Source organism: Mytilus californianus, unplaced genomic scaffold (assembly GCF_021869535.1).
Source record: "Mytilus californianus isolate M0D057914Y unplaced genomic scaffold, xbMytCali1.0.p SCAF_8, whole genome shotgun sequence".
Taxonomy (NCBI): domain Eukaryota; kingdom Metazoa; phylum Mollusca; class Bivalvia; order Mytilida; family Mytilidae; genus Mytilus; species Mytilus californianus.
Window position 1 is genome coordinate 82354816 of NW_026262734.1, and position 144179 is coordinate 82498994.

General features: G+C 31.8%; 5 protein-coding genes and 3 long non-coding RNA genes across 8 annotated transcripts in view; 2 read left to right on the plus strand and 6 right to left on the minus strand.

The window, feature by feature from the left end:
* Window positions 1-1442: 1442 nt before the first annotated feature.
* LOC127710917 (probable G-protein coupled receptor AH9.1) lies at window positions 1443-2738 on the minus strand. Its single transcript, XM_052216879.1, has one exon. The coding sequence runs from the start codon at window positions 2624-2626 to the stop codon at window positions 1448-1450; it is 1179 nt and encodes a 392-aa protein (XP_052072839.1). The 5' UTR covers window positions 2627-2738; the 3' UTR covers window positions 1443-1447.
* An 8859-nt stretch (window positions 2739-11597) lies between these two features.
* Window positions 11598-29372, minus strand: LOC127710921 (tricarboxylate transport protein B, mitochondrial-like). The gene is made up of 7 exons (XM_052216884.1): window positions 29143-29372; window positions 21940-22150; window positions 18994-19076; window positions 15895-16032; window positions 14912-15132; window positions 12856-12929; window positions 11598-11717 (listed from the first exon to the last, which is right to left on the minus strand). The coding sequence occupies exons 1-7, from the start codon at window positions 29261-29263 to the stop codon at window positions 11603-11605; spliced, it is 963 nt and encodes a 320-aa protein (XP_052072844.1). The 5' UTR covers window positions 29264-29372; the 3' UTR covers window positions 11598-11602.
* Window positions 29373-29438: 66 nt separating this feature from the next.
* LOC127710916 (tektin-1-like) lies at window positions 29439-38999 on the plus strand. The gene is made up of 7 exons (XM_052216878.1): window positions 29439-29563; window positions 30445-30642; window positions 31093-31258; window positions 32426-32554; window positions 33167-33310; window positions 37290-37512; window positions 38127-38999. Exons 2-7 carry the CDS (start codon window positions 30453-30455, stop codon window positions 38481-38483), a joined length of 1209 nt encoding a protein of 402 aa, XP_052072838.1. The 5' UTR covers window positions 29439-29563; window positions 30445-30452; the 3' UTR covers window positions 38484-38999.
* Window positions 39000-46150: 7151 nt separating this feature from the next.
* On the minus strand, window positions 46151-50208 carry LOC127710932 (uncharacterized). The gene is made up of 2 exons (XR_007986403.1): window positions 50072-50208; window positions 46151-46725 (listed from the first exon to the last, which is right to left on the minus strand). It is a non-coding gene; the product is annotated as an uncharacterized LOC127710932 (long non-coding RNA).
* Window positions 50209-63128: 12920 nt separating this feature from the next.
* Window positions 63129-66770, minus strand: LOC127710926 (uncharacterized). Its single transcript, XR_007986398.1, has 4 exons — window positions 66419-66770; window positions 64683-64752; window positions 64364-64424; window positions 63129-63437 (listed from the first exon to the last, which is right to left on the minus strand). It is a non-coding gene; the product is annotated as an uncharacterized LOC127710926 (long non-coding RNA).
* Window positions 66771-67289: 519 nt separating this feature from the next.
* Window positions 67290-70772, minus strand: LOC127710927 (uncharacterized). The gene is made up of 3 exons (XR_007986399.1): window positions 70703-70772; window positions 68331-68394; window positions 67290-67726 (listed from the first exon to the last, which is right to left on the minus strand). It is a non-coding gene; the product is annotated as an uncharacterized LOC127710927 (long non-coding RNA).
* A 32773-nt stretch (window positions 70773-103545) lies between these two features.
* Window positions 103546-127487, minus strand: LOC127710913 (F-box only protein 21-like). Its single transcript, XM_052216875.1, has 12 exons — window positions 127298-127487; window positions 122010-122255; window positions 121054-121178; window positions 118497-118631; window positions 117194-117327; window positions 114106-114239; window positions 113081-113225; window positions 111726-111905; window positions 110130-110246; window positions 107354-107424; window positions 105130-105287; window positions 103546-103856 (listed from the first exon to the last, which is right to left on the minus strand). Exons 1-12 carry the CDS (start codon window positions 127477-127479, stop codon window positions 103660-103662), a joined length of 1824 nt encoding a protein of 607 aa, XP_052072835.1. The 5' UTR covers window positions 127480-127487; the 3' UTR covers window positions 103546-103659.
* A 12611-nt stretch (window positions 127488-140098) lies between these two features.
* LOC127710922 (uncharacterized) overlaps window positions 140099-144179 on the plus strand; it is a 7168-nt gene continuing 3087 nt past the window's right edge. The window contains exons 1-3 of the mRNA XM_052216885.1: window positions 140099-140427; window positions 141421-141492; window positions 142307-142473. Coding sequence (XP_052072845.1) covers window positions 140160-140427; window positions 141421-141492; window positions 142307-142473 — 507 coding nt within the window. The 5' untranslated portion in view covers window positions 140099-140159. The remainder of the gene's footprint in view (window positions 140428-141420; window positions 141493-142306; window positions 142474-144179) is intronic.

The window sequence follows — 144179 nt, forward strand, 5'->3', positions numbered from 1 at the left end:
CATTTGTTAAAACATTTTAGATAATGCAATGAATCACTAAGTTTTCTTTATACAAATAAACAGTGTAACCAATAAATTGCAAATCTGTCTCCAAATTTGCAGATTTGAGCAAAGAACTAGACCGATTATGTACTGTGATTGTACAATTCAAGATGGCGGTATACCCCTGAACTACCTTTAGGAATTAATGCCCCTTAAAGACAATTTTACACAATTTGTTCATCACATTTGCTAACATTTAAAAAATCTTCTCCTCTGAGGCCTAATACTTCTAAACTTTAACTGAATGTGTCTTAGGGTAACAGGTTTATAAAGTGTATCCGAAGATTTGATCCATTAACAAACATGGCCACCATGGCTAAAATTAGAACATAGGGGGGTCAAATGAAGTTTTTGGCTCTCATCTCAAAACTAAAGCAGTAAGAGCAAAACTGACATAGGTGAAAGTGTTAAACAGGTTTAGATCTACCTGTCAAGTAATCTTCAGACCAATAGGACAACTTATTGTTGAGTTACTGTCCAGAAATAGTTAATTTTTAGGAAATTTTACAGTTTTGGGTTATGTATTATCTTTAATATTATTATAAAAAGAGAGAAAGTGTAAATGACAAAATTGTTCAGCAAAGAAAGATCTACAAATAAGTCAAATGCCTGAAACTGAAATTACAGGTGAGCGATAGCAGGCTCTCATGAGCCTCTTGTTATAGTGTTGTTATATAAAAAAGAAGATGTGGTATAATTACCAATGAGACAACTCTCCACAAGAGTGCTCTCTTTTTCGGTATATTGTTCATTTTTGTTTTGTTTTTCGTTGCGTCTTTACAACAATATTTTGAAAGTTAAGTGTTTTCCTCTACTGATTTTTATTGCATTTTCTTTCATAAACCTTTTGTAAGTCCACTCGTAGAGATTTTAAAGGTAAAGGTTAGGGTCGATCGAGATCTACAAAACTGGTCTAACTCCGCTGCATGCGCATGCGTCTTTCCCACGTGTCTGGAACATCGTTAGTGGTAGCCTGTTATAATGTCTTTCATGTTTGTACCTTTCTTGTTGTTATTTTTATTGTAATTAGAGGCATTTGTGTTGATGGTATATCTTTGTTATTCTGTTGATTTACCCGCAGCTTTTTTTTCAAAACTCCTCACGATTTAGAACTTAACATACTGAGTGTCTATACACATGGCTATTGTTGAAAACCTTGTTTTGACCTCTGGTTGTCTGGTGTTGTTCTTTTGTGTCGTATTGTTGCTGTCTCATTGTCGTGTATTCCAAAACTTCTTTTTTCATATTTTAACACACTAAACTATTTTAATAGGTTCTTGATCAGAGCTTGTTTACTACATTTAGTACTACAAAAAATATTTGAGTATAAGTTTTATTTCTAAATTTTGTATATGAATGTATGTATACATGGTTTTGAAGTTATGATACATTGGCTGAAGTCGAACTAGTTCTGGAAAGCAGGATTTGCATGATCAATTTGTGACGATATTGTTCTCTGAAACACTGAATCAAACGCGTTCCTCTGCATTTTGCTTTTCCTTGACACTCTACATGTCAGAAGACGTATTGCTTCTACTCGAAATGCCTTCGAACAACAAAAATATATGAAGAAATTTAAAGGAAAGCTCAGCATTACAAGAAAGTTTGAAAATACCGAAGCAGTGTAAAGTTCATTCAGTGGTACAATTGTTTTTGAAAGGAGCATTCCAGCAGCATAAATCGATAAAATGATTACAACCGGAATTTCAACAATCAAGAACACACCAACAAACCAAAGTGTCAAAATTGTCAATCGAGTAGACGTTGACGTCACCGAACTGTTTCGTCGTCTGCTCTTCTGTAAATTTGAACTGGAACTTTTCCTCCATGTTTGTGCCTGATGAACTTTTCTCAACATGATTATGTCTAAAATTATCAATATGACACATGGAATAAGTTCAAATATTGCGACTCGAACGATGAAATGAGATATTTGGTATTTTCGCACTTCGTCCGTTTCTAGCCTCCCAATGCTTATTTTGCAACCTGAAATAGTTTCATTTGACCTAAAAATGTCCACACGGTCAAATGTGTAAAGAATGAATTCGGACACCTCAAAGATTACAGCAATTAAAATGCACCCGACAATTGACACAAATGTAACTTTTGTTGTGAACCATTGTGCAACAGACAGAGGATAAGCTGCGCATAGGCATCTCTGACCAGCTAAGCATACTGTTATCAAAATGGCTGAAGCATGGAACGTGACTGGAAATATATCTGTGAAATAATACCACATTTTACATAAGTTATACGGAAGATAATCATCTATATCCAAGACCACAAAAACATGGAAATAAACAATTGACGGGAATATAATTGTCAATGTGTCCAATGTCGTAATGGCTGCCAAGTACATGTGCGTAGTGCTGCTCATTCGGGTTCTGATAAATACCACTATCATCAGGATGTTCAGAATCAAAACTGTTAATCCAAGACTAGGCCAAACATATCCATAAAGTTTAGTTTCGTATCCATAATTGTATACATTTTGAAAATTGTAGGCATATGGTTGAACAATTCCACTACCGTCTGTTGTCGAATTATCCATTAGAGTTCCTCTGGGGTTTATCAAACTGGTCATTTTTGTTCAATAAATGTAAATTGTTTAGTAATTTGAAAATATCCTAAATATTTGCGCACAGCCGTAACATCCTGCGATAAATTGCATTAGGTTTCAAATAAATTTTCGTCTTTGTTTTTAATGCAAATTCACAATTTAAATATCGGAGCAAAGCGATGTCCTATCGCATTGTAAATATAAAATTGAAATTGAAATTTATGCTAATATCCACTTTGGTTATTCAGTTCAGCTTTTGGTAAAAATGACAAATTTTGTTCTTCAACATTATTTACCACACGCCGACTTTCAAGTCCATTTTAATGATCTTTTCAAAACACATAAAAACTGAAGAACCATAAATCCTAGTATTTACACACAATATAAACTTAATACACCTGTATATGATTATAAGTATTTACCAATTCACAAATATATTAAATCGACACCTTTGATAAGTTTCATAGATATATTGAATAACTTACCGATATTTTATTATTTTGTTGGTATTTGGAACGTTTGATTAGTAAATTATTTCCCATTGTTCAGTGATAATATAAATTAAACTCTCATTGAATATACACTCTACGGTTGATGATATGCAAACGATTTGAAATTTGAATTCAAAAGTGCAAGCCACGAGGTCTTTACGTGAGTTAAGTCATCAATTGAACTTTAACTATAAAATTATATACCTAGTCTACATAATTGAACCATTTCATATATATATACCCAACTCATATTCAAATAGCGTATATAATAAAAACTATTGTATTATTTTAACGGACTTTAGAATAGAGAATGGAAACGGGGAATGTGTCAAAGAGACAACAACCCGACCAAAGCGCAGAAAACAACACAAGATCACCAATGGGTATGCAACGCAGCGATAAAATCCCCTACCCGGAGGTGGGCTTCAGCTGAATCCGATACAAGACTTTTCATGGATCTAAGTTATATCTTAATGTTTCATTCAGTTGAAGAAAATGTAGTATGTGTGCACGGCAGAATTTTATTATACTCTGTCAAAAACTACTTATTAAACGAGGAGCAATTTAGAGCTTAACATACTGTATAAGGATTGGTGTATTGCTGAACACCGCTAATGATGGTTGACCACTTAAAGTCTTTTGGTTTTTCTGTTACGTTGGGTTGCTGTCTCATTGACGTATACAATACGAGAAATGCTATAAACTGAAAAACTTAATATAATATACACCCACAGTTTTGTAAACACAATTTAACAGATTTCTGAAAAAAATGAATAACCACAAAAGGAGTATGCAAGAAAACTCAAATGAAATCTAATAACAATCGTCTTATAAAATATGAGACTAAAAAAAAACGGGTCTAATAAACAACCATTTGTTTACAGTTTGCATTTTATTCGTGATTGTTTAGGTTTGAAAAGTTAACTTTTATTTTTATTCTTCTAATTTTTGAATTTCTAAAGACGAAATTTTAAATCAGTGTGCACCTGAAAATAACCTCATTACCGTAAATAACATGTTCCGTCTTCTGTTTTTTTGTTGTTGCTATAAAGATTTATTTTCTTACTTAATCTTAAATACTGTATAATAGTGTACCTCATACTTTATTTTTTAATCCCGAGTATTTTTTTTTTTTGATTCCCAGACCTAAAACTGACTTTGCAGTATCGTATATATGGAAATTGATTTTTAAAATTTACTATTAAGTACATTAATAAGTCAGGAATATGACAGTTGTTTTCCATTCGTTTGATGTGTTTGAGCTTTTGATTTTGCCATTTGATCAGGGACTTTCCGTTTCGAATTTTCCTTGGAGTTTGGTATTTTTGGTATTTTACTTTTTTCCCCCTATCCTTCAATAAAATGTATATTTCATCGAGCTTTGTGTTGACTTTACATAAAACAGAACTGAACATCCAGCAGCAAATATTACATTCATTATCAAGACAAAACAATGCTTTCTACAAGACTGACAAGCTGAGTAACATTCACAACATGCTACATGAAGCCATAAGAAGTTAACAGTTTGGGAAGACCTTTCACAATAGGGTGAGGGTTGGGATGCCGCTAACATGTTTGACCCCGCCACATTCTGTTTGTGTGTGCCTGTCCCAAGTTACGGGAGCCTGTAATTCAGTGGTTGTCGTTTGTTGATGTGTTACATATTTGTTTTTCGTTCATTTTTTTGTACATAAATTAGGCCGTTAGTTTTCTCGTTTGAATTGTTTTACATTTGTCATCTCGGGGCCTTTTATAGCTGACTATGCGGTATGGGCTTTGCTCATTGTTGAAGGCTGTACGGTGACCTATAGTTGTTAATTTCTGGGTCATTTGGTCTCTTGTGAAGAGTTGTCTCATTGGCAATCATACCACATTTTCTTTTTTACATCATTATGAGTCCACTACAGTCTTTCCTTTTACTTCTTGAGGTTTCTACTGGATTTATGCCTGTACGTAATAATCAATCAATACTATTAAATGCAGCATGGTTGATTGCGGAATAATTGCAGATGCAATGTTTGATCTGGCTAAGGATAAAAGTGTGTACCATGAATGATTTTGTTGTCATAGAATTTCAAACAAATACAAATCAGCAGAAAAAAATGTTGATTTCAGAAAACATTGAACTGTCAAATATTTAAAAAAAAAAGAGTAATCTCTCTTGAAGAATTGTTTGCCAATTTCTCCCTTTTCATCATTATTCCGTTATAAGGAGAAGCTGGCAAAGTAAAAAAATTGATCAAGTATTGTAAAGTTACTGTTTGTTTAAATAACATATGTCAGAGTGCCTAAACTACCTGACAGATTGTTTTAGACAGCACAGTTAGTAATAATTGAATTAAGAATTTCTTTTTAGAAGAAAAAAATAGATGAAATATCATACAAACAATACGAAAAAGGTTGAGGGCAAGCAAATAAACTTTTTCAAAATTTTCTTTATAAGGAGGTATCCAATTTTGGAAGTAGCAAAATTGATACGTTTGCCCCCCTCCGCCCTTTCCAGCAAAAGAAAAAAAAGGGTTGGCTGAATATATTTTATTTTTTCACCTGTTCTTTGTATTTGGTCTCATCATGGAAGTATTATATTGGCTTCCATGGTCTTATGCCTTTCCATTCTACATGAATCCCCTTTCTAAAGGCATGTTTCAATATCAGTGATTAGATTCAGCACCAAACATTATAAGAATTGAAGAAGAAAAAAGTAACAAATTATTACATCTTATCAAATCTGTGATTACTGATTGATTGATTGGTATTTAAACACCACTTTCAGCACTATTGTGCTATTAAGTGGCGGTCAGTTTTTATTGGCGGAGGAAGCCACCAGTGTGCCCAGATAGAACCACCAACCTTCAATAAGAAAACTGACAATCCTAATGAATTAAGATTTGAGTCGAGTGCACATGCCGCATGTAGAATTTAAATTCACAATCTCAGTGTTGACAGGCTAGTGATACAGTAATTCAACTACTCAGACCACTTGGCTTCCTTGATTAGATTCAGCACCAAACATTGATAAAACTGAGTAAGAAAAAAGAAACAAATTACATCATCTTATCAAATTTTAATACAAATTACATTGCCCACTTGATTAATATATAATATCACTTTATTTCATATATTTTATAAAATTGCAACCTTTAATATGATTTACTTATATACAACTATGTAATGTCAAATATAAAAATCACACAAAAAAATAAATAAGTACAAATTATAAACAATATATTTCTTTTAAACTACCTGAAATTAAAACAATATCTTTATAAACCATGACATAGAAAATAAACTTTTTGATAATAAATAAAGGGTAATTATATCTTAATATTCCTCAATTTGGTTATTTTATACATGTATACCTTGACAATAATTCCTTTTCAAACGAATGTTATACATGTACTTCTAAATATTCATGAAAAAAGTGTTTTATAATTTGCTTTCATTACAATAAACAAGGATTTGTATAGTAGGACCACTAACTATGCAAATGTACAGACAGTTACTGTAAAGCGAAAAAAAATCAGTGAGCGCTTTATTTTTTCGATCTAATTTTTCCCTTATTACACAATTAAGATAACATGGTGAAATTATCTCAAGTAAATTGAATCTAATGGAACTTCTATTCAGGGACAAGAAAAATATGAAATTTAAACCATCTTTTATCCTTGAAATTGACAAATTTAAACTGTGTGATAATAAAACATGTTACATTTATTTGAACTATATTGTTTACATTAGGGGTTATCTCAAAAGTTGTCATACAATTTTCCTTTAAAAATAAAAGCACAAACTTTTTTTTACTTAAGAAATTCTTTCCTTTGTTAATTTTAATAGTATAAATGGATAATAAAAATTTTAATTTGTCTTTCATTCCGAAGAAAGAAAGAAAAAAAAACACTCATCCAAACTCACTGTCCTGAACAATATTGGTGAAATCTGACGTGGATTAAATCAAATAATGGATGGAAAAATTGACTTCCTGTATTACATTTGCGAAATTATTTTTAATATCACTTTCTTCCAGGAATATATGAGAAAACTATTGAGACACCCCTTTTATTTATTCCAACATATTTTCATCAACTAAAGCCATAAACAATACAACAATGCAACCCTTAATCATCGCATAACTTAAGAAGGTCTAGATGGGGGTCATTCAATTCTGTTTTCTTTAATATTTTAAGCCATTTTTCTCTATTTTATATTAATTCTGCCCATTATTCTATATTCTTTATTTTTTTGGTCCACTTTTTCTGCAGAATTGGACCATTATTCTCTATTCTATGAACCCCCATCCATACCCTCACTTAAGTGCAGACTAAAACTTTTTGATTTTTTTTTGTGAATAAAATCTGATAATGGGCAACAAATTCAAAAGTCAATTCTTGAGTGAAATTAAAGTAATTTTAAATCAAACTTGCTATTGATCAAACATATTTAGACTTAACATGGACACTTGTAAACAATGTAACAATTTATTGATTAACCAAACAAACAAACAAACAAAATATTGATTGCACATTAATTGCATAGCACAAAAATGTAAAATATAACTTATAAAACAATTTTTTTACTGCACTGGTATAACAATATTATGGACTAAAAAATCAATCCATTAATCTGAAGTACTGAGCTTGAAACTATGGATTTTCAATGAAAAGAAAATGTAGGGTTAAGTATTAATGGGACAGCAACACAACAATAAAACCAAAATAACTGAAGAAGTATCTTGAATGGTTCATTTCTTCGTGTCTAAAAGTCTTATAAAAAAATAAAAAGATATGGTATGAATGCCAATGAGACAACTATCCACCAAAGATCAAATATTGAGGATATAAACAACAACAGGGAACAATATGACCTTCAACAATGAGCAAATCCCATGCCTTAGAGGAAGCGGTAAGAAGCTCCTGCATGACAAAATTTGCTGCAATTCAAAAAGAAAAACAAAGGCCTAGTTTATGCTAAATACAATAAACAAAAAACAATTATGGTAGACAGCCACAAACCACAACCACTAGATTGAAGGGTCAAGATTTAGGATGTTTCTATACATATATTTACTAACATCTTTTGTTTAAAAAAGTTAACATTTGAAGCTGTGGTGATAATGACAATCAGGAACAAGAATGTGGTCAAGAGATCACTGGCAAAATATTCAAAGACAATCAAATTTAAGATGGTGGTCACTGCCAATCCAACAATTTAAAATTGTTTCCCTGCTACAGTCAATTTAAACAGTTGATTCAGAAATCACTTTTAAAACGTACAACAGAGCAAAAGTAAATTAATTATTTAAATAGAACAATGTCATGAATGTAAAAATGAGGAGATGTGGTATGATTTCCAATGGGACAACTATCCACCAGAGATCAAAGGTTAAGGGATTTGACAGCTAAAGATCACTTGACTGCCTTCAACATTGAGCAAAACCAAGACACTATAAAAGCTGTAAAAGACCTGGGACAAAAAATTTCAAACAATCAAAAAGAGAAATTTATCAGCAAGATTTGAGCAAAAAAAAACAATTTTGCTATATCAACCAAAGACAACCATTGGACATTAGGCTGCTGGCTTGGGACTGACACATATTGCATGTAGGGACAGATATGTTTGTGACTGTTCAACCGTTACAAATGGTTCACATCTTATAAAACTTGTTGAAGTTTAGTATATGTTATCTACTTAGCATAAAAGTATGTCTTCCTTATCTAAAAGTGAACTAAAATAACAGGTAAGAATGAAGGGAGTGATATTTCGATACATTCTAATTTCTTCTTCATAAATACATTTATAGTCTGGAAATATGGTAACCATCTTTATGTTGTTCATCTTTTTCATCTATATTTTTGTTGGAGGGTGGTGTTGGTGGTTGGTGTTGGTGGTTGGTGTGGTCAGTTGTACTGTCCAATATATTTTTGTTATTCCTGTTATTCTTTCATCATATTTAATAGATAAGACATACATATAAGAAATAACACTTTTATCTGAATCACAAGGACATTATTTTGAGGAGCAGAAGGACCCTTTTCAAGAATTTGGGATTAAGCCGTTTAATTCGTGGGAATTCAGGAATAGTCAGATAAATTGTCAGGAATTTGGGATATAATCATATCTTGATGAGGAAACGCACACATTTATTTTCACAGAAATTTCCATTTGGCATTTATTTTCTCTGGAATTTAGTATGAGACCCACTCCTATCCTCCCCTACTTTTCAAACATGGATTAAAATCAATAACAAGAATAATGCAATATTTTTCATATCTGGTTAAAAACAAAATAAAAAGCATTTCACAATATGCAACCCATAGATTATTCATACCTTTATATTTAAAGCCCTATATTTATCATGCAGTCATTCAAAACACATCAAGGTCAAGAACAATCCAGTTTATAATCAGTGCAAAAATAACCAAAAAAAAAATAAATATTATATTATCAAACAATAATGCAAATCAATAATGCTTAATAATACAAACAACCAACTACATTGTACTCCTTTTTATTTGTTAATGAAAAAAAAATAGAAACATATCCGGTTATTTGTAAACAAAAAAGAAAAAAGAATTTATCCATCCAATGAAAAATCTTCTCTGAAAAGACTGATCAATTAATCGTTAGTATCTAATGCCAGTATCAGCAAGCTTAGCTATATCATGGTGGCCGGTTTATATTGGTGGCAGAAGCCTGAGAGCTCTCGAGTTGAACCATTGACCCTCAGCAGGAAAACTAGCAATTCTACTATCTATATCCTTGTCAAATGCACCTCCCATGTGCATGGTTAAACTCTAAACCTCATTTCACAATACTAACTACTCTTTTTTATTTGTAAATAATTAAAAAACTAGAAATATATAGTTAATTGAATACAGAAAAAAAAAGTTTATCTATCTAATAGAAAACTTTTCTGTGTAAAAAAAAAGGAATTGTTTCGAAGTCTAATTTAACATTCAAATTTCATTATTTACATTGGAATGTTGCAATAAAATTTAGTATATTAGGATGCTACATCTCATGTATAGCCTATCATTTACCTCCAATTTTTCAATCCTCATAGAATAAAGATTAAAAAATAGGGAAAATTTTGTGATATAATATAATAATGTGTTGTTGTCCTAGACTTTAATATGGCAAATAAACTGATCTAACCATATTCAGACCAGAAACTTTAACAGTAAAATTTTGAGGTCTACTGCATTGCCAGTCAATACAGATATTTGTGAATTATCTCCCTTGCATAAAATATTAATTCTTTCTTTGAAAACAATACAGATAATGAGTATTGGTCTTTAAGAGTATAAATTTAATGCAAGATAAGAAGAAATCTGTTGTGACATAACCAGCTCAATCACTGAAATGGAGAGGAAATATTTGCACCAAATATAGAGGAAATATTTTATATTTGCACCATAAAACCCTAGTTATCTCCCTTACCAACAATAATCAAACAGTTTTCAGTTGGGCAGAAGATATAGTATTTTCTGGAACAGCCTAAAGTGAAGATTCCCATTTATATAGATACTGAATTTCTTGGTTTAAAGACCGTGTGAAATCCATGAAAGATTACACACAACAAACAACTATACTTTCAAAGTTAACTTATCTAAAATCCACACAGTCAGAATTTTCAAATAATTTTTTTTTCATGTAAATGCTTTTACATCATACAATCTAAATATATTCTAAATACATTGTAAACATGCAAAGTTTAATCCATTTCTTTCTATTATAAGTATCTTTTTCAAAAAATTTGAAAAAAAATATTACAAAAGGAATATGATTCCAATGTCCCCAAAAAATGCAAATATTTTTTCGGTCCAAGTGCATTAACTAAAAAATGTTCTATTTGAAATTTTTCATTCATTTAAACTTTTTCATAAATACCTTGCAAGAAATGTAGAAATAAGATTTCTTCAATGCAAACCATATTATTTTTATTTTCAAGGGGAACTACTCCTGTAAAATTATTTGGTTGGTTGCTGATTTTTCAAAGTCATCAAAATCAATGCTAATATAAACCTTTGAAATAAATTTCATTGATTTTGATGCACTAAACATATAAGTATGTAACAAGCTTATACAAAATTTCATAGCTTTTAACAAGACATTGATTCACCAATACATGTACATATATAATTATTTCCCAACAAAATCTCAAAGAAATTAATGATTTCTGAATAATATTTGAAAATTGATTTATCACATAATTTTGGGGTAGTTCTCAAACATTATTCAAAACTCGTAACGTTTTGCACCAATTATTATATAATTATATTTCAATTTAAACTAATTAAAACACCAGCACTATTACACGCGCTACACTAAAGGTTTTGAGATCCCAATCTTTGAATATCAGCTGCACCAACATCCATCTGCATAAAAGGAAGATTCCATATTTCAATTCTCATGAATAAATGGAAGATTCCTTGCTCACTTTCTCCTGAATAAAAGGAAGATTCCAATCTGTTTTGAATTCTGGAAGCATTGCTATAGTACCTGTATTTTTCTAGTTTGTTGGCCACATCTTATCTATTGCTGCTTTTAGACTGTCATAAATCATAAATGTTATGGCTACATCTAAACAAACTCTACTAAGTCTAGGGACAGTTCCTTTATAAAACCTAAAATATCAAACAAATATAATGTAATGGCTACATCTAAACAAACTCTACTAAGTCTAGGGACGGTTCCTTTATAAAACCTAAAATATCAAACAAATATAATGTAATGGCTACATCTTAACAAACTCTTAAAAGTCTGGGGACGGTACCAATAAAAAAAACATAAAATATTAAACAAACATAAATAACTGATAACAAATGAAAAGTCTTAACTTTACTATAACCTTTTTTAAGAAGCCACTTCTGCAAGTCTCAATTTTCCAATAGTTATAATTGAATACCAATATTTTTCCATGTAGGCAGTTATGCTTTCTGAAATCACTAGTTGAAGGTGCAATAGAGAAGGGATGTTTGAAAATTTCTAAATTAAAAAAAAAAAAAATTGGCTGTTAGCTTTCTCCTTGGAATCATTTCAAATTTTTCATGTATGGACCTTTTTTACCTGACTTTGCAGTATGTATTTTTCTAATTGTTGAAGGCTTTACATGACCTATAATTGCTTATATCTACTTTCTATGAACTCTGGAGGATAGTCGTCTAATTGGAAATCAATGAAACATTCTAAATCTCCTTAATTTTATACTTAGCCAAAACAGGTCACATTTCAAAAAAAAAATTTCTTGTTAAAAGTCTTATCAGAAGTCTAAAGTACATATACCTAATGAAACATATATCAATTTTTCTACGCATAACTGATATCTTCTCACTTACAGCAAAGTTTACCATTATTTTATATCAGTATAACATGCAATGAATAAAATTGTATCTTTAAATATCCATGATATCTACGTTAAGTATTATGGTTTCACACATATTTCAAATGATACAGATATCTAAAAAGTTTCTAACCTGGTGTTTCAAAATAAATTTTAATTACTATGGTAAAAGGAATAAAAAAAACTATAATCAAAATAGTTTCTAATCTGTTGTTTCAAAATAAATTTTATGATTATCAGAGTAAACAAAAGCTATATCAACAATTTTATCTGATCAATACCAAAACAATGTAAAAATCTATTCAGAAACATGTGACTTGTGCTCAGAATTAGATATTATATATTTCTTTTACTATGTATGATTCATATAATTATTGTATGGTATAATGTTAAATTAAAAGTTCATTACATTTAATACTTACGCTCCTAAACCTTCATTCTTAAATATTTTGACTGCACAATCAAAAGTATTTTTATATTTATGGGCATCCAGACCCTGAAATAAGAAAATTTAATGTGTATATGATTATGCTTTTGTTTTAATATCAACAAAATCTAGAACTGTAAGTGAATGAAAAAGGATACACCTAGCAATACGATAAATTTAAACCAAAGACTTTAAAATTGGTATTTACTGCTTCTCCGCTAAGCACACAGCATTAAGGAGTAAGATCAAATACTGGTTGGCTCGGAGTCAGAATAATGTGTCCGGGTAAGGTGACATGCCTGCCTTCAGACTGTTACCTTGTAAAAATCCGACTCAGTGTGTCTGTCTAGTACAAAGCAGGGTAAATATTCATATTACATTAACATGTTCACGTCCGGAATATGCATATCAATTTGCCACTGGACATTAAGCAGCCATTCATCATCATCATCTATTAATTTCTGGAAGAACATAAATTTGATTATCTCCCCTTTAACAAGTTGGACCATGGATATATCATTTTCTGCACATCCTAAGGTAGTGTTCCACAAATGTGTAAAGCTTTATAAATATCTGTCAAGTCGTTTAGGAAGAGTTGTGCTTACCAGGCACATGGCTATAATTTACCTTCAGCTGATGAAAAACCTATTGAAACTTCCGAAGCCAAAAACAAATTTTTTGAAGAAAACTTTTATAAATTCTGGTTCTGAAATATGGAGCAGTTTACCAAATGAAATAAAGATGAGTAATACACTTGTATCTTTTAAAGCCAAATGTTACAATTTCTTCATGAAGAAGGCAGATTAATATGCTTTTCATTAATATCTATATAAAATTGTATATTGTGTATATATCATTATAATATTGTATGTACTTTATGTATATGTTGTTATTATTTTGACGACTCTCAGGAAGATAAGTTTTGACTAATGGGATAATCCTCTTGAAATAAAGATTATTTATTTATATATTCATTTATTTATGGATAGACAGACACACGAATGGAGGGAGGTGGCGATTACTATATACCATACAAAAACTTTGTTTACAGACAAAAATATTGCCAGTATTATGACCAAAGACATTATTCAGATTTTGTTTTAAGACAAATAAAGAGCTAATTCCTCCATCTGTTTTGACTCTACTGCACCACAAATGTCTACCTCTATATAGCAAGGGAGATAATGTAATCAACACTATGCAATTTACTATCTGCAGTAAAAATAATAACAAATGTGTTCATCTTCAGTTAAAAACTATTTATCACAAATTTATTATTTAAATCTGTAAAACTGTAAACCAACTTATTTTTCGTGAACACTTTATTTGATGTTTAGGCCTTTCTCTCTGACTTCACAGCGATTCAACCCCAAGGGTGACTGGGGAATAGAAGTATTGTCACCATTGGTCTTCCTCCGACTGGCAGTAAAACCCTTGCTAAAGTGGGGCGTCCGTTTGGCTGTGCGGGATGTACAAATTTGCAGCCACGTCTGGTCAGAATGGGGACGTTAAATCCGATGCCTCGTGTAAAGAGAGTGCCACGCTCTTTGTACGTTAAGAACCCTTGCAACAACTCTTTGAGGGGTCCGTAGGTGGCCTGTTGCAAGGCTAAATTTCTGTCCCTATCCAATATACCCTTATTTCCCATTGCAGTCTAAATTTCTTCGACCTTAATCCAGGAAGCCCCTATTACAGAACCTACCTATTGTATTTATTGTTCACTTGTTCTTGTCCTGAATATGCATGAAATATTTGCCACTGGACGTTAAGCAACCAACAATCAATCAAACAATCACAGCGATTCATATTTGCGATATTCTACTTTTTATGATGTACTCTTTTAAGGTTAAATCAAAGCTTTACATATTCCTGACAATTTATTTTCGTGTTATTTTTCTACTAGCGAAAGTAGCAAAAAAAATATCGCTCGCAATAAATAAGTTTACAGTTCATACTAGTAGATTTATTCATGGTTTATTTTTCACTAAAATTTTCTTATTTTTATCAATAATTATAAATTTAACTTCAAAACAACATTTTACACAACATACCTGTAACCTAGTTTTTATAACATCTATAGGTGTATTACCAAACACAGAACAAGCACCAGCAAAACCACCAAACACTCCAGTCAATAAAAGTGGTACTTTCTTATCTGGATTACCTCCCTTATACATATCTTTTAATGATTCTACCACAAAAAATCTTATTGCTTGATTACTGCCTTGTTTCATTATCGTTGGTGTCAAACCTTGATATGTACCTCGTATACCTAAAACATAAAAATTTCATCATACATGTCATACTTGTAACTTGAAAGCACTGACACAAATCAAGTGATATATTGTGAATTGAATTTTCGTGGATTGAGAAAAATATTGCATTTACATGGATACTTAAATTCATGGTTTTCACAATTCTGCATACAACATGTACAAGCCTATAAATTGTATTTTATCCAACATTTAAATTCTTGGTATAACTTTACCCAAACTTTTTATGAAAGTTAGTAACCTTGTGTATTATAATGAAACCACCATACCGGTACTTATATTCTTAAATTTTCAAATTTAGAGGAAGATTCTGCTTATTCAATTATTTGAAAAATATGTTGGCAGCTTATTTAATTATTTGGAAAATATGTTGGCAGCTTATTTAATTATTTGGAAAATATGTTGGCAGCTTTTGCATTCTTTTTTTTGGTTCCTAATTAGGAAAATGTGTTCTTTCGTTAATTGCCTTATTCTGATGTTGCATCAGTATGACAGTTGTTTACAGTTCCGATATATTGACAAAATTGGGTGAGCAACCCAAACAGACATAAAAGGTTAATGTGACAATAATTGGGATCCAGCAGCCAAGTTATTGCAAACATACATCACAGCCATATAACACAACTGACTTAAAAATTCAAACAAATATACAAATTGATGCAATACTCTTACAGAGTTTGAAAGATTCAAATAGTTTTTTGCACATACTAAGGACAGTAGTTCACAGTAATGATCATAAAACCTAAGCATAACAAACATACCTTGATGTTTTATTATTTCTCGTACACCATGAAAAAATCCTTTGAATTTAGGGTTCGCTGAAGTTTGATCATTTATAAATTTGACTTTTAATGTTTCCATAGGTGTAACTGCAAATATAGCTTCACAAACTCCAGCTCCTGTAAATGAAAAAAAAAAGAAGAAATTATTTGTTTTTAATAAACTCAGTTAAGAAATAATTCTCAATGCCATTGTTAACAAGCATTCTGAGAGTATTGCACAGCAATACAAAGTTCACTACCGGTTAATCATTCATTGTACTGGAACAAAATGCTAATTTGCTCTATAACTTGTCATGGTGTAATCTATATAACAAATATCAAGTCAATATCTTCAAGCATGACAAAAAAAGTGTGGAAAACTGATTATTTGAGCGAATTTTCTACGTCCAAGGACCAAACCCTGCACAAAATCATCAGACCAGAACAAAAGTAGAACTTGATCTGTAACTTGTCAAGATAAAACTATATACCTATTATCAAACCGATCAATATCTTTAAGCACGACGGAAAAAAATACGGAAAATTGATTATTTGAGTGAATTTTCTAAGTCCAAGGACCATAACTCCGGACAAATTCATCAGACGGCAACAAAATTCAAACTTGATCTGTAACTTGTCAGCATAAAACTATATACCTATTATCAAATCCATATCTTCAAAGCATGATGAAAAAAATTGCGGAAAACTGATTATAAATATATCAGACTGGATTAAAATACAAACTTGATCTGTTACTTGTCATGATTAAACTATATATCAATTATCAAATCAATATCTTGAAGCATGACAAAAAAAAGTGTGGAAAACTGTTTATTTGCACGAATTAGTCCAAGGACTCTACGAAACAGGAGAAAAGCTTGGCAAGTCTCGCTTTTCGTCCTGTTTCTAAAGCTCATACAAATAAATTTTATATTTTCCGACAATGTACATATATTGTATATGTAATTGTTGATAAAGAACAAAAGGAGATGTTAAAGCTCTATTCATGATACAGTAAACAGACAACACAAGTTCACCAATAAGCCTGCATCTACAGGTTATTAGTCAGAACAAACAAGGTGATTCAGTTTAAAATCACTCTCACAGTGAATGCTGGTGATTATTGGTGATTCACTGAAATATCTCTCTGTATATTACACATAGGAAATATATAACAGAGTCGTAAATCAGAGTGGTGTTACTCTATATCACCAGCAATCACCCTGTTCCACATACAGTGAATCACTCAACACCAGCAAGAGTGTTTTTTTAACTGATTCACCTCGTGTGTACTGTTTATTGTCCTCAATGATGGACAAGCATCACTATCATATAACTAAAGTAGTTTTGTATCATATTATACTATAAGGATTTGAATTTATGAATCCTGACTACTGAGTGAAAGTCATTCTACAAGCAATTTACTGTAATTTTAAACCAATTTATTTTTTTAGCTCATTCTAGCTGACAGATTTCACTGCCATAATTTTGCAATTGTCCAACTTTATTGCTGAATTAACTTAAAAGATTACATATTCATGTTATTTTTCTAATCACAAAAGTCATATGAATAATCGCTCCCAAAAACTAGTTCGTTTACATACAATGTGTAAAATTTATGAATCCCTGGAATAACATGGATTCAAACTGTTTGTATATTGTGATAAGGGAGACAACTCCAATTGAAATTTAAATTCTGAATGGAATGGTTATCAGATACATGTAATTGTCTTATATTTTTGTACAATCATATTGTTTTTCTTAAATTGTTTAACATTTCACAGCGGTATAACATGTTACTTTAACTATTCTTCCCTTAGTTTATTTATTTTGTATTTACATTGTATCATAGATCAAATTTATTTGTTCAATGTATGATCACTGGTGTTAATATGTCTCTTGATTGAGTTAAGCCATTTCAATTGATATTTTATAGTGTGTCTTTCTATGTTGTGATGTTACACTATTGTTTCAGATAAGGGTGAAGGTTTGGTACCATTAAAATGTTTAAACCCGCTGCAATTGTTTGCACCTGTCCTAAGTCAGGAATCTGATGTTCAGTAGTTGTCGTTTGTTGATGTGGTTCATAAGTGTTTCTTGTTTTTTATATAGATTAGACCGTTGGTTTTCCCGTTTGAATGGTTTTACACTAGTAATTTTTGGGGCCCTTTATAGCTTGCTGTTCGGTGTGAGCCAAGGCTCCGTGTTGAAGACCGTACTTTGACCTATAATGGTTTACTTTTATAAATTTTGACTTGGATGGAGAGTTGTCTTATTGGCACTCATACCACATCTTCTTATATCTATATGCTGATAATTATTTGTGGTAAAAAAATACTTATTAAGGAAAGTACTGAATTTCTGAAATAATATAGTAACTTCCATTTAGTTTAATTACAAAATAAACAAGGAAACACTCTTTTTGTTTGTTGCTGATCAGCATGGAATATTTTAATTAAATTTTGATGCTGTTTTTTTTTACCATATACATGATATATATGTAAATTTTGATACATTTGTACTTTCAAATATATCTCATTTTATTAAATCCAATACAATTTCTTATGCAAATATCAAATGTTTTCCATTCATCAATAATTTTTGTCGTTTTTTTTACCAATAAAATAATTATTGTGAATCTCCCCTGTACAACAAGCTTAAATACAAAATAGTAAAATAATGATGATACTGTAAATCGAATTTCTTGTCTTTAATGATACCACTGCCAAAGTAAAATCTTTTCTCTTATATCAGAAATTACCATTCTGTCATTATCAGAAAATAAAAAAAATTATAAATTTGATTCTAAAGACAAAATAAAAAAAAGAACATGAAATATTTTTTCAGACTCACAATGTTGACTGACTATTATAGTCTGAATGAAAAATTCTTACTTCGTCCAATAAAATAAATTATATGAAAATCATAAAAATTGATATGAAAACATCTCCATCCCCTTGCAAAAGTGTAATTTTCTACCATCTCTTGCCCAGTTCAGTATCTTTTTTTTTCAAAATAAGCAAAATAATTGATATCAGTTAAAGAACTGATAAAATCTTTCCTGCATTCTTATAATGTTATATCAAGACAAAACCTTACCTAAACCACATAATAGTCTTTTGTCGGGAGTTAATACACCATCCACTGCATACCAACTTTTAAATTCTTCAAAAGCACCAAATCTGAAATATGTTAGAAAGTAGAATCTAGAAGCCTGAATTTGGAGGTTTAATTACAGCTCTTCTATAAAAGCATGCAAAGCAAACCTTTGATCAACTTGCTTGCTATGTTTGTTTGGATGTTTGCAAACAATAGGTCAAGGCGGAGTTTCAGTCTGTTTTATATATACTGGGATTTGATTGTAAAATAAAAATTGACATGCAATGAAGTTAATGTTTATTGTCCAATCAAATTCCATTATATAGTAAACAGACTGAAACAGATTACCTACCTTTTGTTTACAAACATCCAAACAAACATAGCAAGCAAGTTGATCAAAGGTTTGCTTTGCATGCTTTTATAGAAGAGCTGTAAGAAATATCCAGCATTCAGAAAAACATCAAGTCATCAATAGATGTTCTAAAAAGTCTTAGAAATAAGATGAAATATACAGGGTAAACTAGACAAATATGATTTCCCTATGATTGGCTTGAACATAGAGTAATAGATATTATATTTAGTAAACAATGAAGCTGGTGAATCACTTGAAATGGTTATTTGATGTTCCCATGATAGTTATGATTTAATAATTTAATATTCCATTACATGTATGTTGGACAATTCATTGTTGTTGTTCCTTTCAAATTTCATCTCATGTACCCTAGGTGGGTAGATGGAAGGGGGCATAAAAAAGAGAAATCATATTTTTTTATCCTCTAAAAATTTATCAAACCTGTAATTTATTTAATTTCTTGAAACCCCACTGCAATTAAGACTGCAGAACTCATGACAAAAAGACTTCATCAAAATCCAAAAAGAATTAAAAATATTACATTATTTCTTATTTTTAATCAAATTTCAATTTGATTTTTTTTATAACTTATTTTTTTTCATGCATTACAAATATTCCATATTCAGGTAATTAATCATTCAACTTATGTGCTAAAACTTTTGTGATCCAATAGTTTACTCATGTTATTTATATTTTAATTGCTTCATAACATTTACTAGTATTTCTACTCATGCATTCATTTTATTCATTGATCTGAAAACAGTCATTTAAGATGTCCTCAATTTACATAACAAATAAACTTTACAATTTAAACCTCTCAAACAATAAAGAACGCTTGTTCTACTGCTACAAGCATTATACAGGAAAGTTTTTAACATTTCTTAACATTTTACGATATTCTTTCTGACGTTAATTTTATCGTTGGACGAACTAACAGTATGCCTCGATTGATTTCTATTGATTTTTTGTAATAAAACGCACAATCTTTCAAATAACTACCGTAGAAAGTCTTTAATTTTGTCGTCGAAATCAATTGGAAGTCTTTGATTTGATCGATTATGTTCAGAGGAAATAGAAAACACAGAGTTTGATTGATATTTAGTGGTAATTAACTGTCGTTAAGGATTTTGTAAATAGTCTAACTGAACCGTTTAGGAAAAGAAGATATAATTATTGACTTTTGGAAAGACATTTTTTTTAACAATGTCGTAATAAAGGTCATTTGTAAATATATATTGATAACTAAGATACAGTTTGTATTTTTCTAATGATGTGATATACATTTCAAATATATTGTGTAAATTTGAAACTGTCATCATTAACTACAGACGTAGGTAGTTAAAATCACTCTCTAATAATACTACAAAGGATCCCGCTTACATGTTTAAGGCTGCCACATTCTGTTTGCGCCTGTCCCAAGTCAGAAGACTGTTATTCAGTGATTGTTGCTGTATATCATGTTTGTTTTTTGTTGATTTGTACATAAATCAGGCCCTTTTCTCATTAGAATTGTTTTACATTTTTCATTTCAGGGCCTTTTTTAGCTTGCTATGCAGTATGGGTATGCTGATTGTTGAAAGGCCCTATGGTGACCTACAGTTGCTAACTTCTACAGATTTGGACTCTGGTGGAGTGTTGTCGCATTGGCATTTATACCCTTTTTTCTTATTTTCATATGAAATTGTAACATTATACAGTACACATCAGGTTTTTGTTTTTATTTAAAAATCACCCTTGCTGGTGTTGAGTGATGTCCCAGTGATAAAGGGTGATTGGTGGTGATTAAAGGAGATAACACTATGGAATAAACAGAGAGATATTTCAGGGTGAATCACTCAAAAGCACTATCCTTCAATATTAAATTCACCAGAATGAGTGATTTCTAACTGATCACAATGTGTGCATTGTACATGTCCTACCATAAGTTCTTCAGATAAAAAATCTGAATGACCAACTCATCTTTCCAATGCTGTAGTAAACAAAATTATTTAATCAGCTGTAAAATTAAAAAACAAGGTCAAACTGTAGATGAACTTTGATATTTTTAACTGCCTTTCAATGGTTTGTCTTGCCATAAACTTTTTTGATGATATTTTTTGTACTATTTTGCTAAAATTCGTTTTTAATCATCATGATCATGTTTATAAAAAAAAAAAGCAATAAAAATACATGTTTTTTTTCCAAGATGTTTTCAAGCTACAAATCAAAATGATCTCATTCCAAAATCACACTTATTTCAGGAAATACCGCTATCAACTAAAGCTATCGGAATTTAAAATGTGAGTTCTAATGTATCATGTATGCAATACTAATCTAGTCCAATCATATTTTGCAATTATAAAAACATTGCAACAAATCCTAACTTAACAGTATTTTGCAGCAAAATTGCCTCTAAATATGCAACAATAAATTTCTCCAAGATAAACATGATAAAAGCAATTCAAATTTTTAGGTTAGTTTGCTGTTAAACACAAAACTTTTTTTGTAATTTCAGGTTCAATGCCTATATACAAGCTGTATTCATAAGTGCTCCTTTCTAAGACTAAATTGTACTATAATGACTTTGAAGACTATATATAGCTACATGTATTTACCTAACTGCTGATTTAGGTATAGATCCATACAATAAAACAGGTAAACCCCTATATAGTCCCCTAACTCCATAGTCATTAACTGTCACTTTAACACAGTCGATTGGACCTTTATATCGTTTAGCCACACCGGCTCGTTCATCTAACTGTAATTGTGTTTTAACATATTCTGTTGGGAATGTTATACAGATTTCTAATCCACCAGTCACTCCTCCTGAAAAAAGAAATAATTGTATCTTGATTAAAAAATTATAAAAACAAGAATGTGTCCATAGTACACGGATGCCCCACTAGCACTATCATTTTCTATGTTCAGTGGACCGTGAAATTGTGGTCAAAACTCTAATTTGGCATTAAAATTAGAAAGATCATATCATAAGGAACATGTGTACTAAGTTTCAAGTTGATTGGACTTCAACTTCATCAAATTTACTACCTTGACCAAAAACTTTAACCTGAAGCGGGACAGACGGACGAACGGATGGACGATCGGACGAACAGACCGATAAACATAATGCCTATCTACTATCGTAGGTGGGGCATTAAAAGGACATGAAGGATGGGGATCTGTAGCTTACAAAAATAATTCACATGCAAGGTAAAAATGTTTTTTAAAAGTTACATACATATACTGCTATGAGCTTTACTTTTGGCATGTTTAGTCTAAAATTGTTTTGTTTACACCACAAATTTTACTCCGAGTACAGACAAACATATGCATCTGAAAATGAGCATGGCAAGACTGAGGTTTATAGATTTCAAGTGCTTTTGTGTTAAAGAAAATTAAAAACTTTCCGGGACTAATTGCTGCATGTGCTCTTTTCTTTTTAACTTAGATTACCCAAAAATAATACCTGTCTGCAAGAACATACATATTTTTTTCAGGCTTCAGTAAACTACATTTTCTCCCAATTTGCATTACATTTTGTGTAACAAACCTGTATTGCACAAATCCAATTTTTAAATTCATGGAACTTGGTTCTTGCTGTAAATGAAATAGGTAAATCCTTTGCTTTCCTTTATAAAATTAACCTGAGTTATCTCCCCATCATATGAGTAAGTTGAATTTTTTTTTTAAAAAACAAAAAATATTCGTTATTAATCATAAAGTGCATTACACAATTTTCTTCATATCAATGAAAATTCTTACAAATGAATTGCATTCCTGTCTCAAAATTTGCATACTGCATTATAAAGCCAGACCCATTGTTTTCTGCAATTTCACAATCAAAGATGACAGAATAGAACTAGTTTACCGGTACCCAAATATTGTCTTTTTTATCTTTATAAAGTGTCCTCATTTTATCAATATAGACCAAATACCCATTTAATTAAAGTAGAGTCCTACTTTGTACAAAACGAACATATTTGTCTTTGTGCAATAATGGTTACTATGATAGGAACATCAATATATTTGCAGTAGGCAGTAGATTATTATGGTTGAGAATTAAAGCAAACATTTTTTGGAGGTAAAATTGATTTATGTGATAGAAACATTTAAGAGCAAGTTTATATGGAAAGTAACTAGTTAAGCAAAGAAATGCTTGTCTAACGGCTGCTAATGAAAACCTTCTAAGTATACTTTGTCTGACCAAAAAGTGTATGTTAATTTGTGGTCACTTGCATTTTGGTTCCTAAATACATCTTAACATTGTTGTGATGTTTAGATAAAAGATAGTTAAAAAGAAATAGTATTTTGGGAAAAAATGTTCTCTGTCTTTACCGACTTGACCTTCCTTTCCTATTTTTGATACATTGGTACGCAAACAAGATCTACTGGTATACATGTTATTAATTTAAGAGACAGAGTGTGGACTTTGTGTAATGTTTTAAAAAATAGTTGATTTATTGTTCTAAATATTAACCTTTGAGGTTCCAAAATGTTCATTATTACTCAACAATGCAAACTTTAATACACTCCGGGTGCGGGATTTTCTCGCTATATTGAAGACATTTTTTGCCCATTGGTGGCCTTGAGCTGTTTTCTGCTCTTTGGTCAAGGTTGTTGTCTCTTTGACACATTTCCCGTTTCCATTCTCAATTTTATTTAATAAAAATTCTTCATTACAAAAAAATATGAAATCTAATTTTTTTGGACAGTATTCAATATTCTTTTATACAGTGTTATATGACACAAAAAAAAAAATAGAAAAATCAGAAAAATGTACTTTTAACATGTTCACCAAAATTAAAACATTTTGACCTCAGCTCTGCATATCTAACCCCTAGTTTTATTAATTTCATTCCAGATACTATTAGTAGGAAAATTTCATCATGCAGTCTGATAAAAGTCATCATGTTCAAAATATTGAGGTCACATTCATATACATGATATACATGTATAATTGAGCACTTACATTGTTTAAACAAAACCTGAACATACAAATATACTGTACTACATATATGGAGATATGGGGTTAGGTCAACAAGACTATGACCCAATGACTTGTAGACATCATAACATCATAAAGACAAAATATTAAGTCTTCAACATATGACAGATGTCTACGTAAAATAACAATATCTTACTATATGTCAGGTTCTAAATTGACCAGTCTAAAAAAGTTGTGAATATATGGCCAGAGAACACAGTTATTTGGTAGTGCATTTCTTTTAGACAATAAATTAAAATTTAAAAAATCGCACCTGCTCTATCTCAAAAAGATTTTTACAGTGTAGTATATTACTTTTGAGACAAATAATATCAAAATTATAGAATAGTCTACCAGCTCTAACTCAAAATATGGACAATTCTATGTTAAGGGGGTCTATAATTCAGTTTGACAGCTTCAGGCATACTAATTTTTGACCTTTTTTAACTGGACTAAAATTACTACTTTACATACAATTCATCACCCAAATTTTTTTAACATGTAATTTCATCCCCCTACTTAATATTTCATGCATAAAATATAAAGAAATAAATTTGGAAAGTGTTTGAAAAAAATTGGCAAGTTATATATATATATATATATACACTGTCCAAACTAGGGACTATATTTGTAGACAACGAAAATCAAAGGATGATAACTGTGTCCTCGGACCTAATATGGAACAGAGCCTATAAAAATTTTGAGTTTACAAATTGTATTATTGCATGAACATATACATGATATGCCCATGTAACAATTAATTAAGCTGAAATATTTATTTTAAAAAGTGACAAATAAAACAGTTTCTTAATGAAATTTTGTGTTCACATTTAAATCAACTAAAGCTATTGACTGAGCAAGACTTATTCCCCCTGCTTCTTAAAATACCTGAAGAACATGGACTGAAAAATTCAGACCACCCTTACTTGACACCAATGCGTGGGACAAGTCTAGAAGGAACTGTTTCCTTACAGAGCACAACAGTTCATTCCTGAAGTTTGCACGGGTTTGTGTTGCCTATAATCTTTATTTTTTTGTCTGGTCTTACTACATCCACTATAATTGAACTGTGGTGGATAGTTGTCTCATTGGCAATCATACCTCATCTCCTTATTTTTATATTAAGTGAATTGTTGTTATAATATCTGTTGGTTTCTTTTCTTTTGGCCATGGTCTTTGATGGTCTTTCTACTGGAATGGTGTTAATGATTACCCCCCTTTGTTTCTCTTAATTTTTGTCTATATATATATATATATATCATGTTCATGTACATACATGGCACTTTTCTGAATTATCATGAAATATTTGTCACTGGATGTTCAGCAAAAATCAAAGAACATGATGAATAAATGAAAATCTTTCCATTAAAAAGTACCAAATTTCTAGTAAAACTGTTACATCTATAACATGATTAGTGTAGAACAGGACTAATTTTTCTATTTTTTTTTTAATTCAGGCAAAGTAATAACAGCAACATTCCCATGTACGTTCAAGGAATCTGCAATTTAAGGTCACAAAAAAAAAAGGAAATACACTTAGAAATCAGTGTTTTTTAATGACTTTGTCCACTTTTAGCATTTGAAATAGTACCATATGGTCATTATGTCATTCAACCAAAATTCTGATCAATTTTGACCCTAAACCGATGAAGAATTACAATTGACAGACACTGAAAAATCAAAGTTAATGGATAACATGACAAAATATCCAGTGTCAATTTCTTAAATAAAAATTCCAATCAATTTGACTCTCAAGTGACCGAGAATTACAAAAAAGACACAGGAAATCAAAGTCATTGGATTATATTACCAACATTATCTAATGTCAATGGAGTAAATCAAAGATTTCCCAAGGCATGTAGTTTGTCAGCGGTAATTACAAGACACGAAAACTGGCTGTATATTAGCTTATAAGGCAATCAATAAAACACACTTAGAGGTTTAGAAACTGCTCATTTAGACACTTTCCATAAATCTGCTGGTATTAGATGAAACTGGCAAGCTTTTATTGATCCTCCTTCCTGGGATAAAATGTGATATTTTCACAAAATCACATTTTACTCAATGTCTGATTTTTTTTAAAGATTTTTGTTTCAATTTTTTCTTGGCAACAATTTTGGTCATAGAGTTACATGATTTTTCATCTCAAATCTGACAGTGATATTTCTAGACTTTTAGGGTTGGTAATCATATCTAAGATAATCATATGATATATCAGATATTATCTGACAATACATACAATATGAACATGATGAAAGGACACATATATAGATGTCATTGATTTGAAAGGGAACTTGGATGGATACCCCATATCCTTTGTTTTTTCTATTTTAATTGATCTTTGAAAGTAAATCAATATTTCTTATTTATAACATATATTTATCTGTAAAATGTACTTTACCATTCACTGAAAGATATATAACTAAGAGCTTACTACCTGCATTGTCCCTTAATGTTGCATCAGACATACTATGGGTTTATTTTCTAAAACTCAAAACAATAGAATTATTCATTTTGAAAAAGAATTTGGTAAGTGTCTTTTGGTTATTTTTGTAGATAGGTTGCTGTCTCTTTGACATATATCCCAAATCTCCTTTAATTTATAAACTTGCAGACTTTCATACCTAAGAAGACATTTGTAAAAATAATTATAATTCATTTTGTGGTAAATTCAATTTGTGCAATATCAAAATCAAAAACAGTATATATAGTTCATCTCATGTCTTTGTACCATACACCCAAATCATTTAAAATGCCTAAGTTAACCTGCATTACAGATCAATGCGGTTGTACTCAAAACATTGATTGATTAAACGATGGGTATTTAACACCACTCTCAGCACTATTGTGTTATTTTATGGCAGTCAGTTTTTATTGGAGCAGGAAGCAGTGTGTCTAGAGAGAACCACCGACCTTCTTTAGGAAAACTGTCAATCCTAGTTTTATTAAGATTGGAGTTGAGTGCACATGACATGTGCAGGTTTCGAACTCACAACATCAGTGTTGACAGGCTAGTGGTACAGAAGTTGGATTAATTAGACCACTTGTCCAATGAGGCCCTGTACTCAAAACACATTTCGTGATAAAAGTTATCCAGTTTCTTTCAGAAAATAAAACAAATATATGAGTTATATTTATTACTCTAAAGGTTTATTCCCATCAACTTTTAAAACTATGAATCATCATGATCATTGTTCTGTGGAGCAGGATCTGCTTACTCTTCCAGAGCACCTGAGATTACCCCCAGTTTTTGGTGGGGTTTGTGTTGCTCAGTCTTTGGTTTTCTATGTTGTGTTTTGTGTACTGTTGTTTGTTTGTCATTTTCTTTTTTAGCCATGGCGTTGTAAGTATATTTTCGACTTGTGAGTTTAAATGTCCTTTTGGTATCCTTTGTCTATCTTTCTAGAGAACTCTCATATGCATACCCATTTATTCGAAATAAAGTATTCCTTTTTGTAAGTGCATTTAGTTCAAAATAATTATTTTAAATTTCAAAATTCTTCACTTTAAACCACAGAGTATGTTTTTCTCATTTTATTTAAAGCTTGATAATATCATGAATATCTAAGAATGTATACATGTTGTGGAATACCATGAAACCATATTTCCATGAAATGCAACTACATGTACATTCTATTTAACAATGTTTAAGTCTATACAATTTGGAAAATAAACATGTCAAACTATATTGTCCTCAGTTAGGTCAAATTACTATTTCTTTGTACATTTAACAATAATACATGTCATTCAGGATTTAAAAATAATTAAAATCCCTTCCTGGTTAAAAATTTGAATGACTGTTATTTAATCTGTCAGTACTACCTTATTTGTCATTCTTATAATCAAAACAAACAGGAGATCAATGTATTTTTCAATACTGTTCAAATTGTAAACTCATACTAAACAATATGTACATGAAAAGGAAGTAGATTGGTGCTGGACATAATATACTAGTTATCCTCTTTCCAGATTAGCACAACTGCTATATATTGTCATTGACTTTCCATTGATTAAATTTATTAAAATCAACACAGATCTATTAATAGAGATAAATACTGGCAGAAAAATAATAAGATACAAATATTAATATTGATTTTGTAGTTGAGTTTCATTGAATTTAACATTACATGCATAAATATACAGTTTATTTTGTTTTGTTGTTTGTTTGTTTTTTGTGTTGGGAATAGCCAACCAAAGCTAAACTTAAAATAGCTATACAAGACAAATACATTATGGTTTTTTTTTCATAATTTCATAATAAAATATAAATTGCATTCTAAGACTATAATAAAAGGTGTTAAAATAAACATGGGGTGGAGACTGGAGAGGGAGGAGTTATTTTTTGTATATTACATTTCCATGCAAAAAAAAAAGAGTTAATTCAGGAATCAGAAAAACAAAATAAGAAAATAGGAATATGTTTTCAGTCAAATCTGTTAATTTGCTTAAAAAAGAGATATTTAGCAAAACATTTTTCTAAAAATGTCTTTTGTGAATATCTTTCTAATCTATTTAAGTTTTAATATCAATTGAATGTCATTTCCTTGCAAAAAACCAACCCACAGTGATATTCATACATCACAAAGAGATAAAAATTATGATATAACAGTTTTCTAGGTCAAAGTTCAACTTTGTAACTTTAGTCTTTACTTTATCTATCTTCCATTTGTCTGTCGAAGTTATATTAACCATCAAAATTGGGTCAATGTTACTTCAAGTGTCTTTTAGATAGGACAAATAACCAATTACAACGTGTCATCTGTTTGTTCATGATTCTGATGACACTCACAAAATGTAAACAAATGGCATACTATAGTATCATCAAACGACTCACCTGCAAAAATAGCTTTCAAACTATTTCCTGTGGAACGTTGCGGCGCACCTTGCGCTGAAGCTACCATGTGTGGACACGGACGGTAAAAAGGAGACCTAAACTGTGGCCTGTCATTATCCATTTTTCAAATTGTGCGGTATTTTCCCATACGATATCGTTCGAGTTCTAGCTTATCGACTGACTTGTCAAGTTACCGGAAGTGAGAATGTGTGACCTTGATGTTCAAAGGTGAAGGTGTGTGTCTCAACCATCCAATCATATTGTTCGACACAATAGCCAATCACAGATAATAATATATTTTATGTTAGCAACGTTTGTTGCTAAGTCCACCATCACATTTGTGTGCTGTGTTGTCAAGTGAGAAAAATATATAGACATTTTTAGCCAGAAACTGTTTATTTAATATTTCATCGCTGAAAAGGTAAGTCTTTGTGAAATATGTGATTAGGAAAATGTATTAAATATACTCTGATATGATCCACCATTGCTATAAGAAGAAATAATTTGATTGTAACTTTTATCAACCTGATATGAAGCTGGTTACTGTAAACATAAAGTATACTCTACCCTAGCCTAGCTTGGGAACCGTAGCTCTTATGGTCCTCATGGATTTGTTTCTAACAACTTTCAGATCAATATTATATATGCGTGTCAGTTTATTCATACCAGATAAAGCCTTGATATATGATTGTTTCATTGTATATATGGCCATGGGTGCGGGTGACCATTATAGAACTCAGTTTTATAGAAACTTATCATTAAAAATTTTCATAAGTACTTCTAGTCAGGACCACTTGATCAGTGAGCAGTATACAAGACAGTGACTCCAATACATGTGAAGTTTTCAGAGATGAATACCACACGTATCCTTAGTGAGGGTCGTAATGGGGGTACCTTCTTGACGAATAACGGTAAAAATTCTTGCCAAATGATGTTAACAGTAATTTTTGATACATGACGATAAAATGTACACTTTCTTTTAGACGATAAAAAAATCAACTGATTTTGACAAATAACGTTAAATATTTTCCAAAAATAACGGTAACGACAATTATTTGAGACCTCTGACGAATCACGATAAGGATATTTTGACGAATCACGGTAAAATTTTAACCAATTTGACGCTAACGGTAGCCAAAAATGACCGTTTGACGCCTGACGGTAAATGGCATTCCTACCCTCCTTAGTGACTGTCAATTTCAGTGAGGCTAACTTAGAAAATCTAATTCCCTCTTTATAATCTTATGAAAACAAAAGTTTTGGGAAAAGTTCAAAAAATAACTTGGGTCAATTTCTTTACAGAAGAAAGAATGGCTAAAGTAGTGACAGGACCAACAAGGTTTACACACCCAGAATGGACAACATCAAATTTGACTAAATATGCAAATGCAGAGGTTGAGCGTGCTGCTGCAGAAAGATTAGTTGATGAATCCAAACGTCTGGCTGATGAGACTGAAAAAACTACAGAAAAAACACAAAGAGATGTCAACAAAAAATTGGGTAAATTTTTTAATAATTTATGTTTTTCCCTTCAAAAACGACATAGAAAGGGGTAATTGTCTGTAATTTAATTTATTGATTGTGGTATGTTTTTTTCTTAATTGGATTAAATTAAATGCAAATGTATATAACACTTACAAATACATGTTTTAATTAGCATTATCTTGATTGGATTATTTTTATGACAGATCATTTTTGTTTTCTCAAATTAACATTTTAATAAATGAAAAAGTTTGGTTTTTTTGTTGCAATATAAAATCTTTCTATAATCTATATACTATTGAAATCCACAATTTCACTCTTATCATTTACCATTGGTATTGCTTGATTTTGAAATTGTAAAAAACCTTATGAATAACAAAATAAATTAATGCTAAAAACTAAAAACTTATATAGATGTGCAAAAAAGGAAATATTGGATATATACAATATAATTATATTGTTTTTCAGAACAAAGACTGGATGATATAAAATATTGGAAGAAAGAATTAGATGATAAACTAAATGGTTTATCAATTGAAATTGACAATCTTGAAGCATTTAAAACCAGAGTGGAGAAGGCACTTGAAGCCACAGCTGAACCTCTACATATAGCTCCACAGTGTCTCGCTAACAGGTAGTTCTTAATACCAAATGTTTTTAAGGGTCTAAGCATCAGCGACTATTTTCACAAAAAATTACAATCAAGATAAGTATTTATAGTTGTAGATTTTTTTGATTTTTTTCCAACAAACGTTATTTATTTGGTAAGTTTTTTTTGTTAGTTAGGCCATAAAAAATAATGCGTTTGTTTGCCCTAACCCTACCTACCCAGAAAATAGCTGCCTACTCAAAATCTTTTATTGTCCTGATGTGAAAATTTTTTTTTGTAATAAGATAGACATGAAGACTTAAAAACATCTGACACTTCAATTTCTCTTTGTCGAAAAAACTGTGGCCTAATTTTCTGGTTTTATATAGGTCATCTTTCCACATATTGGTAAAAGACCTCCATTATTATTTATTTATTTTCAATAACTTTTGACCTATCTTTATGAAGACCATTTCACTGATAGGGAGGTCAGATATCCCACTATCTACTTCTCAGGAGTAATCTGTCCTTAAAAATGTCAAATCATTGTCAAAATATTGTTTGTTTACACAATTTAGAGAGCTCAAGCTTTATGACACACGCCATGTTGTTTGAGTTAATCAATTCATTAAGGAACCTGTTGTTCAGTGGTTGTCGTTTGTTGGTGTGGTCCATAGGTGTTTCTCGTTTCTTGTTTTTTATATAGATTAGACCGTTGGTTTTCTCGTATGAATGGTTTTACACTAGTAATTTTTGGGGCCCTTTATAGCTTGCAGTTCGGTGTGAGCCAAGGCTCTGTGTTGAAGACTATACTTTCACCATAATGGTTTACTTTTATAAATTTTGACTTGGATGGAGAGTTGTCTCATTGGCACTCATACCATTTCTTCTTATATCTTTTAATAAATAGATTGATTTAAATATTGTTTATAAATATATTTAAGCATTAATAATTAAACTTATATAATAAGAAGGGAAGGTGTGTTTTGTAATTCCCTTTTTCAGTTGAATAGAAAAATAATAATTCTTATCATAACTGTTCACTACTTTACTTTGAAGCCATCATTTCGACCTTTCAATAGATGGCTAGTAACTCTCATATCTTCCTATTTATTGAGAACCTTATTTCTTTTTAAAAGACAAGCAAAACTTAAGTACAAATACTTTTTAAGACATTTGAAGTGAATTTTTAATTTATTGATTTTTTTTCAGGGAAAAGAGAACTGATATAGATTTAGTCCATGATGATGTCCAGAAACAACTGATTAAAGAAGTAGAAACTATTGAAGGTGTCCAGGCTCTGTTAAAGAGAACATTAGAACAGTCCATTGAACAAATTAGGTGAATATCATTGTAGTGAAATTGTGTTTCATGAATTGGTATTCTTGATAGGAATTGTGTTGATTAATTTGTATTTTAAGAAGGTTATACATGTATAGGATTTTTGAATAAAAAACATGTATGAAAAAATTCCAAACCTTATAAGAATATAAAATACAAATGTTTATGCAAGTTGTTACAATCACTAAATTATTTAGCAGTATTTAATATTACATCCCAAAGTGTGGCATCCCCTAATGTTATTTCAATATATTTGATAACATAACTTTAGGATTTTCTTTAGAACATTTAACTATGTTTAAGGTAGCTGTCATGTACAGTAATTGACTGCTCCAGAGGCTTGCATGCAAAACAGCTAATCTTTAACTTTTAAGATTTGAAAAATTTTCCATGTACATATCATGTGTGTACATGTATAGTAATGTGAAATTATGATTTTGATGAAAAATAACTGCCTCATCCAGATGTTTCAATTCAGCATAAACTTTTAATCAAACAGAAAACATTGAGTCCAGAAAAAAATAAACAAGATTGGTACCATAAATTAAATCCTTGTAGCAAATAAAAACATGCAAATGGGAGATAACTCATACAAATTTTTTTCCATTTCAGATTAAACAAAAAAGCCAAATATCAACTGGAAAAAGACTTGAAAGATAAGTTTGAAGCAGTAAATATTGATGAATATTGTGCTGAACTAAGAAACAACTCTGCTGGTCTAGGATTCAAACAGGGAGCTGCTAAAATTGAGGCAAAGTAGGTCATTTTATTATTACATTGTCATTTTATCTTTTCATGGTTTTATGAGGCAATAAAGAATACAGTTATGATCCTACATTTTATGTACCTTTTTACCTACCCTTAATTTTAATGCATAACCTTACACATTTGTGGGCATTTAGTGTTTAGCACTGTTATGGCCAAAAATAAAATTTAGATTGTTTGATGTTGCCTACCTTAGTAACCCACCTGAAAAGCAGCCTATCTGAAAAATTTTATGACATAAATCGTTTCAATTTTTTGTTCAAGATTTTTTCCTGTTCTAACCTTGTTTTCTTGTCTAAAACATATAATTTATGTTGGAGGCCAAATAAAAATAAAATACTTACCTACTTATAATTACCTAACCTTACAATGCATGGACAGGTAACATCAAACAAAGAAATTTTTAAAGATGGCCTAAAATGCAATATTACAGAAAGAATACTGTAGTGTATACATTACAATTATGAGTTATACAAGCTGATTGATTGATTGTTGGTTGCTTAATGTCCAGTTATATAAGCTGTGTTGTCAGTATAACTGTTAATCTATTGACTGCATTGATATACAATATTAGGTCAATGCCAGAAAAATATAAACTTTTTTGTATGAGGCTGAGAAACTGGGGATAGGCAAGGTTGTACCGAGTCCTTCCCCAGTTTTGTGCCGAATATAAAAAAGTTTATATTTTTCTGAAATTGACCTAATATTGTTAGCTTACCTGGCCCAAAGGGCCAAGTGAGCTTTTCTCATCACTTGGCGTCCGTCGTCCTGCGTCCGTCGTCCGTCAACTTTTACAAAAATCTTCTCCTCTGAAACTACTGGGCCAAATTTAACCAAACTTGGCCAATATCATCATTAGGGTATCTAGTTTAAAAAATTCGTAAGGGTTCCACGGAACCCAGTGTCTCGCCTACTTTTTCTGTTAATCGCAGGCTCAACAAAAATGAGGAAGTAAATCAATAAAAATATTCCTCTTGATACTATCTTTTGATTGTAAGAACTTTCTGTCCAAGTTTGGTAAAAATCCAGGATAGTTTATGAATCTAATAAATGTTTAAAAACTTTATCTGCAGACTGAATGTAATGTTAACTTGAAGAAAACAAAATTTCCTTCTAGATACTAGCATTTGATCATAAACAAGCTTCTGTTAAAGTTTGGTGCAAATCCAAAATAGTATAAGAAAGTTATTAAAATTTAAAAAACTTTAACCACAGAGTGAATGTGTTGTTTCCTGACAGGAAATCTAAGTCCATTTAAAAGTAAAATACGGAAAAAATGGATTTATTATTTTACAAAATTTCCTTCTAGATACTAGCTTTTGATCATAAACAAGCTTCTGTCCAAGTTTGGTACAAATCCAAAATAGTATAAGAAAGTTATTAAAATTTTAAAAACTTTAACCACAGAGTGAATGTGTTGTTTCCTGGCAGAAAATCTAAGTCCATTTAAAAGTAAAATACGGAAAAAATGGATTTATTATTTTACAAAATTTCCTTCTGGATACTATCTTATGATCATAAACAAGCTTCTGTCCAAGTTTGGTAGAAACCCAGGATAGTTTAAGAAAGTTATTAAAATTTTAAAAACTTTAACCACAGAGTGAATGTAATATTTCCCAGCAGAAAAACTAAGTCCATTTATAAGTAAAATACGGAAAAAATGGAATTTTATTTTTACAAAATTTACTTCTGGATACTATCTTATGATCATAAACAAGCTTCTGTCCAAGTTTGGTAGAAATCCAAGGTAGTTTAAGAAAGTTATTAAAATTTCAAAAACTTTAACCACAGAGTGAATATTTGTGGACGCCGCCGCCGCCGCCGACGGAATGTAGGATCGCTATGTCTCGCTTTTTCGACTAAAGTCGAAGGCTCGACAAAAATGTGTGCGGTGACCCGGCCAACTAACCAAGATGGCCGCCATGGCTAAAAATAGAACATAGGGTAAAATGCAGTTTTTGGCTCATATATCTAAATCCAAAGCATTTCTAGCAAATCTTTCAAAACAAAATTGTTCATTAGGTCAAGATCTATCTGCCCTTAAATTTTCAGACCATTCAGGCAACCCGTTGTTGGGTTGCTGCCCCTGAATTGGTAATTTTTAGAAATTTTTTCAGCTTTTGGTTATTATCTTGAATATTATTATAGATAGAGATAAACTGTAAAGAGCAATAATGTACAGCAAAGTAAGACCTACAAATAAATCACATGACCAAAATGGTCAATTGACCCCTTAAGGAGTTATTGCCCTTTATAATAAATTTTTAACAATTTTCATAAATTTTGTAAATTTTTACAAAATAATTTCCACTGAAACTACAGGGCCAAGTTCATTATAGATAGAGATAATTGTAAGCATCAAGAATGTTCAGTAAAGTAAGATCTACAAATACATCACCAAAACACAATTTTGTCATGAATCCACCTGTGTCCTTTGTTTAATATGCACATAGACCAAGGTGAGCGACACAGGCTCTTTAGAGCCTCTAGTTTTTATACTGCAACTTAAATTAATACATTGATAGCTATTTAAATTGTAACACAAATTTCAAACTTATTTTCATCCCTAAATGAACCCCTGATTGTGGAAAAAGTGATCCATGATGAAATTGACAATGCACAAAATATAGCTGTGTTACTATATTTAGGAAATAAACACAACTAGTTGCAGTATAAACATATGTATTTAATTAAGTTTGATTTATTATTAATTTATTCAGATATTGACTATCAATAAAACATATATTGCAGACTGCTTTGGACTATAAATACATGTAAAAACCATCAACATTCAGTCTGAAGCAATCATACATGTAGTTTATATATGAAGGAACTAACTTTTGATTTTTTACACTAGAAATAATCAATTTATTAAAAACATAAGCATAATCAAGTACTAATTAACTAAGTCAGACACTCACATCTAATGATAAGTAGGACAATGGTTGGATATATGCTATGAAAATAACACTTTATAAATTACATGCGTCTGAAGGGCTTTTCTGGATTTGTCTTTATCAAGAAAGCTCAAACCTATACATTTGAAAGCCAGGAATGTAAAAATACGTAAAAAGCTAGAAGCTATATGACCAAATGAGAACCTAACTAGAGGCTCTAAGGAGCCTGTGTCGCTCACCTTGGTCTATGTGCATATTAAACAAAGGACACAGATGGATTCATGACAAAATTGTGTTTTGGTGATGGTGATGTGTTTGTAGATCTTACTTTACTGAACATTCTTGCTGCTTACAATTATCTCTATCTATAATGAACTTGGCCCAGTAGTTACAGTGGAAAATATTTTGTAAAAATTTACAAAAAATTACAAAATTTATGAAAATTGTAAAAAAAATGACTATAAAGGGCAATAACTCCTTAAGGGGTCAATTGACAATTTTGGTCATGTTAACTTATTTGTAGATCTTACTTTGCTGTACATTATTGCTGTTCACAGTTTATCTCTATCTATAATAATATTCAAGATAATAACCAAAAGCTGCAAAATTTTCTTAAAATTACCAATTCAGGGGCAGCAACCCAACAACTCAGGTTCATCTGAAAATTTCAGGGCAGATAGATCTTGACCTGACAATCAATTGTACCCCATGTCAGATTTGCTCTAAATGCTTTGGTTTCAGAGATATAAGCCAAAATCTACATTTTACCCCAATGTTCTATTTTTAGCCATGGTGGCCATCTTAGTTAGTTGGCCGGGTCAAATTTGGCCCAGTATTTTCAGAGGAGAAGATTTTTGTAAAAGTTTACGGACGCAGGATGATGGACGCAGGACGACGGACGCCAAGTGATGAGAAAAGCTCACTTGGCCCTTTGGGCCAGGTGAGCTAAAAATGACAGAAACATTTATCTATGGTCAACTTTATATAATTTTTTATTATCACCAACTTACTTTATATACAATATTCAGTAACAACAAGTTTATATTCTAGCGATTTTCTTTTGTTTATTTCAGTTCTGTGTGCCCTGAAGATTGGCAAGACTACTCTGATGCTAACATCAACAAGGCAGAACGTGAACGCCAGAGTTCTGTTGACCTGAGATCATTGATCGATGGAATCCTACAACAGACAGCTAATGATATGCGAAAACAATGTAGTGAGGTCAACTTTGCCTTCCAGAAACGTATCAGTGAAACAAAAGATTCCAAGAGCAAAATGGAAGATCATCTTAATAAGGTGGGTATAATAGAATGTCGGCAGATAATTTGATGTATGTTCAATAGAAACCAATTATCAAAAATGAATTATAAAAATATTTTAAGAAACCTGTACAAATGTTATTCCTTGAAGGGTTCAAAGTTAAACTTTATATGTCATTCTTAATTGTCATCCCTTTAGTATATTGGATCACAAGTTAGGATTGATCATATGAGTGGGAGTTAGAACTTGATGGTCAGTGATTATTTTAGAAAGATACTCTGATCAATGTATTATATAGAAAAATAATCTTTTATGCATGGAAGGGTCAAATAAAAAGTCCCTTTGGATCCGCCACCCCTAATGGCCTCCATTTATTTCTGGGACAGCCCTATACAAATCGGAACATGAAAAATAAATTAAAAGTAAATGAAACACACAAGTTAACAAAAGAAAATATAAAATCAGGAAAAAAGTAAAACAAATGTAAACTTGGCAAAAAAGTTGAATCATGCAAATTGCTAAAACCTCATATATCACTTCAAATAAATGATTTCTATAATACATATAACCCATAGGAAATACATCATTATTTATGAACTAATGCTGTAAATTATAATACTATTTTACTAATCTGTTCTCATTTCTGACAGGTACTTGGTCAAATCAAAGAAATTGAAGAAAACATTTCACGACTACAGAAAGCTATTGGTGATAAGGAACAACCAATGAAATTAGCTCAGACTCGTCTTGATACAAGGACCAACAGACCAAATGTTGAACTTTGCAGGGATCCAGTTCAATATAAATTGATTGAAGAAGTTGGAAAAATTGAAAATTCCGTCCTTAATCTTCAAGGAAGACTAGCCCAGACCGAAGATTCACTAAAAGGACTTATTCGTAATGAACTCGCTTTAGAAGAAGACATTGCTATCAAATCTAACACATTATTCATTGATGATGTAGAATGCATGGGAATGAGAAAAAGCATAAATATCCAGAATTTCTGAAGCAGTCAAATTTTAAAATAAACAATGTAAAATAGAACATATTTATGATATGTGGATGGCGAAGTTGCAATCTATATACGCTTTATAAAAAAACAAATCTTTTAAGGACATTTTGCATTAAAATGGAGATTTAAAAGATAATATACATTTTGAACAGTATTTAAGTTGCGTTTTGGTGAAATTCTTTATGAGTAGAACTTTTTTAAACATTTACATCTTTATAGAGATTTGATAAGAACATACTGCAGTATGCTGGTCATGGATTTGTCTTTGATAAAAAATACTTCTTACTCATTGTGAAATTCTCATTTAACAGATAACCTCTGAAGCTTAGACACTTTCTGCACTGCCTATTGAAAAAGAAAGAGGTCTGAATAACTTTTCAATTTTTTTTGGTTATTTAATGTACAAAGTTGTTGTCTTTTTTGTACCCTTTTGAACACATTTAAGTTGTGACAGCAGCTTTTGTAAATTGAAATAAGTATTATATATGAACCAATAAAATATAAAAATGTACACATTCTATTTTTATTTTTACACCAGCGATGAAGGTTATAAGTCAGTGAAACAGAAAAGAAGGGGAACAAATAATCAAATGACATCTGATAGAGGGCAACATTAAGTCTTCAGCAATAGTTATAGACGTATCAAATTGGACAAAATGATCCTCCTGTTACAGTGACAAAAAACCTACCATAAATTTTTCATACAAGAACTAATCTAACCACAAAACTAGATGTGTTGGAACAACACAAAATGGCCCTTCTCGCAAAAAAAGCTTGAAGCCATTTTTAGGAGTGGAAGTTTGAGAATGAATGTCTGTATAACTGTTATTATCACGAAATTTTCAAAGTCCAAAGCCCATAATTTCAACAAAAATCTTCAGAGCAGAACCATATGTCAACTTGATCTGTAACTCATCATTGTAGACTTAAATAATAAAAATCAGCTTGATATGTGAAGGTGCATTATAAAAAAGTCTGTAAAACTGTTTGTTGCGGAATGATGGACAAGGTTAAAACAACATGGAACCGATCACAGGGCCATAAAAAAACCAAAAAGAAGTGCTCAATGCAATTAGGTGCTGTAGTTTTGGAAAGTTTCAATAAAATCCACACAAACGTTATAGAGGACTTGTATATACATAAACTGCTAACACAGAGATATGTCTCGCCTTTTTGTTATTTTTGAGTGTTGAAATTAAAATAGCAATTCTTTAACATGCAAGTTATGAAAAATATTCAAAGTCAATGAACCATGACTGAGGGGGCAGAGCCAAATAATTTCTATGGAATGAGATGTGCCAATGCCTATACAACTGCATGCCAAATATCATTGACCTACCACTAGTGGTTCCCCAGAAACTGACCTAATCACAAACTAATACATGTAAACCAAACAAAAGTTTAAAAGTCAATAGACCATGACTGAGGGGATGGGGTCAAATAATCTCCATGGAAAAAAGATGTGCCAATGCTTATACAACTACATACTAAATATCATTGACCTTCCACTAGTGGTTCCCCATAAACTAACCTAATCACAAACTTATACATGTAAACTAAGCAAAAGTTTAAAAGTCAACAGATCATGAATGAGGGGGTGGGGCCAAATAATCTCCATGGTTATAAGATGTGCCAATGCAAATACAACTGCATACCAAATATCATTGACCTACCACTTCTGGTTCACCAACTAGACCTAATCACAAACTAATACATTGTTGACGCTGACGCCGGAAACAGCATACCTATGTCTCGTTTTTGACTCTGTCAAGGCGAGACAAAAATTAACCACTTCAAATGATCGTCATTGGAGTAATACTAGTAGGCGATTTACTGTACAAGACTTAACTTTGTTCAATCAGTTTTCAATGGAAAAAGTAAAATAAAAAAAATATCGAACTCCAAGGAAAATTCACAAGAGTGCACACGCTGAAATGTCTCTCCTGTTTTACTGACCATTGATTATATTTTGAAAGTCTTAAAGATAAAGGTTTTGCTACAAGTATCACATAAACTTAACATTCTTAAAGATCCATGACAATGAGGTCAAGGTCAGATAAAAACTGTCACACAGACATCATACACCTTACAATTATTCTATACACCAAATATAGTTGACCCATTGCTTATGGTAATCGAAAAACAGACCAAAACACAAAAACTTAATATTAACCAATGAACAATGGAAATGAGGTCAAGGTCAGATGATACTGGCTAGACACACATGTACACCTTACAATCATTCCATACGCCAATTATAGTTGACCTATTGCTATCAATATTTGAAAAACAGACCAAAACACAAAAAATTAACAATGACCAATGAAACGTGAAAATGAGGTCAAGGTCAGATGACACCAGCTAAACAGACATGTACACCTTTCAATCATTCCATACACCAAATAAAGTTGACCTATTGCTTACAGTACTTGAAAAACAGACCAAAACACAAAAAGTTAACAATGACCAATGAACCATGAAAATGAGGTCAAGGTCAGATGAAACCTGCCAGTCTGACATGTACCCCTTTCAATCATTCCATACATCGGTGTTGAAGACCGTACTTTGACCTATATTTGTTTACTTTTATAAATTTTTACTTGGATGGAGAGTTGTCTCAATGGCACTCATATCACATCTTCTTATATCTATCACATATAGTTGACCTGCTGCTTGTAGTTTCTGAGAAACGGACCTAATCACGTAACTTTAACCTTGATCACTGATCCATGAATTGATGTCGAGGTCAGGTTAACCCTGTCTGACGGACATGTAGACGTTGCAAGGAACAATATACCAAATGTAGTTATCCCATTACTCATAATAAGTGAGAAATTCACATGACGAAAAAATTGTAATTTCACAAGAGTGCACACGCTGAAATGTCTCGCCAGTTTTACTGACCATTGATTATATCTTGAAAGTCTTAAAGATAAAGGTTTTGCTACAAGTATCACATAAACTTAACATTCTTAAAGATCCGTGACAATGAGGTCAAGGTCAGATAAAAACTGTCACACAGACATGTACACCTTACAATTATTCCATACACCAAATATAGTTGACCCATTGCTTATGGTAATCGAAAAACAGACCAAAACACAAAAACTTAATATTAACCAATGAACCATGGAAATGAGGTCAAAGTCAGATGATACTGGCTAGACACACATGTACACCTTAAAATCATTCCATACACCAATTATAGTTGACCTATTGCTATCAAAACAGACCAAAACACAAAAAATTAACAATGACCAATGAAACGTGAAAATGAGGTCAAGGTCAGATGACACTGGGTAGACAGACATGTACACATAACAATCATTCCATAAACCAGATATAGTTGACCTATTGCTTATAGTACTTGAAAAACAGACCAAAACACAAAAACTTAAGGTGGCTCGGCCCTTTAACAGTGCGCATATTTTAACGCATGTTACTAACGACGAGCGCCTTGGAAACGGTCGCCTTGAGGGGTTTTCTCAAAAATAGTTTTGACGACATTGGAACGCGGGCGTGTATGAAAGCACCCTTTCCCGATGTCAACAAACCATGCAAAACGTTCTACAAAAGCCACAAAACAGGAAATACGTACGGTCAGGACTACAGAGTGGTTTGTTCATTTTTCGCATAAAAAGGACAGAATTATACATGATATATTAAAGCATAACATTAAAAAAAAGAAAATATAAATATTGACTTGTACGACGGTATCTGCCGGGTGCGTTCGCTCCAAAAACACATTCTCACCCTACACGTTCGCCCCTTGGATCCGTTCGCACCCTATTTTCATTTAAATACTGGTTGAATATATCAAAAGATGTCTTTTAGATGTATTAGTATGATATATGAAAATATTTTGCCAATGACGCAATGTTTAACCGTAAACAAAGGATAGCGATGTAAACTGCATGTCACCTTTCGGCTTTCAAAAACAAGTAAAACCCGTATAGTATGCTATAGTATAACGGCATCGGGGTTCATCTGCACGCTATATAAAATAATAAATAAATGAAAAATAATAAATAAGCTTTATTTAGAGTCGGCAAAGTGTACAAACAGATTCAACATAAGCTCTAATGAGCTTTTAACCGTTTTATCCGTTTGGCGTTTTATAACATTTTGTTACTGTCATAAATCTCTTTTTTACTTGAAATATCTTCATTTCCAAGTATTGCTGGGATCTTATTCCGGAGTATGTGAAATATTTTCCCACTGCAAAATTTTGATAATATATACAGTTACGTATTTTTTATTTGCCAAAAATTTTTGAACAATTCCGGAGTATGGGAAATATTTTAACACTGCAAAATTTTGATAATAGTTAAGTATTTTTTATTTTCCAAATTTTTTTTTGGACATTACAATATTCAAACAAAGACTAAATACTTGACATTCACACATAACATTTTAATTTAAAGATTTATATACTTTATCAAATAATGGGCACGAAAATATCTAACAAATTTTCTCGTATCATGATTCTATGAAATTTGGAACTCTAGTACTATAACATGAGACCTCGGGGCCAATGTTTTCTATTTATAATATTTTCCTTTTACTTATTTTGCTATTTGTTAATTTTCTATTTTCTGTTGTATCTATCAATATGCCAACAGAGTTCGCATTAAAAAAAGAAAGAGGAAATATCAGCGTAAAAACTAAAATAATTGATTAAGAATGAGTTATTATAATAGACTAACGGAACTCGAGCAACACATTTTTTGTTTTACGCAGAAAAAAAACCGGACATTTCAATAATTTGCAGTTTTCAACCTTTGATCATGTAGATGAAAATTGGCCAATAGCAACCGGGACCTTACTAGTATTCCGGCCTTATATATCGGTATATGCTATTATCCCTCAATACCACATGCTTTGCGGCGCAAAATATTTGGCTTGACCAAGTCGGGATTTTGCCTAGGACACACATCCGCAGTCTACCGGGCAGTTCCAAACACTACCAGTTAAAGACATTATATATACACAAAATCTATACTACTTACTAGGTTCAGGAAAAGTTGGGATTGTAATTTTAAAACTCCGCCCAGTACACAGGGACGCTATAATAGTCGGTGATATTGGCAAACTTTAACTTCTGTCTTACTTTTTGACATGCATTTTTTTCAAAAGGGAAGCTAATAAGGAAAGTTCTTGATTTAAAAAAATTAAAGTGGAGTGTGTCATTGCGGCAAGAAATATGCATGACAACTTTTTTTAATGATGTGTGAACACTGGTTTGACCCACCTGCTAGCTGCAAAGAAACGTAATTATCGGCCTATGATGATAATATGGAGATGCAATTTTTTTTAATATTGACTTTTAAATTTGAACTTTGGTGGATAGTTGTCTCATTGGCAATCATACCACATCTCCTTATTTTCATATCGTAGGGTATAGAAATATGACTTCCCTAATCTGACAGATAATCCCTTGCTATGGCAGGGTGTTCATACAGCTGGATGTATAAATACCTCCGGGGGTGGGTGGTAGGAGGGGGCACTTCAATACTTAATTGATAAGGGGTGCCGCTGGGGCCCACCTTTTTCAAAAATGTATACCTTTTCATATATTGCGTAGGTAAAAATGTAACCTTTTCCCTATAATGCTTGGGTTTCATGTAGTGTAATGTAAGACTAGAATACCAAAGTGTTGAAAGAGAAAATTTGGTTGATAAAATCACACCCGGGAACACCAAGAAAGATGACGGACGAAGAAGTTATGGAAACTTTATTGACCTTATCATATATTTTTGATAGTTTTCCCCGACCTTTTCACATATTTTCAAGCTTGAAAAGGTGACCTATTCCAGCGGCACGTCCCATCACCTTGAATATAGGAAGTGCCCCTTACCCCACCCCCACCCGAGATAAATACGCAGCCTCGTATGGTAAAAAGGAGGAATTTTGTCCATACCAAGCATGCATTGTCCATTCATTTTCTAGCGACAGTCCATATAATTTTTGTGTTAACAAGAGTGCACAAGCTGAAATGTCTCACCTGCTTTACTAATCATCATTCATGATTGGTTTTATGTTGATATTCCTAAAGATAAAGTTTCACTATAAGTATCAGAAAAAATTAATATTATCAACGATCATGAAAATGATCAGATAAACCATTCCAAGCCAGCCTTACACAGTGGCGGAGCCAGAATTTTTCATGAAAAAGGGGGGGGGGGGGGGGGGTGACTGCCTAAGAGAGGCCTGCTCCAGTCATGCTTCAGTGATTCCCTATATAATCAACCAATGGGCCCTCCCCCTAAGTTACAATCACCCCATCAACCAAATATTTTAAACATATATATAGTATGCCAGTAACAGACAAAACCATGAACATAAGGTTAAGTTCAGATAGACCCTGCAAGACAGGCATATTTGTTTTTCATTCATTATTTTGTACATAAGTATGCCATTAGTTTTCTCATTTGAATTGTTTTGAATTGTACATTTGTCATTTGGAGGCCTTTTATACCCAACTATGCAGTATAGGTTTTACTCATTGTCGAAGGTCGTATGGTGACATTTAGTTGTTTATTTCTGTGTCATTTGGTCTCTTGTGGAGTGTCTCATTTACAATCATATCACATCTTTTTACTTAATATTTCAATATATACATTTAATAATCATACCATACACCAAATATAATAACCCATTGATTACACAATGTAGCATGTTAAAAGAGGACTTACCATTGACCAATGAACCATGCAAATGTGGTCAATGACAATTGCCAGACAGACATGTACTCCTTACATTTGTGAATCATTGCATACATATAGTTTATCTACTACATGTACTTTTAGTATTAGAAAAAACAGACAAAAACACAAAAACATGACATTGACAAATGACCTATTGCTAACAGTATCTGATAAACAACCCTAATCAGGTAACTTTAACCTTGAAATGTGCTTAGAGATTTTTGTAGCAATCTGTATTAATTTGAGTGCATATCTAAATTTACAAAACAAAATTAATCTGGATTATTGTGATACTGTAAATTTAGAAATTATTGCGAGGTTATTATTAATGCAAATAATGCGACAGGGTGAATATCGCAATAATAAGAACTTGCATTCTGATAACTGAATTATAGATCTTTATGCAGATTTTTTTTGTAATCGCAATAATTAAACTCGCAATTTAGTCCATTCGTCAATAATAAATGCACGCAATAATTTCTGAATTTACAGTCGGTAAAAATGTTGTCAGTTGATAGTGAGACACAAGTTTTCCCAGACAATATATAATTCTTTTGGTTGTTTTGTTTGGTTGCTGTCTCATTGAACAAAACTGTATTTTATTTCTCCTTTTATCCAGAAAATATAACTTTTGAAATAGAAACTGAATAGCATATGGATGGAAAACAAATGCCAAATGATGTAAAATAATTCAAGTGGCCATTTAGGTCAGGGGTTGGTGAGGTAAAAGATGAGGCAAAGACATGTGCATTTACCACAACTGCCACTTGGTATTATGATTTCCAAAATTTCCAAATCTCATAGCTACCTTCTGTATTAAAGACAACTGCATATATTGCAGTTTGCATATCATGAATTGTGTTTGCAGCAAAATTCACTACAGAAAGCAAAAAAAGCTCTATTAAAATTCATTTTTTGAAAATTTTTGATTTTTATTCCTAAAATGTCTATGAGATCAAATTTATAAAACATTTATTAGCATTGTAAATTTCAATATACTAGTAATTGTTGACATGTATACATCATGTACATGTACAATCATTAGCTGATCAGCTCTATATTTTCATTATTTTTATATCAATATTCTTCATCAGTGTTTTTTATAAGACTCAATAATCTGTATTCATCATTGGGACAGGTAGGTAAAGTAGGTCCTTTTGATCTTGGATTTTTTTTATGGATTTTGACAGCACTAAAGCATATAGTTCCAAATTATAGTTGATCTTGGCTTCTTAAGTGGATTCTGACAACACTTTGCATATAGACACCAAGTGTAGATGATCTTGGGTTCTCTCATATGGATTCTGACAGTACTTTGATTATACATGTAGTTCCAAGTATTGTTGATCTTGGCTTCTAATGTTGTTCTTAAGTTTCTGCACTTTACATATAGTTCCCAATTGCAAGACAAGATGATACTGGCTTCTCGTGTAAATTCTGTCAGTTCTTTGCCAATAGTTTACAAGTAAAGTTGAACATTCCAGGATCTTTCACAACAAATCACTCCTTCCTCTTACATGTACTTGATGCCTGAAATTAAATGTCAGAGTAATTCTGTCAGAAAATCAACCATGATTGACATTTAAAAGCATAATGCAGTTCATATTTTAAATAAATGGGGAATGTGTCCATGGGACACAGATGATGCCCCCACTTGCATATAAAGTTATAAAGGAGCATAACTAAAGAACGGTAAGAGTGACACTACCCAAAGTTTTACTTGATCTGAATTTTGTTGTAATAAGTAATGTGTATAAGTTTCATAACATTTGGATGAGGCAAACTAAAGTTAGAGAACAGAAACAAAAAATTCAGCAATTTTTTCCATTTGTAAAGGGGCATAACTCTAGAACAGTAAAAGTGACACCACCAAAAAAAATTCAAACTTGATCTGTGTTTGTTGGTAATAAGCATTGTGTTTATAAGTTTCATAACATTTGGTTGAGGCAAACTGAAGTTAGAGAACGGACACCAATTTTGGGACATACGTACAGACAGACAAGGGTAAAACTTAATGCCCACTCCACTACGGCGTAAAAAAATGAAGAATTTGTGGCAACAATAATGAGCAAACAAAATAAAATTACATGCACAGCAAGTGTAAATAGTGATTTTGTTTTTATACATATGTTGAATACAGACTTCTCAGGGCATGCTGTTTCGATGCCAGGGACAAGTTACATGTATTTCTATGCCTAAAAATTCTAAAATGCAGCTGAGCTACATTTGTACTCCTCGTCAACCAAATTATGCTGAGGTGTCTTGTAACCTGTTTGGAATATGGGATATACAAATTTTGTGTTTAAAAATACTAAGCACAAAACAATAATGAATTTTTCAACTCAAATGTATGTGTTATTTGGTAAACAAGATAAGCCCTATGTGTATGTTTAAACCTGATACTTGACGTTATGAATTTTTTTTATACAAAAGAGAGACAGGGGGGGAGGTGTTTAATTGTAAACAAATTGTGATCAAGACGAATCCATCAATAAAATGTATTGCCTCGTACTGTAGTGGTTATAATTTACAAATCAGGCCATTTATATATTCTCAAGAATACAAACGAAACAATCGAACCCCTTGAGCGGGTAGTCCTATAATATATGCCTTTGCATTATATATTCACTATTTAACGTTTTCATGCTGATATTTTCATTTTTTTTTTTTGAGGCAAATTGACAATATAAAAAAAAGAAGAAAAATAGCAAAATCAGTAAAAAGAAAACAGAAATAGAAAATAATGCCCCCGAGTTCATATATTATAGGACTACTTGAGCGGGTGGACAGGGATAAGGGAACATGGGAATGAGGGATCAGGAAGCGAGAAAAGGGGGTATCATGTGCAGGTCCGTTACCGTTAAGTAGCCTGGTCTGAGTGAAAATAAAAGTAACCAATTTGGTAGAAGTAAATCTTATGAAGATTATAAATAGAAAAAAAAACCTTAGATCTCGTGTGAGTCACTTTATTTTTAAACAATAAAAATAAACTTAATATATCTTTATTTTATTGTTATAGAACTATACTAACAAAAGCATGATTTAGATAAAAGGAAGGGTACAAACAGACTCAGGGTGGGAATGTAAAAGGGATGAACGTGAATTGGAGCGAACATGATTTTGGGTGAAAGGACAAGAATTCGAAAAGAGGGGGGGATGAATAATCTGGGAAATATATTTTGCAATTTTTTTGTCTGGGAGCAAGGGGGATGGATGTAGAAGTTAGGGGAGAAAATTTTAGAGTAAAAGGGAAGAGAAATGGGAGTTGGGGATAGGGAGTGGCAATCATGAACCCCTGTCCGAGGGAAGTTATGGGGTACCCCATTTTACAGGTTGGGACCAAACCCTCTATATGGTTTTCAGGGGTGGATCCAGCCATTTATAAAAAAAGGGGGGGGGGGGGTTCCTAACCCAGGATAAAGGGGGAGTTCTAACTATATGTCCCCATTCAAATGCATTGAACGTCAAAAAAAAGGGGGGGTTCCAACCATCTGAACCCCCCCCCCCCCTGGATCCACCACTGGTGTTTAAATCTGTATGGAGGAATAATCCTTCTATAGAGGGGAATTTTTGTTTAGACTGGATTTAAAGCAAAATAGGGCAGAATGGCATTTTCTACTTATTATGGCAGTAACCTGCTACATTTGATGCACCGATTGATGTACTTAATTTCATTTCACATGCCCAGTTTACTGCTAAACTGACTGAATATACAATCTATTGTACACCATAATTGAAAGCTGTGATGATCAGGTAAATTCCACTCAGTTATGCCTCACTGAACAGAATTTCTATTGTTAGATTTAACATAAAATTTAAAGGTCAACTGCATGTCCCTTCTGTTGTTGATCAGGTGTTCAGATAGGTATACAATAGATTGCAAGTTCTGTCACTTTAGCAGAAAACTGGGCATCCCAGGCCATTTTTTGGTAAAGAAATACAGAATACAGTAAAGTGCAATAATTGATGCATATCTAGTGCTATAGATTATAGCAAATATAACTAGAAAATGCCATTCTGCCCTATTTTGCTTTAAATCCAGTCTAAACAAAAATACCCCTCTTTTATCCCACTATAGAAGGATTATTCCTCTATACAGGTATAAACACCATGTAGAGGGTTTGTTCCCAACCTGTTTTACTAGTCATTATAGACGCTAACGATAAATATTTAACTTCATTTGACCCTAAGGGAGCTACCATTTGATTTTTATGGGGGGCTAGGATGAAATTTGAAAAAATAGGCAGGACAGGAGTTTGGAGTAAAAAAAAAGGCAGGATGAGCAACACGGGTAAAAAAAAAAAGGCAGGATGACAATTTGTGTAAAAAAATTCAGGATAAACTAGTAAAAAAAAGGCAGGACCGAATAGAGTAAAAAAATAAAAAGGCAGGACAGAGATTACAACTAAAAAAAAAAGCAGGACAACATTTTTCATCCTAGCCCCCCCCCCCCCCCCCCCCCCCCATAAAAATCAAATGGTAGCTCCCTAACGTGGCTACGAAATTAGATTTTACGAATGACGATATAAAATCAAGACTTATTTGACGCTAACGATAGCGCTGATCATGAGATGCTGAAAATGACCATCCCCTCCTCTTTGACTGTTTGACACGGATATTTTTTCAAAACAGGCTATACATGTTCACAACTTGCCAGTTAACAGGTTAAGGGTCAAGTAAACACATAAATAAGATACCAGCCATATAACGATTATACATAGAACAGAAATTTAGCCCATGTAAGGTTTCAGCCGCAGTGATTTTCTACAGTATCGAGTATTTTGAGATAACCCCCCACTTTGTATTTTTCGTGATACTGATAACATTTGGCTGTCTAATATATTAAAACCTATGTTTTCTTATGTAATGACTCTACCTTCATCGTTGTCTATTCGCCACTATGTCTGTTATTCATGCACATGGTCGAATCTATCAGTGCAGTATGCTGCTCAGCAATGGCGACCCTGAAATTTCTGTTGTCCGATTATGGCGCCAGATTAGAGGGAAGCAACTCGCGCCAGACACAATTACCGTATTTCACCAAAGTAATCAAAATTTCGCTTTTTTATAACAAACAGTAAAATGTTCATCACATTTATATTCAGCTTTCGTCCATTGATATAATTACAAACATTATTTATTTAAAGACATTAATAAAAAAATCACAATCAAGTAATAAATGGAGTGCATTGAAATCAGACCTCATGGGGTAGAGGGGTTAAACAAAAGCTCGTAACTTTTTTAAAAGCCTGGTGACCCCCATTTTATTTTACCTTAAAATGCTCGAAAAGTTCATAGCTTTGACATATCCGTTTTTAAAAAAAATCTACCGGGGAAATTTTACGAAAAATCGATTTAACCAATATTTTTAGCCTTAAACTGAAATTAAAAAATGCCAAATTTAGACATAAATCTGAAAATAAAAGGATTTTTAAGTCTAAAACAACCAAGAGGAACGTTTACATTTCAAATTTAATTGTTTTTTCACATAATAATCATACTGACATGGTTCTAAAAGTCTTTGAATTTGATGTAGTCGTTATTGTTGAAAGGGTGTAAAAGTTTGGAAATAGGGTCAAAATCGCACATTTCGCTTCCATTTGAGGGGAAAACGAGCCTGGTGACCCCCTTTTTTCTTTGCATTTTTGGATTCAGCATAAAAAAATCTACAAAATATGTGAAAATAAAAAAATTCTACCGGGGGTCCTTATTGGGGTGAGCCACCTTAACATTGACCAATGAACCATTAAAATGAGGTCAAGGTCAGATGACACCAGCTAAACAGACATGTACACCTTTCAATCATTCCATACACCAAATAAAGTTGACCTATTGCTTACAGTACTTGAAAAACAGACCAAAACACAAAAAATTAACAATGACCAATGAACCATGAAAATGAGGTCAAGGTCAGATGAAACCTGCCAGTCTGACATGTACCCCTTTCAATCATTCCATACATCGGTGTTGAAGACCGTACTTTGACCTATATTGGTTTACTTTTATAAATTTTTACTTGGATGGAGAGTTGTCTCATTGGCACTCATATCACATCTTCTTATATCTATCACATATAGTTGACCTGCTGCTTGTAGTTTCTGAGAAACGGACCTAATCACGTAACTTTAACCTTGATCACTGATCCATGAATTGATGTCGAGGTCAGGTTAACCCTGTCTGATGGACATGTAGACGTTGCAAGGAACAATATACCAAATATAGTTATCCCATTACTCATAATAAGTGAGAAATTCACATGACGAAAAAATTGTAATTTTTTTTTTCAAGCAGTCATTGAACCATGAAAATGAGGTCAAGGGCAATGGGCATATGACAGACAGAAACTTCGTAACATAAGGTATCTGCATACAAGGTATGAAGCATCCAGGTCTTCTACCTTCTGAAATATAAAGCTTTATACAAATAGTTTACACCGCCGCCGCCGGATAGTAATACCTGTGTCTCGCATACTGCAACTTTCGTCGCAGGCGAGACAAAAACTGTGAAAGGAGTTGGTTCACAAGCTCAAAATTTTGGCTCTAAAAATCTGAAAAATTATTACAAGTGTAGTGCCATTATGTTGTAAAAATTTGATGAAAACAAATGTTAATATGTCCAATTGTTTCAGTTAAAAAAAGATTTTCACAAATTGCGTCATTAGTGATGTACCCTAGCTTGCCCACAAATATTTTTGTTGAAATATTCTGTATATACATAAACCATATTCTTTACTTTTCACCCTAAATTTTAATGGACAAGGGATGGTGCCACATATGAATCAGGAAAAAAGGAAGAAAAAGTAACAAATTCATAGAAAAATGGACTTAAATGAAATCTATACCTTTTTCAAGCTTTAATATTTATCAATATGAAGCAATTGAAGTAAAAAAAAATTACACCTTTACATGGCCGTTTATTGCAATAAAAGGACATTTCAGGAGCAATTACTCTGAATTGGGTTGTCCAATTTTATAAAAAAATTCCATGGTAGATAGAAATGACTTGCTGATCCTTTTAGCTAGTCAAGTTTGCTCAAATATTGGATTAATATTCAAGGATACAATTTTAATCTCAATTCCAGAAGGAACATTCAGATTGAGTTTGTTTACATTTTGACATGGAAAATTTGGACCATGTGACCTTTCATCATCACTTGGTGTCTGTAGTTGTAGTCTTTAAGTGTTATCCGTTGTCGTAAAATAAAAAAAAAATCTGTTATTAGCTACATCTACCATCAAAAAATAAAGCTATGAAAAACTCATTAACACCAACTTCATACCAGAGGTAACAGCAAGCAAATAGATATAAGAAAATGTGGTATGAGTGCCAATGAAACAACTCTCCATCCAAGTCAAAATTTATAAAAGTAAACCATTATAGGTCAAAGTACGGTCTTCAACACGGAGCCTTGGCTCACACCAAATAGCAAGCTATAAATCCTTCCCTAGATTTTCCATCGAACATGATGGAATTTTGTGATGGAAAAAATGCCAGTAAAATTCCATCATGTTGATGGAGTATTGGAACAACTTTCAACCATCAATACTGGTAAATGGTTGATGGAAAATGTTTGATGGATTTTTTTTTCATGATGATGGAAAATTGATGGCATATTTTCCATCTGATGGATAATTGATGGTATTTTTGCCATCTGATGGAAAACTGATGGTATTTTTGCCATCTGACTGAAACTGAAGGAATATTTTCCATCTAATGGAAAAATGCATGGAGAATTGACCATCGGATGGAACTAGATGGATGAGTGAGGGCCCCAAAAATTACTAGTGTAAAACCATTCAAACGGAAAAACCAATGGTCTAATCTATATAATAAACGAGAAACGAGAAACACTTATGAACCACATCAACAAACGACAACTACTGAACATCAGATTCCTGACTTAGGACAGGTGCAAACAATTGCAGCGGGTTTAAATGTTTTAATGGTACCAAACCTTCGCCCTTATCTGAAACAATAGTGTAACATCACAACATAGAAAAACACACTATAAAATATCAATTGAAATGGCTTAACTCAATCAAAAGACATAGTAACACCAGTGAACATACTGAATAAATAAATTTGATCTACGATACAACGCAAATACAAAATAAATAAAGCACACAAAATGATACCCCAGCCCATGGTATTGGCATCTTAACCAATCTAATTAACTGCAAAAATTCTAACCAAATGAATATTCCTTTAGAAAAAATCCTCAATGCAATCCCCTTCCCCCACAGTTGCTTTTTTTTTATTTTGAACAATCTTCTGTCAAAGTTTCATAACATTCCATGGGGGTTTAGCAACGAAATTGATGTCTAAAAAATGTATTCCCATACTGTATGTAAATGTTAACCTCAGAGAACTAAGTCCATCTATTTGTAAAATGCTGTAAAATGAAGAGAAGAAACAAAATTCAAACATTATCTCTGAAGGTAGATTGGATGTCTTTGGCCATCCTAGAAAAAAACAGAACTCAGACTAGATCCTTAATAAAATATACAACTTTTGAGAGGGGAATGAAATTTATTTGTAAGATTTTTCATTTAGATAAAGAAAATAATGCGTTTTCATCTTATTATAAAGAATTATTTAAAAAAATACAGAACATATATTGTATGATTCAATTTTTATCAACTTTGCCATATAAGGGGAGATAAATCAAATAACTTTACTTTTGTACATGATTGCTTAGGGAATTTACCTAGTTTGTTTTACAGCAAGAAAACAAGTCCCATAAACCCATTTTTTTTCTGTTAGCACATTATGATAATTATCAAATTTGTTTTTCCATTAATAGTTTATACAAAATCTACAATTTTACGTAACCTGAAGCTTGAAAAAAGGCTCTGTTATCCATACTTTTTATCATATTTTAGAAAAAAGCAACATATAAATTACATTTTGGCAAATTATTAAAAAATTCTATTGATTTTAATTTAGACCCCTTATCTACCCTTATCATAAAAAAGCTTCTGCTAACGTTTAATACAATTTGAGAAGGTTTGAGCAAGTTATGTAGAAACAAATTGAACCTCAGGCTCAGACTGAACGTAACTGTTAACGATACCAGCTTCCACTACAAAATGCTGAAGATCGACAAAAATATCTAACGAACTTTAAGAATAACTCCATTTGAATTGCAAGGGAGACAAACTGATACACTTTTTGCAGTTACAGCCATGTGTAGATCATATTCCAGTTGTCATTTGCCGAAAGTTTAATAGGGGTTCAAGGAAGAACTATGTGATCAAAAACATGTCCCAATTGCATTTATGAATGCACTTACTGAATTGTCCTACCTGTGTAACTGATGGTAATTGAATTCTACGTTGAAAGTCTTTTAATGATGTTTGCTTCTCTTGTTTTTTAATTTCTTCCAGATTTTTGGAATCCTCTGGTTTTATCCATGTATTGCCATTAAAAAATTTTGCCCACTAACCCCTACTTTTCTTTTCATAATTTTATTACATATAGTTTAAAAAGCCATATTTGAAAATCTTATAAATTCCTTGTTATTTTTTCATAGTTTTTGAAACAAAAAAGTGGCCAATGTTAAAATTATGAAAAATCTAGAGAGAATCATTTCCCTCCAAATTTTCAATGGCTTTTATCTTGAAAACAAGCACACGGACCCTTCGTTTTTTTCTGCTTTTTTAGTTCCTTTATTTATATACTATCATTTCAGAATAGTCTTTTAAAAAGTAGCGAACATCCTTAAGGTAACACGATACCGAATGGCATATCTCCCAATTTCCAAACTTTTTGACACACGTGTTCTTTGAATCGAATTACATCGGAATATGTAATAAAAAATGGGGGTCACCATTTTTGTTTTTTTGGTATTTTGATAGGAATACGTCAATTTTGGCGACAAATTTACATAGGTATATAGGAGAAATGGCTTTTTTTCGGCTTTCCTTTTTAGATTTTCCAATGGATGGATATGTTCTTATATACGGAGAAAAACAAAAAACTAACATAATATCCAGGATTGCATACTGAATCCATACACGTAAAAAAACTCATATGTCACCATCCTTGTTTTTGAGATAAATGGCTTCAAAGTTCAGAATTTGACCGAAAACGTATGACGTTATTGAATACAGAATATAACGTTATTCCTGCTCAGAGATATGGAAAACAAAATATGTGTCAGGATCTGAATGTTGTTTTTTTATTTTCATTTCCCCTGTCGGGTTTCGTAAATTTCCTAGTTATGCAATATGAAATTCTACTGATATAAATTTATTTCGTCCTGCACATGGAAATTTCACTCACATGAATTAACATTAATTAATCTCGTCTGAATTTCACACCAAACGAGCATATACTTGAAACTTGCTTGAACTGGTTGGTTCCACGTGAATCTTATGATAATAGTTCATGCATAAATCAACGGAATTTGGTACACGTTGAATTCACGTAAATTTTTATAATAAGATTATTCAAATAATATCTTTATTCTAAATTTAATTTAAATCATGAAAAATACCTCCAAATGTTTGTAAAGTTCACGTGAAAATAACATGAAAAATGTCACGTGTGGTTCATTTGAACTACTGAGTTTTTAACTCCATCATTTAAGACAATGGTGGTGTCATCGCTGCATCCATGCAGAAATAGAGTACTTTAAAATTTGATTCAGTTAACAGATTTATAATTGCTTGGTTTTTGATGGTTGTTTAACGTTCAGTGGCAAATAGGTCATGCATATTCGGGACGATACAATACAATTTGGAAAACAGTTGTTTATAAAAGACAAATTTGATGCGCCAGTCAAAAAAGGTTAAACATTCTGTTAGTTGTGAAAATTATGAGGGGAAATAATGATCCTGATAAAATGCACATTCTAAAAAATAAAATAACAAAACTCAAAGAAAAATTCAAAACTTAAAAGTCCCTTATCAAATGACGAAATCATAAGCTCAAATACATCGAAAGAATGATAAACAGCCGTCATATTCTTGACTTGGTACATACATTATTATAGTGTACTCTACGTGGTGTAAATGTGTGAGTTGGTTGGTTGAGCAAGTCGGACAAACCTTGCAAACTGTATGCAAAATTTCACAAAGTTCAACAGTCTGTCATTTGTGGAAAATTATTTACAAAACAAATCTTGAGATCATATATTCATTCTTTATAAGTAAAGCAAACCGCGAAATATAAAAGTTCCAGCTTGAAATTCCACATGTAGGAGATGTAAGCCGGAGTCTGTACACTGCGTTCCTTTTATATGTTATCAAAATGCCTAATCCAGCAACCTGTCATGAACAAAAAATAAAGAAAATCCAGACGACATGCGTACCTTTAATATGAGTAGTAACACCAGGTAAATAATTTAAACCTGAAGCAAAAAGACTGTAGTGCTAAATAATTAGCCGTATGTATAAACCCCATGTATATATGTCAAGTGCGGGATTGACGGTCGAACGGACACGGGTGAAACAATATGATGATATGTGCTCTATTGGAATTTTGGTGACAAAACATATTTTTGAATATGCAGTTCATATAATGGAATGGTAATTTTGAGATCTAAAATGAAGTAGCAATGTAAGCAAGCTACCATTTCCGTCATTTTGTCTTTGGTGGAAAGTTGATTAATTGGCAATCTTACCGCATCTCCTTATTTCATTATGGTTTGAATTTTCTCAAGAAGAACAAAAGTTTTAAGACTTAACAAATATGTAATAAGAGACTGAAATGTTACTGTGATAATTATACTACACATACTTTCCAATTTAGGGGACCAACGTTTACTAAAACTACAAATTAGAAATAAAAAGATACTCGTCCAATTAGCATTAGTCACAATTTTCTTGAGGTCTTTGGTTTTGATGTCGTTAAATGTCCAGATGTTGCTATCTTATAAATTGCATATCCCATATCTCCATTTATCATTATAACAGCCAACTTTTGTACAAAAAACATGTACCATATATTTGCACTTGTCCCTTTACAAATAAAGTCTCATGTTACCCCACTTCCATAATGAGCAAGCGGTCGATTGCTTTGAATGGCAATGATTTAAATTTTAACAATTAAAGTTATAAGTGACGGGTGTAAATTAAAGGATTGATTGTTGGTTGCTTAACGTCCAGTGGCAAATAGTTCATGCATGTTCAGGACGAGAACAAGTTAACAATAAATACAATAGCTAGGTTTTGTAATAGAGGCCATCTGGGATGATGGTCGAGAAAATTTGGACTGACACTGGAAAATGAGGGTATATTGGATAGGGACAGACATTTCGTTTCGCAACAGGCCACCTACGGACCTCTCAAAGTGTTGTTTCAAGGGTTCTTAATGTTCAAAGAGCGTAGAACTCTCTTTACACGAGGCATCGGATTTAACGTCCCCATTCTGACCGGACGTGGCTGCAAACTTGATACATCCCGCACAGCCAAATGGACGCCCCACTTTGGAAGCATTTTCTGACTGTAGGTCGGAAGAAGACCAAGTGACCATATTTCTATTTCCTAGTCATCCTTGGGGTGTAAATTGTAGAATAAAAACAAAATATAAAAATTATGTACATTGTCAGAAATATAAAATTCAATGTATTTGTACTCACTACGAAACAAGTGGAAAGGTCGGCGAGTCTCGCTTTTCATCGTGTTTCTAAAGCTCGTACACATACATTTTATATTACAATGTACATATATATACTCGTATATAGTATATTTATCCACACAAAGAAATAAAAACACTTCTTTTTTACATGTATATAGATATACTTTTATACTTGTTCTAAAAACTCCTTTTAAGACTGTGAAACTCCTCGGGCTTTTCCTGACGCCTAGTATGTGAGCAATATGTCCCTCAGGGCCTCAAAAGGCAACTATGTGTATTCTCTTTCAGTCGTTTTGTCTCCGAACTTGTAACTGTAAATTATTTCCAACTCAAATCACACCAAAAAAACCACACTACCACCGAATACCCATGCAAGCGTAAATTAACACGAATATAAAATCTAAATGATTTCAAGATCAAGCTATTTCAGTCTCTTTCTGCCGTTTGAAAAATAATTAGTCAGTCGTTTGCTTGTAAATTTCGAGAGAAAAAAATTGTAACTGAACCAGTCTGACTAGAGCCAGCCCGAACTATCAACTTGCGTTTATAGACGCAAGTGGATACTTGGAGCTGGCTTTAATCAGACTGTAACGGGACTTGAATTTTTTTTATTTTATTTTTGCCGAATCAAGTTCCCATGTATTTCTCAGCCTACGTTAACTTTCTCAGGCCTCATTCCGATGTTGATGTCTGCCCTGTGTAGACTTGGTCTATAGGGTTACAAAGCTAGCACTTTATTTTTAAAATGTTTCCGAAACTATATCGGATTTACTCTGTACAAACCAATGATTTTCAGAGACTGTTTACACTTGGAACATAGGGAAAGTTATTCGGCAAAATAAGCAAGTTAAACCACGTTTTTTACATTCCATACTAACAAACTATTTTCTGTATGAGTATCAAAGTCTGCTTATATTGTGCTTTTTCGCCTAATTCTATCCGTATTCTCATTCCGATAAATTTCCTTGTTCCATTTTGCCCGAGCGGTGTTTTTGACGACTATTTTAACATGAATTAATATTTGTTTTTTCACACATCATCCCAAGTGTCTATAGATTAAATTTCGACTTTCAAAACAAAATTTCATGGCGATACGGCGCGCATCATGAATAAGTATTTATTGCAAAAATAAACCAAGAATAAAATAAAGTGTTAAAACTCAGTCTGTTATGCATAAAAACATATATAAGATAAATCGTGCAGATGCTTAAATATTAAAGAAACACAATATTTAAAAGTAAAGTAATACATTTTTAAAGGTTAACAATGAGCAGAAGAATTGCCGGAAAACGATAAAGCAATCTATGTCAAATAAGTTAACCGTTACGTATTGCATCAAAACTCTCAGCACTCTACATCTAGGGAAAGTTACCGTTAAAAATGTCACATAATGAATTACCAAAAATATTTTTTTTTATTATTTAATCACTTTGTGATTGCAGAACCTGCTGCATTGGCTTGTATGTGTGAACGTTATTCGATAACGTCAGGAACGATAACTCGTGGCGTAACGTCATTCGGTATCGTGTTACCTTAAGACCAATAATACAGGTTTTAATCCAGATATAACAGAACATTTACATTCTCAATCGATGACCCATTAAATTAAGGTCAACTTCAGATAAACCCTGTCAGATGGAAATGTAAACCTTACAATCATTCTATACACTCACTATAGTTGGGACCTAATCATGAAAAGTTAATGTTGATCAAACATAAAAATAAGGTCAAGGTCACAATCGGATAATCAGGTTCACCTTTAAATCATTCTGTACTCAAAACATAGTTTACCTATTACTTATAGTATCAGAGAAACAGACTGAGGACAGACCTAATCATGAAAACTAAATGTTGACCAAAAACCATGAAAATTAGGTCCAGGTCAGATGAACTAAGTTGGACAGCCATATACACCTTACATTTGTTCTATCCATTGAATATATTGATGAATTATTAAAAGTGTTGGAGGAACTAATTCCTAATCCACAAAACTGATCATAAATGACTAAACCATGACATTGGGGCACTGTCAGGTGAACCCTGTCGGAAGGACATGCATACCTTGCAAAGATTTATATACCAAATATAGTTGTCCTTATTACACATAAAAACAGTCAAATTCATGTAACAAAAAAAACTATACAATTTTTAAGTGGTCATTGGACCTCAAAAATTGGATAAAGACAACGATGATGGATCATATGCCAGATGTATACCTCAGACCATAAGGCATCTCTGCATACCAGATTGTATTATTCAGCTCTTCCAGCATCTGGATAATTTAGTTTTATACAGACAACTCCAACACCAGATCAGCATCCCTGTGTTTTGTATGTGACAGGTAATTTGCTCATTGCTCAAGGCCATACAGTGACCTATAGTTGTTAATTGTATGTCATTTGGTCTTTGGTGGAGAGTTGTCTCTTTGGCAATCATTCCACATTTTCTTATTTTTATAAGACAATATAAAATTAGATAATTTAAGCATTCTTGATCTATTTAAAGCATTGGCAGCCAATCAGGTAATCATCAAATCTAATGAACAATTCTGTAAGGTACTGGTAATGCCTAAAGCATCATTTGTCTTGTTCAAACCAGCAAAGAAATTTCATGAACAATTCTAAAAGTTTAAAGATCGATATGATAGACACAAAGTGACATCTGCCTCATACCCTAGACCACAGAAACCTCTTCCCCCTTTATTAGTAATTCAGACTCACATAAAATATAACTTGTATAAGATGTGTTTTCTTCAATACATTTTATTTATCAATTAATTGTACTATTATTATGCATCATGATACACAATACCCAAATGTACAAGACACATTCTGCTTCATCAGCTGTGTATAAACATCAAAGAAATAGAAATAACTAGTAATAAGCCTTTGGTCACGGTTATCAACTTTACAATTAAAAGGAGGAAAAGGATCTGCATCATGGGTTATGTATCATTAGGAAGACATTACAATTATACAAAATTTCTGACATTACTGATGATTCTTTGTAATTTCATGGATACCAGTTCTCAAACTGGAAAAGGATTGGTTTTGAGATACATGAACCAAATTTTGTTATTATTACTTCCTATTAAAGTAGCGTTTCTTTGTTTAATATATAAACTTGAGGTTTTCAATTGCTTACCAAACTTATAAAAAAGGATAGAATGTCATAAAACATAGAATCATCAGTTTGTCTCAGCTTCTGAAAAGGACATTCAAAAACATTACATTTCTTATACAATAGGAATACAAGGTAAAAACTACAATAAAAAATGTTTTAAAATACATGAATCAAATTCATTTTTGAGGTGTACTCAATTTATTTACTGGGTAATTAAAATAATCTAAATATCTTGACCTGTGCAAAAATTATTAGATCACCAAGGAAATAGTTAACTGTATTCCTTTAAATTTCTTATTTTTAACCCCAACCTGTTTTATTATATAAATGTTCTTTTTTATGCAAAGTTAGTTTTTTGTATTGAAAAAGTATATTTATATTTTTCAAGGACCTTTACTTTTTTTTATATTAGCTGAGATAACTACTAAACAGTTATTATTTCGTTATTTATCCATTAGATGTGCTGTGGTGAGTAAGTGTATCATCTGTTTGCTTATCCATCTACAAATTTAACCCACAATTAAAGGATTAAATAAGACTTTTCCTAAACTTTCAAATAATCTTTAGTATCTGTTGACAGTGTACCATTTTTAAATTTCTTAAGGTTCTCCATTTGAAGAATGGATTTTAACATTTCTTACATTTTATAATTCATATTGAAGGATAGGATGGTTCAGCTGATGTTAACATAGATTTAGTTAGAGCAGATTTTGAACTTGCATCCATAAATCTTGTAATTTGGACAATCTTTAAGGACTACATCAATAATTTAATACATTCACTTTCTATTTTATCCTTTAAGAAAGAGTTAAAAGCATAAAATGTCAGATCTCATCATGTAAAAAGATATTTTGTATTGCATGTATAAGCAAAATCTATCAATTTTCCCCACAAACTCAATCATATTAAGGCTTGATACAACAAGATTTGACAATAAAATCAAATAAAATCAAATAAAATCACATAAAAACCACTAAAATCAAATAAAATCACATAAAAACCACTAAAATCAAATAAAATCACATAAAAACCACTAAAATAATATAAAACCAGATAAAACACAAATCTTGTTATAGCAAAGCCTTATAAAATGGTAATATATTAGTGTCTTAAAGTAGAATTTATTCTGAATTCTTGTTAATGCTATGAAAATTTTGTCATAATGTGATCCAACTATCAAAAACAAGATTAAAAACAAAACAAAAAATATTCAAACCAACCTATCCTTCACATGACAAAATTGTTGTACAAGATGCTTCCTTCTGAAGTTAATCAAAATATTTAAAAAGTCCATTCATTGCAATTGGGAATCCCAAAATTTCATTATAATAAAATAAAATACACATTGCCATTATTTATAGAAGATAATCTGAAAGTTTCAATGAAAACCTTCCAACAGAATATAAGCTGTGGATGAGAGATGATGATGGACAAACAGACAAATCTTCTTTAACATCCAATTTTTGCTCACCTCGAGTGAAGAAGGTCATGGGACTTGGATCCCCTGCTGGGTCAAACCAAAGAATTAAAAATTGGTATTTGATATTAGGTAAGGTGGAATGTCTTCCTGTTGACTGTTACATTGTGAATTAGCACATTAAAAAATCCAGCTCAACGTGCTGGTCTAGTACAAAGCATTTATGCATTTAATTTGAGACTGGACGTTAAACAGCCATCTATCCATAAAAATCAAAGAAAAACTTATTTTACAGTTTCCTGATTAATCTTAGGAGGGGTAAATAATTCTTAAGAAGTTGAGTACAATCCTCAAAAAACAAACCATATAATTATAATGTCCTTAAAATATAAATAATGATGAATGATGAAAAACATAAAACTCAATCATATGAAAATGAAAAAAATAAAACAAACTGAAAAAACTATATAATTATTTTCACTCGAGTGGCCTCAGATGCTAAATAATACATTTATAATATATAAACAAAACCAATAAATAAAACTGACAGCCATTAGTTTGTATAAATGTACAGAAAGTGGAGTCAAACCAAACCTAACATTTTTATTTGCAGTAACCAAGTTTATATTGTATCAAAAACTGCGTACTTAAATTGTTTAACAGGGGAATTTTTTTTATATACTCCCTATAGTGTTTGGCCATCCAAGTCCTACTTTATTGGTTTCTAACTGGCAAAATTCATTTCACAAAGAACTTGTAAGACTTACACGTACATAACTTAAAAAATATATGTAAACTGACGAGTCTTATGGGTATTTCGTGAAACCATATGGCATACTTTTGAGTCCCCTCAAATAACAATAATTTCACAGCTTTATTTTTCATCAATCACTATACAATAATGGAATGCAAGTACAAATAAGGAAAAAAATATTTATAATTTGGATTTTAGATAAATTGATACAGCATTAAAAACTAAATTTGTTAACAATTCATTCTTCTGCTTACAAGACTACTGTCTACAGATTCTACTAAAAAATATTGCAATAGTTCATCCAATGGTTTCAGGATTATTGCCTGAGGATTTTACCATACAAGGCAGCAACAGTAACAATTTCAACTGTAAAAGAAATAAAGTAAAGATTTAATTTTTAAATCTTAATATTAAAATAATCAGTCTATGTTTGTTTTTTTTTATAATTGTTGATTCCTCCAAAATATATAATATCAAAAATGAACAGCTTTTGTAAAAACGAAAATCTCAATACACCAAAGTAAATTTTTTGGACTTTACCACCACTTGACCTCAAATACTTGAACAATAATTTGAAATTAACAAATGCAGAAACTGCTGATAAATTGATAAGCTCTACTATCCATATACAGGTACTCACATAATACAAACACAAAATTAGACGTTAAGCAAGCAACAATCAATCAATCAAACACAAAATTAATGTCTATTTTGTTGTTTGGTTGTTTAATGTTTACTCCCCACAAAAAAAAATATTCTCCATAAAATGTAAAATGTAGGAATAGATTCTTTTGAAATTTGTATTGAAAATATGCAAGACTGAATGAAAGGCAGTTATTATACATCATTTTTATACCAGCACTGGTGTTTAACCGTAACATAATATCAGGTTATCTCCCCTTCATATCTCTTATTCAGGACCTGCTAATAGGGTATGACATTTATTAAATGACAAGTGAGACAATACATATTATTGAATACTGATTCACTTCTAAAGTAAAGGTAAAACATTTCATATTGAAATCTATTTAGGATTCATATACAATCAAACCTGCTTAAGAGACCACCTGTATTAAACAAAAATATGTGCTATAAGACCATTAACTTTATGTCCCTCTGTAGTGTATTGGATATAGACTGAACCTGTATTAAGAGATTACCTGTCTTACAAGACACTTCTTTGCTCTCACTGAATTTTTCTCTTAAAACAGAGTTCACTGTATAAATAGGGGCATTTGGTCCATAACATAACATAAATAAATCCAAGTTGTAAGTTGAGGATAAATTCTCACCTTAAAACAGCTCTAATTGCTATCCCAGCAAGTAACCCTATGGAAATGCTGTGATGCTAACCTGGAAAACAAAGATGGTCTGTTATTCTAAATTTTTCCCAAAAAAATCTCTATATCATCGTAATAAATTTAAAATAGAATTTTGATAACAAATAAATGTCATGAAAAAAAAAAATTTGGTATTCTGAATCGCTCATTTAAAATTTGCAATAAAAAAATCAACTTGTGTTTCATCATATTGTATAATTAATTTTTGGTACTTTTATAAAATTGATGCCAAATACTATAAAAATTATTCCAAAAAAGCTTGAATACGTACCAATATGTTAACAGTGTCAGATATCCAAGTCTTACTCCCAACACCATGAAAACCTTGTCATTACAACCACCTTGAACAGAAACAAAAAAAGAAAATAAAGTTGTTTTACCAATCAATTATGCCTAAAAAGACTACAACGAAATCATGCTGTTTTTTTTTTATTTCTTAAAAATTGTATATTACCATCTTCAGTATGTAAACGTGATACCACATGTAGAAACCAAATAAATACAGGAAATACAAAGGATCATAGTTATGTTAAAAACAAAAATGTTTTGTAATGATGTAGATATCCTCAAAATCAAACACTTATAAAAAAGAACCCTCAAGTCATAAGAGAAAAAATATTTTAAATGCCTATAATTATCATCATATTGTTACCATACATTTTGTGGGATACTGTTAACAGGAAAATTTTCACGGCAGTTTTATTTTCGAGGTAAGAATTGAAACGTGAAAATAAAACTACCGGAAAATTTCAAGGAAACTCTATTCATAAGAGGAAAACCATACATGAACCTATATGAATAGGATATGTTGAGGACCACTGTATAACACGGATTTTACAGACAGATCGATACCAGGCTCAAATCATAACTGTATTTCTAAATGAAAAGCAAAGTTAGAAATCATGACTTTAACTCAAGTTAATCTCATTAACATTGAAGCATACCTGCCAACCCTCCCGATTTGAGCGGGAGACTCCCGCTCAAATGACCAAATGTCGGAAATCTCCCCCTTGCCGGTCCCCTCCCACGCGGTAGTATCGAATCTCCCGCTTTTGGATATTTTACCTTGAATTGACCAGTCAACATTAATAACGTTTTTGTGTCACTGATGAGGGTATTTTTTACCTGTAAATCACAGTCCATGTGAAAATTAAATGGCTTCACATGACAGCTTGGGTGTCAAACATAATACTAATTAAAGATCATTAATGACTTTTACCTCAAGCTTTGTATATTTGAAAACACTTCAAAGAAATTTCGGGTAAATTCCCCTGTTTAATCCTGTTTTATGTTACCCTACTTATATGATATAACCATGATTGAAGAAATAAAGTATATCTATTTACTCTTTTTTGTGTTTTGTAAATGAACTGGGACTATTATACTAAGTATTATTATTAGTATAATAGTCCCAGAAATGAATAAACAAACAGGTCATATTTTTCACTTGAAAATGTCGTTCGCGCAAAATCTCCCCCTCAGCTGTCTTAGCTGAGGGGGAGATCTCCCTCTGAAGGTTTCAGAGGTTGGCAGGTATGATTGAAGACATCTCAAGCAAGCGGACATTACAGATATTGTATATATGTAAACAACACTCATTACAAATATGTAAATGACACCTGTCAATCAGTTATACACGTATAACCTCGTTGAATCTGCAACACAGATTAATCAGATCAAAAGATCAAAAGATCGATTAATTAGCATTAATCCTGACAGCATTTTATTTTAATTCACTCTTTATTTAGGTCTTCTTTTCTGTTATTGTGTATGTGTTTTTACAAGCAAACATGTCAACTTTTAATCTCAACATTAATGAACCGAAAACAAACGATTTCTGATTGATTTTATCACTTGATTTACTATACATGTAAAGCTGTTTACTTTCTATATCTTTGTGAAAATATTTATATAGGCCACAGGGAAATCGCAAATTCAAAATGGCGCGAATTTAGATTGTGTTCATAAATGCGGATTAAGGACCCGGTTTACAGTATTTAGACTTACCAAATATTTTTCTTGCTAAAGCCTGAGACTTGGTTGAAGATTTAATTGACCATCTTCCATGGAGCTGCTCTCCTGGCTGCCAACTTGAAGGTGGCTGTCCTCATTATCTTATTGTCAATCTATTTTTTTTTCCATTTGTATTTACAAAAATAAAAGTTATACATATCAAAAATGTCAGATGCACTTTCAAACAATCCCCTTTTTTGAAAATTTTACCAAATCACTTTAGTGACCTATAATTTCTTCCCCCCTATGTATCTATTATCTAGAGCTTTGCTTACTTTTTTTTTTATTTACAGAGCTCTAAATAATAGTTAATTTTAGCTAGTAAACATCTGATATTTAAAAAAAAAAAAAAAAACTTTTACAAATAAAATGAATATTTAAGTAACAAACAAATCATATTCCCTATCATTGAGGGAATTTCAAGCAGGGGTATTACCTCCCTTTACTATAAATTTCACCCTGTTGGGACTCCACATTCTTGCTATATTTAACAAAAATACAAAATATAGTATCACTAAAATTAGAAATTTAATAACAAAAATCCAAACACATTTCAAAACATTTGGTATTTTAATTTTCACTTTGCGTTCAACTCTAATCTTAATTGACTAGGATTTCCCGGTTTTCTTTATGCACTCTGGCTTCCTTCACTTATAAAAACTGGCAACCAATCATGATGAAAGTGGAGTTAAACACTAAGATCAATCTATTTTCATCAAGATGTTCTTCAACTATGCTACTTGTAAGATATTCTTAAAAGTTGTTAGCAATTAAGCTAAAAATTAAAAAAAGTTGGAACAGACATATATCAACAATTCTGGAAACCAAAAAATACATTTCAATAAAATGACATTTGTTTCTTTTTTTTCATTTTTTTTTTTCTTTTTTTTTTTTTTTTTTAAGATTCTTCATTCTGAACCTACTGGAAGTGTTTTGACTAGACACGGACCATTATTAATATTTCTTAAGTAGGTCTTCAAGTAAAATTAGTCCGTTTCACTTCATTTAAAAAAAAAGAATAAAAATTAATATGTCAAGGCAATAATTGACATGAGAAGAGCTACCAAAATATTGCCATAGGGCTTTAATGGAAAAAAGAAAACGAAATTTTGAATTTCAAATACAATTTAACCTACAACTTCCAATCTTGTTGAAAATGGAGAATCTTTACACATTTTTTTTTTTTTTTTTTTTTTAAATTATAAAAAATTTTTCAAGCGTACACAAAAATTGTCTAAATTACATTCTTCACTGTTACAGTGATATCACACAGTCATTTTATGCAGCCACAGTAAAAGTTACCTGAAAAAGAAATAGACATTCTGAAGCATATCTGTCAAACTATATGAAAATTGAAACATTATTCTGGCAAAGGAATCATTAACTGGGCATTACAATAATGATGCATACATTTCTTTTATTAGTTTTTAAGTGATTTGTTGCCATAAATTTAAACTACCAAAAAACAAAAAAGTATGGTCGAGTCTGACATATTTGTTTTTCGTTCATTGTTTTATCATATATCAGGCAGATGGAGATCTTGTTTGAATTGTTTCACATTTTGTCATGTTGGGGCCTTTTATAGCTTACTAAACAGTCTAGATTTTACTCATTGTTAAAAGCTGTAACGTGACCTTTAGCTGCATACATCCACATCATTTGGTCTCATTTGCAATTATACCACATCTCTTAATTTTTATATATGGGACTATTTAAGATAACAAAAAACATAATATTTTCCTAAATTATAGTTTTTTACTTCTTTATTTACTTTCTTCCAGATTATATATACAATTATAACTTAAGAAACATTAAAATGTAAGATATACATTTGTGCATTATAAAAATCTATCGCATTTATATGCTCTTGGATGAATAGGTCATAAATCTATGTATTGGTTCTTACCATAAATTTCAGCTCCAATGACCATTCCCAGCCTCAATCCTTACAGATAAGCTGTGAAGCTAACCTGAAATATAAAATGCTTAGTTTTCAAAATTGTTTAAAAGGATCACTGTTGGTATATTGTGTTGGTATACTGTATCTATATTATACATAAATGGGTTATATTTATATGTTACAGATATTGAGAACATATCAATTAGACAGCAATCCAACAACCGAACAAACTTTACATAATCAGTTCAGATGGGCACAGGACGTTTGCGCTTTTTTACCTGTAACACGATAGGACATTTGCGCTCCAAACACTATGGACATTTGCGCTTTAAATTTTGATACACCTGTATTAAATTGACCGGACATTTGCGCTTTTTACCTATAGACGTGTACCTGTGATTTAATGAATTGTAATAATTACGTAAATAAATTCAACTTATATCTGTGCTTAGATACTTCACATTGACATAGTCTTGAACATAGAGTTTAAAGTTATAGACTAGTAAAGGAAATTTTTGTTTTATGTCACAATGGATTTTTATCATTGAATAACAGTCGGTTAATTACAATACAATTTGTGATATTGATGAACAGGGACCTCATTCAAATAGTTGAGAAAGAGAAACTAGAATATTTATTTGAAATGTGGGCAAAATACCAGGGGGACAGATTACAAGAGCTAAATTTGTTCATTCCCTGAGCTTCAGATATCAAGCGAAAAATGACTTGTGATGACTAAACACGTCTTTATGTCTTTAGAATGTTAACTTTTAGCTATAGATAACAATATTAATGTGTTATAAAATAACTTTTAAACATGATTGTGCTATGAATTAATGACTATCCAACTTTTAACAATAATGACAATTATGACTTTAACTTTGCCAGGTCAAACCTACCGGTCCTAAGCCCAGATTAAATAGGATGGAATTCAAAAGAAGCAAATATTGTAAAAGCGCAAATGTCCTATGTAAAAAGCACAAACAACCTTTTTTAAAAAGCGCAAATGTCCAATAAATTGAAGTGCAAATGTCCATTTAAAAAAGCGCAAATGTCCTATGAAAAAGCGCAAACATCCCGCGCCGGTTCAGATCCTTATTAAATCTTCTCATATAATAATACAGATAAACAAAAATAGTAGATTTCTAACCAAACTCGTAAAAACTTTCAAGCCTAGAGCAAATAATATTAAAAATTTTCTATTATTAACCAATGACTTAAAATACATTATAAATTGTCCAGTTAATACAATTCCATGTGTCTTAGAACTGGTCGTTTGTTCCGATACAGAAAAACCAGTTCATACAGAATTTTTACTGGTCTTAATACAAGATTTTAACTTACGGTTTTTTGGTTCAAAAAGGGGTCAGAAAATGGATGTGTGTATTACTTGAAATATTAGATTTCAACAAATTTGATGTTAAAGTTGTTATTTTTCATACGATATAATTTTTTTCTTTTAGCACCGGTATATATAAATTAAAGACCATTGAAAGGGTGAATAGCCAGAATTGTCAACCATAAAAAGACTATTTCTCTGCGGGTGCAGTAGGGTTGACAATCTTGGATATGCACCGCTTGGAAGGGGCAACATTTGTTTAATTATACCAAACTAACAATAGATGGGCCTTTCATGAACTATTTAAAGTGCATGTTTTAGAAGCTCTTCTACGCGTATTAATATTTTGACCACCTTAATGGGGTTAACCCAGTATACTGTAGTACCATAACAAAATGTTAGAGAATTATTTTGTGTCTTAAAATGCCTCATATATACAACAAAAGAACACTCTTTCTGTAAAATAATGATGGCCCTGAAAAGGGTCGTTTGTGAATGCTATCCTCGGCACCAGATGGATTTCACATACTTTTTTCTTCATCTCACCACGTACTTCCAACCTAGCCATTTCCATTTTGTTTACAAACGTCAATGACATCATTTTGATGGGAGATAGCTTGTGTTAAAATCAAGAGGCTCAGAGTTATTTACTGATGAATGTATATAAACTTTTAGGGCTATTCAACTCTCCTTGCATTTAAATGAAAAACCCAATTAGTTTATATTGTTCATGTAGGAGTTTTTCTACCTTCGAATTTGTCCTCGATCAGCTTCTGGTGGCTATTCCAAGTCATTGGTTAATAAGGTGTCATAAAATGGGTGTTTTCATATTAATCCTGTATTATGTCCTTGTACAGTCGTTTTGGGTCTCATCAGCTGTATTGGCCCTCAGCTACACCTCGAGCCAATACAGCTAACCTCGACCCAATACAACTACTTGAACATAATATAGGATTAATAAAAACAACCATTCAATAACACTATATTATACATCTGTTACTTTTTTAACATGGAATAACATACTGGTACTGGTACCTACCTACATATTAGCTGTATTAGACCACCAAGTCTTATTCCCACACCATGAAAACATGTCACAGAAAGAACCTAAAATGAAATAAAAATTGACACATTACATAATTTTACAAATCAATTCTGTCAACCTAAAATTTACTTAATACTTTTCTGATTTCTAACTACATTTACACATAATATAGCATCACCACCAGTTTGTAAAATTGATTTTAAAGATGGAAAAACAAAGTAAAAGTTTAGGATTTAAATTTCAACTGTGCAAAAATCATCTGCATATTTAACAAAAAGTTATCTCCCATTGAATAAGAAAATCTTGATGCTAAGTGTACTAGTCTCCCCTTGATGTTAAATTTGCTTTTGCTATTCTAATAGAAAATCTTGTTCATGCACCTGGCAATTGAAAATATTACACTGGTAAGTTAGTCAATGGTGTTTTGCAAGCAGAAAATCAGGATGCAGTTCGTCTTGGTATGCTCTTTTTTATCAAATATTTCTAGAGAAAGTACAGAAATTGTTTGGCTCAAATAAACTTGCCTTCTTATTTTCTAGGTAGAGCCTCAGACTTGGCTGAAGATTTATTTAACCATCTTCCATGGAGCTGCTCTCCTGGCTGGCAAGGTGGCTGTCCTCATATTATGGTCAATCTATTTTTTTTCTGCATTTCTTTTTAAACATAAAGTTTTATATATAAAAAATATCAGATGCACTTTCAACTAATAACCTTTTTCAAAAATTTCACCAAATCATTTTTTATGACCCATGAGTTTCCCCACCATACATATCTATTATCTAGAGCTCTGTTTACATCTTTTTTTTATTACAGAGCTCTTAATAATAGTCAATATTAGGTAGTATACATCTGATATTGAAAAAAGTTATACAAAAGTGAATATTCAAGAAAATAAAAAGCTAACACTGAGGGAATTAAGTATGTGGAGTTTAACAGGGGTTATAATAAATTACCTCCCTTTGATCTAAATTTCACCCTGTTAGGACTCCACATCCTTGCTGTATTTAACAAAAATACAAAAAACAGTCTAATGAAAATTAAAAAATAATTTAATACCAAAAATCCAACACTATTCAAAAAAATATTAAGTACATTTTTTACTAAAATTTCACCTAGGACCTTTGTGGCAGAGTGGTCCAAGTAGTTCTACTCAATCACTAGCATGTCAACATTGAGGTTGTGAATTCAAACCCTGCATGTTGTATGGGCATTTAATCAATCTTAATTGACCAAGATTGCTTGTTTACTTGCCAAAAGTCTGTGATTCTCTCAAGGCACTCCAGTTTCAGCCATTAATAACTGGCTGCCAAGATATAGCCAATCATGCTAAAAGTGGTGTTAAACACCAAAAATCTATCATCAATCTATTTTTAACAACTTAGTTTAATTCAGATGAAAATAACAAAAAGGTTCCAAAAATATATATCTAACAATCTGAAACCCAAAAATTACATTGCAATAAAATAACATTTGTTTTTTTGTTTTTTGTTTTTTGTTTCTTTTGTTTTTTTTTCTTTTTAGATTCTCTATTCTTAACCTACTGAAGTTATTTGACTCATGGACCATTATTCATATACTGGTATCTAAAGTAGATCTTCAAGTAAAATTGGTCCATTTCACTTCATTTTCAAAGTAAGAATTAAATCTTGACAGATGGGAAAAAAAATGAATACGATATGAACTTTAATTTCATTATTACAAAACTACATACCAAAAACTAGTTCAGTATCCATATAAGCTTATAAGCATAACAAAAAAAAATGTCAAGACAATAATGGACATGTGTAGAAATACCAGAATACAGTCATGGGTTTTAATGAAAAAAAGAATGAGAAATTTTGAAATTTCAAATACAAGTTAAGCTAGAACTTCCAATACTGTTGAAAATGGAGAATCTTTACACATTTTTTTTGTTGTAAAAAATTATAAACATTTCCTCAAACATACACAAAAATTGTGTGAATTACATTCTTTGCAGTTATACCACACAAACATTTTATGCAGCCACAGAAAAAAGTCTCCTGAAAAAGAAATAGTCATTCTTAAATATATTTGTTAAAAAATTGAAACAATATTCAATGCAAAAGAATAATTAACTGGGGATCATAATTATGATGAATATAACATTTCTTTTACTTTGTTTAAAAGTGTTGGCATCAATTTAAAACTACCATTCTTTATCAGAAAAAAAGTATGACAAGAGTGCACACGCTGAAATGTCTCGCCTTCTTTACTAACCATTGATTTTATGTTGATAGTCCTAAATACAAAGCTTTACTACAAGTAACACATAAACTTAACATGATCTAAGAAAATGAGGTCAAGGTCAGATAAACCAAATGAGAAATACATGTACACCTTACAATCATTCAATTAACCAAACATAGTTGACCTATTGCTTATTGTTTCTAAGAAATAGTCTTAAACAAGAAAACTTAACATTGACCAATGAACCATGAAAATGAGGTCAAGGTCAGATGAACCATGCCAGACAGACATGTACACCTTCAATCAATCTAGGCATTAAATATAGTTGACATATTGCTTATAGTATCTAAGAAACAAACTTAACCATGAAAACTTAACTTTGAACACTGAACCATGAAAATGAGGTCAAGGTCAGATGACACCTACCAGTTGGACATGTACACCTTACAATCATTCCATATACCAAATATAGTAGACCTACTGCTTATAGTATCTGATATATGGACTTGACCACGAAAACTTAACCTTGTTCACTGATCCATGAAATGAGGTCGAGGTCAAATGAAAATTGTCTGACGGGCATGAGGACCTTGCAAGGTATGCACATACTAAATATAGTTATCCTATTACTCATAATAAGAAAGGAATTAACATCACAAAAAATGTTGACTTTTTTTTCAAGAAGTCACTGAACCATGAAAATGAGGTCAAGGACAATGGTGATATGACAGACGGAAACTTCGTAACATAAGGCATCTACATACAAAGTATGAAGCATCCAGGTCTTCTAGCTTCTAAAATATAAAGCTTTTAAGAAGTTAGCTAACGCCGCTGCCGCCGGATCACTATCCCGATGTCGAGCTTTCTGCGACAAAAGTCGCAGGCTCGACAAAAAACAAGTTGTTTTTTTATGTTTGACATATTTGTTTTTCATTTGATTTATCATATATCAGACAGTTGGTTTTCTTGCTTGAATTGTTTCACATTTTGTCATGTTAGGGCTTTTTATAGCTTACTCTACAGTATACTTTTTGCTCATTGATGAAGGCAGTACAGTGACCTTAGTTGTTAACATCCACATCATTTGGTCTCTGGTTGATAGTTGTCTCATTGGTACATGGAATAACATACTGGTACCTACCTACATATTAGCTGTATTAGACCACCAAGTCTTATTCCCACATCATGAAAACATGTCACAGAAAGAACCTAAAATGAAATAAAAATTGACACATTACATAATTTTACAAATCAATTCTGTCAACCTAAAATTTACTTAATACTTTTCTGATTTCTAACTACATTTACACATAATATAGCATCACATCATGCATACCACATCACCTTATTTTCATATATGGTAACAATTTTAGAAGAGTGCACACGCTGAAATGTCTCGCCTTCTTTACTAATCATTGATATTATGTTGATAGTCCTAAATATAAAGCTTTATTACAATTTGTCACATAAACTTAACATTAACCAAGTAAACTAAACATTGACCAATGAACCATGAAAATGAGGTCAAGGTCAGATGAACCATGCTAGGCAGGCATGTACAGCTAACAATTCTTCCATACAACAAATATAGTTGACCTATTGCTTATAGTTTAAGAAAAACAGACCAAAACACAAAAACTTAACACTGAGCAATGAACCTTGAAAATGAGGTCAAGGTCAAATAAAACCTGCGTGACTGACATATAGATCATAAAATATTTCCATACACCAAATATAGTTGAACTATTGCATATAGTATTAGAAAAAAAGACCAAAACTCAAAAACTTAACTTTGACCACTGAACCATGAAAATGAGGTCAAGGTAAGATGACACCTGCCAGCTAGACATGTACACCTTACAATCATTCCATACACCAAATATAGCTGACCTCTATTGCATGCAGTATTAGAAAGAAAGACCAAAACTCAAAAACTTAACTTTGACCACTGAACCATGAAAATGAGGTCAAGGTCAGATGACACCTGCCAGCTAGACATGTACACCTTACAATCATTCCATACACCAAATATAGCTGACCTATTGCATGCAGTATTAGAAAGAAAGACCAAAACTCAAAAACTTAACTTTGACCACTGAACCATGAAAATGAGGTCAAGGTCAGATGACACCTGCCAGCTAGACATGTACACCTTACAATCATTCCATACACCAAATATAGTAGACCTATTGCATACAGTATAAGAAAAACAGACCAAAACACAAAAAAATTAACTATAACCACTGAACCATGAAAATGAGGTCAAGGTCAGATGACACCTGCCAGTTGGACATGTACACCTTACAGTCCTTCCATACACCGAATATACTAGACCTATTGCTTATAGTATCTGAGATATGGACTTGACCACGAAAACTTAACCTTGTTCACTGATCCATGAAATGAGGTCGAGGTCAAGTGAAAACTGTCTGACGGGCATGAGGACCTTGCAAGGTACGCACATACCAAATATAGTTATCCTATTACTTATAATAAGAGAGAATTTAACATTACAAAAAATCTGAACTTTTTTTTCAAGTAGTCACTGAACCATGAAAATGAGGTCAAGGACATTGGACATGTGGCTGACGGAAACTTCGTAACATGAGGCATCCATATACAAAGTATGAAGCATCCAGGTCTTCCATCTTCTAAAATATAAAGCTTTTAAGAAGTTAGCTAACGCCGCCGCCGCCGCCGGATCGCTATCCCTATGTCGAGCTATCTGCGACAAAAGTCGCAGGCTCGACAAAAACCAAAAAGACAGTGGTGACAAGATTTCCTCATTACAGTTTTTGACTTCCCTAATTTATCTTGATTCCTCCTTTGAGATTATATATACAATTATAAACATTAAAATGTATGATCTACATCTGTGCATAATAAAAATCTAGGGTATTTATATACTCTTGGATGACTAGTTCATTAATCTCTCTATTAGTTCTTACCATAAAAGTCAGCTCCAATGGCCATTCTCAGCCTCAATCCTTACGGACAAGCTGTGATGCTAACCTGAAATATAAAACGTTTAGTCATTAAAAGTTGTTTAAAAGGATCATTGTTGGTAAAATGTATGTATATTAAATAGAAATAGTCTATAAACTAGCAATAGATGTTGGGAACCTATGGATTAGATTGCTATCCAGCAACCCAGCAAACTTTTACATAATTTTATCAGATTAAATTTACTCATATTATGGTACTGATAAATGAGAGAGTAGACTTCTGACCAATTTCTTATAAGACTTCAAGCCTAAGAGCCAATTTCCAAAGAAATTTTATAATACATTTTTTTTAAACAGGAATAACATACTGGTACCTACCTACATGTTAGCTGTATAAGACCACCAAGTCTTAATCCCACACCATGAAAATATGTCACAGAAATAACCTAAAAAGAAATTAAAATTGACATTACATATTTTACAAATCCATTTTTCTGGCAACAATTGAACCTAACATTTTCTATATATTGTACACAGTAATATAACCTTCACACCAGTTTGTAAAATGAATAAAAAGATGGAAAACAAAAAATAAGTTTTATGATTTGAATTTCAACTGCACAAAAATCATCTGCATATTTTACAGAGTTATCTCCCATTGAATAAACAAATGTTGCTGTTAAATGTACTAGTATCCCCTTGAAATTTAATTCCTATTTCTGGACTTACTTTTGCTTTCTTGTTCATGTACTTGGCAACTTTAAATATTAAACTGATAAAATAATTTTGTCAATGGTGTTGTCTTACTATTCACTTTATATGAAATATTTCTACAGAATGTATACAAAATGTTTGGCTTAATTAAACTTGCCTTATTTTTTTCATGGTAAAGCCTCAGACTTTGTTGAAGATTCAATTGACCATCTTCCTTGGTGCTGCTATCCTGGCTGCTTTGAAATGTTTTTCATCATAGATTTGTATGCTAATCAGTTCACTGAATACATTTATCCAATTAATGAAATGTTCTTTCCATTGTATCCAATTAATAAAATGTTCTTTCCATTGTATCCAATTAATAAAATGTTCTTTCCATTGTATCCAATCAAATATACAATTTTCACAAGATTGTTCCTAAGCATCTCACAACATATTCTTTTTCTATTCATGGCTACTGGAGTAATTCTCGATGTAAAATACAAGTAATTTAAAAAATTAATACATAAAAAAACTGTAAAAATACCGGATGTGCTTTTAAACAGGTAACTTGTATTTTGAAAATTTACCAAATGTTTTTGGTACCCCACAATTTCTTCTTCCCATTAAAAGTATTATTTAGAACTATGTTTATATTTTTTTTTACAGAGCTCTAAATAATATAGCTTTTATATTAGATAGCAGACATCTGATATGTAAATACTTAAACAAATGTATTAAAAAAGGACAGTACAATGAAAAAAAAGTAATAAAAAATTACAGTATACTGATTGACTAACACCATTTTTTTAAATATTTTGAAGCATAGTTGAATAGATTTCCTTCTTTTAAGGTTTACTCATCATGCACATAGTAGTCATGTATATTCCAAAAAATTATCAAAGCCTCAAATAGCTGAGTTGTGCAAATTTTTCCTAAACAATAGAGAATGGTCTTTAATGAAATTTAAATATATGGAAATATAAAATGTAAAAATGGGGGCTGATGCTCAACCTCAATCGATTTGCAAACTCTCTGAAGTTCCAAAGATATGGGTACAAAACAAAAATTGGTACCATCATTTTAGTTGAAAAAGAGTTTCCAAGAAAAATGGGGAAAAAATTATCGAAAAATTCCATAGTACCTAGTGCACAACTTAAATATTCGTGCAATCATTGTGTGAAGTTTCAAAGATCTAGATTTAAAACTGCAGGAGTTGATTACACAAAATTGTTGCCATCTTTGTGAATTTTGGTAAAAATTTTCACAAATTTTGGAAAAATGGGGGAAAATTCCTCAAGCAATTCCATACTAGCAGGTACACAACTTCAACATGTGTGCAATCTTTCTGTGAAGTTTGGTGGTACAAAAAACACTGAAATAAAAACATACAAAAATGATGCAAAATGGTACTACCAGTATGTAGTATGAAATCTTTAAATTTAGTAAGAACAAGAGTGCACACGCTGAAATGTCTCGCCTTCTTTACTAATCATTGATATTATGTTGATAGTCCTAAATATAAAGCTTTATTACAACTGTCACATAAACTTAACATTAACCAAGTAAACTAAACATTGACCAATGAACCATGAAAATGAGGTCAAGGTCAGATGAACCATGCTAGGCAGGCATGTACAGCTAACAATTCTTCCATACAACAAATAGAGTTGACCTATTGCTTATAGTTTAAGAAAAACAGACCAAAACACAAAAACTTAACACTGAGCAATGAACCTTGAAAATGAGGTCAAGGTCAAATAAAACCTGCGTGACTGCCAATAGATCATAAAATATTTCCATACACCAAATATAGTTGAACTATTGCATACAGTATAAGAAAAACAGACCAAAACACAAAAACTTAACTATAACCACTGAACCATGAAAATGAGGTCAAGGTCAGATGACACCTGCCAGTTGGACATGTACACCTTACAGTCCTTCCATACACCGAATATACTAGACCTATTGCTTATAGTATCTGAGATATGGACTTGACCACCAAAACTTAACCTTGTTCATTGATCCATGAAATGAGGTCGAGGTCAAGTGAAAACTGTCTGACGGGCATGAGGACCTTGCAAGGTACGCACATACCAAATATAGTTGAACTATTGCACATAGTATTAGAAAAAAAGACCAAAACTCAAAAACTTAACTTTGACCACTGAACCATGAAAATGAGGTCAAGGTCAGATGACACCTGCCCGCTAGACATGTACACCTGACAATCATTCCATACACCAAATATAGTAGACCTATGGCATACAGTATAAGAAAAACAGACCAAAACACAAAAACTTAACTATAACCACTGAACCATGAAAATGAGGTCAAGGTCAGATGACACCTGCCAGTTGGACATGTACACCTTACAGTCCTTCCATACACCGAATATACTAGACCTATTGCTTATAGTATCTGAGATATGGACTTGACCACCAAAACTTAACCTTGTTCATTGATCCATGAAATGAGGTCAAGGTCAAGTGAAAACTGTCTGACGGGCATGAGGACCTTGCAAGGTACGCACATACCAAATAAAGTTGAACTATTGCACATAGTATTAGAAAAAAAGACCAAAAACTCAAAAACTTAACTTTGACCACTGAACCATGAAAATGAGGTCAAGGTCAAATGACACCTGCCCGCTAGACATGTACACCTTACAATCATTCCATACACCAAATATAGTAGACCTATGGCATACAGTATAAGAAAAACAGACCAAAACACAAAAACTTAACTATAACCACTGAACCATGAAAATGAGGTCAAGGTCAGATGACACCTGCCAGTTGGACATGTACACCTTACAGTCCTTCCATACACCGAATATACTAGACCTATTGCTTATAGTATCTGAGATATGGACTTGACCACCAAAACTTAACCTTGTTCACTGATCCATGAAATGAGGTCGAGGTCAAGTGAAAACTGTCTGACGGGCATGAGGACCTTGCAAGGTACGCACATACCAAATATAGTTATCCTATTACTTATAATAAGAGAGAATCTAACATTACAAAAAATGTTAACTTTTTTTTCAAGTAGTCACTGAACCATGAAAATGAGGTCAAGGACATTGGACATGTGACTGACGGAAACTTCGTAACATGAGGCATCCATATACAAAGTATGAAGCATCCAGACCTTCCACCTTCTAAAATATAAAGCTTTTAAGAAGTTAGCTAACGCCGCCGCCGCCGCCGCCGCCGGATCACTATCCCTATGTCGAGCTTTCTGCGACAAAAGTCGCAGGCTCGACAAAAATTGTAAACCCAAAGAAATGATAAAAATACTGATTCTTTATAATAAAAAATAGTTGTCAAAATTCAAATAACGTTCATGTGATACTTTAATAATTTTGTTTTTGAAACTATAAGATACTTGAAGAAAAATAGTTCCAAAATTTCCAATTCAAAAAGTAATGTTTTTTTTCCCAAATTAAGTTTGATAGCATATTGGTTTGTGGTATCAAAATTTGTTTTTCATAATTTGTTTCAAATGATTTCTTTTGGAAAAGAAAGAAAATCACTGATATCTTGACATTAATAGAGATGGACTGACATGATGTAACTCTCGGTAACCACTGGTTCCTTTACTGGATAACAGTCAAAAGAGAACCAGCTGCAGTCAATATACAGACTTACAGGAAACAGCTCTTTTTTGCTATTGGGAGAGGAAACAAAACCAAAGTAAAAACTAAAATAGGTTTTCTTTAACATCATTAAATGATAAAAAAAAAGCTATTATTGAAACCCCCATAGTCTGAAACAAGGTCTGATTTTAATTTAAATTGCTTGGTTAATACAATTGATTGTATGCAATTCTTGAAAATTGTTGGGAGTCTTGGATAGGATCCCTGTTTAATGAAAGCAATTCAAGGACTACTATGAACTAATGGGTAACTACTTTGAACTAATGAGGTTAAATTAGGATCCCCATTAAAAGTAAAGCACTCAGATTCATGTTGGATTGACCAGGAAACATTTTTTTGAAATATAGTTTCAAAAAGTATCAAAGTCCAAAGTTAACAAATCTTGTCTACAAATCATGATGAGCAATTGTTAAATGTGATGAAAAAGTCAAATTAAAACAAGTTGTCAATTAATTATGTTCCGATAATTTTAAACGAAATAGTTACTACAAATTTTTATATAGAATAAAATTACAATGATTTTAGTAAAATCTGATGCCAGATGGACAAAGACATAAAAAAAATAGCCTGTTCCCAAAAATCGTTTTTAGAAAATTGAATTTGATAATAATATCAAAATTGAAGCAAGTTATCTCCCTTACTACATAGTACGGGTTTACAGCTGTGTAAAGAAATAAATAAAAAAAAATGCAACATTTGTATCTTGATGATGAAATTTGATTACAAGCATGTTGTTAGAAAAAAAGAGAATAATGTGGATTCATTATTATTCCCGGGTTACTAATTTTTTGTGGATTCAGGTGAACCACAAATTTAAGTTTTTGACAAAATAAATTTCTAAAGGCTGTGAATTGAGATTTGGTCAATATCATGAATTCAGCTAATTAAAGTAATCATTCTATGCATGAATGAAAGTCTAGTGTTTGAGGTGAAGGTTAAAAATTAACCCAAAGTTGACATATTGAAGCAAAACGATACTAGTCTACTGTATGATATCAGGATTGATAACTTGAAATAACACTGGGAGATGATGATAGTTTCAGGATTGATAACTTGAAATAACACTGGGAGATGATAATAGTTTCAGGATTGATAACTTGAAATAACACTGGGAGATGATGATAGTTTCAGGATTGATAACTTGAAATAACACTGGGAGATGATAATAGTTTCAGGATTGATAACTTGAAATAACACTGGGAGATGATGATAGTTTCAGGATTGATAACTTGAAATAACACTGGGAGATGATGATAGTTTCAGGATTGATAACTTGAAATAACACTGGGAGATGATGATAGTTTCAGGATTGATAACTTGAAATAACACTGGGAGATGATGATAGTTTCAGGATTGATAACTTGAAATAACACTGGGAGATGATGATAGTTTCAGGATTGATAACTTGAAATAACACTGGGAGATGATAATAGTTTCAGGATTGATAACTTGAAATAACACTGGGAGATGATGATAGTTTCAGATGACCCAGAATAAAAGTTTGTTTGGACATTTGAAATTATTTATATAATATATATTTATATTGTTCCATTTTGGTCAAAACATTGAGTGATGATATGTAAATAAGAGAAACACATTGGACTGTAATTGAATGTTACTTTTACTTCATGATTACCTTGTTATCAATCAGTGCTTTGAAAAAGCAATTACCCAGAAACAAATTTTAAGAATCTAAAGTAAATATAACTTTTTTGATAATTTTTCACTATACTTGAATTTAATTTAGTATACGAAAATATGTCTTCTCTTTTTTTTTTCACTTCCAATGCTTCATAATATGTCAAATACATTTTAGATTTGAATTCAAAATATTTGCTATAAACATAATTTTGAAAATGAGCAAAAGAATGACTATTGTACAGATTCAAAGTTCAAAGCAGATGTATACTCTAACATTGCTTTTTTTTAATCTTAATGACTATAAAAATATCAAATGTTTCATTTCAGAATTACATATAAAGAATCCTTTGAATGATACACACCATATACAGAATACCGAAAAACCATAGAACCATCCAAAGAACAAATGAAACAAACGGAAGATACAACCAGACCCTACTGCAAGCTTTGACACCAAAAGGAATTACTGCAGTAACTATGTTACATGTTAGTAAAGACGCAGCGCTCAAAGCACAATGTATTTCTGAAATGATAATTTGATATTTGCTTAGTCTACAAAAAAAACCTTCAAGATAAAAGATAAATGTTCTGCTGCAAAACTTTGAATGCACTTAACCATGAATTTAAATTATTGTCAAGTACTATGTAATTTAACAATCACAATGTATTGAAAATAGAAAATTCTGAAGAAAATTGTTTCATTAAAAATCCGAAATTTTAATTTTAATGATACTTTTTTTTACTGTAGTACAACAAACAAAACTGCATATCCTGAAAACCCCATTTTCACCTTAAAAAAGCACTGATAGAGCTAACAAGACTATGTTCAAAACTGTTTTAAAGATATCTGTCGATCATGATGGGATCAAATGAGAGTCGGTTGTGGAGTAAATATAGAGAAATGTATTACAACCTGATAAACCACATCCAAAGTCACTGTAACTTTCACCATCTCTGCATAAATCACTTTTGATAATAAATTAACAAATTAAATAAGTGGGCATTCCACCCTGGGTTAATCTTCAACCTCCATTTTTGCTTCCAAGTTTTTTGCATATTAACACATACCTAATTTAACTATAAAATATACAAATCTTTTTAATGCGTTCAAAGAGAAAATTTAGTCCAATTGTAAATTTGTAAGGGAATACTTTTTGTATGTTGAAATCAAATTAAACCAATCTTCTTGATTTTAAATTCATTAAATTTCCAGGTTTTAAAATTCATGATTATAGTTTCTTTTTTTGTCCAAATACTAAACTACATTGTACTCATGAACTGTGCACTAAAAATTGTTGTTCTACACAAAAAAATTAAAACTTGATTGGTATTATAAGGAAATACATTTTGGTATGATTTAAAATAAAATGAAACTTATTCAAGAAGCCCCTGACAAGAATGTACTATGTAGGAATTACTACTTGTATATATATTCAAACATATATTCATCTTGATATTTTTTTAATTATCAAAATAATGGTAAAAAATATTTTTGAAGAGAACTGTTAATTTATAACATGTTAAACATAAAAAAGAACTCCTTTTAATAGGCGCTTATGTCCTTGCCAATCATGTATCAAATAATCATTTGGCTACTGTTGTAATTAATAAATAAAAGGAAAACTTTTACAATTAAAAAATGCACATCATAATATTTCAAAAACATCATTAAAAATTTTGAAGGTGAATATTTATCATAATCATAAATTAAGACTTTTTCATATAATAATAACTAATTCAGAAATTAATGTGTGCATTTTCAAATCATCAAAAGTTGATAGACATTAAAATTACTGGATTAAAATTTTGATCTAAATATTTATTTGAATAGAATTATGAATTTCAATTAATCTGAACCCGGTCATATCTTTTCCTACTTAACTAAATACTTCACATAAATATCTAAAGTTACAAGCAGAAACTTTTAACCATAAAATATTGTCAAAATGTTTTTTGAGAATATTTGGCCATTGGTTATTTTAAAACTTTCAATTTTAATCAACAATGTAGAATATTTGCTGTAATTCAAAATCAATTTGTGCATGTTAGATATACATGAATGACTTATCAGGGATTGGTGTAGGGATCTTGTAGAACAATTGGCTCAATTAGTTGAATACTGCTTCAGACTGGTATCAAAATTTAAATGAGTTACCTCCCCTTCATTGAGTTTTTTTTTCTTTAACATCATTGCAAGATACCAGTGTTTTCATGCAGTAAGATTGAGTAGTCATTAGTCATTTTTTAACTTGACTAATATGACAGTTACAAAAAATAAACAATACTTTCTGTAAAAAAAGGTCCCTCAACTAAATTTTGGGAAAGTTTAAATGTAAAAATTCATTTAGACAGACCTGGGGTAATTAAAAATGTAATGGTAATTAGCTGTAATTAATTACAATTTTGAAAGTAATTCAATGTTATGTGTAATTGAGCATATTTTCAATTACATGTAATTGAAAGTAATGAATTAAATTGCTTTTTGCCATGTAATTATGAATTACTTTTCCAATTACTTTGAATTACATTTAAATAATTGCATGGAATTTTTGGCTTTTCTGATGCAACTGGTAAATTTTATTTTTTCCTACATTTAAAATGCACTTAGGTACTTTGATTTTTTTTAATATTTTTTAAACATTTATCATGATGAAAAAAATATAACATTCCTTTATATTTAATTAATCATCATAGCATGTATAAATATTAATAATCTTTATTTGTAATTAATTCATTAATTTTTTCACATGTTAAAAAAAAATACATAAAATATGTGAAAATTAAAAACAATGCCAATTTATTTACATGCAATTTGTAAATATGTTGTTCTAACAATTAACAATAATCTTAGCCTCAGGTTATCATGGTTATTCCTTTCACTTAACTAATTATTAAGTACAAGTTTGTCCCTTGATTAAAATGCCAAAGGCAATGTTTTTTTAAACCATCATATTTATATGTTAAAATCTGTACAGATGGATATCATTTAAACACTTTCTACAAATATTTCAAATACAGCAGTCAAAACATACAAGATGGGAGCCCAATATACTTGCCAAAAGACAAGTCTGGAAAATGCTACCATTACTCTTCATTTTTATATTCTTGTCTTAATGTAATTAATACAAGCTTTAAAGTTACTTAAAAATTTTACATGAGGTACATAAGAACACCTTTAAAATCTAGATTAACATGTTTAGTAGAAATGGGAAGTTTTAAGAAAATTTTTTTATGAATAAAAAATATATTAATTTGGATCTATATAACACAAATCTTGTTGGAATGTTTTCACTGTTGAAAAGTGCACATATATATATATATATATATATATATATATATAAGTTTCATTTTATTCAAGCCTGTTGTCATTTTTATGATTTTTTCTAAATGATATAGCTCTTACATATCTTTGGATTAAAGTAATTGAAATGTAATTAATTACATTGGCAATGTAATTGTAATGTAATTAATTACATTTGAAAATCAATGTAATTGTGATGTAATTAATAACTTTTAAAAATCAATGTAACTGAAATGTAATTAATTACTTTGGCATGTAATTGACCCCAGGTCTGCATTTAGGCAAACTTTTCTAATAACACTTGAAAAATAGAGATTTATCATTTGTCAACTATAATTTAACCTTTAAATTGAAAAATATATTTGAAAATTATGCGACATCTTTATCGTGTCACAAAGGTATTAACATTTGAAATTGAAGAAATTCTTAAGGCAATGAATGAAAAAAAGCATTTAACTTGGTCAATTTGTAAATTTGTTAACATATCAAATACTTACCCTTCTGCAGCACCTGAGATCATCCCTTGTCTTTGGATGGGTTTGTGCTCCGTGTCTGAGATCATCCCTGGTCTTTGATTGGGTTTGTGCTCCGTGTCTGAGATCATCCCTGGTCTTTGATTGGGTTTGTGCTCCGTGTCTGAGATCATCCCTGGTCTTTGGTTGGGTTTGTGCTCCGTGTCTGAGATCATCCCTGGTCTTTGATTGGGTTTGTGCTCCGTGCCTGAGATCATCCCTGGTCTTTGGTTGGGTTTGTGCTCCGTGTCTGAGATCATCCCTGGTCTTTGATTGGGTTTGTGCTCCGTGCCTGAGATCATCCCTGGTCTTTGGTTGTGTTGGTGTTGGACCAGTTTTAGTTTTCAGAGTAGTGTTTTGTAGACTTTTGTCTGTCATTTCTTTTGACTATTGGCTTGTCTTGCCATTCTTCACCCGATGGCTTTAGATTGCCCCTATGTCCAACATGGTTATTTTTTAATTATCTTGATAAGTTCAACCAGCCTATACATGTAATGGTGTTTGATATCGTACCATAGTCTTTGTAGAATTTATAAAATCTTTAGAATGGTGTTGATACTTTATAAAAGTATTTAAGTTTATTTCTTCTGTGTTTTATCTCATTGACATTAATACCACATGATATTTCTTCAGGACAAGCATTTACACACATATGACATATAAAGACATTCATAAATAATACAATACCCTATACCTATACATCTCTGTAAGAACTCTGTAATGGAAACAAACAATAAAGATTAGTGATTTATTTGAGAAAATTCTTGTCACTTCAATCAAAGCAGGCTCTCTACCAAGCTTAGAGTAGATTTACCTTGTTACCATCGTATGGACTAGTAAATATCTGTGCTGTTATATCTGTAACAAAAATAAATTTATAAATTAGTAGTGGGTTGGAGAACGTTGGTGTCACTTCCATCAAACAGGCCCTTTAACAAGTTCAGAGTAGAGTGATCTTGTTACTATTGTATAGAGTTACGGAAACTATATGCCACTCTTCCTGGTCTGCTACAACGGAGCTTTATTCAAGGTCTATGACTGAAACATCCTCTGGTCGGCATCTAACAAAAATAAAATTCATAAATTAGTAGTGTGTCGGAGAACGTTGGTGTATCTTTCATCAAACAGACCCTTTAACAAGCTCAGAATAGAGTGATCTTGTTACTATTGTATAGAGTTACGGAAACTATATGCCACTCTTCCTGGTCTGCTACAACGGAGCCATATTCAAGGTCTATAACTGAAACATCCTCTTCGCTGCATCTGCAAAAATCAAAATTATAAATTAAACATCTGTGGGTGAACTCTGAAATGAAATATATATATAAACAACATAACACATGAAAATATATAAAATAAAATGGATCAACCAACCTTATTTTTGATTCTTTGAAGAAAATTTTAAACCTTTAAAAAATCTTACAATTTTTATTAAAAAAAATTATTAGTTTTTTACTTCACTTTTCCATGAAACTTTCAAGCGATATGACTGCTGTCAAAAATAAAATATAAGGTTTATACTTTTCAAAGGAAGTTTCTCTCAAACTGGTCAAAAGTGGAAGCATAAAAATTTGAGTTTTACCTGTGAGCCAAATCAGTTGGCAACCTGAATTGTTTCTCATTGGTGGCTTCTGTGTTTAATTTTTTTATTTTGTGTTCCTCATGGTGGCTTCCGTGTTTCATTTTTTTATTTTGTGTTCCTCATGGTGGCTTCTGTGATTCATGTTTTTATTTTGTGTTCCTCATGGTGGCTTCCGTGTTTCATTTTTTTATTTTGTGTTCGTCATGGTGGCTTCTGTGTTTCATTTTTTTATTTTGTGTTTCTCATGGTGGCTCCAGTGTTTCATTTTTTTATTTTGACATTCATTTCTTTTTAATATCTGACCATGTTGAGCATATGTGCAACCATCTACTACTATGGGTCAATTTAAATGTTGCATACATACAGACCAAAATCAGGTTGAATTATTGTCTTTGAAAACACTAATATATACGCAATGTTTTTGAGACAATTTTTACAAATTTAACCAAACTAGCTGCTGATAGCAAATTATCACTTCATTACTCCTCTATAATTACTGTTTATTTTTTCTCTAAATCATAGCGTATGCCCCTTTTAACGATAAATATTCTAAATGTATCTTTTCAAACTTTTAAAAAAGCGCGTGGAAGCTAGCTAAAAAACACAATAGAATTAAGTAATTTTTGTAAAAATTCTCAAAGAAAAAAGGTATCGGCCTAAGTGTGTCTAACATATCAACCTCAAGCTTAGCTTTACAAATTTTTCTGATTCTTTAATGTATGTTGAGGAACAGTGACCATCTCCTTGTGAAAAAGTATAATCTAGTGCACAAACCCTAAGCCTTGCTATCAATAATAAAAAAAGGTGAAAACTTTATTAAATATTGAAATTAAATACTCTTAACACTTAGAATAGGTTAAGTTGTATTTTGATCAAACTCTTATACTCTGAAGAAACTAAAGAAAAGTCTACAGTCAAAGTCAATCAGGTATTTAGCAGTTATAATTCACTGAACATTACAATGCAACTAACGAACATATGGTTTTGTTGCGAGTCCTCGCTTAAGTGCCATTCAACTTCAATAAATGTTCTGTTTGTGGGAAGTCTTTGTGTATCAGTCAATGTGCAGTGTTAGTGAATTAGTCTCATCAGAGTAAAAATGAGTAAAAATCGTTTAATGAAAGTTTTTCTTTTTTTTTAAATTGAACATTTATAAAATCATATTTGTTTTATGATGTGGGATACACATTGACATGTTAGTGTGCTCATGTGGATCTCCATGCTGTGATGCTTTGTTAGAATAATGGCATCCTACATCATAACCTTATTTTTGTGGAAAATGCAAGAAAAAAAATAATCTTTTGTTGATGAAAGCATGACAAAGGGTAATGTTATATTGTCAATTTCTATATTTCTTTATCTTAGTTATCAATGATGAATATCAAAGACACTAACAAAAGGAACATTTGAGAAAAGATGTATAGTTTCTTGTGAAAATAAAATTGTGTTTCAATCAAAAACCCAGAATTAGAAAAAGCATATTTGTGAAATAACTCACTTGAATAAATTTTTATTAAGTATTGAAATACAATTGATAAAATAAGTAAAAATAAAAAAAAAAATTCATTTCCCTGATATACCTTAAAATGGTGGAGAATATTTTATAATAGATATGTTTGACACAACTTAGTAAAAATTAGATTAAAAATTTATAAAAGGCAATAATTGCTTAACTGTAAGAAAAGCATATTTTCTATGTCAATAACAAATTGAGATAAAAGTTAACTAGTCAGAATGAAATGATAATCTTAATGTTTATCACAGATATAAGTAGCCACCGAGTTTTTCAAATTTCAATCCATGTGGTCAAAGTTATCTCCATTGATTAATGGTAAAATTCATCATTCACTTGTAAAAATTTGAAAATTACCAGAGCAACTGAAATCATCTTAAAGGCCAATGAGATAGTGTTAAATAAAATATTAAGTGTGACATTTTTTTCTTGGGAGTTAACTCATGGATGTTTAAACATTTTTGTTGTTCAATAGTTGCATTTGGTATTTTTTGGAATGAACATAAATTAGATAATTTAAAGTTTGAAGCCATTAAAAAGCAAATTTCTGCATGAAATTTTGTATAGTTTGGTTTATTAAGGCATTGCACAAGATCTCATATCAACAGGTCAAAAACTTTGAGCTTGTTTTCAGTAAATGCAAGAATTCTTTACTAAGGGTGAGCTTTGAGATATAAAAAAAACTTGTTTAACTCTGCCACATGCTCATGTCACATGTGCCTGTCAGAATTTGGTGTTCATATAAGTTCTTTATTAGTCTCTGTTCATTTTATTCACAACTCTTTTAGACTTGAAACAATTTACAACTTCACTTATTGTAGAAACATCAGTCTATAGTTGGACCTCTAGATGTCTTTGGTTATTTTTTTCATTGGGTTGCTGCCTCATTATTGAAAACCCTGCATAATGTGGATCTAAGACAACAAGAGTGCGCACGCTGAAATGTCTCGCCTTCTTTACTAATCATTGATATTATGTTGATAGTCCTAAATATAAAGCTTTATTACAACTGCCACATAAACTTAACATTAACCAAGTAAATTAAACATTGACCAATGAACCATGAAAATGGGGTCAAGGTCAGATGAACCATGCAAGGCAGGCATGTACAGCTAACAAATCTTCCATACAACAAGTATAGTTGACCTATTGCTTATAGTTTAAGAAAAACAGACCAAAACACAAAAACTTAACACTGAGCAATGAACCTTGAAAATGAGGTCAAGGTCAAATAAAACCTGCGTGACTGACATATAGATCATAAAATATTTCCAAACACCAAATATAGTTGAACTATTGCATATATAGTATTAGAAAAAAAGACCAAAACTCAAAAACTTAACTTTGACCACTGAACCATGAAAATGAGGTCAAGGTCAGATGACACCTGCCAGCTAGACATGTACACCTTACAATCATTCCATACACCAAATATAGTAGACCTATTGCATACAGTATAAGAAAAACAGACCAAAACACAAAAACTTAACTATAAACACTGAACCATGAAAATGAGGTCAAGGTCAGATGACACCTGCCAGTTGGACATGTACACCTTACAATCATTCCATACACCAAATATAGTAGACCTATTGCATACAGTATAAGAAAAACAGACCAATACACAAAAACTTAACTATAACCACTGAACCATGAAAATGAGGTCAAGGTCAGATGACACCTGCCAGTTGGACATGTTCACCTTACAGTCCTTCCATACACCGAATATACTAGACCTATTGCTTATAGTATCTGAGATATGGACTTGACCACCAAAACTTAACCTTGTTCACTGATCCATGAAATGAGGTCGAGGTCAAGTGAAAACTGTCTGACGAGCATGAGGACCTTGCAAGGTACGCACATACCAAATATAGTTATCCTATTACTTATAATAAGAGAGAATTTAACATTACAAAAAATCTGAACTTTTTTTTCAAGTAGTCACTGAACCATGAAAATGAGGTCAAGGACATTGGACATGTGACTGACGGAAACTTCGTAACATGAGGCATCCATATAAAAAGTATGAAGCATCCAGATCTTCTACCTTCTAAAATATAAAGCTTTTTAGAAGTTAGCTAACGCCGCCGCCGCCGGATCACTATCCCTATGTCGAGCTTTCTGCGACAAAAGTCGCAGGCTCGACAAAAATTATAGTATCCTGACACATTTATAATGAGCTCAAAAGCTTGATCAGTTCAAAATGCAATTGGGTAAAATATTTTAGCAATAGGTATTGTGAAAGGACAATGCCTTTTGAATAAACAAAAGTAATTTATCTTATACTTTGAAAAAGACACCCCTTTTAATGTTGAAAAATGATGAGGGCAAAAAACTTATCAAGAGTAAATTTCAACCAATACATACCTTATAAATCATTTTAAATGCTGTAAAGCTTAAGCACTAATTGACTGATGAACACACTGGCTGATTCTTTAATATTTGTTGTAGATACTATATAGCCTAGGTGTTAGGTCTTCTTTAAGCTTTAAGTTTCTGTGGTTTAAAAATTCTTCTAATTAAGTGAGAATGTTGTGGTAAATTCTCTGAAATACAAAATGCAATTTACTTTTATATGTCTAGTTCCTACTATGCCTTAAAACTTTTTCAGTTGCATAGGTTTTTTTGTGATCAATTACATTTGGTGTTGGGCCAGAGTATTCTATCTATCTATATATTATAGTATTTCTGATATTAGACAAAAACATAATAAATTATCATTAAAGGGTAACTTACTCCAGTAAGGAGTTGTCAAATGATTTCAACCATGGTCACTTACTGTAGATCTTGTTAATTTTTGCTTATTTAAGTTTCTATCTATCTATAATAGTTTTTCAGATTTTAGGCAAAAACACAAAAAATTGTAAAAAATTGTCATTAAGTAAGGAATGACTAATATTTTTCTGTCTATGAAGAAACAACATCAAAAATGTGGTGCGCACTGAATAACCCGCGTAGCGCATTATTTAAAAGTGTGCAACACATTTTTTATGTTATTTTGAATAGACAGAAAAAATATTACAGTCATTCCTTATAATTTAATTCTAAATTCCATTTTTAAGGAAAAAAATTTTGAAAAAAAACTTTGATGACATCACGGTCACATGACAAAATTATGTCTATGAGCTGATAGACAAAACATTTTCAGCCAATCAGAAGACGTGTTACATCCAAAAATAAATTATAGGGCAATAACTCTAATAAGAGGTGTTGTCTTAGGATTTTGCAATTATGACTTATTTGTAGATCTTGTTGATAATTTTTGCTGTATAAAATATCTCTCTATCTATTATAATCTTCAAGAATAAAGGAAAAAATAAAACAAGAGATCGCTCACCTGTGTTTCAGAGGAGAAGATTTTTAAATGTTAGCAAACTTGAACAAATTGTGTAAAATTGTCTTTAAAGGGCAATAACTCCTCAAGGGGTCAATTGACAATTATGGTCATTTTAACTTTTTTGTAGATCTTACTTTGCTGAACATTATTGCTGCTTACAGTTTATATACATCTATAATAATATTCAAAATAATAACAAAAAACTGCAAAATTTTGTTAAAACTACCAATTCGGTGGCAGCAACCCAACAATGGTTTGTTCGATTCGTCTGAAAATTTCAGAGCAGATAGATCTTGACCAATTAAACAATTTTACCCCTGTCACATTTGCTCTAAAAGATTTAGTTTTTGAGATATAAGCCAAAAACTGCATTTGACCTTTATGTTCGATTTTTAGCCATGGCGGCCATGTTTGTCAATGGATACAAACTTCGGATACAATTTATAAACAAGATACCCTAAGGAACGTACATTAAGTTAAAGTTTGAAGGTAATTGGCCCAGTAGTTTCAGAGGAGAAGATTTTTAAAAGTTAGCAAACTTGATGAACAAATTGTGTAAAATTGTCTTTAAAGGGCAATAACTCCTTAAGGGGTCAATTGACAATTATGGTCATTTTAACTTTTTTGTAGATCTTACTTTGCTGAACATTATTGCTGCTTACAGTTTATATATATCTATAATAATATTCAAAATAATAACAAAAAACTGCAACATTTTGTTAAAACTACCAATTCGGTGCCAGCAACCCAACAATGGGTTGTTCGATTTGTCTGAAAATTTCAGTGCTGATAGATCTTGACCAATTGAACAATTTTACCCCGTCAGATTTGCTCTAAAAGCTTTATTTTTGAGATATAAGCCAAAAACTGCATTTGACCCCTATGTTCTATTTTTAGCCATGGCGGCCATGTTTGTCGATGGATCAAAACTTCGGATACAATTTATAAACTAGATACCCTAAGGAACATTTAGTTAAAGTTTGAAGGTATTTGGCCAAGTAGTTTCAGAGGAGAAGATTTTTGAAATAGTTTACACCGACAGACGACGACGGAGGACGCCAAGTATGGCATAAGCTCACATGAGGCCCTTTGGGCCCCGGTGAGCAAAAAAATGGTAAAATTTATCATTTAAGGGCAATAACTTGTATAAGAAGTCATCAGACAGTTTTGATTTAACAAACAATAGGTAGATCTCATCATTCTGATCATTTCTGTCCTTTCAGATATTCTCTATTTATAGAGGTTTTCAAGATAATAGACAAAACTTACATTTTACCCATATGTTCAATTTTTTAGCAGTGTCTGCCATGTTGGATGACAGGCGGGTCATCAGACACATTTTTTAAATTAGATATCCTAATGATGATTGTGGCAAGTTTAGTCAAATTTGGTCAAGTAGTTTCAGAGGAGAAGATTTTTGTATAAGTTAATTACCAATGGACACCAAGTGATGAGGAAAATACACTTGACCCTTTGGGCCAGGTGAGCTAAAAACAGAGTTTGAATAAGTTTTTAAAAAAAATTATTGTGACTATACCTGCATACACTGCATGGTCTATCACTAGGAAAATCAATATAATGGAGTTGTTATACTGTCTGCATTCCTAAATGCATCTGAATACCAATTTAGATGGCTGTAAGTTCTGAAAAAACTGAAATGAAACATTTAATATTAAAACAAGTCATTGAAAAATGTTAAATAGGTTCAAAATAGATGAAGAAGGTGTCCCATGGACACATATGCCCTTACTTGTAAATATAAGGCAAATTCTGCATTTTTTCTATTAACAAAGGGACACAACTCAAGAACGACAAAAGTGATGCCACCAAGATTCAAACTAGATCTGTGTTTGGTGGAAATAAGCATTATGTATAAGTTTCAGAACATTTGGTTGAGGCAAACTAAAGTATAGTGCAGAAACCACAAATTTAGCAATTTTTCCATTTATAAAGGGACATAACTCGTGAACAGTGAAAGTGACACCACCCAAATTCAAATTGATCTGAGTTTGGTGGTATATAATCATTGTGTGTAAATTTCATAGCATATGGTTGATGGCAGAAATTGCAAATTTGCCAATTTTTCCAAAAAATAAAGGGACATAACATAACATAAGGCAAACTTAAGTAAGAGAACTGAATCTAATTTTGGAATGTAAGGATGGACAAGGGTAAAACTCAATGCCCCCTTCGTCGCAGCACAAAAATCTACTTACTGAGGGAAAGATGTCAATCTCACCTCAATATATTTCAATATTCCTCTAGTTGAATAACCTTGCAATACAAGGTGTTCGACATAAACCCATCTGGTAGGTCGTGCCAAACTAGTTAAAAAACTGAATCAAATTCAACTTTTGAAACTGTTTAGTCCCTTAGACAAATACATGAATGTAACCTCCATTCCTCAATATGTTGTAGAGATTACTTAGATGTTATTCCATATCAAATTACATGGTTACAGGTTTATTACTGCTACTTTTGTAAAACTTATAGACACCTAGACATCATTTTGTTTCACATCCAACCTAATTATGTATGAAACATTTGAAAAATCATTCAATTCTTCAAAAGTTATTTTCAGAATTAAAAGTTTTAATCCAAAACAAACCACTTCAATTAAAGTAAACTATTATTACTAAATAATACCTTAAATTCCTCACAAACCTTTAAACATATTTCATTTTCCCAAAATCTTCTAAGAAAAAAATGCAAGTCTTTGTCCAAGTAAAGATCAAACTATTTTGGAGCCAAATTCTAACCTGTTTAAAATCACATGATCATACAGGTAATAAATCTTTTCACTCACATCTACTCACTTCACACTTGAGTAACTGGCTGTGTAGAAATATTTTAACCTGACGAAGGTATTTCCCCTTTTATGTAACTGAATTTTGTTCAGATAATAAAGCATTCTTCTAAAGGGAAAAGTTTTAATCTAAGAACAATAAACCTTAAAACATGAGGCTCCAAGAACCTGCATTACTCTTGTAAACTAATGTATGATATTGGCTCAAGCATTTAAATGAACATAACCACTGGTTAGCTTAGTAAAGAAATAAAACACATACAATATGAAAATTTTCAAATTAACCTAAGTTTCAATATACCTAGACATGATTTTGATGTCCTGATGAAGACCCCATAAATTGATCTTTGAGAAGGTTGGATGGGGGGGGATTTTTTTTATTGACAATATCAGATAATACATAACTCTGAATATGTCTTTTTCACCTCATTTATAAAAACAAACTGTCATTTTCTCTTTTAGTAATGATATCGTGAGATATGAAACATATTGGGTACACAGTACTGGTCATACAAAAAAGATAACTTTCATGTAAAATCATGTTTACTGACATCCTAAACTGTAGACAAACTGGTAAAAAAAATTATCAGAGAGAGTTCAGATAGCACTCACTGTGACTTTGAGATGAAGAACAGCAATAAAAGCCCTGTTCCTTTGCTTTTTGTGTGTTATTTGCTGTGCATGTACTGATTTTGTGTCACGGATGGATACCGTTTGTTTTTCTATTATTCAATGTAAACCAAGTTTTCAGCAAGGATCCTCGAGGCTATTGACTATAACGTCACCATAAAAAACTTCTAGTAATTATTAACACAAATATCAATAAAAATATAGTTATTTCCCTTCATATAGAAAAAAAAGGTAACCAAAACACTCTGACAATTGATTTATAGAAAACCTGTACTTCATGTATAATTTTATAAACTAAAAAAAAATTTTGTTTGTTTTGTCTATGTGCAACAAAGACAAAAATCTTACAAGTTTCAATGAAAAAGTAATGACAGACAATATGTATTTGCAGTTTTAAACAGCAGTTTATAACAGATAATTATTATAAAAAAAAATTCAAAATTACTTCAGTACAGTTACTTAACAAAATAAACTTTTATCACAGAGATATGTCTGGCCTTTTTGTAAATTTGATAATGCAAATGTTGAAATTAAAATAGCAATACTTTAACATGTAAGTTATGCAAATATTCAAAGTCGATTAACCATTACTGAAGGTACATGGCTAAACAATCTCCATGGAATGAGATGTGCCAATGCTAATACAACTGCATACCAAATACCATTGACTTATTATAAGTCGTTCCCTTTAAACAAACCTAAACACAAACATTAACTTGTAAACTATGTAAAAGTTTCAAAGTCAATGAACCATGATCAGGGGTGGGGCTATATAATCTCCATGGAAACAATAATTGCAAATGCCAATAAATTTGCATACCAAATATCATTGACTTAACATTAGCAGTTCATCTTAAACTGATCTAATCACAAACTAATACATGTAAACTAAGCAAAAGTTTCAAAGTATTTTATAGACCATGACTGAGGGGGCGGGGCCAAATATTCTCCATGGAAATGAGATGTGCTAATGCTTATACAAGTGAACACCAATTAACATTGGCCTACCACTAATGGTTCCCCTTGAACTGACCTAATCACAAACTTATACATGTTAGCTTAGCAAAATTTTCAAAGTCTAAGTCTAAGTCTAAGGGGGCGGAGCCAAATAATCTCCATGGAAATGAGATATGCCAATGCTTATACAACTGCATACCATATATCATTGACCTACCACTAGTGGTTCCCCATAAATTGACCTAATCACAAACTAAAACATGTAAACTATGAAAAGTTTCAAAGTCAATAGACCTTGACTGAGGGGACGGGCCCAAATAATCTCTATGGTAATGAAATGTGCCAATGCTAATACAACTGCATACCAAATATCATTGACCTACCACTAGTGGTTCACCATGAACTAGACCTAATCACAAACTAATACATTGTTGACGCCGCCATTGCCGTCGCCGCCAACGCCGGAAACAGCATATAGTAGGGTGCCCAGTCAACAATTTTATCGATTTGAGTTAACGGAATAACACACGGCTGTATTTGACATCATTGGAAAGAGGAGAACAAGCCTCATCGAAATATTGATGTCGTCGTTGTCTACAGTGGTCACGATTTTCTTAAATCTGGGTCAAAGGTCAAAGCTAAAATTTCAAGGAAAACGCAGAGTCACGTTTAGACAGCTGGTCGCTCCTACATATACGCGTTTATAGCAAAATAAATTCGAATATTTCAAAGGATTATAACTATAGTTTCTATATTTAGGACTAATTTGATATTTATGTTGCCAAATATGGTTCGAGATTGACATTTGTACTTATAGGGTGCACATCTACAATTTCATTCACCTGTTAATAAACAGTGACCTTGACCTATTAAAATGTCAAAATTCGGAAAGTTTTCATAAGATTCGATACAAGTGATCTCTCGAGATGATTTTTAGTTATTAACATTTATAAGTTGCCCTTCCAAAATTTAATTTTTCCGTCTTTTGATGGAAGGTGTTCGCAATGATTTTCTGGGAAAAAATCCAGTTTTCTTTTGGTGAGTGTGGAAGTACATACAATTGTACTTAGTTCCAAAACTGGTTTAATATTACCGGTAACGTATAGTAGATTGAATTAGCAGGTCGGAGTATATCTTTGCTATATAGAAATAAGAAAGAATGCAAACGGTGAAAAGGGGGAGGGTTGGCCGTCAAACGGTTATGAAAACAACCGCTTCCACAACACCAGCTCAGTTACTGAAATGATGACAGGCTTAAATTGGTACCCACTTGAAATTAGGCGTTTACGATACAGACTTGTCTTCTTCTACAAAATTATACACGAAATTGTTGCAGTCCCTACATATAACCTTTTGATCCCACAATAGAACTAGACATAGCAATCCACACTCATTTAGGCAAATACAAACATCTAAAGACAGTTATAAATATTCATTTTATCCACGAACAGTTATAAATTGGAATCATCTGCCACAACAAATAGTATCATGCAGTACGGTACAGGGATTCAAGAGTATGATCTCAGAATCTGCTCTCATCCCCATTTTCTATCCCTAACTATTTTGTTATCAAATGTATATAGTTTTATCTAAATGAAATTTTTCAAATGTACATACATTATTTTGATTTTTTTGATTTTGTTTCCTTTTTTTTTCTTGCTACAATGTAATTTATAAAAATTTATAGTCGACGCCCGGCGAATAATCTTCAATAATTGAAGGATCGCTAGAAACTTAAAGAAGAAGAAGAACAAAATGACAATTAGAAACAGGTTAATCACTCCATCTTACACACTTATATGCCGTCTTGAGCATAAATTGGCCTACAATTTACCTGAAGTCTATCTACAAAAAGAGGGTTCTAACAACATCAATTTAAAATATAGATCTCTGATTTCGTTATCTGCATATGAGCTTATATTTACGAGCACGCGATTGCCTAAGCTAGCAGTAGCTATTACATTTCATTGTCTTCTGTCAAGTTGAAAGCCCACCGACCAGGTTTAGTCTGGTTAGAGAGCTTATTTCAGTTGTTCTGTTTTAAATCGCACTCGAAGCAAGTCGCAGAATGCGAGGCATACAGCATACATTCTGATGGTGGAGGCGGCAACACCGTAAACTATTTGTATATCTTTATATATCAGAGGGTGGAAGATTCGGATTATCATACTTTGTATATAGATCCATTGTGTTACGAAGTTCCCGTCTGTCATATAATTATTTTCCTTGACCTCATGTTCATGGATTAGTGACTGCTAAAAAACTGTATAGCTTTTTTTCGTTATGTGAATGTCTCACTTGTGAGTTTGAATTTCACTTTAGTATCCTTCGCATCTCTTTTATCATGAGTTCTAGGATAACTTTATTTGTTACTAATATATAGTATCCTTGCAAGGTCTACATGTCGGTAATACATGGTTCACCTGACCTCGACCTCATTTCATGGATCAGTGAACAAGGTTAAGTTTTAGTGGTCAAGTCCTTATCTCAGATACTATAAGGAGTGGATCAATTATTATATTTGGTGTATGGGGTGGTAGCAAAGTGTACATGTCTGTGTGGCCCAGTTCATCTGACCTTACCTCATTTGCATGGAACATTGATAATGTTAATTTCATGTAATACTTGTATATATAAAAATAAGGAGATGCGGAAGTAAGCAGTTATTGGCAACTATTCGGTCTTCAACAATGAGAAAAATCCATACCGTATGATCGGCTATAAAAGGCCCGGACATAAAAACATTGAAACAATTCATTTGAGAAAAATAACGGTATAATTTATAAAAAACAATTTGCCAAAACAATTTGGCAGACTTGAAACAACGACAACCACTCAAATACCAGTTCGATCCTGACTTGGAACAGGCATATAAAGAATGTATTGATTGATTGATTGTTGATAGCTTTACGCCACATCAGCACAAAAAGGCGACATTGTGGCGAGAATGTATATAATAATCCCTTTCTCTAAGAATTTCGACATAATTCAGTAAGTTAGTTAAACATGCTGTACCAGCGGTAATGATGTTTATGATCGTACTTTTCTCAGACTATAAATTGATAACTCCCTTCCGTTAGCTTTCATTAAGGGAACGACCATTTGATTTCGAATGGAGGGAGGGGAGGAAGATTTTGAAAGTCAATAAGTTGGCCTGGTATGAACTGAAAATCACTGACTATGCACAAGACCGGATAAAAATGAATACTTTGCAACATGAAATGCAGGATATTTAAGGATAAAAATGTGTACAAAAGTGAAAATAAATTTTTGCGCAGCAAAGCCGCGGAAAAAATATGAATGTGTAGCAGCTTGACACACATAAGTCATTGGCTTCAGATGGTTGCTCGAACAAACCTATTGCCAATTCAGCTTTGGAATTATTGCAGTTGTTTCTGCTGGTGTATAATTTATAGAAGGAATGGTGATACCTTTTTGTTGTCTTCACACCGAGGGGGATTTAGGTCGAAAACATCGTGCAAGACCATAACACTTGATAACATAAGACTTGATGTGCCATATTCCGGATGTGACACGAAACCGACCGATTTGATTATTATACTACAATTATAACAAAATATCTATTCAATAAAAAGTTAAAAAGTATTGAAAAACAGACACCAAAAATATTCTACCGAAGAAAATAATAATTTACAAAGTTAGCTGGCTATTCAAAACAAATAAATCAACCACACAACAAGCAAAAATGAGAAATGTAATAAGTGACATAACACTGTCCTTGTTAATGACCTAATAGTGTAAGCAACAAAATGATTATGTCACCGGATAATCCGTTTTTAATCAATGCCAAAATGTTGACTTAATTTGTGTTTTTCATAGCTTATTTCTTCAAAACTACTTTTATTTCACACATGAAATTTGGCACACACAAGCACCGTGTCTTATTGCTTTAATCAGAGCAAAAATTATCGTGATGATGCTCGTAACAATTTTGCTTTCGATGAAAATGTGGTAAATTTAGGGTAAAATTTTAGTCTTACTTCAATGCTGAAATAATTATAGCAAAATCACTTAAATACTTTCCGCTTTTGTTATATCATATATTTAATGTATAAACTACATCATAAGTACTATTTTAACCACCAACAAAGAGTGTAATAATTTTATTTTTCATGTTAAAGATATCCCGTACAATACGGTATCTGGAGGTACCCTGTAAAAACACGAAATTTAGAAAATCGTGACCATGGGACATTACGACGACAATCGTGATTTTAAAATATAATGAGTTTCCTATAATTTGCAAAAAAAAATCAGCCGTGTGTTATCCGTTAACTTGAACTCGTTAACTAGACGACTTTTTGGACAATGGGCACCCTACTAATACCAGAGACATATATACAGGTGTAAGGTCAGCCCTTACATTGTCAGAAGGATGGACATAGGCATCTCTATATTTTCTGAAGTGAGGATTGGCTGAAATAAACATTTGACTTTGGATGTATGAACATTTGTAAGTTATTAAAGGCCCAATAAAAAATGAGTTTCAAAAGTAACAAATATCTATAGGCTAACATAATCATTATGCATGTAAGCAACCACTCTTGAATTATTTTACAATTTGTCAACATGGTATTTTATAGCTTACTGTACAGTGCAGATTTTGCTTATTGTTAGAAACTTGGAGGCCACCTTAAGTTGTTCATATCTTTGTTCATTGTTCCTCTGTGGATAGTTGTCTCATTGGCAGGCATACCATATCTCCTTGATTTTAAGGTGTTCAGCTAGATATTTTCTATAAACAGAAAAGTAAATCTAAAGTTTTAAATTTTATTTGCAACAATGATTATCACAATCATTAAATATATATATACATAGTATATTACATTGATCTGATGCATATTAGTATGAACTGCAGTTGAAAATTATATATCAATAAGTCGTACATCTGTACTGAAATATATTATTTTTAACATCAAAATCTTGATATAGCCACAGTATACTTTGACGAAACTTCTTATTGCTTCTTAAGTAAAATTACTTGCAGTTTTTATGATTTCCCATGAAAATGATAATAAATTCAACAAATGAATACTGTAAATTCAGAAATTATTGTGAGCATTTATTATTGCAAATTTGCAATGACCAACAAAAATTTAGGATTAATTATAAAATAGGATTGCAGGAAAAACTGCATACAGATATATTCATCAAATATCAAAATGCAAGTTGTTATTATTGCAATACTCATCTAATGGCATTATACACATTAATAAAAACCTCACAATAATATCTGAATTTACAGTAATAAATTTAACAAATGAATATAATACATAACAAACCATCCTGGCCTTGCGGTCATAAAACTTTCGAGCATAAATTTTAGTACAAAAATTGCGCTCAAAACACCAAATACAAGTATTTTGATTGGTTGATTTCTGAGTCTGAGTATGATAATAGTGCTCGAAACTTTTATGACCGCAAGGGTAAATCACTACTATAAATAGTGATAGTTATACATGAAAAATATACAAGTAAAGTTTCCATTACTATACTTGAGTACTTATTTTTCACTAAATTTGCATAAACCAAGAAATCTAAGTGAAATCTCAGCAATTGCATGCTTTAAATTTATACTTTGTATGAAGTTAGCAAAAATAAATAAGTGATACAAAATAGTGATAACTTAATATCAATGAAGGTAAAAAAAATAATGCAACAAGCATGTAATATTGACAAATGATGTTGTGTAATGGTACTGGAGGTCAAATATTTTCAGAATCTTAAAACGTAATATCAATCTAGGACATAATATAGAAACACAGACGGCAGTGAGTAAAACTTCAATCTGGAATACAAAATGACCTTGAAGAAATCAGACTGTCCCCTCCTACCCCCACCCCCCTGCCCCAAGTTATAAATGAATTCACATAATGTGGTGATTTAAAAAGAAAACATCGTCTTCATTTTCATATTTGATAACGCATACTTAAATGGTATGAAATGTACTGCAAATCTACAAATTTAAAAAATATCATCATTTTCAACATTCCATTACAAACAAATATTTCATATTTGATAACGCATACTTAAATGGTATGAAATGTACTGCAAATCTACAAATTTAAAAAATATCATCATTTTCAACATTCCATTACAAACAAATATCTTGAGTCTTGAGTTAACACAGTGACTAAAATACTTAAATAAACTGCATATCAAAAATAGCGTTTTATTAAAATACATGTACTGCGGTAGATATAACATGATATAATTGAAAAAAAAAAATTGGCATATAATATATAATTAATAGCTACACCCGTATTTAATTTCCAAGGAATTGATGAAGAACCGGGTTGAACAGCTCATTGTTACTTGAACTTTTAATTAAATAATTTCCATTTAGTTTTTTTAATTTGTAGGTACATGTAATACAAAATTAAAAAAAAGTAGTTTTTGACCCATGACTCCATAATAAATGCAGTTGTGACCTTATGGCATAGCCCTTCTACATGTTTTCATGAAAAGTACATAGATTTTAGTCAATTTTCAGATAAGTTTTTTCGACCTGAAAATAAAAAGAATATGCAAAAAACAGATAAATAATTTACCATAATGTTTGTCTAACAACACTTCTCATGTGGATATTCTTTAAGTACTTGCATGTGCTAAATATTTCCCACTCACAAATGTGTGTGAAAATGTGCAAATTTTGTAATTTTTTTCTAGAAAATTTAGAGGTATGCTGTCTTTCGACACTCAAATCACTGTGAATATTAACAATTTTACCAAGATTTCAGTTTAAACTTTGTTCCTATCTATTAATCATATTTACAAAAAAATCACCTGTTTTTGTAGCACTTCAATTTTCTAGGCCAAATTGGGCTCTTAGCGGACCTCCACCTTTCTATGGACATGACAAGTTCTTTACTTCATGAAAGATGAGGTACAAATATCTGTATTGCACTCTCTATGTTCAAATGCCTTTGAGGTATCAGATTCAGATCACAAAAGAAATTTATCCATTTTACTGAATTTTGGGCCTTAGGGGCTGAGCTTATTTTGCAACTGGAACGTTAACTTATCATGATTTTAAAATATTATCAAAAGGAAAGCCATTATAAATCAACAAACAATTATCACAGCTCTTTTCTTTTTATAAAACAAATATTAAGGTCTGTAGAATTCGTCTACATTGTTACGATGGCATTGCGTTCATATCTGTTGCCTCCTCTCTGTCCGAACTTAAAAGTTTATGTACAATTTCCATGTCACCTGGATATTCAGAAAGCTTTTCGTTATTTGGGATATAATGATTTCCAGCAAACTCATGGAAGTATTTCCCAACTTCTGGATGTGTTATTTCTGGAATGGAATCTGGAATTTCCAAATTTTCTACAATATAAGATAAAAAAAAGTTTAAACAGGGACGGTGAGACATATGCATGAAGTAAATATAATTAAAAGTAATACAGGTCTTTTTTGTTTTAATTGTTTTTACAAGATAAATCACTTTATTTCTAAATTTTGCAAATATGCATTCATTCTCCATGCATTAAATGTAACTGATTTGAATGGAGAAATAGCTTCTCTGATTGGTTTCAATGGTAGAAGAATCTTTATATCGGCCCAAGACGAGGACTGTGTAAGTGGTTGCCAGTACTTTCTTATAGTTTATTTTTTATCTTTAAAAGAATCTGAAGAGAAGATTTTTCTGTCATTGTGTCTGATCAATGCATACACATCTTGTCTAAGACTATAAGGTACCGTGGATTAAATTTTATTTGTGGAATACCAATTTTCATAGATTTCGTGGGTATACTGTGGATTCATTTATTTTCGTGGGTATCAATTTTCATGGATTGATGAAAACTTGCATTTTCGTGGATATCTCATTTCATGGTTTTACCAATTTCTGCATACAAGCCTATGAAAAATGTGTAATTCGTTGAACATTTGAATTCGTGGTTTACTTGTACCCACGAAACCCACGAAAATTGGTATCCAACGAATAATAATGAATCCACAGTAGGTGCGATATAAATTCAAATGTTCAACGAATTACAAATTTTCTATAGACTTGTATGTAGACTTTGCTAAAAATTTCTCTACTATTCAATAAAAAACAGTGGTAGAATCTGTTTCTGTAATGATTTTAGGCAACAAATTAACAAACTTTGACATGCTTTTTTTTGTTGTTGTGACATCATTGAGCATATTTGCTCTTTTATCAATCTCTCACAATGGCAAATTCCACAGAAAAAAAAATAACCATAAACTGGTTGTAGTATTTAAATATACTGGAATGAAAGGAAAAGATTTTACAAATTATAAATATTCTCTATAAACAAAATTTAGAAGAGCAAGAACCAAGTAAATATGCTTATTTTGATTCCAACCAAAAGTAAATCTTATGAAAGCAGGTGTTAAAAACCAAAACTTTACTCTCAGCTGACAGTATATAGAAAAATTTCTCTAGAAAAAAGAACTTGATATACACACAACATGGCATGGTGGCAACCAATTCAAGCAAATTATTACAATCTAGGAGAAGCTTTAAGAAATTTAGTGTTGACAGATAGAAAAACACACATGCAAAATTCCAAGACTTTTTTTAGAGATATGTGTCATATTTCTGAATATTTGATAATTTTATGTGACATCTTACCTTGAGCTGCATATCTATTGCTACCATCGTCTACAAGCACATTGTAAAATGGCTGTTTGTCTTTCTTAGGAAGATGGTTGACTCCCATCTGATAAATCCATTCCTGACTCGCCTGACATTTCGAGTCCCAACCATATATCGCACACATGTAATTATACCTGTAAAGCAAAAACAACATGATGATTTAAGCAAAGCATGACATCATTGTTATCATGATCAGATTAAGTGGTAAATATTGATATGATATAAAACTTCATAAAATTCGTAATGGTTCAGTGGAACCCAGTGTCTCGCCTACTTTTGCTGTTAATCGCTCAACAAAAATGAGGAAAAAAAATAATAAAAATATTCCTCTCTATACTATCTTTTGATTGTAAGTAGCTTCTGTCCAAGTTTGGTAAAAATCCAGGATAATTTATGAATCTAATAAATGTTTTAAAAACTTAAACTGCAGACTGTATGTAATGTTGACTGGAAGAAAAACTAAGTCCATTTATAAGTAAAATACGGAAAAAATGAAACAAAATTTTATCAAAATTTCCTTCTTGATACATGTACTAGCTTTTGATCATAAACAAGCTTCTGTCCAAGTGTGGTACAAACCCAGGATAGTTTAAGAAAGTTGTTAAAATTTTAAAAACTTTAACCACAGAGTGAATGTAATGTTAACTGGCAGAAAAACTAAGTCCATTTATAAGTAAAATACGGAAAAAATGGAATTTTTTTTTTACAAAATTTACTTCTGGATACTATCTTATGATCATAAACAAGCTTCTTTCCAAGTTTGGTAGAAATCCAGGATAGTTTAGGAAAGTTATTAAAATTTCAAAAACTTTATCCACAGAGTGAATGTAATGTTTCCTGGCAGAAAAACTAAGTCCATTTATAAGTAAAATACGGAAAAAATGGAATTTTTTTTTACAAAATTTACTTTTGAATATAATTCTATGATCATAAACAAGCTTCTGTCCAAGTTTGGTAGAAATCCAGGATAGTTTAAGAAAGTTATTGAAATTTCAAAAACTTTAACCACAGAGTGAATATTTGTGGACGCCGCCGCCGCCGACGACGGAATGTAGGATCGCTATGTCTCGCTTTTTCGACAAAAGTAGAAGGCTCGACAAAAAAAGGTCCCTTGACACATTTGAAACAAGAATGTGTCCATAGTACACGGATGCCCCACTCGCACTATCATTTTCTATGTTCAGTGGACCGTGAAGTTGGGGTCAAAGCTCTAATTTGGCATTAAAATTAGAAAGATCATATCATAGGGAACATGTGTACTAAGTTTCAAGTTGATTGGACTTCAACTTCATCAAAAGCTACCTTGACCAAAAACTTTAACCTGAAGCGGGACAGACGGAAGGACAAACGAACAGACACACAGACCGAAAAACATAATGCCCCTCTACTATCATAGTTGGGGCATAAAAAACCATTGAAAAAGAACAGCATTTTACTTGCTGTTCTTCATCTGAAAGTCACAGTGAAGCCTTCAACATGAAGCAAAATCTCTCACCTCACTACAAGAACGCCCCTAACACCAGTTGGAGCAGAATCTTTGCTAGTGTTGATAAAACTACTTCTTTGAAATACATGGAACTTGATGTTGTTAAGAGGTCAGAAGAAATTTAATGACAAGTTCTTGAAACAAGACTAACTATTTCACTCACTCAATGATTATAATTCTGATCATACATATGAAAAATTCTCCTTTATGTTGTCTACTCAAACTTTCATTTTTAATAAAATGGAAGTTTGTGAATAGAATTTTAGGAACAGAAATTGTTTTAGCCTTTTTCTGTGTATTTTACTTTTACAGGATACAGGATAAAAAAAAATATCAAGGCAACCTTTCAAAAAACTATGGAATGGATTTGGAATGTCAAACTTAATTTTTTTACCTGACCATATTCCATATTTACATGAATAAAATTCTCAGATCAAATAAAACTTACTGCCTGCAGCCTATTGTAAAAGGTACATTTCTGGGAATTGACATAAAAGGTGAGGTGTACCATATACATGCACTAGCAACATAGTGGCATTATCATGTTTTTTTTTTTGCACTTCTGTTTGAAGCACCAAGTTATTGAATGCCTCTTTGAGAAAACTTTAATTAAAGAAATTAGGAAAGAGAGGAGAACTCACAAAAAGTTAAATCTCACACTGTTTGGAATGTATAAAAAGGAGAAGTTGGGTAAACACAAAACAAAAATTCTACCTTCTATGTCTCATCACCATGCCAACGGCAAATGCTACATTTGGATTATCACTTCTTTGCTTCACTTTTCTCTGAAAAAAAACAGTTTATCATTTTACTAATGTTAACGTTTTTCATCTTAAGATATCCAGTAAGTATGCAAAATACAGATTCTGTGTCTGTGCTTTGCTTACAATTACATTGTATATGACAACGGTCCTTTCTACTTTCTATTTAATTTTGGGATCATATTGTTTTGTGGTAATAATACACACCTTCAAAATTTGAAGACTGAAATTTCATAGGCTGTTGTAATAAATAACAGAAAGTAGAACAAAATGTTGTCAAGAGTGTGCACACAGGATCTGTTTTTCAATAAGATTGGCAAGATGCTGACTTTACTGTTAAATTATTTAAATATATTTCTTCATATGAATGAAATAAGATATGCGAGTATGCCTAAATGAGACAGCAAACCAACGACACAAAAACAAATTTCACCAATTCGTTATGGACATGTATATCGTATCACCTTCCCTTGCAAAGGAATATCTAATACACCGATTTCCAAATAAAGTTAACTTTTTAGGGATCATATATTTTTTGGTACAGTATGAGTTGCTTGAGTCTAGCATATCAATAATTGACCTTAACCCTATATAGGAATCTGCAACACTTGACCTGAGATTTTGTGACACTTGAACTATTGATGCCATACAACAAACGCTTTTGCATTGATGCATCAGACATATAAATATTCTCTTATGACGTCAACATCTACAGGAATGATTGTGATGGCAAGTAAAGGTGAACAAATAGAGATAATGTATACAAACACATTATTTCTTCATTCATGTCAATAATTTGTTTCCTGTTATATGAAAATAAGGAGATGTGGTATAATTGTCAACGAGACAACTATCAATCAGAGTCCAACTAACATGTATGTTAGCAACAATAGGTAACTGTAAAGCCTTCACCAATAAGCAAAGTCCATAACAAATAGTCAGTTATAAAAGGCCTGGACATGACAAAAATACGAAACTATTCCAATCGAAAAAAACCAACGGCTTGATTTATGACAAAACAATAACAAATATGACTGACAACAACCAATGAAAACCACTGAAATTACTATTCCTGACTTGGGATAAACACATAAAGAATGTAGAGAAGTTACATATGTTTGTGAGTGCTCAATCCTCCACATTGAACAGTGGTGTAAGACGCAACATAGATATTTAAAAATGCTAAAACTACAAAATTTTGTATCTCACTGTGAAGCTACATGTATTGTCCAAACAACATTAAACATTTTAACTGGATTTCAAAATGTATTTAATACATAAAAATCTTGCACTATTAACATTTTTTAATGGTATCTGCTTTTGAATTAGTCATTTAAAGTTTCAAATTTGAAACTAATTAGTACTATGAATAATACCATTTGTGAACTTTTAACTCTTTTCTGAATGTTTTTAAACTGTAAACCAACAAATTTTCATGACTTTCAGGAGGTTTTGCAACCGGTTCAACATAGCCAAATATAAGAAAAAAGTGAAAAATAAATTGACAGGAAGACTTCTTGTAAAGACTAAACAGGAATTAAGTATCCATGAAAATAAGTTGGTTTACACACATATTATGAAAAAATAAACAGCTGCGCCATGAGCACATGATACGCCGTCGTCTTGTGTGTGAATTTTTATGCAAATAAATAGTTTCTGACATACGGCGCAACATGTGAAAACCCCCCTTTTTTTTTACAAATAACTCAATATCTCTAAAATAAAATTTTGAATCAAAACCAAAAAGTATACAGATCTTTAGATTATTATAACTAAGAAGTGTGTAAAATTTAAAGCAATAGTCATAAATCGTTTTTGAGATACGGCGCAACATGTGAAAACCCCCCTTTTTTAAAAAAAAAAAAATCAATATCTCTAAAATAAAATTTTGAATCAAAACCCAAAAGTATACAGATCTTTAGATTAATATAACTAAGAAGTGTGTAAAATTTAAAGCAATAATCATAAATCGTTCTTGAGATACGGCGCGACATGTGAAAACCCCCCTTTTTAAAATAAAAAAAATCAATATCTCTAAAATAAAATTTTGAATCATAACCAAAAAGCAAACAGATCTTAAGATTAATATAACTAAGAAGTGTGTAAAATTTTAAGCAATAATCATAAATCGTTTTTGAGATACGGCGCGACATGTGAAAAACCCCTCCCCCTTTTTTTACAAAATACTCAATAACTCAAAAATAAAATTTTGAATCATCACCAAAAAGTATACAGATCTTAAGATTAATATAACTAAGAAGTGTGTAAAGTTTTAAGCAGTAATCATAAATTGTTTTTGAGATATGGCCCAACATGTGAAAAAAAACCACACACCTGTTTTAGTTACTAAGTCCTGTAACTCAAAAAGTTTTAATCTTATTTTCACCAAAAAGTATACAGATTGTTTGACCATCATAAGAAACAACTATGTTAAGTTTCATGAAATTTGGATAAGTCGTTCTCAAGTTACGGTGCGACATGTTTATGCCGGACAGACAGACGGACAGACGACAATTGTATATACCATAATACGTCCGGTCAAAATTTTGACGGGCGTATAAAAACAGTAAATTTTTCAGCATTTCAACCCAAATCCTGATTGCTCCGATTTTGACACATATCCAATATCCATTTACTCCTTACAATATTCACATTCTTATAAACTTGATGCATTTAGAAACTTATTAATGATTAACAAGAGGAATGTAACTAAACCAACAAATACAAACTTTTTTCTTTCTTTCACTCTCATAATTCAACATCTGTCGTCTGGCCTCCTCCAATAGATGTGCAACCAGAGCCTGTCTGTTGTCAAAACTCTCAGTTCTCTGTAAGTTATCTATCACCTGAGAAACACAACAACACACATTATTTCTATCTACTGTGAATCATAAATCTTATTTCATTTAATGACTTTTGTTCAAATAAAAATATATCAAACGGTTTCAACTTGCATTTACATTTCGTAATTGTATTATTATTTTAAGCTTAGTTGTACTTCAATCAGCTCTGTTAATTTATTCACATACACTTCGGTTGATTAAAAGCTTGACATATAGACATATTTACACTTTTGGGTATTTAGCTGTATTTGCTGCGATTTACTCTAGATCTGTCTCCAATAATCTTCTGCCTTCATGCAACAATCACTTTTAAATTATGTCGTTAAATATTTTCAATTGTGATTCAGAATTTTACACTTGTTTGAAATTAAGTAATATCACAAATTTGCATACAAGTGTAAATAATTCTATTATATACAGACACCTGTCTATTGTTAAAAAAATGTTGACCAGTAAGTATTTTTTTTATTTTGTTTTAGTTGTTGGCTTTGCTGTCTCATTGACATTCACCCTGAGCATTCGTTCCACATCTCTTTCACATTTGAATTGATCAGTTCCTGTTTTTCTGTGGTAACCAGTTTATCATTTTGATGGAAAATTCAATGCCAAATTTTGTCAGCAGTGTTAGACATAATGAGCATGATGAGCTTAGGGGAACCAGAGTGAAATGCTTTAAATACCAGTAATTGTTGAGCAAATATTAGAGCTAATATTTAATACATAATAAATATTGATTTGCATTTTTGCATACTTTTTTGAAAAGTTTTATGTATATCCAGAAATGTCAAATCAAAAAGATGCTTGAATCAATGCACTTAGACATGAATTATTTTGGGATTTTTTTAATTGCTGTTTAAATGATGTTTGCCTATCATATCTGTTATTCAATATTTTTTTGGAATTGAAAATAGCTTTTAAATTCAATGGATGACCCAATAGGTGTTAATTACTACTAAATTTAACTTTTTAACTTTGCCTACATGTATGCATTCAAACTAGCAAAAATATATTCCAAATATTAAGCTTACAAAAACAGTTAGTTTTAAATCTTTATAATGTTTATGTCCTTGTCCCAAGTCAAGAATCCTTTAGTGGTTATTAGGGCTATTCCATTAAAATGTATGTGGGAGGGTAGGAAGGGACTTTCAAAATATCCCTACAACCAAAAACCATTTTTTAGATAATTTTGCATAATGGTAATAGATGCATACTGAAAAAAGACCCATGACCCACATTCAATAATTAAACTTCCCTTCCTACTCTCCCACATACATTTTAATGGAATAGCCCTTACTGGCTCTATATATATATATATATATATATATGTTATTTTGAATTCAGAAATTTGGTCAAATGATATTTCAATCTACAATAAACAGATATGTGGACTGCAATTTAGCCTGACCATTTTGAAAGAAAGTGTAAAAGTTTGTCTCATAATATTTAAAACATGGCATCAAAAGACTTATTGATGTAACTTACATCTGTCAAATCCACATTAAGATGAAGATTGACTCTTGCTTGTAACATGAGAACTTCTGCATCATCAGGGGAGATAACTAGATACAACTCCATGGCATTTCTCAATCCCAATAATTGTCCCTGTCCAAAGCCCTGTTGTCGTCCAATTATTATCAAGTTTCTCGTCATTCTCTGATACACCTGTAGAGAATTAACTAAATATAATTACCAGTACAGTAGTTTCATGACTACTTTGTGTAATCTTTAACAAATCAGAAATGATGACTTTAATGTCAATTTATTTTTTGCTTTTCTGTTTCTTGGATAAAATACTGGTGTTGGTTCCTCTGCTGAAAAAAGTGTGTCCCAAGAAAAATAAATGGGAAATGTGTCCATTGGACACTATGATGTCCCTGCTTGCATATAACATTATAAAGGAACATAACTCAAGAACGATAAAAGTGACGCTACCCAAATTCATACTTGATCTGAGTTTTGTGGTAATAAGCATTGTGTATTAGTTTCATAACAATTGGTGGAGGCAAACTTCAGTTAGAGAACACAAACGAAAAATTCAGCAATTTTTCCATCTGCAATGGGGCATAACTCTAGAACGGTAAAAGTGACACCACCAAAATCAAACTTGATCTGTGTTTTGTTGTAATAAGCATTGTATATAAGTTTCATAACATTTGGTTGAGGCAAACTTAAGTTATAGAACGGAAATGAAAAATTCGGCAATTTTTCCATTTGTCAAGGGACATAACTCTAGAAAGGTAGAAGTGAAACCACCTAAATTCAAACCTGATCTGTGTTTTGTGGTAATTAGCATTGTGTATAAGTTTCATAACATTTGGTTGAGGCAAACTAAAGTTAGAGAACCGAAACCAATTTCGGGATGTCGGACGGATGTACAGACAGACAAGGGTAAAACTTAATGTCCCCTCCGATACGAAAATTCTCAATGGTCACACGCATTGTGTTGGCATAATTTTTAATACATAATATGTAGCATGTGCCTATAGAGCATAATAATAGCTACCCCATCTCCAAATTATCTCTTAATTCCTATTCAAAAGATTTTGAATTAAATAAACTTTTATAAATCTATATTGTCTGATTTAAAAATAGTACATTTATGGAACCAGAAGAGAAAACTATTACATGCAAATTCTGGTAGAAATTTAAGAAATAAACAGAATTTTAAAATTAAATGGAAACTGACCATTCTTTTATAAAAACAATGAACAAACATTAACCCAACAAAGGATGCAAATCTGAACAATGCTAGTATGTTGTAGATAACCCTAAAATAGCAGAGGGGCCAGGGGGACAAAGGGGAGATAATAATACCATATAGCCTCTATCAATATTACCATAACAGGTGGCACAGATCTACACAGGTCTGCTAGATTAGCCATTTCTTCAGGTAGTCCAATTCTTGTTGATAATTCACTTTGTGTAAGAAACCTGCCCTTTTCATAAGCATCAATGTATGTGTACTGATTTTCTGGAGTTCCCCTGAAAGCAGAATATATAAAGAATAAGTTTTCACTAAGTTTTTACTGCATCAGAAATGAACTTTCTATCAAATATTCATGTAATTCACTAATTGTAGTAAATTCCTTGAGTCCGACTGTCCCTTGTAAAACTTTCCGAATTGCCTCTCTTGAAATTTTCTCTGACACACCCTGCCTAATCATGCTAAAGGTCAATTTTATTTTAACAACCAGCAAATTCCAAAAAAGTATTTGTTTATTGTATCCCTAACTGTTCGGTGATTTTATAGATATTTACAGTTCTTCATCTTAAAATTTGTTGGTGGTCTTCCAATATGTATCAGAAAGTTCATACCTCATATTACATCATAATAGATGGTCACTAATATATACTATAAAGCTGTAATCCTTGATATTCATTGATAAAATGCTCCTGAAGGAACAAATATAGTGATCATATAATAACATAAAATTACCAATGAGATCTTTTTACAAATACTATTATTTGTTGAAAGGCAGCAAAAATGACAAATTTGGTATTGCATATTTGTGTGTATTTAAGTTCATGGCATTTCTGAAAATATCACAACATAATTAACAAATGAAAATGTTAAAATATGCATTAATTAAGTTTTTATTTGTATAACAATATAAAACAAAATAAACAAAGATTATTCAATCCTTAAAACAGTCGTCTGTTCAATAGAGGCATGTAACCTGCATTTGTATTTGCATGTATCTATTTTTGCAAAAATATACCTACCACGAAATTTGTGAAAATAAATACACAACAAAAAAAGTACATATATAGTAAATTACAAACCTGTCAAGGTATTATTTGTAAATTTAGACAGGTATCACTTAAAGATTTATAACTTTTGCCTGTTTCCAAGACAACTTACATTGGATGTTCCTCCCATTTGATCAGAAAATGTGATGGGAAGTTAACAGGATGCAGTTCTATACCCAGTCGCCTTGCAACACTGATGTAAACAATGGAAAGAGTGATTGGAATACCAGACTTCAAATTCAAAACCTGTCAATGGAAAAATACCAAAACGTAGTCAAAATCTGACAATAAACAAACTTTCACATCTATTTTTCAGCTTTTACAATTGTTTTTATTTAATTTATCAAAAGGGGAGCTATATGTAATGATAAATCAGATCACATATTTTTGGGAATATTTAAAGAAACTGAAAATTTTACTGATTAATCTATTGCATTTTTTTATGTATAAAAGTAGTTTTTTTTTGTGTAAAAAAAAAAAGTGTTTCCCTCCAAACTGCACTGTGCTTTTGTTTTTCAGTAATTTATGAAAATATCAACATCAAAATTAAAAAGATTACTACCATGGAGCAAAATGTCCCTCTTGCTGTGTAAACGAGGAATAAAATAGTGTGTACAGAATAGAACACAGGAACATCGATTACATTATAAAGTGTATTTCAGCAGAACATTGTGTCATTTTGGTACAACAGTAGTCAAGTCCCGTTTTTTCCCCATAAAATGGTAGAATCATAATAACAATATGGTGAATTACACGATTGCAAACAATCCTAACATGTACAACTACAAGAGCTGTTTGTCAAAGGTTCTCGGACTAGCAACGTTCACACTGTTTCATTGTCTATGCAAGGTTTTATTTTCATGTTTTTCTTGTCCATGGTTTTGACATTCCTTATAGATCTTATTTAAGCCATGGTTTACCGTATATTCAATTTATCTTAAATGTGAAATTAGTGAAAAAAGTTCCCACTTAAGTCAAAAGTTTAGGATAAAACTCATGTACTGTCATTTCAGAAATTATTGCATGCATTTATAATTGTGATTGTTGAACAATGGAACCTATCCTATTTATCAAGTAGAGTTTGATGGCAAAATGTTAATGAAAAATAAATTTAGCATTTCACATTTGATTAAATGCATACTTCTAACAGGTAAATTTATTCATGGCATACTTAAGACAATACAAGACATTACACATGTTACTTGGGCAAACAAACTGATTTTTACAATTTGTTCTTATGTTGTGCTGTAACACCACTGTCCCAGGTTAGGGGGAGTTTAGAACCCTTGATGTTTAACCCTGCCACATTCTTTATGTGCTTGTCCCAAGTCTGGAGTCTGTAGTTCAGTGGTTGTTGTTCACTCAGGTTCATGTCTGTCATTTTGTTTTTTGTAAATTGTTTTGTTTTAAATTAGGCCGCTAATTTTCTCAATTGAATTGTTACACATTTTTCATGTTGGGGCCTTTTATAGCTGATTATACTGTATGGATTTTTCTCATTGTTGAAGGCCATATGGTTGCCTATAATTGCTGGCATCCACTTCAATTGAATTTAGGTGGATAGTTGTTTCATTGGCAATCATACCACATCTCCCTTATTTTATATTAACACTGATAATCAGAATACTTTGTCTTTACATCTGATAATAAAATGCTCCGCTGGGCACAGCTTGATACGACCGCAGAGGTCGAACACTGAACAGTTGGGGCAAGTATGGACACAACATTCAAGCTTGATACAGCTCTGAATTTGGATTGTGATTAAATATTTGACACAGCATAGGTTTCTGACACAGAATGAATGTGGTCTAAGAACTTAAAAATTTTTAATTTACCTATTATGGTCCAATATCCAAAATCTAAATACATACACGGTTAGATTCAGCATATCAAAGAACCTCAAGAATTCAATTTTTGTTAAAATCAAACTAAGTTTAATTTTGGACCCTTTGGACCTTAATGTAGACCAATTTGAAAACGGGACCAAAAATTAAGAATCTAAATACACGGTTAGATTCAGCATATCAAAGAACCCCAATATTTCAATTTTTTATGAAATCAAACCTTATCATTATTATTTGCTTTTATATATAAATAAAAAATAAACAACTTAAAATGGAAAATTTTAAAGAAAAAAAAAAAAAGGAAAAAAAATCCCCCCCCCAATTTTTTGAACCCCCTTATGATTCATCACCCCCAAACTCAATCCCAGCCTTCCCTTTGTGGTATGGTAGCTTGCAGTACAATTTCAGAGAGATCCATACACTTGAACACAAGTTATTGTCTGGAAACTGTAAAAATGCTTGTTTTTTGGCCCCTTTTTGGCCCCAAATTCCTAAACGTTTAGGGCAATTACCCCCAAACTCAAACTCAGCTTTTCCTTTGTGATATGGAACCTTGTAGTACAATTTCATAAAGATCCATACACTTACACACAAGTTATTGTCCTGAAACTTGAAAAATGCTTGTTTTTTGCCCCTTTTTGGCCCCTAATTCCTAAAATTTTGAGGCAATTACCCCCAAAATCAATCCCAGCATTCCCTTTGGGGTATGGTACCTTGCAGTACAATTTCAGAGAGATCCATACACTTGAACACAAGTTTTTGTCTGGAAACTAGAAACATGCTTATTTTTGGCACCTTTTTGGCCCCTTATTTCTAAACGTTTTGGGCAATTACCCCCAAACTCACTTCCAGCTTTCCCTTTGTGATATGGAATCTAGTAGTACAATTTCAGAAAGATCCCTACACTTACACACAAGTTATTGTCTTGAAACTAGAAAAATGCTCATTTTTTGCCCCTTTTTTGGCCCATAATTCCTAAAATTTTGAGGCAATTACCCCCAAAATTAATCCCAGCATTCCCTTAGTAATATGGAACCTTATGGTACAATGTCAGAGAGATCCATAGACTAACACACAAGTTATTGTCTGGAAGTTACAAAAATGCTTATTATTGGCCCCTAATTCCTTAACTGTTAGTACCATAACCCCCAAAAACAATCCCAACCTTCCTTTTGAGGTATTGAACCTTATGGTAAAATTTCATAGAGATCCATTAACTTAAACTAAAGTTATGGTGCGAAACCAAAGTGTCATCGGATGACGACGACGCCGGCCGACGACGACGACAACGCCAACGTCATACCAATATACGACCACAAAAAATTTTGCGGTCGTATAAAAACCAAAAAAACATACCTGATTTATATATGAATTCTTCTCATTATAATAATCTTCTGAGTTGCCATGGAAACCAATGTCATAATACAAAACTTGATTAACATTCTCAAGCACTGTTCTCTGTTGGGGTGGCGTGAGTTCAAATGTTTTACCTGTAAATGAATGTTGAAAACATGAATATTGCAGCCATTTCTTATTTTTGTTGAATAAATATAAGTTATTATGTAGGACAGAATATAGATTTGGATTTGCATATAAATCCTAATATCTGAAATTGTGCGTTAAAACAAGCTTGCAGGAACAACGTCGAAAATAATATGTTATATAAAAATAAGGAGATGTGGTATGGAAATGAGACAACTATCACCAAATGAAAAAAGGACAAGGATGTGAATGAAAACAATTCCATATACAGCCTTCAACAATAAGCAAAACCAAAACTGTATAGTAAACTGAATGCATGGTATCAGGCACACAGGAAGACAAGTTCAGAATCTCAAAATGTGTCATACAAAAAAGCTTTGTTGGTTTATTTCTGCCACATTTTTTTTTTGTTTTAAATCAGGCTGTTTGTTTTCTAGTTTGATTTTTTTCACATTTTATCATGTTGAAACCTTTTATAGCTGACTTTACAGTATGGGTTTGACTCATTGTTGAAGGCCATACCATACGGTGACCTACAGTTGCTTCATCGGTGTCATATGGCTCTAGTGGATTAATGTTTCATTGGCAATCATACCACATTGATCTCCTTATTAACAATATGATTCTTGGTTTTAAAAACAATCAAGCAGCTCTAATTTGTAATTGCTGAGAAAAATATTACAAACTGATGGAACGACAGAGCACGACCAGTGTACTCCTACTTTGTTGGAGTGGGGATATAAACTAGAAAAAAAGAAAGAGACATCCCATGATGAAATAAAGTCACTACCTCAGTAGCAGTTTATCTAACAGTTTAACCTTGGTGGTCAATTGGTAGTCTGCCTGCCTATCAAGTCTTCGGCTGCATGTTTGTTATTAAGTTGTATAAAACCAGACATTAAAACTGGTTTTTGCTGCTCTTTCACTGAGCATCAGACATTCAATAGTCTGAGCAAAGACTGATTGGTTCAGAGTTAGCATAATGTGTCCATAGAGGATGACATGTTTTCTAGCAAACACCTACCCGCATTGTGAGCTAACATGTTAAAATCTGACATTCAATCACAGTCTAGTACAAAACAAAGATTTATTTCATATAATTATCATTAGATTAGTAATACTCCTGCATTTGACATTAAGCAGCCATGAATGATTTAATCTATCAGTTTCGACATACCACCATTTATTTTCTCAGCTATCCCAGGAGGACATTGTGTTATGACTTTTGCAGCAATAACATCAAGCTGGTCTGATATTTCATTTTCTGTGATAGACAGACTTGGCTGACACCATTGGGCTAACATCACTGCACCTGAAATAATAAAATATATTTAAAATCCTTGGACCCAGTGTCCTTTGTGCTATTCCATTAAAATGTACTGGGTATGTGGGAGGGTAGGAAGGGAAGTTTAATTATTGAATGTGGGTCATTGGTCTTTTTTCAGTATGCGTCTATTACCATTATGCGTCTATTACCATTATGCAAAATTATCTAAAAAATGGTTTTTGGTTGTAGGGATATTTTGAAAGTCCCTTTTCTATATATCCTCCCACATACATTTCAAAGGAATAACCCTTATCTTTCTTCGTTTGTGGATGTAGAGGGAACTTTTGGAACTTATATTGCCCCATAAATTCACCCACATAATATGTACACATTACTCATTACATTTTTTTAATTCAAAAATAAAAGATTTCAGTAAATGTTATTATTAGCAAAGACTTGGTGATACAATTTGACTGTGATGTCATTACCGATTCAAAAGTATGTAGATAAAATTTTTAGTTTGGCATAAGACAAAGATACCAACGCAATAAGTGTGTTGCTGTTAAAAGTATGCAGGTGAAATGTTTTAGGACTTGGGTTTAAACAACACTGTAACATCCCATTAAACAGAACATTTCTGATCAAATTTTCTATTGGTGGTATGAAGAAAAAGACATGATTTTAACTTTAACATGTTTAATATAGTTCAAGGGGCTCAATGCAAAATAAATTGACTTGTCCTTTATAAGGCATAAATATACGAAATTAACTGGCCAAGAGTACAAGCAGAACTTAGGTTTAGCTTTCCCTATACAAAATCTGCTTGCCTCAGGCCAGAGTGAGACCTCTAAATTTAACCTGCAATAGTATTTTCTTCTGAATAGTTATAAGCTATGCAGCATAATTACTTTTTCTCAGATATTAAGTTAATTTGTAATTGGCAAGAAAAAGCCTATTCGAAAAGTTTCACATTAAACCTGTTATTAAGCCTAAATATATTTATCAAACAATGTTGGAACTGAAATATACCATACGATTAATGTTAATTAGCTGAGGGTCATAAACTTGCCAGAAACATGAAGACAGGAAGAAAGGGCATTATTTGAGACAATGGCGTCACCCAAAGAATTAAAAAAAGGGTATGGCATCATTTATTAAGACAAAAAAAAGGGCATGACGTCATTTAAATATGGTATGGCGTCTATCCATGCTAAACATGCTTTGGAGAAACACTATTTAAGGAATGACTGTAATATTTTTTCTGTCTATGAAGAAATAACATCAAAAATGTGGTGCACAATGAATAAATTTTAAAGTGTGCACCACATTTTTTATGTTATTTCGAATAGGCAGAAAAAATATTACTGTCATTTCTTATAATTTAATTCTTAATTCCATTTTAAACTGGAGTAAATCATGAAAAAACGTTGATGACGTCACGGTTACATGACAAAATTATGTCCATGAGCTGATAAACAAAACGACGCCAGCCAATCAGAAGACACGTTACATCCAAAATTAAATTATTACCTGATAATCATAACAACAAATTAATACAAATTTTAGGCATCAAATCTAAAGATATTAATTGAAACCTTTCAATATTTTTTTTTCTAAAATGGAGATTTCCTTATGAAGACCAGTCTTCCATTAGTTATAGGTGGTTAGGTGGAGTTTTCCTCGTGAAGACTAGTCTTCCATTAGTTATAGGTGGTTAGGTGGAGTTTTCCTTGTGAAGACCAGTCTTCCATTAGTTATAGGTGGTTAGGTGGAGTTTTCCTTGTGAAGACCAGTCTTCCATTAGTTATAGGTAGTTAGTTGGAGTTTTCCTTGTGAAGACCAGTCTTCCATTAGTTATGGGTAGTTAGGTGGAGTTTTCCTTGTGAAGACCAGTCTTCCATTAGTTATAGGTGGTTAGGTGGAGTTTTCCTTGTGAAGACCAGTCTTCCATTAGTTATAGGTAGTTAGGTGGAGTTTTCCTTGTGAAGACCAGTCTTCCATTAGTTATAGGTGGTTAGGTGGAGTTTTCCTTGTGAAGACCAGTCTTCCATTTGTTATAGGTGGTTAGGTGGAGTTTTCCTTGTGAAGACCATTTGTTATAGGTGGTTAGGTGGAGTTTTCCTTGTGAAGACCAGTCTTCCATTTGTTATAGGTGGTTAGGTGGAGTTTTCCTTGTGAAGACCCGTCTTCCATTAGTTATAGGTGGTTAGGTGGAGTTTTCCTTGTGAAGACCAGTCTTCCATTAGTTATAGGTGGTAAGGTGGAGTTTTCCTTGTGAAGACCAATCTTCCATTAGTTATAGGTAGTTAGGTTGAGTTTTCCTTTGTTCTTGTCAGACAGATTTACAGAACAAGAAAAGAGAAAACTAGCTAGGTAGTGTAGCAAATCTCCCTGTAGACAATTTCCCCTTTAGTGGAGATCTTCAACTTTGAAGGTGAAAAAATTGACACTAATGAATTCAACAAACCTGTCTCCAATAACTGTTGATCTTCTGGTAACTGTATATGTTCTTTCCATTTTGTTGTCAGATGTTTTAGTGTTATATGGCGAATCACTTTTGTTGCATAGAACTTCCGTGTTAAGTTCTTATGTCTACATAAGTAAAGAAAAGAAAATAACCTTCTAATGTAATGTCATAAATAGAACTAAAACAGTCAAAAATATATGTTTAAACATGGGGAAAGTCTTTCAACAGCAAGGGCTACAGACATGATCAGCTAACTTATTCAATATCAAAATGCAAATAATTTTCAAATTAAATGTTATGACTTGACTTCATAAAACATATTAGAAGTGTTGTTTTTTGTTTGTTTGCTTTCTTCAGAGCAAGTATACAACAGGAAGCAGTTGCTACCTTGGCTAGCTAGCTTCCTTTAAAGTTGAACTCATTTTTAACTTGATTTTCAAATTATGTGCTGTCTTTTATTTCCTTCTTCGAAGTTAGATGTCACCCTGTCATGCCTGTTGGAAGGTGGAATAGGCAGGTTTTTTATTGTGTGTTTTTCTTTCACAAGATATGTGCAGATATATAACTCCATCACATTTTGTATCTGTTCCAATTCAGGCTATTTGGACTATTTGTTTTGTAATTGTATTTGTATGTCTATTTTTTTCAGAGGCGTCAGGTGTTGTTAATATGTTGGTTGGTGTGGTCTGTTGAACTGTCCAATATATATCCAATTAATATTCTACATGTTCTAATTTCTATTTAATCTGATTTCTATATAAATGAATGATGATCACAATAATCTCTTTAAATTTGACAGCCAATTCTTGAATTTTAAGAATTCTGTATTTGATGTAAAGAGTGTATGAATCCATCTCTTTTTCTTCATTTTAATGAGGATGAATATTAATGCATGGGACATTGGCATTTTTCAATTTTGCTTTTACAAAATAAAAGTTACTTTCATGCTGACATACTTGTCTTTTTCACTATTCACAATGTCCAGTAGTGTGTCAAGAATGATTGGACCAGCTTCATTTTCCTCCAACAATACTACAAACTCAGAAAATCCCTCCTTAGACACTTCATCAACTTGATAGTAGGCTGGTGACAACTGGTCTACCATGGCAGCAACCTTTTTTGGTGTCACATGACATATCTTATACTCTTTCAGCCAATCATGTGACTTTGTTCTGGAGTATCTTTTAAGGAGATTTGGCCATCTACAATGTAAAATGAGTTCAAAATGAGATTTAACTGTATTGAACTGATGAAAACACAAGAAATGAATCTTGTAAAAAATCTGGAACCTACGGTACATTGACCTTGGACAGATATCAATTTACAAGTTGACTTTAGATGGATTTGGCTGTTATTTTCTTGTCCCTTTTGGTCATATAGCTCTTCAATTGTTTAGGTACTTAAACATCCTTGCAATTGCCTTTCAAATATTTGGCTTTGAGCCTTCCTGATTAAGGTACATCCAGTTAAGCATTTTGGACGCATAATATATCACTTTTTACAATATTTAAATAATTATTTTATAAATAAATACTGTAAATTCAGAAATTATTGCATGCATTTATTAATGCGATTTTTCAAGAATGGACAAAAATGCGAGTTTAAATATTGCGATTTCAAAAAAATCTGCATACAGGTCTATGTTTTAGTTATCAGAATGCAAGTTCATATTATTGCAATACTCACCCAGTCGCATTATTCACATTAATAAAAACCTCGCAATAATTTCTGAATTTACAGTATATAATTTTATACACTTGCATAATTGTATGCAGTTGAGATATATATGAACAAATAAAAGTATCCCTAAAGTCAGTCAGGGGTAATGCTTATACAAGTGTCTTTTATTTACTAGTGCAGGTAAATTATTTTGGAGGAAGAGTTACATCCCTTAGACATTTAGACATTTAGATATACATGTATTTTACTTATATAAGTGAAAAAGTCTTATTTTCTTCTTTTCTTGAATTTCTCTTGACTACATTTGTACATTGCTCTATTGGAGTGTTTATTTGTCTGTCTTTAATAGTTGTCTTTACTATTCATAAAAGCATAATTTCATAGACCATGAATATCTCATTTGTCTGTTATCTTCAAAATACTACTCATTTACCAGTCTTCAGGAACCTATTTTTTGGAGGCCTTGCGCAGTTATTTAATACCTGTGTGCAATAGACTTCTTTGTTTAGTTCTTGAGATAAACGGTTGAACTCTCTTTAAAAATTAATTAGCAAACCAGAAAAATATTGTAAAGGCATGTTTTGACCTCCCAAAACTTGAGGATTTAAGGGGTTGTAAAAAAATTACTTGTACTAGTAAATTTTTGGAGAAGATTAAGGAGAGATTATTCAAACCTTGAAAATAAGATAAAAATCTTACAAAGGAGTAGGCCTGGTAAGACCCCTTTTTGGCTCCAAAATATAGCTTTTCAAAAATTTATAAAAAATGTAAACTTTTAGCTATTTATTGGAAAGAAGAATACTTCTGTTACATAAATATGGGCTGTTTTTGACAATGCAATGCATATGCATCAGGTACTAGCATAATTAATCATGCAAAATTACTCAAAACTGAAATCTTCACAATTGTAAGCATTTGTGCTTTTTTTTAGACGTTTTTTGTCTAAAACGGAAGTGGCAGCACTTGTGTTCAGTCTTAATATTCAAATATATGTTGAATTTGATGATGATACATAACATAAGTTTGAGACTGAAGTCACTGAACACAAATGCGTCCACATCCATTTTAGACAAAAACCATCTGAAAAGTGACGTTTTGTGGCATATTTGATAGATTTTTCAAATTTAAGCTTGAATTTAGGTGTCTTAAATCACCAAATCAGTTCAAATCTTTTGCATAAACTAATTGAATCAACTGAAGAAGACACTTAAGTGTTTAAAAAATGTCAAAAGTCTTTCATCAGAATCGGATGTTCTTCAAATTTTAGGCCAAAATAAACCCTTACTGGACCTTCTCCTTTACTTAAACAAGTAACTATTACTTACATCTTCAAGTAAATAAAATTGATGTATCCAATTTGAGATATAATATCAAAAACTGTTATTTTAAACCAACATTGACTAACTACATCACAGGGGCTTGTATAAGAGATGTTTTTTCGGTGGAAATATATTCCAGTTGACTGGTATGCGTTCTACCATTATACATTGTGTTTATCCCCTATAAACACAATGTAGAACGCATACCAGTCGACTGGCATATATTTTCGCCTCAAAAACATCTTTGATACGAGCCCCTGTGACTACACAAACTACAACAGGCATGCAAGCCTGAATGTGGAAAAAAGTAGGGTTGGTTATATACTTGATGTATGATGCTGGCTGTTAATTTCATTTATCTGTTAAGTCTGTACCTAAGCAAATTCACAGACTAATGAAATGATTGTCATTGACTACAAAATGTACATGCATTTTTTGAACAAAAGTTTCTATCTTTTGATTTATCAATATTTTTAATAGCATGCAAGAAAATAGTCCAAATAATTATGACGTCTTGAAAGTCTATGGTAATTTTTTGCTGTGATATGCCTTCTAGTCTTCAAGACATCATAATTTTTTGGACTAGCAAAAAAAGTGCTTCTTTAAAAAGCTACATGTACTTCATGCAAGGATCTATACAATAGGAAATGAATTTCAAAATCATTAGTACCGCCTTGTTATTTTCGTGGTAGTGTGTTTGCCTTGAGTTTCGCAGGTTGTGGGTTTCAAACTCAACCTAGCATGCCTGGTCAAACCAAAGATTTTAAAATTAAAACTGATATTTGATGCTTCTCCACTAAGCACCATTAAGGAGTAAACAGTCAGGGGAATTACTGAAATAAGTGATTTTTAAATCATTTATTTAAGTAGCAAATTCGAAATTTTGTCACAAATTGTGATTTTGTAGTTTTACCAAAATTTTAAACACATAGGTTTAGATAATATCTTATCAATAGTAAAATTGAAAAAAATGAACCTTTTGCTTCTTTCAAGTAGCAAGGTTTATGCCTTTGATGCAATCATTTAACTGTAAATTCTATTTTAGTTGAAAAAATGCTATAATAAAGGCTTTACATAATGAACTTATACTTTCTTCACAGATATTTCCCAGCAGTGGGAGTATTTTTTCCTGTAAAATTCAAGGTTTCATCTTACAGATTATGTCATAAAATTTTACTGTTCGCGATCAAAATTTCAATGTTCCGGGGGTGTTGAAATTAGTGGGGGTTATTAAAATAATAATACTTAAAGAAGTGATTTTTTGGAAGACAATAGAGGTATGATACTTAAACAAGTGATTTTTCATGTCATTATCCCAGATTCAGTGTAAGGCCATCACCTGACATGACCGGTCATCCTATCAACACAGATGTTGGTTCTGATAATTTAAGCAACATAAGTAGTCCCTGTATTGTATAGTTGAAGCTACAATTAAAATAAAATACTTAGTCTAGTGATTTATTTGTACTACTTAAATAGGTGATTATTAAAGAAAGACAACTCTTACTTCCAACCTTTGTGGGCATAATGTTACTTGAATCAGTGATTTAGAAAATCACTCATTTAAGTAAGTCCCCTGACTGGTAAAAGCGAATCCGGGTCCGTTCGCCCTAGTACCTGTTCGCCCTAATACCTGTTCGCCATGGGTCCGTTCGCCCTAATTCCTGTTCGCACTGAGTCCGTTCGCCCTGATATCTATTTTATTTTGTTGTCTTGTATAATATAAATTATTTGAATTAATTATGTTAAAGTTTGTTGAAAATTCCGCCGAAATATTTGGTCAGATCATACGTTTTCGTACGTCATATGAATTCGTACTATGCATGCTTTTTCAATGGAAATTGTGACGTCACAATGCATTCTTAATAGCACGAAAACCCATGAGACGGGGATTTGTGTTGTATTGATGCTAACAGATAATGATTTTTCTTTTGATTTGCATTGAATATTCTTGCAAGAATATTCATCATGTTGAATGTGGACAGTATTTTGAAGAAGAAGAAGAAGTGTTCAGGAACTGGAGACCAAGTTATCTGTATGAATTTATCTTTTTTGAAACCTTGTTACAATTTCAAAACTATCCAAACAGGTATAACAAGATCCAACTCATTCAACACCTTGAGATCAAAGAAGCCAATTAAGCGGCTAAAACAATTTCCCTTTAATGTCTTACAATTCTTACATCATTGTTTTAACTCATTCCAAGCTGACTTGTTTATTTAAAAAAAACAATTTCATTATTAATCCACCAAAAACAATAACTACAACAATCAGTGATACCAAAGACATCGTAATCATATCTAATCAGCATTCTAAATTACAAAACTTTGAATTTTCGGAATAATAAGGCTTTTCCACCTCAGAAATATATTACCTTAGCTGTATTTGGCAAAACTTTAAGGAAGTTAGGGTCCTCAGTGCTCTTCAACTTGTACTTTATTTGGCCTTATTAACTTTTTTGATTCGAGCGTCACTGATGAGTCCTTTGTAGACGAAACGTGTGTCTGGCGTACAAAGTTTCAATCTTGGTATCTGTGATGAGTTTATTTACAATCAACAGTCATTAAGAGTAATTCTGAATAAAAACAAATGTAACAATGAAGCCAATTAGCCTGATTAATGCTCCAAAAACAAAAACCTTTTTTTTAATTTCAATGTTTATTCTTGAATTTGGAGATAAACATTTTTTATATTTACCATTTAAATTATATCTGAATAAGATTACAAAACTTTAAATTAAACCATTAATTTTATTTCTTTTTATAAAAATTAGGGCGAACGGACCCAGGGTGAATGGACTCTATGGGCGAACGGACTCAGGGCGAACGGCCCAGGGCGAACATGTACATTTGTAATTAGGGCGAACGGACCCAGGGCGAACATGTACATTTGTAATTAGGGCGAACGGACCCGATACCGGTAAAAGCAAAGACTGGTCTGCTCGGAGTCAGGAGAATATGTCCAGGGCAGGTAGGGTGACATGTCCTACAGACTGTTACTAGAACTAGCACGTTAAAAATCTAGATCAACATGTCGGTCTAGTAGATACAAATTAAAGTAAAGTGACCACTACAAAGCAGGGTAAATATTCATGTTACATTAACATGTTATCGTCCTGAATATGCATTTAATTTGCAGCTGGACGTTAAACAGGTACCTATCTGACATCATCATCAAATTCATTGTTTTATTCTATTACTAATGTTTGTATAACTAAAAATAATTTGTGAAACGTGAAAGAAAACCTCAGCTGTAACTGTCTCCTCCATAATTCGTTGCTTTGACATAAAGTCCGTAAACGCACGCACGTTGTGGATATATTGGTAATATCTCTAAAATCTAGAATATTATCGTGAAGGATTAATTCTATTATTTCATTCGGGAGAGAAAGGAAGTTGTTCTCCAAATCTGTTATGGATGCTGCCATATTTGTTTACAAAATATGACATGCAAAAAATGGAACGTAGTCCCGACCTTGTCACCTAATTTAAGCCAGGTCTAGTTAAAGTATATAAATGGGCTATGTCACAGGTTTTGATAAAATTTTGCATATAATTTTGTCTTGTTAAACTTTAACTGAAAATCGAAAAAATAATGCATTTGTCTTTTTTATTCTCTGAAATATTACCGATTGACTAAACGGTTCTTAAATTTGTCTTAAAATCATCAAATCTTAAATTTCAAATAGTTACATAGATTATTCTTACAAAAACGATATGCTGTTGATACATAAATTTCCTTTTTAGTGGTATAAAATAATAATAGGGTAAATTTTCGTAAGGGGGGCCGGCTGACTGCCCTAAAAAGGGGGCCCGCTCCAGTCATGCTTCAGTGATTCATTTTTTCCACTTAAAGGGGGAGCCCCCCCCCCCCCCCCCCCCCCCCTTGGATACGCATATGGGTATGGGTATATAGTCTATCATTTAAAGTGGTGTTCAGCTATGTGAACAATACCACACAACGTCGAAATAAGCGTATTTATAACGTCATCGCTTTGTAAGCCGTAAAAGTCGATTTTTTACGTTTTTCACTGACAACTAGGTACCAGATTGTTTGATTAATACACCAAATATCATGAATTAAAAACGGAAATTTATGTATCAACAACATTTAGTTTTTTAAGAAAAATCTATCTATCTACTGCATCCAGCAAATGACTTTAGTGACGACACATTTTCTGTTCTCTGACTATGAATTGTTTACATAATTTGATAACCATTAAAGAAAATGCGTATAATTTTAGGTAAACAAGCATGATATTTAGCTATAACTGATAAACCATGACCGAAAACAACAAGGTATGGTCAGAAAATCTTTGGTTATGAGGCAGCAAGAATATGGAACTCCTTGTTTTCCTTGTCTCATTAGGCGAGAGTCTATCAACCTTTGGCCAGTCAATTTTTTTTATTTCCACTTGATTTTTTTTCAGAAAATTGTACACGTAGCTCGTGTATTAAAGTAATGAACTGGCTTGCTGTGTCCGACATAATCTTTTAAGCCTACTTGGGATTACATTCATATGCTTGTGTTTCTACTAGTTCTTTATTTTATTGTTTTTGCATGCGTGATATGTGTTGATATATATCTTATTAATGTTTTATTGCTTGTATGTGTTTTATGGGAATATGCCTATCTGCTCTTTACATTGCACGTGCTTTGTCTCTACATACATATTCATTGGTGCTTTTAACAAATGTTTAATGCCTGTGTGTGTTATATATATTATGCAATTGCATGTGCTCTGTATTTATTCATATGTGCTGAAAATGTATATGTTGCTAATTGAAGATTGATATTGATATTGTTATGTTATTATATATTATATCATGATTATATCAGTCGGTTAAAGAGCTGTAAAGAGCTTATATGTTCTATGTCGTGATTGTATGTATGAAAACTCGACTTAAAATAAAGATTACTTACTTACTTATGCTCTTACTGTCAGTTCGATCAAGGATACAAATCCTTGGCTCGTTCAATTCAATTCAATTCAAAGTTGTTCTTTAATTAGATATAAGAAGACGTGGTATGAGTGCCAATGAGCCAACCCTCCACCCAAGTCAAAATTTATAAAAGTAAACCATTATAGGTCAAAGTACGGTCTTAAGGTCGATATTTAGAAAGAAAGGCCTCAAAACACAAGTCCATATGATATAAGCTTTTCAAATCTACAACTGGTAAATTATAATTAATACGTCTTTCAAAATTACAGTTCTTTCGTTAATTAGGTTCTATTATCAGTGAGTTCAAATAATTCACAAGAAACAACCATTATTAATTAAAAGTGTATAGGTAGTGGATTCAATCATGAAAAAATATTAAAACAAAATCCCATGCACTTCCCTTCAATTATAATGCATCTGAATATTATCCATGATTTACAAAATAAGACATATTTGAACTGATTTCTAAGTATATATAATTATGGTACCGACATTTCTAGCAAGAAACCTAATTCTAGGCACATCACTATTCAAAAATATCCACAAAAAAGAAAAACTAAAGAAAAGGGAAAACAAAGAGAAACAGGGATTCGAACATAAGCCGACAAATCTCTACTTCTAACTTCACTCTACAACTCATTCATCTAAACCTGGCAACTACCAACTTAAACTATACGATTGTCTATTATGTATATATAAATGTACAAGCTCTGTGTGTCCGTTGTACCGATGTGTATAATATGTTCATTGATATATATATATAATAGACATATAAGTTGCAACCCATTGGTAGCCGAGAGGTTTCGTCGATGCGCTGATGTCAGGCATATACGTCACACACTACTAGGATGCTTTTCTCCCATTCTTAGTGAGAACTCAGACTGTCGTTAATATTTACATAATTTTATATATAAAAAAATAATCTTATTGAAAAGTTTTACTATTATTTCTTAGATTTTAACTAATAAATTATTTTCACATAATTATATAATAATTTTAATTATCTTATTTTCTTACTTTAGGAAAAATAACAAAGTAGTTAAAATATATAAAGTTACGAGTACGTAAGTTAATTAGTATTAAAAGTATAGAAAGCAGCATAGTTGTGTTTTATCTCCCAATTGATACGATATTCCCGGGCTTGTGTTTCCTATCATGATTTCCTTGTCAGTTTGTTTTCGATCTATGAGTTTGACTGTCCCTCTGGTATCTTTCGTCCCTCTTTTACAGATGCTTAGAAGGGGAAAAAATAAAAATTTAGACTAAAGTACTTATATTTTGAACTTGTGTGTTTTAAAAATAAGAATAGAAATAGAATATAAAAAAGGATATATAACCTAAAGAGATATCATAAAAAAGGATATAACATAGCGAGATAATATAGAAAAATGAATTTTTATAGCTATATTCATATATTTAATATTTATTTTCATTTTTGAAACCCAAATTTATGCAGGTACAGGTGATATCATGCTGTTGTATTTGTTATTTTTGTCTTGTTAATTATTTTTATATTATTCACATCTTACATACCCCAATCATTTTTGGGGGTAAAGAGATTTATACATTTTATGTTAACATTTTCATCGTCGTGCTCTATAATTGATTGTTTTTATTTTCTCAAAAAAGGTTATAAATTATAAAATCATTCTACTTTAAATAGTATTTTCATTTGGTTTTCTGTAACAGTTCACATCTTTGTGGTACTTTACCATTAACTTTTCATAAAGGTTTTCATTTGTCGATTTCCTGTAACTCCAAATACTGTGCGCATAACCAAATAAAAGCTAATACTAACAATGAACACTGCCCTTTCCTGGATCTTGATATCTATATCTTTAACGGGAAGCTTAATACCAAAATTTATGATAAAAGAGATGATTTTTCATTTCCTATTGTTAATTATCCATTTTTAGATGGTGACGTTCCCTTGTTACAATCTTATGGTGTTTATATATCTCAACTTGTTCGGTTCGCTCGTGTATGTAACAACGTATCTGATTTCAACGAAGATCTATATTACTGAAAAATTATTACACCAGGGTTTTCGATATCACAAACTAGTCTAAACATTTACTAAATTTCATCATCGGTACAAGGACATCATTCGTAAATATAAATCAACATGCAGACGTCTTATACGTTCAGGTATTTCACATCCAATATTTTATGGTAATATTCTTTACAAAGCACAAAAATGTCGGCATTCACCTCAAAAGCTGACCAAACCTTCAAACAGACTTATTCGGAGAGGATATAGTTACGATACTGTTTTCAAGTCATTAGGGTTGCATATTTTGGTATTAATATTGATTCACTTATAGGGTCTTTGCATCGGAAATAAACATATAATTTTATTCTAAAACCAGTTGTTAGCATGATATCGGTTATGTTTTTCTCATATATTTTATGACGGTATGATACTAAACCCCTAACGAGAGGGATTGTACTTGATTTTCATATGATGAAGACATAATCTTTCAATCAATTTAATTGAGGTCTGGAGCTGGCATGTCAGTAACTGCTAGTAGTCCTTTGTTCATTTGTGTATCATTGTCATTTTACTTGGTTTCTTTTGTTACCTATTCTGACATCGGACTCGGACTTCTTTTAAACTGAGTTTTACTGTGCGTATTACTATGTGTTTCTTTATTCTACATTAGCTAGAGGTATAGGGGGGGGGGGGGGGTTGAGATCTCACAAAACATGTTCAACCCTGCCGCATTTTTGCGCCTGTCCCAAGTCAGGAGCCTCTGGCCTTTGTTAGTCTTGTATGTCTTTTAATTTTAGTTCATTTATATGTTTTGGAGTTTAGTATGACGTCCATTTTCACTGAACTAGTACACACTTTTATTTAGGGGCCAGCTGAGGACCACCTCCGGGTGCGGGATTTTCTCGCTGCGTTGTAGACCCATTGGTGGCCTTCGGTTGTTGTCTGCTCTTTGGTCGGGTTGTTGTCTCTTTGACTTAGTCCCCATTTCCATTCTCAATTTTATTGTATAATTTGATTATATTTTTCTTTTTGATTTGCTTTTTCTCTCTTTATTTTACTTTTATATTTGATGTAAACATTTCTCAAAACATCAGATACTCCTGATATATTGACTGAATGAGTATAACAATTTCTTGCCATATCTGGCAGAATATCTCTTGTCCTTAGGCCTAAAAAGTATATGAATAAACTTGTCCATATTGATCGATTTCCCTTGGTTATCTGGGATATTCTGTCCAATAATAATGCTTCTATTTTATGTTGAATATCTGGAACCTGTTGTCCTCCCATTTTATATGATCTTATTATTGTTTTTCTTTTTAATAGTTCTATCCCAGAGAAAAAACTAAAATAATATGCTTATTTATCTTCTTTTTAACATCATTAGTAGGTGAAATTATCCTTGCTGTAAATAAACCTTACTAATGATATATATATATATATAAGTGTTGATTATCAAGACCTTTCATTTAAAATTGATCGAGTCGACGGCCTTTCCATTTGTTTATTTGGTTAACAAGGGCATTTAATTTCTTTCCCCAGTTTATATATATCAACTTTGATTTTTCCAAAATGAATTCCCAATAGTTTGACACTTTCTTTAGACAAAAGCTCTATGTTTTGAAAGTCTGTTGTGTCTGGATTCCCTATTTTGAGTATTTCGGTTTTAGTTTCATTTATTTAACTTCCAGATACTAATCCAAAATCATTAAACTCTTTAACCAATAAATCATAGTCTTTTAAGTTTTTCGATATCCTTGAACAGTCGTCGGCATGTTGGAAAAGTTTAATTTTTTTACTATGATTCGGAATTGCAATCCCATGTATTTGCTTGTTGTGTCTAACCTTATTTGCTAGTGCTTCAATAGCAATTGCATAGATGCAAAGTGGCCATCCCTGTCTTATAGACATCGTTACATTTATCTCACCACTAAGAGCTCCATTTATTAACACTTTACTTTTTATGTTTTTGTAGATTATTTCAATCCATCTTATAAATGTTGGAGGGAAGTTCATGGCTTTTAATATTTCTATTATAAATTGATGTTCAATTCTGTCGAATGCTTTTGTTGGTCGAAAGCTAATAAAATACCATCTATACCATACATGTCCAAACTATTATATTATATTTTCTATTGAATAAAGATTATCAAAAAATACTTTTCCTGGTCCAGCTCTAGTTTGTTTTCATCTATAACCTTATTTATCACCTTCATTACATTTTTGCTTAAAAATTAGTTAATATTTTATAATCTTGGCACACAAGACCTATCGGCCTCCGTAGTTTTAAATCCCTCTTATCTCCTTTGTTTTTATACAGCAGTGTTATCACCCCCATTTTCATTGTACATGTTAATTCACCATTCAGATAAATGTTAATACCATTTACCAAATCGTCTATAAGAGTTTCCCGGAATCTGAGGTAAAAATTCTTTTCCAAACCATCTATATCCCCGGTGGCTTGTTATTTGCAAATTCCTTTATTATTGCCAAACATGCGTCGTTTGTAAGAAAAGTGTCTAACTTGTTTTGAGCATCTTCTGTAATTTTTTCAAGCTTTAATGTATTTATGTATCTAACTATTTCGTCCTTTTCTATGTCTTGACTCTTATATAAGCTTTTGTAAAAAAAATGTAACAGTTTCTATGTATATGTAAGGGAATGATAATCCCTTTCTTCATGATTAAGTACGAGCGTTAGCGAGTAGTTATCATGAAGTAAGGGATTATCATTCTCTTACAAACTTAGAATATTGTAAAGTGCTAAGTCTCAAATGATCTATTCAAGAATTAGTTTCATTGTCATTGCAATGTTTATAATTGATGCATATGACTTCCTTTTTTCGACATGTCATTTATTGATTAGTTTAGTGATGTAAGGACTTTCTTATCATTTGGGAAATATTTTTAAAAAAATGCGTTATAGAAATTAGGTGACACAACAGTAGAAAGAAAAGGTAGGAATTGTATATGTTTCCTGATTGTGAGTATGAATGTAAATCATGTAATATTTTAGTGAGGAATTATCATTTTTTTTTATTTACAGTTTAAATCAATTAATGCATTTGAGTTACAACTAAATTTTATGTCACAGCCAATATTTTGGTCCGGCTTTTTACATCAAATACTATTTTATTATGTCAGTGAAAGTTTAATGTTCAAAAATAATGCCTTTAAAAGTTTTTGATATGTTTTTTTATCGGAATATTGGAAATAACTGTTCTTCCCAACCGCTGATCAAGTAATGAAAGTTTTGGAAAGCTAAAGATTTAGGTTATTTTTATCTGAAAGATTTTTTTTTCATTTTTTTGCATTGCTTTGGTATTGTTTAATTTTTTAGTAATTTGAAGTTATTAATATTTTCATAATAACATTCACGGTACCAATTTTACTGCACCAGTAAACTTCAACTTATTTTGACATTTTTGTTTGTTTCACAATTCACAATGATTAACACTCATACTCATAACTAAGAAACTTATACAACTCCTACCATTTTATCGTAATGTTGTGTCATCTAACATCTAAAATGCAATATATTAATAATTTCCAAAATTATAAGAAAGTCCTTACATCACTAAAACGAATCCATATACTAGTATGAAATAAAATGCCTAAAAGGAAATCATGCATTAATTATAACCTTGTACTGACAATGAAACGAATTCTTGAATACAACCATTCAAGAGATCATTTGAGCCTTGAGCACTTTACAATTATATTCTAAGTTTGTAAGAGAATGATAATCCCTTGCTTCATGATAACTACTCGCTAACGCTCGTACTTAATCATGAAGAAAGGGATTATCATTATCTTACATATATCTCTTACTAGGTGGGTTACGATTCCCAGTGAAGGCATATCAATAATACAACAATTAAAGGTAACTTTTTAAATTAATTCCATTAGTGAACAGATATCAGTAAATTAGCCAATTCAAACTTAACACTGTCCTAAGTCAGGAGCCTGTTGTTCAGTGGTTGTCGTTTGTTGGTGTGGTTCATAGGTGTTTCTCGTTTCTCTTTTTATATATAGATTAGACCGTTGGTTTTCCTGTTTGAATTGTTTTACACTAGTCATTTTGGGGCCCTTTATAGCTTGCTGTTCGGTGTTAGCCTAGGCTGCGTGTTGAAGGCCGTACCTTTGACCTATAATTGTTAATTTTTTGTACATTGTGACTTGGATGGAGAGTTGTCTCATTGGCACTCATACCACATCTTCTTATTTATATTAACGAAATTAAGCACCCAAAGGAAACAATTGAATATAATTTAGTGAGTCCATTTCATCGACAGATTTAGGAAGCGTTGATTCTAGAAAAAGAAACCACGGTAAATGAATAGGCTGACGTCACGGCAATGGTTTAATAAATATTATTCGTGATTTATTACAAGCAAATAGAGACATATATTACTAGTTGTGTCTCTGGAACAAATGAGGAAATCAAATAACGATAAACTATAACAGTTACTTCATCTCGGAATCATAGAATAAATAAGGTAAATCAGAGGCGAAAGATACCAGAGGGACATTCAAACTCACAAGTCGAAAATAAACTGACAACGCCATGGATAAAAAAAAAGACAAACAGACAAACAGACAAACAATAGTACACAAAACACAACATAGAAAACTAAAGACTGAGTAACACGAAAATATGTTCTGAAGAATTCTCAATTCGGTTACCTAGAGACTAGGGTAATGTCAATGATTCTTTTTTAATTGTTAAAAATAATGTTATTTCAATAAAACTATTTTTTGTTATAAATGATTGGCAATTTGTTAAAATAATTTGATAACTGGATATTACAAATTAGTTATGCATTTGATATAACTGATACAAAAATAAAAGATGTGAGATATACATGTACGTGAATAGCAGCAAACCAATGGTAAAAAAAACACAGAAAGACATGTACATCTAATTAAAGGCAAATGTATGAGTTTTGACAATAGACCGGTATTTTAAACATATTTCAAGTTCTAAAACGCCCCATTCTAAAAGTTGCCACGGTGAATATACTTAACAGATAATACCAAAGATCGAATTATCACAACGACACAAAAAATAAGATATGACAAAAGAAACCTTTGACAAGGTTCCTGAATTAAGACGGGCAAGGTAATCCAAACTAGGTTAGGGGAAGTGCAAGGCACCCGAAAACATGTTCAACTCCGTCACGTACTGTATGTGCCTGTCTCAAGTAAAATACGTACAAAAACAGGGCCGTAGGTTAGTGGAAGTGAAAAGCAACCGAAAACATGTTTAAACCCACCACGTTCTGTATGTGCCTGTCTCAAGTAAAATACGTACAAAAACAAGGCAGTTAGTTTTCTCATTTGAATTGTATGAAATTTGTCATGCATGTCACTCTGGGCCTTTTATGACTTGTTATGCGGTATATGTTTTAGCTTATTGTTGAAGGCCATACAGTGACCCTACGTTATTTGGTCTCTGAAGGAGAGTTGTCTCAATGGCGATCATATAGATATAGGAAGATGTGGTATGAGTGCCAATGAGACAACTCTCAATCCAAGTAACAATTTATAAAAGTAAACCATTATAGGTCAAGGTACGGCCTTCAACACGGAGCATTGGCTCACACCGAACAGCAAGCTATAAAGGGCCCCAAAAATTACTAGTGTAAAACCATTCGAACGCAAAAACCAACGGTCTAATCTATATAAAAACGAGAAACACTTATGAACTACATAAACAGACGACAACTACTGTACAACTCGAACATAACACTTTTAATTTCATTTTTAGACTGATTTATTTCATATTATTATAAAGCTTTAAACCATGCTCAATGAAAGTCTGAGAGAGAAAATTTAAGTGTATTTACTGTTGGTCTAATGGTAATCCCAATTGATGTTTATTTATTCTGTGTTTCTCTTAAATATTTTGATTATAAGAAAATATAAGAATTACTAAAAAAATCTATTCAATATAATCTCATAATAATTCGTTTTAATATTTTTGTTTTCATTTTAGGATTGTATGCAGTGGCCGACATGATGATTATATCAATTTCGACATGAGATTGAAATGGATCGTCATGCTGCAAGGAGCGTGAACATTTTTAATCCGCAATAAAATAACATTGGACCTATATACCGTATCGTTATTTGTCCGCCAATGCTGGACATCACAGAAGTCCCGTAAAATTTTGACGTCACAAGAGAAAATGTCTGATGCAACAAAGGAAAAGTGATTGACATATATATGACATCAATAGTTCAAAGTGTAGCTAATTCTCGGGTCATGGGTCGCAGATTCCCAAATAACGAGAACGTCTATTTGTTTGTACAATTTCATTTACAAATCGAAAGCGGATTATGCCTCGTCCTAGTCCATGTGTTGCTACTTATTTCATTTTTCTTTTAAACGCACGTATGTTTTATGCAGGCAGCTAAGTCCCTTTACGGGGATCATGTTAAACATGCTTCCTTTACTTTACAGTATACCGATTAATCTATAAATTAATAATGTATATATTGCCATTAGTAAGATAGTGATAGACAAGAGGAGCTAAAGCACAAATGACCTAACAATCAAATTTGAAGGAATGGAACTTAAAGTGATTAAATGAGAGCAGCCAGCCAGAAAAATCCAGATCTTATTTGTCGGTTTATGACAATAATAGATATAATTATTCTTCATTTTCTCCGTTATATTCGTTACTTAACATTTTGGGGGTATAATTTACAACATAAAAACCGGGTTGCACTAAAGAAAAAATTCAACCAACACGTCAATTTAAAGTTATATTATACTTTATTGTTAAGGTTTCTCACTGTCTAAACTACTAGACATTTTAAATCTGTTATAGATTATATATGGATATAAAAATAAGGAGATGTGGTATGATTGGAAATAAGACAACTATCCACCAGAGTCCAAATGACGTGGATTTAAGCAAATACAAGTCCCAGAGCGGCCTTCAACAATGAACAAACCCCATATCGTATACAGTCACCTATAATAATAGGCCCATACATGACAAAATGTATCATGTGTATAGAGCAATTCAAACGAAAAAAACAAATATGCCAGACAGCAACCAACGAGCACCTCTGAGTTACAGGCTCCTGACTTGGAACATGCACAAAATGTAGAATATGTCGGGGTTAGGTATGTACATGTATATCATCGTCAATTGTGGTGTTATATTTCCGGTTTTATTCTTGTTGATTCTCATTTTGAAAACGTCAGTACGCCTCTAAATTTTATGAATTATGCACGAAGAAAATGTGTTCTTCAATTAGCTTTTTTAATTGAATACCATAGGCTGACACAGAAGGCAACTCACTGAACCAAAACCATACCGTTTGTCACAAACCATGTTTTGAGCAGAGATATATAACATATATGGTAAGATGTGTTTCAACTTTCAGGCATATATCGGTTACAATTTAAACAGAAAAATAACCACAGATGAAATATTAAGCAGACAATATCGTCTCTTGAATTTCTTTTATCTCGAGTTCATTGGGATATTTGAGATTGGAATAAAGTACAATATTTTGATATCGCTACTCTGTAAACTACTACACTGTTTTTTAGAACCATTAGTTTTTGCGTGATAACATCTGTGTTCAGTAAATGTTCGTTTTGGAAATAAAGTATTCCGTAAGGTAGATGTTACTCCGATAAGGACTAACCGTGCCTTTAAAATTTCTTATTGCAGGCTTACTCTTATATCGTGTAAGGAACCACAGTGTATCGCTTACTCCTTACCTCAAAATGACTCAACAAAATATGCACCACTTGAATAATTGATAGATATTTTAGACAATAACTAGATATTTTGACGAAATGTTCTCTGTAAGCAATCATGATTCATCATGAAATAATCGACTCATGCAAACGTTAAAAGTTACCGTCTTCCCTATTCAGATTTTGAAAGCAGAATTTCTCACCATAATCTTTGTACCAAGATTCAAGGTTTTTATTAACATTCAAGTACCCTGATCGGCCATATATATTCAATATACAACAATTTGAAACCACAATACAACAATTGTACCAAAATTGATGGCAAACAGGATGAATTTTCAATAGTTGATTTTCCTTTCCATAACAGTGATGTTCCGCTTGCCTGTTTCGACATGCACAGATTTCAGTAAGATTATTATTTCGTTTACTGAAAACATTTACTACAAGTAAATAAATAGTATAGTATGAATTGGACAAAACGTTGGTGTTATTTCATACAGAGCTATTTACTGTGGTTACAAAAATAGTCTCCCCCTAAAAAAAACAATAACATAAAAACACTATATTTTTCCATCATCGAAAAAGATACTGCTAGTGTGTATACATCAGATATTTACATTGAGTTTGGTTTCATTTCTAATAGGAAAGTCGTACGTCAAATGGTGATTTTCGATAATAACGGTAAAGTAGGTAAAGTAGTGAATATTAAATATTATCAGTTAATTACGAGTAAACAGAAACATATAAAGTATATATGTCACTGGGACAAATAAGGAAATTTAATAACGATAAAATACAGGAAGACATGAACATCTAGAGGTCAATATATGGGTTTTGACAATAGACCGATGTTTAACCCATATTTCATGCTGTAAATCGCCTACACTCTAAAACATGTGAATATGCTTAAAACAGAGAATACCAAAGATCTGCTAACAACAGTAAATCCTCACAATGACGAAAAATTAAGCTATGACAAAAGACCACCTTCGACGAGGTTCCTGACTTAGGACAGGCAATTAAACATATGACGCGACATAAGACAAACTTTTTTAAAGATCTCACTCTCATTGATTTATCTTGATATTGAAGATAAATAATAGTTAATTCTTTTAAATATTGAAATAGTCAGTCTTATAAAAGTCCAAAGGTTTGTTATAAATCATGTCAGCACCATCGGGAACTGAAAGTCCACCAGCAGAGGTATTGACCTAGTCATTTTTATAAGATTCCATACAGTTACTACCCTCTTATTAATAAACGTCACTGTCGGATGTACCTATTTTCATTTGAAGTATATAAACCTTATAAGACACTTAGGCTTTTCAAAAACACTTAAACATTATCGGCTGTAAACTAGTACTCACTTAAAGTAGATGTGAAAGTATGATATACATGTATCATTTACTGGTACAAACTTGCACATAGACAAGTGCATGTCAGTGGCATATGACAAAATGTCAATTTACTATAGAGGCTTGGAGACAAACATTGATAGCAACTCGTCCGACTATTACAGAAGATTTCAAAATACTGAAAATACAGACTTCAATGAGCAAATTATTCCGATTCAACGTCAAACATTTTTTAGAAAAAAATAGAAATTTACTATTTCTCGTAGCTGGCTTGGTGGTTGGATGTTTTGTGGCTGTGGTCATAAGTTATGCTTTCTTTTCTCTTGGGCAGAATCAAGGACATGGAAATTGCCAGCCGTATGGTAAGAAATTTTAATACTTTTACAAAAACTCTCTTTTACACTTGTTTTCCCAACTGTTGTTTTTACATTTATGATTACTAATATGATTATTATTATTATTGCTATTTTTATTATTATCATCATAATTATTATTATTATCTATTTATTTCCATTATCATAATTATGAAGACATTTCATTATGGTTTGAATAGAATTAGTGCTTTTCTTATTATTGCACATTAGTTTACATAAAAATAAAAAAAAGATATGGTATGATTGCCAATGAGACAATTTTCCACCAGAGACCAAATGTCACGGTTATTCAATGGTTGTCCTTAGTTACTGTCTGTCATATTTGTTTTCGTTAATTGTTTATCGAGTTTCTTGTTTAAATTGCTTAATATTTTGTCATGTCGGGTTTCTTTTGTAGCTGACTATACGGTATGATATATGTCTCATTGGCAATCATACCACATTATATTTTAAATAGATTGAACAATGTCAGTCAATTATAAAATGAACTCGTTAACAGTTCAACAACGAGAACAACAACCACATCAGATTCTATTTCCGGCTATCGGTACTGCACATGGAGTAGGTAATACATATCAAAATATGCTATCCAGGATGGCAACATCCATTGTATTGCATGGCAATCAGAGCAGCAGACAAAAATCTGCCGCACACGATGGCAACATCCATTGTATTGCATGGCGATCAGAGCAGCAGACAAAAATCTACAGTGCACGGTCGCAAATCCATTGGGTTGCATGGCAATCAGACAAAAATCTACAGTACACGATGGCAACATCCATTGTATTGCATGGCGAACAGAGCCGCAGACAAAAATCTGCAGAACAAGATAGCGATAAAACAATCGGGAACACATATTGTATCGTATCTACGGTAGTGATAACCGCTATTAGAAAAGGTGTGCACAAGCTGATCTGCTTTCAAATGATAAACTTTCAATGAAATTATTTAACACAATGTAATCATTGCATTATGTTTTAGAAGTGACATCTGGTGCCCAAAAGAAGAACCAAACGTCGGTGACAACAGACAGTGGGAAAAAGGAAAATAGTGGTATGGGTATAGTTAGTTGTCTTATTTAAGGATTTTAATTCTATTCAAACATTGTCTTATCAATGAAAGCAATTAAAACTGTTGCAATTCTACTCACGCAAAATTATTTGAAATTTAAAGAATATACAACAGAAACTTTCTTAATCATCACCTCAATGTTCATTCCCAATTCCGAGGGAAATAAAATAGCACTTCGTGATTTTTTAAATTTTAATAGAATCTAAATGTTACAGTTTTTGATTGGGTTCATGTTATTAGTTTTTCTATTTTGATTGGGTTCATGTTGTTAGTTTTACTATCTTGATTGGGTTCATGTTGTTTAGTTTTTCTATGTAGAGTTTGATTTACTGATTTGTCTATTCGTTATCTTTCGTTTTTTGCCATGGTGATGACAGTTTCCCTTCAACTTATATGAGTTTTGAATGATCCATTGATATCTTCCGCATATTTTTTTTTATAGTTTTTTCTTCAAAGAACAATACTTTGCCATGTCAAATTAATTCTCGTCCTAAGATTTGGGGTAGATGAATAATGGGTCGACCGACTTTTTGCTTTTAAAAGAACACTTAAAACACCACCAAATAAAAGCTAAATATCATGAATTAAAATAGCAAGAACGCAAATTGATACGTCTATTGCACGAACTACTCTAGACATTATCATTGGCGTTTCCCATACAATTCTTTTAACGAAAACAAAAGCAAAAATAGATATAACATCAATCTATAATTAATCAAAAATATATATAAAACAACCAATCAATTATGAATGGATACAGAATCAATCAAACAATCTGTATCATTATATTCTTTAGATTTTAAACAAATATTTGTGGCATGTACTGGAAATAGACAGTCAGTATTGGACGCTTGGAGAAATTCATCCATTGGAGGGGACATCAGCAACATTAAAGACTCGTGTACCAATCGACACCTTAGGAGTACATTGATTGACAACTGGAATGGCTCAATGATTGATCAGGTATGAATCAAGTCAGTTCACCTTTTCAACAAACAAACATGATATCTAGTACACAAAGTACAAGCGTCTGAAGTCAGAAAGTGACAGTCCAATCCAAGGATTACCGAACAGTCTCATAATAATAAAACACTGGACGTTAAGCAACCAACAATCAATCAATCAATCATAATAATAACTAGTACTTCTTAAATTATTTAAAAGCAACACTTGTTTTACTATAAATAAGTTATATTCATATGAAAAAAAAATATTTACATAAATAAATTTACTCAGATGGTAGGCACAAATAGATATAAAACTAGATTTGTAATTGCGAGCAATAACGGATGGCATCCTCGTCCCCCCATTGCCAAGGTAACGGCAGTCATTTTGAAAATTCCAAAGTCAAACTGCAACTCTACATATGCCAGTTACCATTTCTATAAAGTTTCATTCAGTTTTGAACACTTTGATTTTTTTCGCATTTTTGCTGTTTCCATGGAAACGGCGGCCATCTTGAACCATTCCATAGCAAGGTGCACAACTTCACATGGGGTCCTCATTATAGTAAAGTTCCATCAACATTGGTCCATCAAATTGCGAGGACTAGCGCAGACAAAATGTGTGGAAGAAGAATAAGAAAAATAAGAAAAGAAAAAAGAAACGTAGAATAACAATATGTCACCCCAACTCCTTTGAAGGTGCCAGTAATAGTTATAAACTGAGGGAAGGGTGTGTCTGGATAAGAAATCCCGACGGCCGGAGGCCGGAGTGGTTTCTTATCCAGACACGCCGTATCCCGAAGTGTATAACTAACTTACACCCGATGCTAAACCCTATATTTGTTTACATGGAATATTAGATGAAAAAGAACAGATAGCATTTTTATTGACAATATCAAACCATGATTAATAAGAATTATTTTTTTAAAATGAAACCCCACCAGTAACCTTACTTTAACGATCTTCATTCAAACTTTGACAAGTGAGTAGATTTTACAAAATTTAATGTCAAAGTTGCCGTTTTGCACATTCCCGTTAATTCCATGTGCTGATATGGATCAGCAGGTCAAGGTTCGAGCATTCTTATTATAAAAAAAACATCATGATCCTTGTATGCAGTTGTCAATATGGACGGGTATAAGACGGACGACATTTTGAGTCAGGCGTTGGATTTGGCAGAAGTGACTGAAGATAACGCAATATTTATAACCCAAAGTACTTACATGTATCAGTTTAATGAAGGTAATCATAAATGTATTTCACATGTTACGGTTTTATCAAAAAAAAAGCCCCTCTTCTTCTCAACATTACACAAACATTCATACTGAGGGATAGGTGTGTTTGGATTAGAAAACCGACGACCGGACACGCTTAACATACAAAAATACAGATTGCATATGTAGGAACCCCCCTTTTTGGACAACCCAAAAGGGGGTGTTCCGGGGGGTGAAACCCCCCTTTTTAACAATCAATGCTTTTGAATGGGGACATATGGCTGAACCCCCCTTTTATCCTGGGTTGGCATCCCCTTTTAAAAATGGCTGGATCCGCCCCTGGGTGCCATCATTAGTCTTCAACAATCCAAACTTTAATATTTATTTTAAGATTAATACTTAATCCAAATGAAAACTATATGTTTTTAATGTATAATTCAAATAAAAGTTCTTACATGTATATTCTTTAAGACATTGCCTTAATTATGGGATTAAAATTGTAGCTTCAAGC

What these genes read in the sequence shown, in the direction of transcription:
- LOC127710917 (XM_052216879.1), bottom strand. Translation starts at nt 2,626, where the DNA reads ATGACCAGTTTGATAAACCCCAGAGGAACTCTAATGGATAATTCGACA.
- LOC127710921 (XM_052216884.1), bottom strand. Translation starts at nt 29,263, where the DNA reads ATGGATAATGACAGGCCACAGTTTAGGTCTCCTTTTTACCGTCCGTGT. An exon ending in ATACCTAAATCAGCAGTTAG is followed by an intron (nt 19,077 to 21,939) that starts GTAAATACATGT and finishes AACATATTTCAG; the next exon opens with ATTTGGTGCTTTTGAAGAAT. An exon ending in AGAAATAATAAAACATCAAG is followed by an intron (nt 15,133 to 15,894) that starts GTATGTTTGTTA and finishes TTTATGTTTTAG; the next exon opens with GTATACGAGGTACATATCAA.
- LOC127710916 (XM_052216878.1), top strand. Translation starts at nt 30,453, where the DNA reads ATGGCTAAAGTAGTGACAGGACCAACAAGGTTTACACACCCAGAATGG. An exon ending in GCTGCTAAAATTGAGGCAAA is followed by an intron (nt 33,311 to 37,289) that starts GTAGGTCATTTT and finishes TGTTTATTTCAG; the next exon opens with TTCTGTGTGCCCTGAAGATT. An exon ending in TGGAAGATCATCTTAATAAG is followed by an intron (nt 37,513 to 38,126) that starts GTGGGTATAATA and finishes CATTTCTGACAG; the next exon opens with GTACTTGGTCAAATCAAAGA.
- LOC127710913 (XM_052216875.1), bottom strand. Translation starts at nt 127,479, where the DNA reads ATGGCAGCATCCATAACAGATTTGGAGAACAACTTCCTTTCTCTCCCG. An exon ending in TCAACAGTTATTGGAGACAG is followed by an intron (nt 118,632 to 121,053) that starts GTTTGTTGAATT and finishes TTATTATTTCAG; the next exon opens with GTGCAGTGATGTTAGCCCAA. An exon ending in CAATAGATATGCAGCTCAAG is followed by an intron (nt 103,857 to 105,129) that starts GTAAGATGTCAC and finishes CTTATATTGTAG; the next exon opens with AAAATTTGGAAATTCCAGAT.